Consider the following 144,179-nt stretch of genomic DNA (forward strand, 5'->3'; position numbering starts at 1 on the left):
AACTCCTGACCTGTCACTGGCTCCAAAATGGATGTAAGCCTGTACAGAATACACGCCTGCTGAGTGTGCGTGATCCTTTGAGTCATCCAGTACAGATCCTACACTGAATTTTTGCCCTAAAAGTCATTTTCCATTAGCATTTAAAATAACAGGATCATTACTTTTATCTATTAGAATCTGGAGAGGGGAAAACACATCAGAATATCTGCTCTATAAAGTAACTTGTGATTGTACTGAGTGGTCCAGTTCACTAATTCCACTTCATAAAGTTTAAAAAAACCCCAAAAAACAGTTTAAAAACCACACTAAATCTATGCCTGTCCCTCAAAACAGCTGCTGAGCAGAGAGATATTACCATCTGATAAAAGTAATAAAATTGCCTGAATAGAGCTTGATTCAACCTCAGCTTGAATCAAGAAACAAGGGGTTACAGCACAGAGAAAACAGTCACAAGAGCAGATTCTTCTTCACCCACTTTGAAGAGTGTCTATAATGGATATCATTCAGCCTCTCTGTCCAGGTGGGAAATATAGCAGACTGCCGGCAGAAACACAGGGCCTCTCCTGATTCAATCTTCAGTCCAGAAAATGGGGTTGAAAACATGCTGAAGCAAAGCTACTTTTATTTTTTGTTTCATTTATGCAAAACAAGCAAGTTTGATAAACACACTTCAGAGACCTAGAGTCTATACACAAGCAGTTCATGATGTAAACAGAGCATCTGATGCCTACTCCAGTGAGGATAGCGAATGCCTATAACCACCATCATTTTATGAGTTCAAAAGAGTGAAGATTTCCCCTTTTAGCAGGTGATTGCAGCAAACATTTCAGCTACGGCTGAATGGTATTTTTTGGTTATAAGGACAGGGGCAGATCCTGCTTTAGCACAAAGTACTTTTCACACAACACCCTGAGGTCCAAAAGCAGAAGTTACAAATGCAGTAGCAGCATTTGAAATCTGGCTGGCCAGCACCTTCCTCGGTTTACCAACAGTGATTAGTTTACCTTCTTCACAAAATAAGTCACTTAAACAACTTTTCCACCTTACATTTTCTATTTCTCTAATCCCAAGGGTGTGCTTCCTAATTGCACAAGCATACTCTTTTTAAGACCAGGAAAGAGTTAATTAACTAATAACAGAAAAATTAATAAAACATTTCAAAAGAGACATTATGGCAAAGAGCCATGACAGTACTGAAACCACGGGTGTATCAGACTCCAATCTGTGCAGAGCTATTCTCTGATGTCTCCTCCACTTCCATCCTACCTCTTCCTTCCTGAAAGGCATGGTGGAAAGTCCAAATGGCATTGAAATAAAACCTGGGAGTAAACTGAGGAAGGAAAAGTCTGCAACACTTGGAGCATTTCCTAGTTTTCCACAATACTCCTACCTATGTCTCCTTCAGATGAAGAAACCAGTAGCTTAACCAGGGTAAGTCTGCTTCTTCTGGGACATTTGTGGAGCCTAAGAGATATCAAGAGTAAGAAATAGTGTCTGCTGAATAAAGCAGGGAATAGATTTACTTCCACATACCTGGGCCAAGGCCTGTTTCTCAAATATCAACTGAATTTATCCCAAGCACTGGTATACACAGCTCCAGTTGGATATGCCATTTATCTCTTCCAAGGATGCACCCAGGAAGTGTTTTCAGCCTTTTATAGGTTTATTAAATTCTACTGGATTTAGAACTGAACTTGAAACTTCACTTTCTTTTCAATCTGATCCCCAATACGGGTCACGGACCTGTACACTGTGCTTGTCTGCAGAAACCTGACCTCTGTGCAAAAAAAAAGCACTAAAGCACACATAACAGTCACCCCTAACAGAAGTGCTTGCATTATCAGAGCCACTATTCTTTTAGCAATTCTGTTCCACTTCACCTACAAGACCCCCATTTTGTATCTGGCCAGAGCTCCTTCATACAAAGTGTCTTCTTATTTTCAGTGCTTCATTTAAAACTTGATCTTTTGAGTGCCCAGTACATGTAATTTACATTTTCAATCCATTCCCCATTCCCTCTCACTTGACATTCTGCCCTTCAAAAAGTAGGGTATAACCATCATGCACATCCACTCAACTTCTGCTTACCTGTTACTTGAAATTTGTGAGGTCACAAGTTATGGGTTCCACGTGTTCCTTAATACCTGTATGTTTCTTTCAAACAAACCAGGATGGGGATGTTTTTATAAATTCAGTCAGTCCGCACCTTCCTAAAAATATTTTGCCAGCCTAGCTCAAGTTTTCAGCTCTCCTACAATTCATAAATCATTTCCATGTCAGATCTGTAAATGGATAAGCCTTGGTGTAGGCATCATCTTCCACCTGCAACTCTCCATGTTTCTTTACCAATGAGGAACACATATTTATCTCTTTTAATGAAGGATGGAGACAAACATATTCACAGTCCATAGCAAGCGCAGCAATGACTCCTACAGATGACTGTTGGAACTCTGTCCACTAATTTAGCTAGAGGGAGATCACCCTTTGGTACCTAGGAATTTCCACATGAGGAAAAGTTACACAAATATCTTACCTGGTTCTTCACAAAAACAAACCACTCCAGAAATTTTCACAAACTTAAGAATCACATTTTGCATATAACATTATTGAGTAGCAACTCCATTCTTGTAATAGGTTTCCCGAGCCTCAAAAAATTTGGTCAACAAGACTTTGTTAATTACTATGAAATACATTTCTTTACAGAAAAACAACAAACTGTCTTCCAGAAACACTGAGAAATCAAATAGGACAAGTATGATATTATATAAGCAACTTTTTTATTTCCAACACCATTCACTTTCTTTTTCTGTGGTCTTAGTCAAACCATATGGGACTTGTGTTAAAAAAAGGGTCTCCCTCTCTCTCTAGCAGATATTAGCCTGACAGTTTTTAATGGCTGGTAAGTTAAAATGGCATATTCACATTAGTAAGTCTTTTAAAAAGTACTGAAGATAGCAATTAACTGCTGAAACAACTTTCTAAGCATGGTAATGGCTATCTCCATCACTGGAAACTTTCAGATAAAGCTGCTCCTTACTAAGTAGTAATTACATTAATGGAATTTTTGTGGTTGCCTTTATTAGTAAATTAAAATAGATTATCTGAATTTATTTATCCCCAGGCTGGAATATAAATCTCCAGAGTTTACCACACTCCTTTAAAGGTCAGTAAATCTATAATTATATTAATTTATCCTGTATATTGAAAGCTTTTGCCAAACCAACTTAAAAAAGCACGTCCAGTTTTCATCTTTGTAGAATGAAGTCCCTGGAAGCACGTACAAAACTAGCAATTGGACAGGGGGAGGAAAACAGTTCAGACAAAGCATCCATTCTGAAATGTTTAAAATAATTTTATTAAACAATCGTGTTTTACATGTCATCAGACCTAACCCCTGAAGTGCAAAAATGTTTCTGAGGTATTAAGACTGGAGGAAAACAGGCACAGTATTGGTTGTTAGGGATACCGCCCTACAGCACAGTGGAATTTGCAAACAACAGGCCTTTATACAGCATTTACAGGATCAGAGAAAACTGAGAACAAGATTGTATTTGTCTTTAGCCTTGAGAGCCAAAAAGCCCTGATCACTAGCCAGTTCTGTCACATCAGTGAAGACACAGACACAGTTAACACAGGATGATGATAAATATCAATGAGGTGTTTCTAGGCCAATATATAATACACAGTATTATACAAATACATGTGTATACAAATACACAGTACTTGAAAAATGAAATTTAACTGCTGTATGCGTGACCAAAATCCCAACTGTCTATCCAGTCCAGCTTAATATGTTGTGCTTATGGTGGCCTCTCTAGTACCAGCATTTTTGTCTACTCTACACAGCTAAGCCACTGCCTCGTGCTCCTGTTTGAGGGCACCTGCCACTCACACTCACTTCAGGTAAGTCTGATGTTTATCAGATTAACTACAGTCAACAGTACAGTATGCTTGTAGCCTGGTATCCTTCTAGCTGCCCTCTTCCCCTCATCCATGCAGTGAACAAGTCTAACTCATGCAGAAAATCTGCTAAAGAAACAAGAACTGATTTTGATGACTCTTCATATGGAAATGAAAGCTTTATCACAGAACTGAAAAACTCATGGGGCAAAACTTGCCCTTACCAATTAGTATATTGGTGAGAGTTTTACTCAGTTGAAAAATTGTGCTCCAAAAATAATTTTCTGTGAGGAAAGTTTGGGCAATACTCAATACATGATATCTCCACAAGTCAATGGAAAATAAATTTAAGAAAATGTTTCCAAATTATTAATAAGTAAAAGTCACTTGTTCTAAGTTTCTCTTGGGTTATTTTTAGCCAATACAGCTGAAAACAAATTCCTCCTGAGACACATTTGTTTTCGTGAAAAATGTAATGACAAAAAAGAAGTTATCCTTATCTTACCAGGTGTTTATGAACTTATGAATTTTTCTGAATGTGTCAGGCTTTGTGTAAAAATGGCATGCTTGGAAAGGTTCTCATCTGCAGCATCTTCAGCTTTTAGACCTTACTGAGAAGATGAAGACATGAGCTCTATCGTCAGCACATTCATGGGCAAATGTCATGCAGTCTGATCGCAAACACAATTGAGATTCTCAACATTTTCTAGGCTTATTACCAACATCACTGCTGCTTACCTACACAACAACATCTACCAAATCTACAAATACAGAATAGCTGGAATAGAAGCTGGATACCACTGGAGTGTTGCCTTAATATTACTTTTTAATGGAATCATATTTCACAGACGAGAAAGGCAACCCCAAACAAAAAGTGCAAACATATCACTTTCAGTTGAAAACTGGGTTCCGGATGCCACTCAGGGCTGAACTGTTGGGCCAGTTTCTGTGCAGAAGGGTTAGAGAACATACAAAAAAGAAAATGCTTGAAATTCCTAGGATGACAATGCCTGAAATCAGTGCACGGGTGACTGTGTTCATCTGGAAAGGAGGTCCGTTTGGGTGAGCTGTAAGGAGAAGAAAAATGCTCAGGCAAGATCTGGTTATAATCTCTCAGGAGTGCCAAACACTTCTGCCTACCCCTTCCAACACCCAATACACAGTATAATTGCAGTGAAGGAAATAAAACTGTACCTCAGACTGAGCACCCATCTACTTGGATAAAGCTTATCCAAGTACATTTTGAAAAGTTATTGATTCTTTCAATACCAGTCATGCTGGGGGATAAAGACATATGCCTTCTAAGGCATTATGCCTCATCTGCTAGTGACCAACCTTGACCTGTGCTATTCAAGGCAAGACTATCATTATCCAAGGGCTAACAAGGTAGACATATAAGGATTTGTGGCCTAATCAAGTTAATGAAAGAATTTCTCCCCCAGTATCATTATCTACATCTCAATTCAAAGTTTATATGAATGGACAGACATATCTGGCACCAGATATCAGACATTCTTGAAGCTTGTTGTACACCTTCAGAGAGGGCTTCTTCATATGCTTATCAATTGTCAGATAAAAAGGTGACATATTTAATGCTTATTGCAGTTCAACAAGCTGTTCATGGACCTGTTCTGAGATAATAGGCCACGTACATCCACAGGCAGTACTGTCTTTTCCAGCAGGACCATTTGAGTACCAACAAGCATTTGCCATTACCAGTGGTGGAGAGTGAGGTGAAATGACAGTACAGTCTCTATGTGAGAAACCAGACTTCTCCTCCCAGAATCAGCCACCTGCCCTCAACACCATTAATCCTACCCTCCTCATCCAAGCTGAAAGGAAATCATCACTGTTGATCTGGTTACCCTCCCCTTCTCAACACTGTGCTGCTTTCTGACCACTACAGCAGTAATCTCACCTCACTCTACCTCTGTGCTCTCCACTGGGACAGCAACAGGCAAAGGAAGGGCTGTTGCTCTGGGATGGAGAGACTGCTACTTTTGTTGGATGGGAAGGAAAGGTAGCAGCCATTAACACAGCAAACTGTACACAGCAAATAAAGAATTTGCTTTTTATTATTTTAATTATATCCATGGGTAGTAACACACCAGGGAGCAATTAATTACAGGAAGAACTTTGTTTCCATGACAGGCAAGAACAGTAGCTGCTTTTATATGTTCTAAGTTGAGAAAAGAAAGGAACAAATAGTGTTAGAGTTCAGAGGACAGGATAGATTCCTTGTCCCACTCAGTCCTCTTATGAAGAAATTCAAGGTGGAATGACCCAATGATAACCTTGATCACCCTTTGTGGATACAAAAATGCTGTTAGCAAGGAATTTTCCTGCTGCTTTCTAAGCCCATGGGATACTTTTCTCTCACAAAGAAATTAGAAAAAGTTCTATAAATTATGAACACCTGCAACCTTGTAGAACTTTGTTTATGGTACAGTAGAAAAATATTTTGACAATGGATGTTTAGGATTTCTAGCCAATCAACTGAGGGGGTGGCTGATCCTTTGTCCGATTAGACTACGAAGAAAAGAATCTATAAAAGAGTTTATAAAATAATTAAATAAATCAATCTTGCTGCACAATTCCTGCCTGCTGGATCTTCTCTCCTCTCCTCCCTATGGCTGCAGGATAATGTAATATTTACTGAGCTAATAATCCTTTCTTATCCATCAGCCACTCCTTGTTACCAGGAGAGAACAGTAAGAGATAGGCTGAAACAAGTGTTCCAAGTGCCCAAAGGAGAAGCATCCTAAAACTTAAGGAGCTGATCTCCACCACAGCCTATTTCCTTCACTGCCCTAGCAGGGCACAAGTTCTATCCAAGTTTCTCCACAGCCTCTTTGTGTGGTTAAATGCCAGGAGAACAAGAGCTGAAGCTCTGACCCTCTGGCTTTGAAATGTGAACTGAGCTGGACTGCTCCATAATAACCATTTTCCTGTGCTGCTCCTGTGTGGCATGAGCAAATTTTACTGCTTAAGTCTGGTTTTGTATCTGGTGGCTGTAATGTACCCTTCACCCTCGTATGCTGTAGCATCAGATCTTCATTTCTATTTCATCATAGGAATTAAAAGATGCAATGTAGATGGTGCTGGGTGCACAAATTAAAGTGAGAATTCCAATTGCTCACCAATTGCTTTTTTTTCAGCATGTTGGTATCGACTCATTTAAGCAAAAAAAAAAGAAGGCAAAAAAATAAAAAAAAACCCAGTGCATAGATATTAATCAAAATGGTTCATCTCCTCGGTTCTGCTTCCCTCATAAACCCTCTTTTATGTTTCTTGGAATTCTGATTAACTTACCAAGCTGTGAATTGTTGGTTGGCGTCTCATCTATATAAAAAAAAAATGGCATGTGTCATATTTTTAAAATACCTCTGCCTACCTCCTCCCGTCTTGCAACACAAAAGCCAATAGTCATAGTTTTATTTTAAAAATACATCAACTCTACTTGCCACATTAACTAGCAGCTTTTAGCATCTCTGTTAGAATATGGACAATAACATTAATTGCATGTTATTGCTTCATTTTTAATATTAAATGGATATTAAAATATTAACTAATATTTTTAATGTCTAGTGGAAAAACAAACCAACACCATTATTAAATCAAGAACCAGTTCTGTTGTCTCTCTCAGTAAAAATACAACAATAAGCACCATGTTATATGCAAGTCCCTTCACTGTTAATCATATTATAAAACAGCTCTATAGGAAAAAACTTGAGTTTTACAAGAAAAAACATGTCAGCGACTATAAATTATTACCAAAAAGCTCTTTTCGCCATGCTCATTTTCCTCTTGGCAGTTCCATAGTGGCTTTATATTCAGGGTAACACTTGTATTTTGTCTTCAGTTTTTGCTTACTTACCAGTGTCCATTTCAGAATTACATTTCTTGTCACTATTTTGGAGTTTTTTGTGCAATTTGTAAGCACAGCTCACATATACATTTGTTTTAAGCCGCTGTCTCCTAAGCTTAAGTGAGACATCCATCAAAAGCTACATAACTTCAACTTCCCAAGTAGGTAGCTGCTTTGTTTCCATACAGAGACTAAAACATTTTCTTCTGTGTACGGCTCCCGTAATGACTCATTTTAGATTAACAAAAAACGTATAACATTTCTCTGGAAAGAGCCAAACGTTGGAAATATGAGTCCAGAACTACACAGGAGAAGGACCATCACTCTTTTGCAGCAGCACTATTCAGTTCCTACCAAGACAGCTGCATCAGCAGCTCCATTGTCAGGACAGCTGGTGACAGGATTTGTGGGGAGGCCTGGCTACCTTGAGGAGCCTCTGCAGGCACTGATGTGCACAGACCAGCCCCAGGACAGCTGCAGCTCCACCCTAAATGAGGGAAGTGAGGGGCTGCACATCTGTGCATCTGCAGTCCTACTACTGGCATATGGACTGTAGCGAGCCAGGTGCAACAGGTTTGATGGGCTCAGGACAAATGTATGTCTGCTAAAGCAAGACCTGAGCTGGCTTTGAAAATAGTGTAAGCACTTCCATGCATCACCACTACAAACCAGGGCTACACCCTGGCATTCCTCATTGAAAATTTAACTAAATTTAAAAAAAAATTATCCAAAATTATCCAAATTTATCCTAATTTATTCATCATCTAGATAGTTTTAGTCAAGTTCTCTCACGATCTTCCCCCTTTTATTTTGTTAATTATAGTATTCATAAGCCTCCTGGGTTTTATGAGCTTATTTTCACAATGGGAAGTGACAGCAGGACTAATTCCCTCTTTCTGCTCCCGAAGAAAAAGAGAAATGCAAATCATATTGCGGGACTTGCCCAATGTCACTCATGAAATTCGTGGCAGAGTTTAGAATTGAATTCCATTTTTGTTCAAGTACTTCTCATTAAACCATCCTTCTGTCATCATGAGTGGAATGCTCCAAAAGCATACTATGAAGATAGAGAAATCAAAAAACCTTTACCCACCCACTTTTAGAATACACCTAAAAAAATAGTTTCCTTTTTCAGTCTTATTCATGATTTCATTTAAACAACCTCAACTGTTGCCACGAAATTACAAAATTGTTTATCCTTTCTTTGGGACCATTAAACATCCATGGGCAGATTTCTTTGCTTGAAGCTATGCAGTATTTAAAGGTAATTGATAAGTATCCTTTTTGTTTTGAATTGTAAAAATAGCATTCACAGCATTTGAATCATGAGCTATATTACCTACCAGGGGTTGCTCATATAACAAGCTGTATCTAGTTTCCATTCCTTGCCTAAGGCAGCACTACTGCAGCATGTGTGTTTGGCTGAGCCAATCCGTCACTCATTTCCCATATGTACTCATGTGTGCAACTTTGAAGTTAGTTCTACTTTTTCTTGACTAATCTGATAGCAGCAGCTCAAATGGACCATGTATAATGCAAAAAAATTACGCATTTTCATTGCAGAAATGCTGCTCTTAATGGAACCTATTTGTTCTAAAAGGTGGTTCCCCATTCTGGAGGGTCAGTTGCTCTCTTTGTGGATGGAGACAACTACTTGTCATTTAAAGAAGAATTTTATTCTCAAGTGTTTAAATTCGTTTTCCTAGACCAGCTTCAGTCCTACTCTCAGTATCCTAAATCTAAGAGGGCTGAAATCAGTTGCTTAACTGCAACTACTTATAAATACCTGCAATTTCTAAAATTTAAACTGCAGTCACATAAATTATTTTCAGAGACTGCAGGTTGCATTTAGAGCTGCCTCTTTCTTTTTCCTAAAAGCTTCAGCAATAAAAATGAAAATCATAGAATTTTACCCTCAATTTAAAGCAGTGGATTTTAGCCCACTGTTTAAAATTTACAATGGTTTTGTCCCATTCCTTTCTTATAGCTGAAGGCTAAGAATAGTGTGCATTAATTTTAGACCACATGTAGATAAAAACCCAGAGGGAAGCTGGAAGAAATGGTGAATAGAAAGTGACAGTGAATATTCATTATCCATCCAAATTAAATTGCAACACTGAACACAGTACCTTAAATTCTATTATCTTCAGTGAAATCTGACAAAAAAAGAAGTCAATCCATTGAATTTAGGCTTTTATAATGGCCTTATATGTATAACAGTATCCCACCATGATTTTAGTGGAGGAGGAAGCATGAGAGAGCCAAGCATAAATACTAGCTCAAAATTCCTACCAAAGAAAGTAGTAAAAAATATAGTAAAAAAATACTCAACACTTGTAAAAAAATACACAGCAAACTAACAGAGAATTCACCCTTTAAGTCACTGCAAATTTACATTAAACTACAAAACATTTCCCCAGGTTTCTGAAATTCCTGCATTCCATAGAGAAAGATTGTTTATTCCTACCACTCCTTGTAATGATGGGGCCAGCAGAGATTACAGCATTGCCAGATGTGCTCTGAGGGCTCCAAGTTGTCCTTCCACCAGTGTCTCTTCTTTCTCTGTTACTGCAGATCTGAGTGGTCAATCAAAACAACCACAGATTCAGAATGGAACATAATTGTGGCCTTTTGTGCTTCCTTCTTTAATATAAACTCTTTGATAAGTAATACTACGACTTTGATTTTATTTCTTAGTATGCATTAAATTACCTTGCAATAAAAACATCTACAATATTGCCTAGAAGTGTATTTTATAAATGCCTGGCTTCCCATTGTATTTTGCCTCACTTTGTTTACCAAACTACATTGCTCTTGCATACAAGATCCATCTTATAGTATATTAAATTTTCAGTAGTTAATTTCCCAAAGTTATGTTTACAGACAGTTTTCCCCAACAAATCTGTTTTGCTTGACAATCCCTATTCTAGCAAGCTTCTCGAGCGAGGGTTTGCACATCTTCCATGGAGTTCTAAATAGCAATGACTCACACTAAATCCCCAGCACTCTCATCTGGAATCCGCCTTTGACATCTGTAACCTATCATCTACCTTAATCTAGGGTACTCAAGCACGCTTCAAATAAGAGCATTTATTTAGTTTCAGCTTCTTGTGAAAGAACTTCAAAAACCTCAGAACACAAATTGAATACAAAACGAAATGTGTTACGTAAATGGGTAACATCATATGAAATAATGTACAAAATTTCAGAAGTATACTGGACTGACAGCACTTTAAAATTCTAAATGGGGAGTCATTCGATAGGAAACAATGCTGTGTTCTGAAGACATCACAGAAGTTTGTGTTTACATGTTTATTTAAATGTTTCAATTTTCAAAATATATTTGTTGTCCCTGATACTCCTAAAACTAGTTCATTTTGGAGACATAACCTCATGAACTTCAACAAAAGAATAGTTTCCAAATGGTAAGGCAGATGATAATAAACTATAAGGGGCATAGTATCTTTTTCATTATGAGAAACTTTCACAGATTTTTCTTGTCAGTATAACAGCATTTCCTATAGCTTTAAGTTTTCCATAAATTCTATTTTAAGATATTTGTCCTCATCCACTGTGATGCTGGATACCTTACTACTAAGAATATCAACCTGAAAGCCATCTCAGAATTCTTACTTTTAAAAACTAAAGACCACAAAGGCAAAGCAGTCATTTCTCATATATTCAGTAACCTGTGTTTTGCAGGTCTAGTATTATTTTATCTCCAGATAAATGTTCACTCCAGACAGTGTTCATTTCCATATTCTTCATTAGTTGTTCCACATTACTTCAGACACAAAAAACATTCTTACTTCAGTCCCTACCAGTCGCTTTCATTCTGTGCCATCCAAACTTCCATAAAACTTGTACGCAGAACCCCAGTGTGCCTATTTTATATCCAGATAACTAAGAACTTACTGGCACAAGAAAGGGACAGTCATCTGCTCTGCACAGCTTTGTCACACAGTGAAGGAAGACTGTCGACATCTTCTGGTTCTTGTGCTTCACAAAGCGAAACACCTCAAAGGAAAACCGGCCCATTTGACTCTTGCCGTTTTCAATTATGGTTGTCTGCGGATCCTTGTCACAGCTAGTTTTTGCAGAGAAGAGTAAAACTGGGATGAGCAGCTCTGTTAGTATTTTGAAGCTGTTAGCTGAGAATAAGATGACTTAAGCAGCAAGTTCAATGCTTTAGTTCCTTGGAAAAGAACACAGTGCAAATATCTGCAGACACAATCTGCCTGTTAGGCTGCAGCTCCCCGTGCTGAAGCACATTCCTAAGAAAACACTATGCTTTGTTTTGCAGCACTGCAGCTGTAACCAAGGTACCATTTAATTCCAGTGCCCAAAGAAACTTGAGACCTGAAGCAAAAAGCAATCAGGTATGCTAACCAGTATAGACAGGTAACTCCAAATGAAGACAGTATTGCTCCAGTAGGTGTCACAGATAAAATTTAATCTGAGATACTGCCAAGATGTTTTTCAATGCTCCAATTCAAATAAATGTTATAACAGGAAGTAGAAGCAGGAGCATCTATTTATATTTAATCATTTGCTTAACTACTTTCCTGGATTGGAATCTCTGATGTTTTATATCACTGTCATTCACCATATTTACCTTTGGTAAAATAAAGGCCAGTTTAGCCATTCACTTTGAGAGTTTATTTTATCTCTATCAGAACTATTTTGGTCATATACTTTTCTACCTTCATAATTCTTATGACTTTGCACTTGCTTCTATGTTTACGTTCACACACAAATAAGTTCTGACATGTTAGCTATAAACCTAGCCCTTGGCCTGCCTGCTAATAATGCTTAAACTTTCCAGGCAGCTTAAGACACTACTATTGAAGAGATTTATAATTATTCTTTTTAAAGAAGGACCAACAAAATACTGGATTTGCACAGGGCCTACCTGAAGAAAAGATCATATCGAAGATCATCACTAGGATTGCCAGACGGTGTGGTGTAACAGTAGTCCATCAAAACATTCCACCTGCACAGGGAGTAAAGTGATAGATCAGGGAAGCGGCAATGCAAGACTGGGGGTGTGAGTGAAGTGAGATGAAAGGACAGTACAGGAAAGCATACAAACAGTAATGCAGGCTTGTATAGAGAAACTGTATTAAACACATCACATACAAGTCATCCTGTTTCTCCGATTACTTAGAAAATTAAAGAGCACAACACAGCAGCAGAATTGTATAAACCAAATAATTTGGTTTCATGCAAGTCAACCACCATACCAACACACACTGTACACCTCCTCTCAGAAATCATGGCCACATAGGACTAGAAATCAAAACCAACCCACTAAATTAAAAGCCCTGGATTTTCTCATACAGAGGCCTTTTCTAAAATAAAAAAACAATATAGGATTTAAAGTATCATTCAGGAAAACTTTCATATGAGAACTGAAGCAAAATATGCATTCACTGTCAAGGACCTGACACCCTCCATCTGAGAGCAGTGGTTATTGAACACCCACCATTACTTTGAAACACAAAAGCTATGAGGAAAGACAGATGCTTCTAAATCAGATAAGTAACAAGAGCTGAAAAGCTGACAAGACAAGAAATAACACCCTTTATGGTACCTGCCATCAAGGTTGGTTGCTCTTACAGCTGCATATATTTTGGTTTTCAAAGGCAAGCCTGTACTTGGAATAATGAGTTGCTGGCTGTAGGTTGAATCCTGTAAAACAAACATTGCCTCAATTGTAACAGAATTTCCACTGTAATAACCCATCTGCATCCACAGACTGAGCTCTCATCAATTTTTCTGACCCTTCTGTGTAGAAAGATCATTTACTATGTCCTCTGTAAGGGAACAAGCAAAAAAGCAGTGCTGGAGCACTTGCCTACAAGTTTGTCTGTAAAGACTGGCTTTGCCCCATGCAATAATTTGGGAGAGTCTATGATTTAACAAGGTAGTTGGATCAGTGAGTAAAGAAAATGTATCATTCATTGACGCTGACAATGACATTCATAGACACAAGTCTAGCAGAACTTACAGGCAAAAATAGGAGCTACTCTGGTTTTCTAAAGAAGGAGCTTTACTGGGTTGTCACACTGTACTCTTTCCCAGGAATGTTTGCTAAGTTTATTTGAATTAGGGGAGACAGCAATGCCATGAGGTGTTATATATTTTAAGATATAGTATGGGAGAACAGAGACATTCTGTTATGCAAAAATGTAGTTTCTATGGAAGCTGGCTTCTTGACAACTATCACTAACAAACATTTCCATTTAAATTCTAGTATTTCAAAAGAGCTATTTCAAGAAAGTTGTATTCAATGTAAAATTTGGGAATTCCACATATACTACTATTTCAATATAGCTGTTTTACTGGGTGTTTTTTGTTCGAAGTCTGAGCCATTAATATCACTTTAGCAACAAAGACATGAAACAGATCTGTGCGAGAGATATTAATTCAGAATATCAAAATGCACTATCTGGCAAAATCACTTATGTCAAACACGTTGCTAATGCAGATAGCACAGCAACTCTGTTGAGACCTCTTGTGAAAGGTCAAAACACTTAATACATATGAAAAAAATCTGGTAAATAGGATTTCGACCGGGTTCATTGTGGCAATCGAGACCATGGCAAGCAGCAGCTGACAGCAACAAGAAGTTTTACACCAGAGATCAAGTGATTTTTTTAAATTAACAGCATGCCCAATATCCAATCGGTGCAGTATCAGAGGCCTTCCGGTAGGTTTGCCTTCTTTCAAATTAGTTATACATTTCTATAACACACAGCTCTGCCACATTTTGTAAATGATCAAGAAGTGCAAAATCTTCACTATTACATTCCATAGTTGCTCTTTTATTCTTTAATAGTAGTTTTTATTCATTTAGACAGACGTTTGCAAAAAGGCATGAAAGCACAGGGACACTTAGGCTTTGTGAAAGCCTATTAAAGCCCATTTTGCTACTAAACTCTCAGTCTACCAGAACAGCTCTTCTTATCTTTCCAAACAATGACATGTACCAGCATCACAAAGTAAATGTAAACACTTTGTGAGGGAGCACAGAGGTGAGCTGAGAAGATGACGAGTCAATGTTAAGAAATAACACTACAGCTAAATTTGGAAAAGACAGCTGCTTGCAGTCAAGAGACACATCTGTACACAACCCCTCACCACTAGGAAGGCTGGACATGAGCCTTGAGGCCTCTCCCAAAACCAGGACGGCTAACAGGGATGAAGGGAGCCCACAAGACAGCAGGTACCCGAAGAAGCACTCCCCACAGGAAACAATGCAGGAAATGCACAATCCCCCCACGCATTTATCCAGCCCTAGGAAGTGAAGCAGGAGGGCATATCCACCACTGCAATCTGCCAGCCTTGGCAGTATTATTCATGACAGTGCTACTCACTAGGGCGAGTAATATGACTGCTATCAGAACAAAAACCAGCACTGTTCATGGTCAGTTTGCAACCTTACAGGAGCAGGGAGGATGACAGCACATTTTGGCATGGGATACTTAAGGAAAAGAGGTGTTCACTATGAGCATCAACAGCGTTTATTCCTGACTCTTTTGCTGAATTGGGCCCTGAAGGGCAGTCAACATTTGGCAGTCAATGCTTGGCTTGACTGAGAAATTTGCCCACCCTCATTCTACCCCATCTTTTTGATCCAGGTTTATTTAAAAATGAGAGAACTATAATCATCATTTTAACAGATTATAGGTTGTTATTTGGAGCTGTGCTCTTTCAAACAAACATGATTTTTTAGAGCATGCCATTGAAAAATGCCCTGTTGCAATATTTATAGCTCATTATGTTCAAAGCATAAAGCATTGACTTTTAAATCAGTTGCATGAATTATAACTCAGCAGCATGATGGCATGAATAATAATGCAAAAAAAATCGGATTCATAATTTACAAAAATGATGCTTGATAGATTGAAAAATTGATATTTAAATCAGGTATTTAAAATGTATGAGTAAAAATTTTAATCAACACAAAAATACAATTTTAGGGATTAATGTTAAGTAGAGGTCCTTGCATTTTTCATGTTTTAGTGTCACCAACCCATTTTACATGGTAAAAGCTTTTACAATAACGCATATTCAAGTTAAATTATCTAAAACATAAGGAAGAAGCATTGGATGAAAACTGTAATAATTATTAACCCTTAAAATCTTTAAAGTCCACACTGTAAGGCAACATATGCATCAGGCTATAGATTTGAAACAGATACATCCTTCACTACAATCACGGATGATTGAAACACTCTGATGAGGCTTGAACATAAAAATACCCCAGCCAAAGGGCTACAGTTTATTGCTAAGGGAATAGGCCTGGAATAATTTTACAGAATACTACAGAGTACTCTCTGTTTAGGCACAAAGCACCTATACACACTCAGAAACACAATAAATGCAAACAAAAGTATGCACTCTGGAGTATGATTGCTATTGTTACAATTGATTAGTCACATGGCACTACAAACTGAAAGCCAGAGCAGTAAATTGAGGAACTGTATAAATACGGGCCAAAAAGAATGTATCTGTCCTCAAAGACCAGCCATATAAATACAAGACAGCAGGTACATGCAAATAGAAAGGGAAAAGGGATTCAGAGATGAAAGACGCCTCGAAGAAGGGCTTGGTTCATGGGAGGAGCAGGAAGGAAATAGCAAATTATGCAGAGGAATCTATACTTTGGTCTGCTAAACCAGTTTGTACCCACATAGTGCAGAGATTAATTTAGTCCAGGTCATACTGTGTTTTATACTCACATTGTAAAGCAACAAATTCAAAGTGCTAATAAATGTACCATTGTTCTCTCTTACAGAAATAGCAGCTGATGACCTACAACAAAACCAGAAACCAAAAACCATCATGAAGAAAGATACCTTATTTTTGGTTTTGCATACTGCGCTGGGTTTCATTATTAAAAAACTCAATGAGTCATATCGCAAGGAGTTAATTTATGCATTTGGGTTATAAACTTCAGAAACAGGAATTTATAGTGGAAATACTGACAGTCTTAACTATGCAGAAAATAATGGAAACACGAATCAGAAAAATAATTAGCAGAGAGGCAAAGTGACAAAAAGGAACCCACCTTACATGATGTACAAGGTTTACTCACAGAAATATTTTCTCTTGCATTCTATATTTACAAGCTTATGAACTATTTCTTGAAGAATTATCTCCTTTTTTTGCTGCTATAATTTTTCAGAAGAACATCTGAATTTTAAAGGAAGTTTTACATTATCTAAGGGTCTCTTCATAATAGCAGCTCTTCATAAACTATGTTATCTCATATAATGATGCTACAGAATTTTCTTTTTCATTGCAACCCCTCTTCTTTTGGTGTTTTTTTCCTTTCCCCTTACTCTTACACAGCTAAAAATTGCTACATGGTCAATGCTGTTATGGTATGCACATATACATGCTTACACAAACATGGGGAGGAAACACACAGAAGTGAAAAATCACACTTACGAAGCGAGCTGGGTATTGTTAACCAAGTACTCCAGTGGGTAGCTACAGCTAAATTTGTACAGAAGCCCAGGCAAATAGCTGATAATCGTTGGTGGGTCTGGTGTGTCAATGTAGCCTGAAACATTACCTATCTGTACCACTGAGGTATTTCCATAAGCATTGATACCTCGAGCTGAGGATACCTATTGAGGAAGACAGAAAATTAATATTAGCTGGAAGTTAACTGTGGAACAAAAGATCTTAAGGACACTGATGGTTTAGCCCATAATTTATCCTGAAATATCGTCACTAAAACCTTCAAAAATTAATTTCGTTTAATAACAGCTTCCCTGTGTTCTATTTGCACCTCCCTGGAATCATGCATATACAATTCACAAGCTGTATCCCTGTTCTTAGAACAGACTTGAGCAACATTTGAAAAAAATTATGGATCTTGGAAGCATATCTTTTGGTAGATAATTTTTTTTTTCTACATTCCCAATGAATTCATGTGACTTATTGGGAAAAACTAAAGGAACTTTTCTATTACAGTTAAAAAGTATTATCTTACAATGAGCTTCCATATGCAAGAAAAAGGTAAATACACAATCAATTTCATTCACAGAAGCAATATTCTCTCACTGTTGAGCTTTGGTTTGGACCCATCAAAAACAAGGTACTTTATAAGCAGACACAAGCCGAATAGCTGAACTTTGAGTCTGTGTTTTGTTTATATTATTCATTTCTAAATCTTAATTTTAAACTATAAACTGCCAGAAATTACAGAGCTGAAAAGTAATACAAGCTTAACCACAATGCAACCTAAATTCCATCCATGGGCATGTGCTATTCTGTATTGCTCAGCTCACAGAGTGTGCAGAGCCTGCAAGAACACGCAGCTCTCAAGAAAACTGAGGGACACTTTCCTCCTGGTAGCAGCCCAGCTCCACTCCATCTGTAGCTACTCATCTGGGTAAGGGGGTGGTCTGAAAGTAGCTGAGAAGCATCACAAATTCCTTTGTCAGTAGGCATATACACAATGAGGTAAATTAACATGGCACTAGACTTCTACAGTAGCATTTCTGCTGTATAACTGTATTAGCAAAACAGATGTTCTCAGTAGCATTAGAACCCACGGTTTCTTAAAAAAAAATTTCATTATTGAAGAATCATCCTGAGGTGCACATGAGTTGCAACATTTTGCAGTAAGTAGCACAGGACACACAGCAGGAACTTGTCCACAGAAAACACACCTAAAAGACAGAAACAGGCGAGCATTTTGCCAATAGCATACTTCGTAATTTGCTGAATGGCGCAAAAATGTTGAAAATAGAATTTTCCAGGATCTGAGTTTTGCCTAAGTGCTATAGGCTAAGGTAGTACAGTCAACTACAACTCTTAACTTCCTCGCCACCCTACTCCCATAAAGTAAAAAGTTGAGTCTGTTGTATTACAGAAAGATCTGGGTTTTACACAAGTTCTGCCTGAACTGTTGTCTTCCCTTTACTTTCGTTGAAAATTAGCTTGAAGGTCTTCGCTGTGAAACACTGCCAAGAAATGCAGGGGAACATACTACTCCACTGTGGGAGCAGTGCTCCCTGCTCCTGTTTTGTCTTCATTTTGGGGTACAGCATGAATAAACAGAAAGAATGGGGGGAATATTTTTGGTTGTATTTTTCGCAGCTACTACTTTGTCTGTATTCAGTGCAGCCTGTTGGGGGACTTCATGAGGAGCTACAATTATTTGGACTTGTCAGACTGGGGGCTCTTGTTTTGTTTTTTAGACATCAAGCTCTTATGATCATAACCAAGAGCAAGTCCAGGGAGTTTACAAGGTGACCAGCTACACAAGAACAGGAAGAAGTGGCTTCCTGGAATGGTCTTCTACTGCAAGTCATGGAGGTGCCACAGTTGGAAAAGAGAGCCTTGAATTGGCTGAACTGGTTTTTTGTTGAAATTTTAAAAGAAAACTCAGTCTAAGGCAAAGAGGTCACAGAGCATATCAAACATTTCAGCCCAGTTTCAGCAAAATTATTAACAACAAAACAGGGGGCTTGTTATAAAAACTGACAGGGATCAAGTACAAGAATTCCAGAGAGAATAAAAGCCTTAAAAATAATACATTTTTCCACTTGTTTTCTTAAGTTATTCATAGGTACTTTGATACAAGTCATCACTGCTTACTCAATGTGATACACACAAACTGTGAAAATCTCCACTTCTGCAAGATCCAAGGCATGGTCAGCAAGAGTTTTAGAAATGCCTTGAGAAAAAAATTAAAATTATACTTTCTAATCAGAGGACAAATGTGTGTCCCACCATATTTTCTCAGGAGTAATCAAGATTATAAGTTACCAACTTTCTCTGGTTTTCTTTGATATATGCAATATGTTTCTAGCTGGGTAAGACAAAGTAAATATTATCTATAAAAGATACAATGCTGTGAAGAACATTCACTTGATCCTAAATAGCTATGCTACTTTGATTTGGTCTTACCACTAAGGTGTTTCCACAAGATTCCAAAGTACTTAGATTGATGATGAAAATGACCACTGCTGGAAAGGTGTTGTTATTGATGAAGCCCCTGCAGTGGGCATCCCCATGTTTCCCATTCAGTGCCAGATCTGTCTCAGAATAACCAGAGAAAAGAACGGTGCAAAAATTTATCTTCATAGTAATTGTCTGTACTCCACAGAAAACATTGATGTCTCGCTCAGCTGCAAGAAGAATACAAGGGAAGACACTGTAAAAAGATTTGAAGCAATCATCATATAACCATTGTAGCAGTTAGTCTAGCATTGTGACTTCCAATCAAATAAATTTTTACACTTCAGTCGCAGCAAAATATTAGAATATAAGGGTAGGAATTGCAAATCTGAAGAACAGATTTGACTCTACCACCTCACTAAAGAAAAAACCAAGAATTAATATAGTAACATAGTGTAACCAAGCAAGAAACACATTAATCTAAAATCCCCCAGCAAACCTTTTAGTGGCACATTCATAAAATGAAACACTGCAACAGAGTAGAAAACAGCAACTGGTTAAATACTTGGAGTCTGATTAAGCAGCCTCCTCTGGAACAGAAATTTCTGGCAATTTTGAGGAATTGAGGAGGCCAAGATCTGCCTCCCAGCCCACTCTGGCATGGAAACTGGCATGAAAATATTTTTCTGATTTATCTGGCGTTCACTTTGTATGAGATCACAATCTCAGGCTGTGCAGACTTTGAAGTACAATCAACAGCATATCAGAGCAATTTATTATGATGTCTCTAAAGCTGGTTTTTCCTGGGCTTTGAGGGTTTTTGTTAAGAACCATCAGCTTGAGCTTTAATTAAAAAATCAGTTGGCTCTTGAAAGACAATGATCAATACTACAAAGCATCTTGCAATCTTTCATTCTGTGTGTTATGACAACACAAAAGACCTAGAAAGCAGCAGCTGTTAAAACTGATCAATTTTTGAACAGCAAAAGCCATCTTTGGACAATTTGACCTTCTATTCAAAAGTTCTGAAGATTTTTATGTACTGAATGGAAAGCATCAGGTTCAGATACAGGCACAAGCAACAGACTGTTTTGCTTTACAGCTCTGATATTGCTCTTCTTCAAGGTCTTCTTTGCCTGTAGATGACTGGGGGTCAACTGGTCAACAACTGGGGTGTTGTTCTGGTGTTTCCCCCTAGTGCTTTCCAAAAATACATACTGCATTGTGTTAGACATTACTCCTTTACATAACAACTAATTTATTACATCTGCTTAAAGATTAAGTGCTATTTAAAATTGTAGAACTTCAGTCAATACTATACCATTAAGCCTGCTGAAATGAATTGTTTCACTGCGTTGTCACAGCAGAGAGGAAATGAAATCTCCATTCTAATGAACTAGTTCTTCCCCCATGGTACAGGAGCACAAGCAGTTTAATTTAGACAGCTTTAATGGTGGCTTTCAAGCCAAAACAATCAAGTGCAGGAAATAACAGGCCAAACTCAGTCCTGCACTAATGCCGTGATAAATGTTACTCACTGGGTGTAAATTTGGGCAGAAAGGTACTAGAGGAAAGACAGGAGTTGAAGTGATTTGGCATGAAATTCTCCTGGTTTGTACACAATCATAATCCCACTAATGTAATGCACAAAGATGAGGAAGCAGCATGCCTTGGTTTTCACTACAGGAGGACTATTATGATCCATTTAACGAGTGTACTAAGGTAGAGGGACCAGTACAGAAAGGCAAATGGTAAAGTGAATTCACGCTTCCTTGGACTGATGCACAAAACAAATTGTAACAAATTGCAGGATGTAACACAAAGCAGTTCAGTTAATTTTATAACTCACTTCAAGCCTTTTCAACAAGCAGGATATTAACTTCACCAATTAAGTTACCATTACTGCTTGCAAAATTATCATTTGACACTATGGGAAATGAGACCATACCATACAAAGGCAACTTTTGTGTGATACAGGAGGATAAACAATCTTTCCAAACTGAACCTTTTCTGCCCACTACTTCATGAGGAAGTATTGCTGCCAAATTAATCCATTCTGGAAATAAAACATTTTTTGTTCAGAGATTAATCTTAAGCCAGTCCCAAACAGATCTAATGCCCCCTTAGATGTTAAATATCTAGCTCATTTCTTGACAAATCAAGAAGTTAAATATTATTCCTATATAAGTTAAAGGAAACAAATTAACAAAAAAAGTATTTGCATTCCTGCATTAAAAGCTTCTGGTTTTCTCAGTAAGAGGAGCGATGATTTGGAAGTTACTGTACCCAACTGATGAAGCCTTAAATGTAATGACCTCTCTGTCACAGAGTTTCCATACAGGCAAACCACTTGGTTTCTTTCTGACTCAAATCACACAAGCTATCTCTGCAGCCAGCAGTGCTCATTAATGTGTCTCAAGCAAGAGAGTAAAGCTCAAGGGGTACACAGATCCTACAGTAACAGAGACCATCTTGAACTATGGGCAGACTCATGGTGACAAATGCTGGGAGCTCCACTGACCACTTCTAGGCTGCACACATTGCCAACTCACCCCAGGACGGGCAGCAAAAAACCTTCAGATAACAAGAGTTTTCCACAGAACACCATTGATAAAAGTCATTCCACCAGAACAGGAGTGAAAAGATCTGTATTGATCAAAACCATTTTCTCTGCATGAATCTCCTCTTTGATCAAATCACTCCCTTGATATTGAATTAAAATGCATAGTGTAAGTGAAAAAGATGCCACATTTCCTCAGTCCCTACTAAGTTCTCAACACGTACTTAAAACAAGAACCCCCTGAATCAGAACTGCACTTCCCAACTGGAGACAGACTGCTATGGCTCTATGCCCCAAAAGCCTTCTAAAAGCTATGCTTTACTGCAATGCAGAACTAAAGTTCTTTCCCTAGGTAAGCTCTCTGAAGGACAGCAAGATCTAACTTAATTATATATTCTCTAGAACACATCTAGCTTTTAGTATAAAAAAATCACTGCATTTTCAGTCTACCAAAAACTGGGCTATTTTTCCTTCCTTCCTGATGACTGCTGCATATCTGCACTCTAAAATAAACCTGCAAACTGCAGAAACAAAAGTTCTGTCTGATTGTCATCCTATTTATGCAGAACCATTCCTATTCAAGAAGTCACCTAAGCAATGAATGATAAAAGCACAAACAAATGAAAAATGGATGAGCTCCATGGTTCCTCTAGGAAGGCTTCATTTCTCCTCTTTGTTGAAGACAACTTCTGTTTCTTAATAACATTTAAAGAAAAAGAGGAGACAACTTCAAGACCCAATGGCTTCTTCAGTATCTGCACACCCTGCCTGGAACTCCAGCTAACAGCAAGAAAGACTCCTTGTGTGGAACAAATGAGGAACAGGAAGAAATCCATAACCAAGACTGCGAGTAGTATCTCAGTCTGGGAGATACAGGTTTTAAAATGTTCTCCTTTTTGACGTCTCTCTCACCTCTCCCCTCACAGTTGAACCCCAAGGGCCCTGATGCAGCACCCCCAAAACCACAGCCTCAGCCAAGTGCTGGGGAAGCCAGCACATGAAGAGTGAGCCCCTTCTCCCTGCAGAGGCTCTCTCACCCATCCTCAACAGCCTCTCAGCTGCACGAGCCCCAAACCCTTAGCAGACCCTTCTGCATACTGAAAATAGCACCTGTCAAATTTGGGGACAAAAGGGGTTTCTGGCTTTTACCTCCATTTCAGATGCACAACTAACAAACAATTGTTTTTCTTTCCTAGGTCTCAAAACCAACAGTAAGACTGTTGATTAAATTCCAGCCTTTGAATTTTTGCTGTCTTAGACGTAAAACAAGAAAAAGCAGGACTCTGCTCTCAGCTCCTATGGCCAGTGAGGGGTGATTAGAATTTACTTCAAAAAAGTCTGTTTACTTGTAACCTAAACAGATTTTCTCCCAAGTAATGAGATTTGGCAGACATGGAATCTGATATGACTCATTTTTATGAGGCAGAACTGCAAGAGGCCCCTAAATACCCACAAAAAGAGATGAATTGAATTCACAGGTATCACATTGCAAATAAACATTGGCACAGAGCAGGTGCAAAAAATGACCGCAGAATAATTTTAAAACACAGAAAGAGGAATATAAACTTCCTTCTATCTATTGCAAATCTCTCAAGAGGGCTGACAGGGGCCAAAAAAGCCACAATTACATAAAAACTCGAAAGGTAGATCTGAAGCAGGTGGGCAAAATTCATTCACACTTCGGAGGCAAGCCTGTAAAATTTGGTGCTAAGAAGAGGAATATATAAGTAGTTTGTGAAATACTCAGCTAAACTGTGATTTTTCTCAGGAATGGAGACAAAATATTTGATCATCTTTGCTTGTCTTATTTCTCTGTTCTTCACGTTCATATTGATTAAGTAAAAAAGAGTCAAACCCACTGTTGGTCTTTATGTCAACAAAGCACCTAGCAGTGTGACAGTAACACAAGAATCAATAAACAGACTTTCTGACGACTTAAATTCAATAAAAGAACTGATCCTTCCTGGAAAAAAAAAAAAATCAAAACTTTTATCATTCAGAAAGCAACAACAGGAAAGGTATTACAGTGTAATTCTACACTGAGTGTTCACCACTAAACTATTCAATTCAATTGCTGTCTCAGAAAAACAAGATATGAGAGAGACAGTATTCACAGCCTTCTTTTTATTATTATTATTCTGCCCAAGATACAGCTGAAGCAGGAAGGATAAGCAATGTAATAGAAACTAAAAGGATCCTTTGCCTGAGTAAACCCTGATACCTGCCACTAAGACTGACATTTCATTTCTATTTGTCATTGCATTAACAGTTCTGAACATCCAATGTCCCCAAAATTATTTCATTCCCATTTTCTTATAGGAGGGACAATACATCATAAACAGACACATCCTATTGCTTCACCTGTCCCTAACCAAGGACTTAATGTGAAGTGAGGCACTAAATTTTTCCATCAAGTCAATTTTGCTTAAAATAGACACACATTTCTTTATTTTAGTAAAAGGATATAATTATATTCTCTTACCCAGAGAAAGAAAATTATAAAACCCAAACATGAAAGAAAACCCAGTTAGAAGTGTGAGGGTGTTAAATCCAGAGGGAACATTTACCACAATATGAGCTCTGGTGAATGTCTTGGACAGTTTAGAGCTCTGGCAAAAGCAGGTCAAGCCCCACTGATGTGAGGGGGATTGTGTGCATTGCTACCAGGCTGAATTTGACTCATTGTGCAATTAAGAAGAAAGTAAGGTGCAACATTAGACAAGTTCATTGTCACAAAGATAGTTAACACTCACTTAATGTGGACTCCTACCCCCAGGCTTTAGACAGATTTAAAGCTCTGTATTTAAAAATAAGCACGGCCTTGCACCAAGACAATAAAGAAGCCATTAGAAAAAAAAGTCTATTAAATACTTACCAGGAAACCTGCTATGGAGGTTAGCATCACAGTTGTATCCATTGAACTGAGCAGTCACTGGAAGCACTTTAATCGTCAGCAGGAGCAGCAACCATACCTGTTCCATTGCAAAGCCTAGCAAAACATTAAGTGGTTATTACACACATCTGTTCAGTGCACTAAAGATGCTTACTGCAATCATTCTATCACTCGGGAGGAGATGGTCTCCAGCAAAGGAACTGGGGATAAAGCTCACAAGCTTGTGGGAAACAGGTCACAGACAGCAGGGCCCATTTCTCTGTTCCTGAATAATGTGTAATTTCTCTTAACTTCTACAACTTTTAATCATAAATTTTATTTCAAAATAAAAGTTACTCAAGGAAATAGAAAATGTAAAAAAAAAAAAAAAAAATCAAAACTAAAATATATTAATAGATTAGAATTGCTTGAATATTTAAATTCCAACAGTTTTTTGACATTCCAGTGTAAAAATTCCTTGAGAAAGACATCTTGGCTAAAATAAAGCTATTGTTCCAAGTTGTGGAAAACCACAGAGATAAATGGCTAGCTCAGCAATTCTCAGGGTCAAGATCCCAGAATAAAAGTCAGTTCATATCTATTTGCCAAACATTTTTTCTTTGCAGCACACATGCAATTCAATTGTGCTTACACAAAGAGCTGGTACAGACACTTGCATGTGTTTGAATTGTATCTGACAACTAGAACACGTGAATTTCTAGTGTTCCCAGTAATTATTCCTTTTGCTAGGAAAGCTGCAAGGTGTAATACTTGTGGTATTTATTACAACCAAAAAAAAAAAAAAACTTCTTATACATGTCTGTCAAAAGCATCCCAAAAAATTGAGATTTTTGTCCGTGAATCCAAGTGCACTGATTTAATATATATATATAAATAAGATTTTGTCATTCTAGAGAACATAGCTGCTGATGTAGACCCCAAATGTGGCAATGCTCTCCATTTACCTAGACAGGAACTCAGCAATTCTAAGATTTAGGAAATTGCTTTCTCTAAGACTACAGATCACCTTTCTCCAAGTGGATAAGGAAACTTCAGTGCAAACTTCAGTGATGTAGCACACCTAAAAGCAGCCGTACCTGGCATGGCAAGGGGCTGTCATGCATTGGTGAGAAGAGATGGCCACAGCACATGGAGAGAACATTTGAGACAAATCCTCACTCTTAACTGTATCTTTCATGGCTACCCAGCAGTCTGAGCTACTTCTCCTCAATAATGCAAAGACTTCCACTAATTTTCAAACCATGCTCATCTAATGCTCTGCACTGAAAGAAAGACCCTTAGAGGACACTCCCAAGTGCTTTGTCAATAAACAGATCAACTCCAACACAACACGGACCCAAATTCTTCTAAAAAGTCAAATGCATGTCCAAGTGTACATGGAATAAAATGCAGAATTGGAAACACCAGCTTCCAGCTAAGCATGAATGTTTGGGAAGTCAGATATCACTTTTGCTGTTACCACATCCAAAAGCAGCTCTGCCACCTAGTTCACAACTTCCTGAACATGTGAGTTACAGCAAAAATGCAACCTTCTTTTTGTTTCAGGTGGATACTAAATTCTAAACAAAAGCACTCTTTGTCCCTTTACTCTTTTTCCATTAGGTTCCTTGGGAGGTTGACAGCACTTGCAGCTAATGTTGATGAAGAATTGTGAAAACAAAAGAAAGAAAATAAAATTTCCAACTGGGTTGCTATGAAACCTCTGTATTCTCATGATCTCTTCACCCTGTCCATTACTCTCAGATGGAGAAGTAAGGCAGTGTTTTGTTTGTTTGTTTACTACGAAAATTCACACTTTATTTTGAAATAAACACTTTTACCTTCAGAAAATTGACATTTCGCCAGTGTCCTGGAGCCTTAACTCTGCTTGTGCAGCAGTTACATCAATAAAGTGGCTCCTACTGTTCTCTTGTATATGGGCAGGTTTCTGATGTCCATTACAATGGGATATATCAAGGGCAATTTACCAAGATCTAAACCCAAGTTTTATTTTCTAACATCTGCAGTGGTTTTTTGCTACCAAAAAAAAAACTGTTTGAAAAGAATTTAATGAAAGATGCCACTGACAAAGCTGTAACTATTATTTTAGATGAAAAGCAGAACTTCACAAATTCTAAAATTTTAATTATTAAACATAATTTATACTGCTGCATTTTGGAGGAAGGATAGATGATTGCTAAGGAACAAATGTGAATTAAGACATTAAGTATTTATAGCTTTATTTCTCTAGCTGTATTCAGAACAATTCAGATTTTAACATAACCAATAACATCCTACTTGGTTTTTGGCTATTAAATTATCTGCATATGGATCAACATGCAGATCCACATCACCAGTTGAGCTGACTCCTGCTGCTTTTGGTTAAATAAGTTAGGAACATGCATTATTTTTCATTTCTCAAGAGAACTGCAGGGCTAGAAAGCACCCTGAAAGGCCAGCATCGCTGATCTGCCCACCCCAGACACAATTAAGGCAGCCATTCCTACTTTTCCAGCCTGGCCTAAAAGGCCCCTGGCAAGTTATTTCTCAACAGAAATTTCTAAACATCGGTCCCCCAAGTGCATAAGGCATCCTAACTAAAAGGTTTGTACCATACTGATATGGCTGATCATTTAATGCAATTATAGAAGCATAAAATTCTTCCCAAAATAGTAACAGGAATATAATATTATTGCTGGCATATGAATATGAAATTAAAAATCCATGTACAAAAATGTAAAATAGAATGCAAGTGTCAGGAATGGGATGATTTATAATCCAGGCGTGAAAATCATGAGGAAGATATTTGCCTTTTTTTCTTTATTTAGTAAGCAATTCCAGTATGCCTTTTTTGAGGAATGTAACCCTTGCTGGTTTCAAAAAAAAAGTGATTCTTTGATCTAGCAGCAAATATATTTGGTTCTTAGGAAGACTTCCAGGATTAAAAATATGCCAACACATACTGCAAGGGAAATCTGACCCTTTCTATTCATTAAACTCTTAAACGACAAACCCATATCATGTTTCACTGATGAACCGAGACTCAGGTCCTTCTGTTCTGTGCTGCATATCACCGAAGAGCAGAGAGGTCAGAATTGCAACATGCAGTCCTCACTTTAATTGTTATCACTTTACAAAGCCCTCATCCCTGCTTTGATAAACTTCACCATGTCAGAAAACCTGCAGAGAATTCCCAAGTAAAGATGTTTGTGATTTAAACAAGACAAGCTTTTGCAGTCAATTTAGGAATTTAATTCCACTGAGAAGCTGTAGTTTGATTTAAATTCCCTCTTCTTTCCTCTGTCATACCTGGTATCCATTTCTCTTCTTTCTCATCCTCTCTAAAAAGATCTTCAAAAATTTTCCATTGTCAACAGCATTCACTGATTCAGCCCTACATTTTTATTGAAATGCATTTGAGAGCCAGTTGTGACTTCTGAGCACATTATTATTTCAAATATTCTTCCTGTATTTTACAAGAACTTCCTATAATCCACTCCTTATTCTCTATTTTTAATTCATAGGGTGTGGCAGTTCAGCAGAATAATATGGTGATCTTTATGCCTTCTGACTGGATGAGTCTTTCAAAAAGAACAGTTAATAGCAATAATGAAACCTTCTGAAACAAAATTATAGATGTGATGAGCACATAATAAGCTGGTGGCACATTTATAAGTGTTTTCATATGTATCTAGTAACTGCCTAAAGGTTGTCTAGCAGTGTACATCAGGTGTCTACAAGTAATGGAATAGGAACACTACTTCTGCTCATTAAAATACTTTCAAATTATCATTACATAGTTCAACAAGTCCATCTCAGTCATCTCATGACAAAATAGTTCCTCGTCCTTCTGGCTTGCATTCATCTTGCTGCCACACTTTCTTCTGCATGTGCACCCAAGCTGTGAATAGTTGTGAAGTGCATTAACTGTGCCACGGTCAGGTCCTCCAGAACCACTTTTCTTCTAAACACACACGGGATCATTTGCAGTCACTTAAAAGCAACCCGGTGAACAAAAACAGAAGAATGCCTCTCTACGTCAATGTCTCTCTTCAGTGGAACTTTCTCTTTTAACTTGTACATCCTATTGAAATTAATTATCCTGATCGTTTTCACTGTCACCTTCCACCTTATATGCTTGGGTCTTATGATGAAGATAAAACAGGACTTGGATCTCTACAACAACTGTTTTAAAGATAAGCCTATCAAAAGGTGATAATTGCCTTTTTTCAAACGGTTTGTTACAGAAACAGGGCACCTGAAATGCAAAGAACTTTAAGACACATTTCTGCTATAAAATTTCTCTATATTTGTGGATAATCTTTGGTTCTGAGACTTTGAAACAGGCATATCTTTTTTTAGAGCATTCTGTGATTTTATATTCCATAGTAGCATCACATTTCTGACATCTAGCAAAACCTGCAAAGCAGAAAAAATAAATATATGCAGGCACGCACCTATATGATAAATGCATACACACAGAGGCACACACATGGACCTTGAATTTCAACAGTTTTCTAGACAGAGGACTAAAGCTGATGATGGAGCTAAATCTGTGAACAGCCTGCATGTTCCCAAAATCACAGTATTTGAGGGCTCACAGCAAATGCAATAATTTGTCGTATATGAGGAAATAACAAAACCGAGATCAGAAATCAGTGCACCTTGGAATGTACAAAACCAGATGGTTTTTCCCACACAGACAAAATGTGAAAATATTTTTGTTTTAAATAAGTAAACTAATCTCTCTTGGAGCTATTCAAAACACAGCAGTTGTGGACTGAATGAGAAAGACCACGCTTTAAAAACACACATTAGTCAGGCAGCAACTTGCCTTCAGCATCAATTATTTGGCCCCAGAATCACCTGTACTTATTTTCTAGTCCTATTTTTTCCCTCAATTCTTGAGATTTATAAACCAGAATCCTGGATTAGCTCCATAACATATCAGATTTGTAATTAAATAATGGGTCTAAGGTTGGAGCACCTCCTTAATCAAAATCCTGCCAGAACCAAACAGGAGCTTTCTCATACCAAGTCTAAATCATAGCTAAAGGCTCAAATGCCAAGTTGCTTTGTGAATCAAGCAAATGCCCATACTGTCCAAGGAAAATGAGACTGAGGAAGAAATTTTTGCAGTTTTTGCAAAACAAAGCTTTTGCTTTGGTTCAAATTTTAAAAAATTCTAGAGTAAGTTAAAAGAATTTTGCATTATTTTCAAGTCTTTTTACAATAATCTCTTTCACAGAATATAAAAGCAAAACAGTCTGAGAAAGACAAGTTAAGTTTCCACAAAAGGAAGCCACATCAAAATCATTAGACTTTAATCTGAAAGACTTCAAATTTTGACCAGCACACTAAAATGGGCAGCTGATGTTCAAGATCATAAAATACTTATATGGAAGCAATCTATAACGTGCTTATGAATTGAGATTAAATAATAGTTCTAAACCCTGCTGAACTCCAAAAGGCTGAAAACCTACATCTGCTTCCAAAATTCACAGCTCAGTATTTTTTGCAAACCTTATTACTGTAGTGAGAAATAAATGTATATGTTGGGTAAATAATAGAAGCCTTATAGCCATGCAGAGCTCTTGAATCAATAAAACCAGGTGTGTTTAGAGAGAGAGGCACTAGCACAGGTCCATCTGGAGCTTCATCTCAGAGCCTCAGATAGGCAAAACTCCAGCTGAGATGGTTTTTCCCCCTGCCTAATGACTAGGGAAATTTAATTGGTGTACCATACTGCCAGTAAGCTGTTAAAAAAAAAAAAAAAAAAAAAATCTACATTTTAACACTTCAAAACATTCCTAATAAACTTTTAAACTTTGTACCTTAGTATACATATATGCCTTCATTTTTACAACCAATCCTTGGATGCACTGAGGTATTTTTTAATCTAGTCTGAAATGAAACTAAGTTAACTGCATATTTTCAGTGTAAGAAGAGAACGAGTGATCAAGTGAAGACTACACCTTTATGAAATATTTCCAAGAGATTTATACAAGGATGCACAATATCTTCTTCCAAGGAGACAGACTATTGGAAAAATACAATTATTAAAGTATAAATAAATCTAAACAACTATCTGTTGAACAAGCCAGAGATCTTGACTTACTAGGTCTATTTAAATTTATTCACTTGCGAGTGTTGAGGTCATGGAGTGGATTGTTTAGCTGCTATTCTGTGCTAAATAACAGATTTATTCTAGTGTTTCCTAGCTCCACTAGGGAAATAATATTCTTCAAACGTGGTATCTTCCCCCTACACTGTTCCATATTATTTTCATTATAGCTCTGCTTAGTGATGGAAAAGTTGAATTTTAGTCTAAGTATTGCCAGAACACTTGCTTTGCAGTCCCACAAAAGCAGCTTCAACACTATATTTATATCTCTCTTCCAGACATTTATTTTAACAACCTAAGAAAATGCTAGCATTTTTCAAATCATGCTAATCATATCATACAATAAAACTACATAACTATGTATCTGAGAGATAAGCTAAAAAATTTAAGTCTCTGTTTGAAATTATGTTTCCAAATGCGTGGTTCACAGATACCTCAATAAAGTGTGAAACCACAAATCAGCTTTAAGTTCCACATATAGAAATGCACAAAATGACATCTCCTGAGCCTCACAGAAAAGACTCATTTCTATTCTATTCTTCCAACCTGCATGAACTAACCAGTGTTTCCCACAGGACAGTCGTGCAGCTACAAAGCACAGAGTTCTGCCAGTGAAAGCAGATTTGCCAGAAAAACGGGTCTTAAGGAAGTGATTTATGGTCAAGGCCTTGGACCTGAATTAAACAATTTTGAACACATTATCCTCTCACTTTCACACTCTTCATATTGTCTACTGCATCAGAAAAACTTTGACATCAGCAAGATACCTGAGAAAAAAAGAAAAGAAATTCAGTATAAAATTTGGAGACTATTGCAGTGAGTGGCCTGAAAAGATCCTTTTAGCTCAAATGTGGATGTTCTTGACAAATCAAGATCTCCTTTTAAACACTAAAATTTACATCATTTGACTTGTTGCACTCTGCTTTTCTTTAATCTTGTGGTTTAGAGTTAAATTCTTTAGTGCAATTTCAGTGGATTCAACTGAAATGCCAAGAATATAAACTAGCTGAAAACATTGATAAATTCTCTATTGAGGTCCCTGCATTTCTGACTCACATCATAAAACTAAAAAAAAAGTCACGTTGGCTTTTCTACTTCTTACTTCAGCTACAAAATGTTATAAACAAACTGATTAGAAAGCAAGAGCCGTCAGATAACCACCAGCTGTGCTACATTCACTTACAGACTGGCAAGTACATCTAGAAGTATCTGTAATGAACACAACTACAGTGTTTAAGATACTGTCTAATTAATCCAACAGTGAGGAAAAAATGGCACGATTTAGCTCTATTGCAGCTGGTTTGCATCGTGTTTCTCTTTCGCTTTTAGTGGAGACATTGCAATTTGACAATCACTGAGAGTAAAGCAAGTCCGGGATCATCTTGGACTGAAACACAAAAGTAACAGCTGTGCCATGTCCCCTGCACAGGGAGTGTACAAAGACTGTCCCTAAAACCTGGAACTAAGGGACCGTTCCCAAGCTTAAATACATGCTCCACACATGCACATTCACTCTACAGATTTCCTTCTCAGACCACTGATCATTATGGGGGTTCCATCAGCTTGCAAATTTACAGAAACTATCAAATCATCTGCTATAGGCCCCGGAAGTGTTATCATATTCTACTGGCCTTCAGTCGCCTCTAACCATGGTCTGGATTCAAACACGCTGATCTAGTGATGAGGTGCTCTTAATCCTATTGCCTGACCCCAGAGCCCTGCAATCACATGGGCAGATAAAGATCTAAATGAGTATCATTCTACTTAATTACTCTTTTTATGCTTTTGAAGAGAGCAATATAAATATAAATCTTCAGTAAAATAATGCTTGATGTCACTAACAAGTAGATTATACAGCAGCCATCTGTTTGCAGCTTGAAAAGGTACCAGTAAAATACGACTTCCCTGACAAAAAGCAGCAAGAGTTTATGCCATCGTGATTGTTTCAATTTCCTCACTTTCAGAAACAACAATTAAGCAGTAAGGTTGTAGAATAATGCTGCAGTGGAGTACAACCTTATCCAACCCTTGAAAGTTAAACAAATTTGCAGTAAATTATGCTGCTAATATCTTGGTCAAATAAAGTGTGCAATACCAGAGATTTCATAAACTGTGAAATCAAAGAGATTCTGTTCTCAGACCTATATTTAAAAAGAAAAACTAATTCTATTGTGAAATAGAAGAGACTCACTTATGGCTATTTCTTTCATCATATTTCAAGTCTGTGTTGTAGACATTTGGGAGTTGAAAAAAGGTTTGAAGTAATATTTGAGCCAACCTGTAAAACAAGCCTGATGGGTACTGCTTAAGATCTAGGTGAAAGAAAACAAAGCATCGTGCACTGGTAAAACCATTCTTTGATCGAGAATATGCAAGCAGGGCCAGCATTCCTATCTTCTGCATCTCTTAAGGTTTTCCCCCACAGTCCACAAGGCAATTACAGTAACTATGTCAATTTGGACAGTATCAGTTCATCGGCTTAACCAGAAACTCGATTTCAAATCCCCACGATCTTCATTGAAGAATATATTGCCGTTATTATTACTTTAAAAATCAACAAAGGTGGTGCAATTTCCATGTCCAGTCAGCTTTGTGACTGGAAACAATGTAATTTCCAATCAACAAACTCCTGTCATTCAGTGGCAGTGGAGCCAGATAAGAAGTCCTGCTTATCAAAATTTTCCTCCATCAATGCAACGATTGTGGGAACAGGCTGACTGACACCACAAGTTGGATAACATTGTCTCCTTCAAGCAATTGATTGTTTCCCTCCTTAAAGCAACATGAGTGGGTTTGACATGCATTGATAGCCTCCACATTGCACAGGGTTTATAACCTTCCTCCCCTAGCATTAATAGTGCAAGTCTGGCCTTTAGGTAAAGGCTAAGTTGCAAAAGTCAATCACAGCTGGATGCTAACACCTTCATGTTTTCATCAGCCATTCCCTGCATACTCCTTCCCCAACAAACTACCATTGAGATTTCCTCGTGAGGTTACATTTGTCTGACAGGTGATAAAGTAAGAATTTTCTTTTAAAAGTAATGAATACTGTGATATTAACCAATATTTTAGTAAGTTCTAGTTGGCTGACATGGTGGGCACTTACCCAAATCCCCTGTAGCTGTTGAGTCAGCTGTACTCCATCTATCCCGTGCTCCTGCATGTGATCAACTGTTCAACTCCTCTGCCCTGCAGAACTTTTTCACAAAATACTCTGAGCCTGTGGATGGAGGAAAAGAGATACTCATTACGAAAATTCTTTTTAAAATAGGCCTGGATTTCAGATGGGAAAATTTGACAGGTCTCAGAATACTTTACAAGCCTGTTCATCATCAGAATGAAACCTGAGTAGGCTCTTTATGGTTCTTTCAATCCTCTGCCTGTTTTTTTCTTGCAGGCTTTTGATCTGCTTCTCTTCACTTGTATGAAGATCTCCAGAGGACCATGTGGGGCAAACAATCAACCTGGAGAAATTATTCTGTCATCAGCTTGTTGAGGGAAAACCTTGTCTGCTTAAAAAGAGGGGTGGGAGGAAGGAGAGAGATGGAAGCATTGAGATAGGATCAGTAACTAAACTGCAAGGTTATCAATGTACCGTTGTGTGTTGTAAGAAGTGTCTTTTTTTTTTTTTTTTTTCAACTCTGGGCTAAACTCATAGTACTAAACAAAACAAAAGCAAAAAGAGTGACATCTCACACTGTGATGAAAATGTGATATAGGGGTGTCATCATGAATACAGGTGTCAACAGAATGATAATTACCAAGAGGACATGAATGCACACAAAGCCAAGTGCACACAAAAGCAAAGATCAAACTGCTAGAAACTAAGCCTGCTTCATAATATCTACTCCTCTATTTCTGGGATTTGGAAGGGGGTGTTTAACTCCTGTTTCTGGCATTAGACTTTTTTCCGCCTTCTGCCCCCTCCCTTCAGTTTATATTGTAGCCATCTATGGCTGGAAGCTTTTGTTACACCATTGGCAGGGAAAACAGTAGTTTGTAGGCTTTTGCATCATAGAGATAGCTTTGAGGTGCCTGGATTTGTTGGAATGTAGGACAGTTTTTAGAAGAGAAGAGCCCTGCCTCTGCTGTGCCTTCACTTTGGGCAGCTCCTCCTAAACATCAAACTGCTGCAGAGCACACTATTGTACATTGATGGCAACCCAGGCAGGCCCCACAGAGCAGACATGGCAGAACCAGCACTGACATGATGCACTGACTCTCCCCATCCTCCTGTGTCAGGGCAATGTCTGAGGAAAGCAGATTTTCCTTTTAACACTGAAGCCTCTCACAAGTCCAAACTGAAATTTCTCAATGTAATATCAGTTTCACAGACAAGTGCATTTAAAGAACAGTCTAACCTTGAGTAGGTTTCCAAAATTAGAATCTCTGTTTATGTTGGTTTATTATTTAAGACATGTCTAATACCAAAAGTCATCCCTTGCTGTTTGGTCTTCAGATGAGATTACTGAAAACATCAAATCATCATAAGTCACGGTGCAATTTCTGTTTCCACTGACAGCAACCACAGCTTCTGCAACATCTGGGTTTCCTCCCTCTGCAGGAGTATGTACACAATGAAATCCTGACAGCTGTCATCCCACCTTTCCATTTTTGCAGACTGTTTTTCAACAAATAAAGGAGACAAAGCACAATACTGTAGGACAGGTCCTTATAATGTGAGACTTACTCAAGAAGCTGGTCACCAGAAGCTGTGCATGAAGGAGTGGTGGCGGTGCACTTCTGGGACACACAGCTCTCCCCAAAAGCTGCAGGAGCAGCTTGGCTGAGAAGAGCACACTTCTACCTGCCCACAAGTGTGAGCAGAAGTGAGTTAAAAGCTGGCGGGGCAGCACAGCCCCCAGCAACTGCATTATCTTCATCCCGGGAGGTCACAACACGCACCCCCATGAAAATCATTGCGGACAAGCACCTCTCGCCTTATCCTTCTCAGGGAAACAGTGATTACTCTACATGTTCCCAACCCCAAGCAACTTTCACCGTCTGGAAGGGCAGCAGTTTTCCCCTCAATCTATTAAAACCCCATAGACAAGGTGAAAAACAGTCCAACATGTTCCATCAGTAATTAACTGCTCTTATTTATAGGAAGCAATCAATCGACATATCTCTGTTCTTAGTAAAAGCAGGCCCTTCACTGCTATAACACTGTACCTATAAGTGACCTGAAGGATATAGCACAGGCCCTCAAAAATCCAAGTTTTTTTTTCAAGTCCTTTGTCGAGAATTCAGTAATTCCACTGTTATATAATGAGCTATCTCTCTATTCTTTGCATTTAAAATAAAAAGAAATTCCTGAATTCTTTGACAGGAAAAAAAAAAAAAACCAAACCTGACTATTTCACCAGTAACCCTTGAGAGAATGTGCCACCAAATATTTGATTCTCTAATCTAAGAGTATATTCATCAGGAAAACTATTTTCACCCTGTATAACATTCAATAGTTTTGTAAGTTTTTGGTATGATTTCAAACAGCTATTCTGGCCAGAACAAATGTAAGACCACAGTTCTGTGAATAGATCACAATAAGCTTTCTAAATGTACCCATTATGAGTAAGAGACATCTTGCACATTTCTGAATTAAAAATCTGTCTCCATCCCACAAATCCCTCTGCCCATCTCAATCATAATTTATGTATAATTTGAAATCAGACAAGCTGATTCTTCTAAACCATAATTTTAGAGGAGAATTTGATGCAGTTTGATTACTAATTTTATCAATTAACTTCTAAGGAAATTTCTCTTTTCATATAAAAAGATAAAACACATAAGCAAAAACATTTGGTTTTTCCCTCTTCTCCAGGACTGAGAAAGCCCCCACACCTTGCTACCCATATCTAAATACCTGTGAGGAAACAGAGAAACTGCAAGAGAATAGAAAAACTCAATAGAAGAGAACAAATTTCAAATAAAAGGTCATGTCCAAAGATTATTAACCAGTCCACATGCAAGCCAAATTCTACTGCCGATTGGCCCACAATATAACTACATATTTTGCCAGATTTGCATTTCTCTTCATAAAAATAAGATAGATAATATAATCCTTTATTATTAAACAGAAAAAAAAAAAATCCTGGGTTTTATCACAAGTATCTTCTTACAGAGAGCTCTGGAATGATCTTAAACTTATTTCTACCAGAGACCACATCAGAACTTCACTGTTAATGTGAAATTCTACAAACCTCAGCTAGATTGCCAGCTTTAAGCACAGAGGCTATTTCAAAACAAAATATTCATCAATTTCTTAAGTCATATGAAATTCTCATGCTCATTTTAAAAGTGAAATGCTTTACTCTATGAAGAAGGATTTGGGTTTTTTAGAAATAAACTCTGAAGGTACACAGTGATTGCCAGAGTGTTCGTGAAATGAGTTCTGAAGCCTAAATGACTTCTAATGGAACAATTCAGCCAAAGCACATCTCCATTGTTTAGGAACAATGGAGGAAGTTTTTCACACAATTAGATAAGTAATTTTTCAAGTCATATGCTTTTTGTAGAATATCAAATGTTTAAAATATGTCATTAAAAAAAAAAAAAGGATAGTTAAAAGAACAAACTCAGCTGTCAAAACACAAACAAGCAAATCTTTCTGACAAAAAAACCTGTCAAAATTTGGCATATTTTTGGGACATATATCAGTCTATATAGGCTTATATTTGAGAGTATTCTCATAGATTTCTTCCCTAGACATCATCATCATCCACGTACAGCTATTATGTCCCCTGTTACATACCTCTTTTGCAGTCAGGCCTACATTAGTACATTCAGTTCTTCTGACAATTAAATTTTGGAAGCCTCCAAACAGCCCCCCACTCGTTCTCCAGTTGCTTTGTGTTTCTCATAGCTATATTCATGTACATTTAAACCCCACAGACCCTTGCTTTTCTAGGCATATCTCAGTATTAAGTCCACATTAAGCCCCTTGATATAAGCAATTCACATTACTACCCAGGTTTCTTTTCTAAAAGATCAGATTTAATTCAGAACCCAGCTAAACTAGATTAACAACTTGTTTAATTCTTACTATACCTAATCAATGTGTGCTGTAGCCACAAGGAAAAAAAAATTTAAATCAATACTGCATAAGAGATTCCTCCCTTGCTGTAATCAAATATACTCACACAAACACATGGCTTAAACATTGTCATGGCTGTTTACATTATCGGCATCTAGAGAAAGTGCACACCAGTTTTAACTGAACAGTATTCAACCTCAAAATCATCTAGTTCACTATCTTGCCAAAGCAATTGTAATTTAAATCTCTCTAATGCAAACTATTAGCAGAACAGGGAGTACAAGTGAGAAAAATGATCATGAAATTATACTTGCACTGAAACATCACAGAACCCAAATCCAGTTTAGGCAAAGTTTTACCAATGGCAAAAACGTGGCCTTAACAGATTGTAAATAACCCTGGCACCAGTTTCATTTGGGTAGAGACTACAGAACTGGGATAGACAAATCCCTGTTAGTTTTACTAGCACACAACAACATACATCAAAAGACCAACATGTTTCAGTATTAGCAGAGGTAAATGTGAATTAGAAATGGCTGTGGTTACAAATTGGGGATTGGAATAAAAAAATACACGCTTCTCTGGATTTATGAAAACCTGCCTGCTCGGTGGTAACAAATACATATTCCCTATGCTCTAGAACAGCATTAAAACCAGCTCATTTCTTTATTGAGAATTCCTCTTTATTTCACAACTCTGCTTTTTAATTTTAGATTTTTAAGCCCCTACTGGCAGAATCTACATCTGATGTACATCAACACCACAGATAACCTCAGTTCACCTGTGGGTGTTTTGAAAATGAGTTTTCATGTTGACAATTACAGACTTGACAGCCCGGTGTGAAAATAAATCTGGAATTCAACTTCCTCTTGGATTATACAGAAAATGTTTATTTTGTCCCAAATCTAAAAACCAAACAAAAAAATCACCATGTTACCATTTGCTCTCTTATCTCCAGTCATAGAGAGTTACACCTTTCACGCACAAGATGCAAGTTTGTTTTTAAGGCTACAATTTCCAAATATGCACACTCCTTGGTAGCATTAGATGAATCCTACACACTGCACAATTGTATGTAATAATTGCACCCTCCTTTATGAACACATTTCCACCTCCCAGCCAAACCCACAGTCTCTATTCCTGTCCTAGATTATACTTAATTTCTCAGTAGTTAAAGCATTTTTCTCTTCTGCAGAGGCCCTCTCATCCCTCAGATGAGAAAGAGAGGGTGTTTTTGACCTGAAAGGAACATTCACCTTGTTCTCTTGCTTTACAGCATAGCCTTTTTCCTTGTCTCACTCTGCCATTAGCTTCTTCAACTAAATGCAGATGTCACCAGCCTTTCTTTAGCAACGGGAAATAAGTGTCCCATTAAGTACTTAGAGGAGTGGACAGATTCTCCCATTCAGCTGGTTCCCTACACACTTGCTGGTGCTGAACAGCAAATCTTCTATTTCTGAGAAAGGGCTATCACAGAGAGGTCATTTTCCTCTAAGTGGTTTCCTTATTTCATCTGTTCTCAAGTTTAGTGTTAAGTTGCTGAAAGATCGCCTCATTCATATGATTGGGAGCCTGTTTGCCTCCAGAGTGTAGGGTGAATGAGGCAATAATTATTTGTCAGAAAAATACAGGTAGTTTAGAGCTTGCATTGCAAAGAAATATGCCTGAATTTGTCATTATTCCAGGGACGAATCCTGAGACCTTTATTTCCTTTTCAGAGAGTCAGGCTCTGCTCACAATGGTGAAAAATTACATGAGGATAGTCCTAGCTGCTGCTCCTGCTCAGGGAGAGCCCAAAGTGAGCTGGGGCAAAGGGGCTGCCTGACTAAGCACTGCTGCAGACCATGTGTGCACCCACAGCCCGGGGCTTCTCCAAGCAGGAAAGCAATCACCAAGTAAGGTAGGATGAGAGTTTAATGTACTTTATTACACCAGTGAAGTTCCCCAAGCCAAATGGTTTCCCCCACCTCCTTTGGTGTAAGTGGGGCTTTCAGCTTTAGAGCCTGGTTTACATTACACAAGAAGCTTCTTTGGGGAGTCTCGTACTTTTGGGGGCAGGGGGGGTTAGGCTACTTTTTTTTCAAGAAAAAAAAAGCAAGTGCAGCATTAGTGGAATAATTGCAGTTTCCCATGTTTAGTCAATTCATGGACAGATTTCTAAGACCACTTTCCATGAGATTTTTCCCAGTCAAATACAATCACTGTTACAGTTGTTAGGACAATTTTCTATAATTTAATGCAAGATTAAAACTTCAAAACAATAAGACCATTAAATGTCAGGAAATGCTAATAAAGAACTGAAAAGAGTGACAGAGATCAGAAAGACTTTTTCCACAGAGGAGTCTTGACCCATTCCTCCTCGGCTGCACCTGCTCTCAGAATACAAAAGCAGTAAACTGCCCCTAGGAAGAAAAAAAGCTTACTACACAGCCCCTACGAACTGCATTTAAGGTGCATGTTCATTATTTTGCAGAAGGAATGTTGAGCAGGATCAATATGCCATCAAGATAAAAGAAGAGCATAAATTGTCCTGAGAGCTGGTCAGAATTTTCTTTACTGTCAGACAGGGAATTAAAAACAGGGCAGGAGGCACATTAAAACTGTGCTTTTATAAGCTTAATCAGTAGGCTGGAAAATTAGTTTCACAAAGAGATAATGAGCTCCCAAATCATAAATTTGCCAAGGGTGCATCGATTTTCACTCATCTTCAGATCATTTACGAGCACCCAGCACAAGAACACCTTTCTGCCCCAGGCTCCCACCAAGCAGAGGCATGTGCAAGAACAGCTATCCCAGTGCAAGGAGGAGTTACCAGTTTAGTGGTCCTAAAAAGGACAGGAATTTGGATCGACTCAAGACGCATATTTCACGGTCATTATCAAAGCTGAGAATGAAAGCATTGCTGTGCCCTGTTGAATACATATTTACTTCCCCTCTTGGGCATCCTCACAGATATAGCAAAGAGCTAATCCTAACAAGTTGATGACAAAATCAGTTGTGCTGTCATCACTGTGCCTTTACCAACCCCACAATCTGTGTTCTCATCCCACTCCATCCCCAGAACTATTAGGGCATTTACCCAGTACACAGGAGAATAGACTGAATGTCCCTCCTCAGCTCCACCTTGGGGAACACTCCATTAGGTCAAAGGATAAATTTACACCTGGGTTAGTGGCAACAGGTTTTGTCCCCACTAAGTCATACTGAACTGCTTATTTGAAGACTCTAATGTCAATTACAGCAAATGAGAGAATAATCCACTTTAGCATATGCTCTAGATCAGTGCCTAAAGCACTGTCCTGAGAAACAAAGTTGAAATAAAGCACTCAGACTAGAGAGACATTAAACCTAGGTCTTGTACATCTTAGTCAAGCAGCCAGAAGAATTGATTAACTGAGAGAACTTACTGCAGAGGCAGCTTTCTACCATGGCAACCAAAATTTTTTACAAATAACATCACAAGAGTGATAACATGGTGTTTTCATTCAAGTTGACATTTAATTTCTTCTTTTAAGGCAACACACAAGAGCCATATACATATCTACATTCTTGCTACCATGAGTCAGGCTTGTTTTCCTCTCCCACCCACCCACATCCTCTCCACCAAACCACAATTATCCTATGCTAAAAGAGCTCACTGGATTTTTTCAGGAGAAAGGTTGGAATCTGAGGGAAAAGTCTTGTCATCTGACTCCTCAATGCATTATGTTCTTTTAATTCCTCTATAATTTGTATTTAGAGTTAACACTTATCTGTACAAAATTCAATGTTAACTCCTCACTTTTTTCACCCTCTAGTGCTTCCATTTTATTTGGTTGCACCCTGCTCTTGTCAGGGATTTAGACTGACTGGGTATTAACTGTCTGTTACATCACTTCTTTGCTGTGTAGCAGGCAAAATTTTCTCTTGTAAAGAGTTATCTTCATCCCTTGGTTGGATTCCAAGGGAGCTATTTGTTTGTCAGGGGAAAGATCAATAAAAAAATGTTTATCTTCAGGAGCTATTTATCTTCTGCTAGAGAGTAGAGTAATTAAAAAATGGTATAGTTTGGGGGAAGCGAATAGGTTGCTGAGTTGTTTTTTTCTGTTTAAATCTGGTGTTGCACTCCAAAGTTCACTAGCACTTCAAAATCCATTTTGCTCTAGCAAAAGGCACAGAACTACAAGGGGGAGGAGCACTCCAATCTTCTGACATATCCTTTCTCTTTTCCATTCTGTCACATCTCTGAACAAGTTAGACGTTCCCTAAGTTGTCATTTCAGTGGATAATGAGGATTAAGGTCCCTTACCTTAGCAGTCAGGCAAATTAGATCGGGGGGGGGGGTGCAGGGAAGGAACCTCTTACTCTCTCTCTTTGATTGTCGGAACACACGTCTTTAATAGCAGAGTTTAATCTCACACTGCAGAAACAACCTACCCCACATTCTTCATTGAGAGAACACAAAGCTGATGCTTCCTTCCCTTGTTCATTAGCTGAACATGCCCCATCACCAGACCTTAGCAGATGTGTCTGAACTGGTAAAACTAATCCCCACTTTGAACTGCCCTTCTCTGCAATACTCTGAACTTCTTTACTGTGCGGTGGCCGAGCACTGAGCAGGTTACCCAGTGAGGCTGTGGAGTCTCCCTCACTGGAGATATTCCAGACCTCTCTGGATACAATCCTGTGCCCTGTGCTCTGGGATGACCCTGCCTGAGCAGGGAGGTTGGACCAGGTAACCCATTGCAGTCCCTTCCAACCTTGCCCAGTCTGTGATTTTTTCCCATCTTTGCTGTTACATTACAAGGCTCTGCAAGGCAACATCTCAGAACTGAAAATGAAAACATACTGGTAGTTCAGCATTACACACCTTAATTTTTTTCTTCCTCCATGCAACACCCGTGCAAAAAGCTACAAAGTTTAAGCTCTAAACTTCATACTCATTTTCTAGGGAAAACATAGAAGAAATGAATGCTTGCAGATCTTCATTAGTTTGTACACTATGGAAAGATACTGTAGGCTAAATATCAGAATTGCCTATTAAGTTCCATAGCAACAGATCAAAGTATATGTTAGCACACTAAATGAAAACACTACAAAAAAATCCAAAAAACATCGTGATTAAATATATGTTAAAATAATCCATAAAATCAAAAAGTGAGGAAAATATATCCTCAAGAATTACAGCTCCACTTGATCTATTTCTTTCCTTACTATTAAGTCCACTGCATTATTTATTCATTCAAGTGCTTTAATCAAGATAACCACTCACAAGTCATTTGATTTAAAAGTACTGTTACTGCTAAACACAGCAGTTACAGATCACAGCAATTTGCAGCCCACGGTTATGTGTGGCAGCACAAAAAGCTTGCTCTACTGAGGGCACACTGCATGGCTACAGCCAAGAAAGACATTCTGGAGTGTAAAAGGAGATTTTTATTTTTCTTTGATAGAGAAATACTGTTGTGAGAGACAGCCCTTCCCCATTTGCTCAGCCCACAGACCCACACTTACCACACCAAGCATGATTTGAAGGTTTTTCCCACAAGATGAGAGAGTGTCTAACTTCAGCACTTTTCAAGCATAGAGCTCTACCCATGGGAGGCAGGCTACAGCAGCAGGGGACCTCAAGCATTTTTAAAAATCTATCCAAGAATCAGGTAAGTACCCAGCACATTTACATGGACAAAACACACTCTGTTGTGCCTACACAACTTGCACAAGTGCTGTCAGGCTTTTGAGTGCAGAGCAGTAGTGGCTGAAACAATGCAGGGATAGCCACAGACTCTCATATTTGTTACCAGCTACACAAGGACAATAATTCTTCCCAAAACATGGTCTTTTAGATAAAGCCATGTTCAACAGGTGTTTTATTTCTTTTTCTATGTATTCTCACACTGTGGCTGGAGAGTCTCCTGTACTTTATTGTGTATAAAGCCACTTACTCTTTTCTCTACACTTTTTTGAGCAGTGAAAAAAAAATCGGATTAAAAGGACCAAAACATTAGCATGTTGGTCGTTGAAAACATCTCAAGTAAAATGTTAAATAAATCATTAAAAGAGCATCAGAGTTTGGGGTTTTTTTAGCTTGATACATCTAAAGATTTTTTTCAGAAGCTGAATTTCATAGAACATTTGGAACTGCATTTCCATTTCAAATTGGGGTGCTGGAGAAATAAAGAGATCGTTTTCCTAAAATAAGTGTTGGGAAGTTCTCCTGTGAAATGGAGAAATCCATTTCTCAGCCAGCTGGCTCCATCAGATCTCCTTCTGAAATCAAACCACTAGGAGATACAAAAACTTTTAAGTAACATAAAAAGGAATACATTGAACTCTCCAGCTAAATTGGAACGCAGACTGTTTTAAAATTAGAACAGAGAAAAGAACACATGAATAACAATGGGTCACAAAACAGAGAAGAAACAAGAACTTTAGCAAAACTATTCCTGAATAAAATACAAATCACAGCTTCAAGAGCATCCTTGGAGCAATGGAGAGTTGCAGATCTACAATTAACTTAAAAGAAATACTGGAGAAAACTAGCAAGCTCATATCAGGTTGCAGACCTGCAGAAAATGAAGATCACGTTTTAAAAGTCTGCATAACACACACACCCTATGTATGTAATAAATCTTTTTACACAAAAAAAAATTATTCTTCCCTCAACAGGACCCATGTACAACCTCAGAGACAATCACATCTGAGGGAGAGAATCAATTTTTTGATGTCAAAGTAGATGTAAGATTGTGGCAACAGTACCAATAGTAAAAAAATGGAACCCGAGTAAAGTAGATGAAAACTCTTACAAAAATAATCTACAACTGTAACCACTAACAATTATAATAATCTTTAAAAAGATGCATCAGGATGTTATCTTGTATCTGTTTTAAAGCAGTATATCCACAGACCACAACTGTACTTGTAGCTTATAGCTTAAGCTAGCACATAGGAAGGGAGATCATAAACAAAGCCTACTGTTTTCACACTTTTTCTACAGAGCCCACATCGTTTTCAGCTTTACTTCCAAACAAAAGTAACTACTATTGCTTTTTGTAACTACTATTGCTTTTTATTATTCTGTGCAAGAAGCTGCTCTCTTAAGATGAAGCATGCTACTTGCAAGACAAATACATTTGGGAAAACAATTGTGCTTTGGAGAGTTTACTGTCTAGTTTAATGCCAAACACTATAAGTGGGAATAAAAATAATATATGGAAAGAATATACAACATAATGCACAAGTTAAAAAAAGCCCACACTTAAATTCATTTTTCTTAAATAAATAACATTTTCAATTCTCTTTCAGCTTTGTATTTCTATTTTCTTTCAGCTAAAGCGCTGCTTAAACAACTTTAACTAGATAAAGCACTCTCTATAAAATCCATTGATTATTATATATTGTTTCTATTGTAATAATCCTACATTTGTGCCAGAGACTGCATAAACACCAAGATGATAGCATCTGTCCCAAAAGCTTAGTAATTATATTTGCAGTAGACAAGAACACATGGATACAGACAGGACAGCCAGTAAAGCAATGAGAGCCCACCCAGCAGCATGAGGAGTTGAGGGCCTTGGGCCCTTCTCTTGGAGCAGCAGGGGAAATAAACCAGATAAATTCCTTCCCAGCCATAACCCCAGCCCCTCCCTCCCAGCCTTTCCATGCTCTTTCCTGTCACGTTGAAGCATCTCTTCTGGGAATGGAAGAGAAATTACTTAGACCATGAGGATTCCAGCCAAGATGTGTTCAGGCCTTAACAGGGAGTGGAACAGGTAGATTTAGAGAAATCTGCTAGGATTTCTTACCTGGCAGGAGAGGAAGCAAAATGATGAAGATACTCTTTTAAGTTTTAAGCAGGACATATCACTGATTACAGGGAGAAGGGAACATTACCAGTACTGGATGAGGAAGGAGCTGTAACATCTGAGGCCACTAAGCACCTTACAGAGAGCACAGACAGAGGTCAGTGCAGAAGAAGGCAGCACCAAGTCAACAAAGAAACAGGCAACACTGACACAGCCAGCTCAAACCATACTTTCACATCCTCGAGGAGTACAAGCAGAGCATGGATACACCCAGCAAGCCAACAGACAATGATGCAGAGCCCCCATCTCTGGAACAAGACACAGATTGTAATGACAAGAGCAGTCTCATCTGCTTGCACAACACAGAAAAGAGCAGCAGTACTTAGGCACTGCCTAGAGATAATCACATTAACACAGATCAATACACTGGGTATGCATACCAATGTTGGAAAGTAATTACTTCCAGAATTCACTTACTTCTACTTATACCCACATTGTTTCTATGCACACAGTAAACTGTAGCATTTCACTAATTTATTTCAAAAATCTACATTAACATTACCAGACAAGGATCTCAGCTTGTAAATAACTCAAATGCTCATATTGGCCTAAAATAAGGTTCCATAATGCCATTATTTAAAAAATACTATGAACTGTGAGCAAGAGAAGAACAAAACTGACTGAGCAAAAATACCTGGGCCAGATTTATAATCCATACTTTTGCAAGGACAGACGACCTTGAGGGCAGGTTCTTTTACAGTAGAGATGCTTGTTCTAGGGATATAAAACATCATTCAATTAATGATGTGGACAGACTTAGCTTTTAATAAGTTTCATCTGAGTTCATTTATTGCCTTAAGTTAGCATGGTAAATTTATGAAGAAGTATGGGACCTATAGGAGTAACAATTAGGTCACACAATTTTCCCATGCCCTAAAGAAAAAGGTTATCAACCAACATAATTCAGGTCACTTAAGTTTTCTATCAAAATATTTATATTAGGAAAAATTTAGGCAGAGACCTAGTTGAGACTTCAGCCTATTTTTATGCATGTGTGTTCTTAATATCCTAGTAAATAGTTGATGAAGAAGATTTAGTGGCTCTACTAAATTATGGTGTCTTATATTTACATGATTATTTTATCACCTGTACCTTTAAGTTATTTATCTGGGAGAAAAATTACCTCAGCTTAGATCCAGACTAGGGCCTCTTTAAGTAGGAATACAGTAGGTTGGAAGTGCCTATAAGTCTTGTGTACATCAGGACAGAAGGATAAGCATTTGGCAGCAAGCATAGAGGAGGGCAAAAAAATGTATATAATCTACAAGCAGCACTGGTACAGAGAAGCTAGCAACATAACCAAGTACTTTGAAAAGAAGGAAGGAGGGAGGTAATGAGGTATAGGCTGTTAAACCAGATTGTAACTACTTTCCTCAAAATTCACATTTCCCAACACTTTCCATATTTAGCACCTTAGCTTTGGTCACTGCCACAAGCATCTCCCTTCTTCCACAAGAGAACACAAAACAAAGGATCCAGATAGGAATCAAGCTGAGTTGTTTGCAGAACTCACGTGGTTTGTATGCTTCCCTGATACACAAAAGCTTGTTGTACCACTGACTTCCATCAATTTAGTTTCCCATTTTACTGCAATACATTATGTAGCTATTCTTCTCTTCTCCATTCAGGAGATGCATACAGGAGACTTCACTGAAGGGTGAGATGTTGCCTTAATGTGGGTAACATGAACAAAATTTGCACAATTCCTCCCTAATTTTAAAGTTGTCACAGAAAAAAAAAAGGTTCCTCTGATGCCTTAAGTTTTAACTTTCATATTTTTCAAATCCTGTACTGCCTAGTGTGTATCTCTGAAGTTCCCTGTAGCCTGTTAACTTCTGCTCTCTAATGCTAGGTAGACAAGCTTCTGTAGGCCTGCTCTCCAAGGACACCCAGACCATCCTAGGCCCAAAATGTGTAAACCAAAGCCTCTAAAGGGGGCTGAGCTTGGGGAAACCACATCATTAACTGAAGCTTTAATTGGAGAATTAACCCTGATATGCAAATGAACCAAACCTATAAAAGCATGAAGAACCCATGACCTGTTTTCCACCTTGGGGGTCTGTCTTGAGAGTAGCCTCTGGCTCCCCAGGGTGTACCTTTGAAGGCCCTTCAAATAAATACCTACCTTTATTCCCTTATTCTTATCTAGTCTCTGTTTTTAGGTGGCCTCTCGAGGCATCACCACCAGCCGAAACATTTTGCAAGATCATAGCTTCTCTACACTTTCAAATGGCTGAACTCCAAACCATTCCCAGCCTTATTCCAGCACCTCTGAAACAGTCCTGCAGCGTGATGACCCCAAACCAAACCACTGGTTCCACTGTCTCTACAGCCAAGCTTTCACACAGCCACCTTCTTTCCTCCTGTCACAAAGGAAAACATTGCATATGCTTCATGGTTTTTACACGTAGAACTGTTGCAAATACCTTTCTGGATGGCCTGGCTGGTACCCACATTCACTATATTACACTAACATCTCACTATAAATCTTTCATACCAGCAGCATGTTTCAGGTTTGTAAAGTAGCATTCCGTAGTTGAAATCCCAGATTTTTCAAGTGCTGCATGTCTGTCAAAAGAAATGGCACATGTACCACGTTCCAGACCCTGCTGTGCAGAAAACCACAGTTATTATACTACTAAAGGTCTTGGGCCATCATGGCATTGTTTCATTATGCTCTGCAAGCAAGACGTCAAAGAGATATTTTCTGTCACAAGCTACCAGAAATACCAACATTAATTCCCCCATCGAGCTAACACCTTAGATAAGCAACCAGACAAATCAAACCCTGGGGTTTCCAGGACCTGACTCTTCAAGAAAGCACTGACAAAGACACACAGTGTCTTCAGGAACCTGAGTGTGGGGCAGCAGCAAAGAGCCAGCTGCTCACCAGGGCAAGGCAAGCCAGTAGCCCTGGTGGCCCTCAGCACCAGGTCCCAGGGTCTGGGGACAAGAGGCAGACCTTGGTCATGGGGTTCATCAATGCCCCCTGACAAGACAAAAAGGAACTAGATCCAAGGTCCCTCTGGGAGCCACAGGCAGGACCACACATAGCTCTCTCCCAGACTCTGCTGTGAGCCAGGCAGCAATGCCACCCTGCTCACCCAGCCAAGCAGAGGTGGGGCAGGGTGATTTTCCTCCCATCAACCACAGATCTGGACCTTCCTTTTCAGCAACATCCAAGGAAATGAGATTGGCTTCCCACTGCCTTTCACTGCAGCTGCTACCCATGCCTCCCTGAAAGGCAGCAGGCCTCACATGCCCTTGATGCATGGCTGGCTGCTCATGCATGGGAGACACAGGAGCCCACCATCCCATGGACTGAGCACAGCACAGCAGCTGGTCTGCTCCCAAATTTAAGATGCTTATTTCTCTCATCAAGAAAATACATAAAGATGTACCTCTGAGACAGTGACTAATGTTTGGTTTTATCAATCATCCAAAAGTCCATCTTAAGAATTAGCTACTCTTAATTTATTTTGATTTCTTAAGCCAGATTACTGAATAATCAGAAATATTCTTACTTGTCATGTATACACCAGAAGGATATAAACATATCAATGTCATGGACTCCTTGTTATGCTGACCAATTATCCTAGTTACCAGCCTCCAGATGAATATTCTACTCCATCATCCATTCATTTTCAGCTGCAAAATACCTGTGCCAAGGCCCTGGAAATGTACTCACAGGAACCAGTTAAACAGGGACATTGTACCATGTCTGTGTGAAGTGTTCTTGCTGAGGCATCTCCTTGCTGGAGTTGTCACTAAACACCTCCAGGAAAAACAAATACCAGTGAAGCAAAGGCACAGTAGAGGGAAAACACCACCAGCAAAAATATCTCATATGAAAACTGGTATTGTTCCAAACCCTGCAAAGTACCAAAGTGTAGAACCATCTAGGCAGTGGTACAGAGAAAAAACGACCAGCATCAGATTTTACAAGTGCCAAAAGCAAAGTTCTGAGTTCTCTGTATCATGGTCCATAGCATGAACTCAGTTACTGGTATCTCCACCACAATTTGAAATGTTTGTATGTTCCCTCTCTAGGCTGCAATTCAGTCTCAGAACAGCATAAATCTGACTTCTAACTTCAAATCAGTATGGAAAGCCAGAGGAACCCCTGTAAAGTTCTAGTCTGAGCTTTTGCACAACAGAACAGAAAGCCTCCTCTGCTCTTTCTATTTCAGGTTCTAACTCCTGCTTGAACAACTGTTGGGTTTCTTTTATTTTGTAATCTTAGTGCTGGCAGAGAAAAATTAAACAGTAATCAGAGCTTTGGATCAAAGGCCAAGAGTGGGTTTGATCTCTACATTCCCTATAGCATTCAGGAATTTATTCACCTTATATAAATGGCACAAGTACAGAAACAAATGCCCTTACTTTCATACAATCTTTCACAATCAGCTTTGAGAACTAGAGTCCCCTTAAATTGCTATCCCAAACAGTACAATATTCAAACAAAATCTCCAGTGATCAAAATCAAATTTGTAATTAGATGAACACTAACGAACACACAATGCTTAGTCGTACATTATTAGTGGGGCAAGGCACACAACACTTAGTCATACCTCATTAGTGCTTAATTATTTCTCTGGTTTAAGTTCCAAACCAGCAGAGAAGCTGAGTGTGGCCAAAGATAGAAATGGTAGAACACAGCACATTTGACCAGAAAAAATAACTCTGTTTTGAAGGGACTGAACATGACACTGGCCCCCAGAAAAAAAACAAAATAAATAAAATCAGTTGGCATCAATTAAGATGGAGACAGGAGCATACTATGTAAAGCAGTGGGAGAAAATTTTTTATTTCAAGGCAAAAGTTAGTCTAACAAAGCTCAGACTCTAGCAATAAGTACGAATTCTGTTTGGAACAGCTTTCCTTTGTGAAAGGGAGAGGCTTAAGCAGGAATGTCTCCCTACAGTTTTTGCTTCTGCCCCTAGAATCTGACACTAATTCAGAAGCATTATAGGAGAATTTAATGCATAGCCTTATTTAAATTTACTCTGTAAACCACAGAATTACATTTTCAACAGCTGAGAATCTGATTATAAAATTGATTGGTCTTTACTGCAAGAGAACATTGTCTGCTGGATCTAGCAGCACTCACTTATTCAAAATCTTTTTCAGGCACCAGCTCTATAGAAGAGATAAGTGTTCAGACACACACAAAAAAAGGAAATAATTACAAAAAGAAAGCAAAATTCATGTTCTTAGAGATCAAAAAGACAAGATGAAAAAAACTGATTAAAAAAAATTGTAGCCCATTATAAAATACCAAGACATTTGAGGCTCAGATAACCTAAATATATTATGAACAAATACCCTGAATTTTGATACACTTTATCTAGAAATAGAATTGGGAAAATTAACAAGAAAAATCTTACTGCATTTGTTCTTGTTTAAATTCCATTAACTTCTAGGAACAACTGTGCTTGCAAGCAGGCAGAATACATGAAAAAGATAAGCTTACAAAATACAAAGAAAAGCCCTGCCAAGCCCCAAAATTAATTCTGTAAGCCCAAAAGCAGTTGTCAAAACATGCCTAATTTACAATGCTATACTATTTTTTCATTTGTAAAATTGTACTTAAAAGACTTCCATATGATAGAAATACTGCAATTTGCACTAGTAGCCTCACAAGAGAGGGCAGATATTTAATTCAATTTTCCTAAAACAGGATCTTCCAAACACCATTAGAGTCGTACACAAAATACCACATGTGCAATGAACAGCAGCAACTCCAGACACAATTCTGACAGCTGCATTAGCTAGAAGGATACTATTATCTTCAATTTAAATTTCTTGGATAAGAATCACCACATTTTCAAGCAGCTATTTTGAAGGCCAAGTTCTTCATACTCAGGTTCCTTTTACAATACCATCTATTGGAAAAAACCTAAACTGTGCTTGGTAAAGAGCATGTATTTCTTTACATACAAATATATGGTTGAAAATAGCCAATTACATAAATGGATTAGCTATAAAATGTAAATACATATCAAGTACAAGCTTATACAAATAAATTTACACATGTTCCTTATGCATGGCAGCCACTGCTCACACACCCTTGCCATTTCGTAAGGGTATTTGCTTTTTCTTCTTTCAAAGAATAAGAAAGCACAGAATATCCAGAGAAGCACCAGCCCACCCATAGCAGCTGACATAGGACTCTAAATACCAGAGGAAATCCATTCAAGTAGTGAAATAAGCACAGAAACATACCCCCAAATGTTAAACTTCTGCTGAGTAGCAGATGAGTGTGGTTCAGTAGCCTGATATTCCTTTAAACCCCACATCACTGGGTTGGAGATTCACTCCTCATCTCTTCCTCTCCACTCTTATTTCACAGCCTTAACACCCTTTTAATGTAGTTGTTTGTTGGTGCTGTGAAAAAAAACCATGTGTGCATTCAGCTGCACTGAGCAGAAGATTCATACCCCAGGTGAGAGACAACTTGAAATTCCATTCCCACTTCATAATTACAGCACACATAAATGGAACAAAACATGAAGCAACTGCCCACCCCACACAAGGCATGGTAATCCTATAACATCAAAATGTATTCAGGGAAACAGAGCACTAAATGGGCTGAAGTACATTTCCATTTGTCAATATGTTTACAATGCATTCTCAACAGGAGGGCCCATCGTGCTCTTCTAGCAGCTCTTTTATTTTGATTGCTACTATTATTGTCATTATTACAATATGTGTTTCCCAGCCTGGACAAGCAGCACAAGCACTGATTGATGAGACAGCCCTATCCAAGCAGAGAAATGATAGCTGTGCCACATGCTAGCAAGAAATGACACAGACTATATGTCTATAGTCATAACTACTTGCTGCTGTGAAGGCTGTATTACAGTATTTGCACCTTTACAGGTCTTTTACCCCCTTTTTCCTTAGGAGTAAAACAAAAAATCCACAATGCTGTTTGCCTGCAAGATAGGCAGATAAGGGTGTTTATGTCACACCTCACCGAAGTGCTCAGTGTTTCATTATTCATAAGCTGCATTCCCCCTCCAAAAGTCAAAGGACAGCTTCCTTCCCCTCCTGTTTCCTACTCCTAAACACAGGGGACAACGCCCAACATTTCCAAGGTCTTTCTCAAGGCTTTTCAAGATGCTTGCAAAGAGAGGACAATATTTCCTTCCCAAAGCTTCTCTCTAAGTAGGTTTTCACAGCTCTCCCACTCTCCCTGCTGGTCTCCTGCAATTCAGTGCAAGTTGAGTGCAAGCCAAAGCAGATGCAGACAGTGCATTGCTTCCATGGGGAGATCCTAGTCCCAGAGACTCAGAACTGGGAGGGTAACTACTGGGTTCAGGCAGGAACTCAGAACCTGAATCAACCTGAGATCCACAGACTGCAGTGTCTTCTTTCCCATTAGCTAATGGGAACTGGGCCACTTGCATATCTTCAATCCACAGAGGCACCAGGCAAAAGCCCTGTCAAGAAATTGGCAAGATGGGCCCCTCTGCAAGCTCTCACATGGAAAAAAAAAAGCAAATAAATGAGAAACACTATCTCTAATGCAGCAGGGACCCTGCAAGGCAAACCCCCAACTATGTTTTCTCTCCACTGCTGATTTTCAAGCCATACTCATGCTTCACACTTGGCTTGGATGTGATGGTCAAGTTTTGCCCTGAAGCACAATCCTCACGTCCATTGATTTCATCAAACATTTGGAAAATAAATATATGCTTTCATGTCTATCAACAGGGGCTTATACAAGCAACATTTCAAATCAAATCTGAACAAATTCAAGTTACAGAATGTCTGCTATATACTCATTCTGTATTAAAAGTATTGTTCCATAAAACCTAGCAGCAAGGTGAAACAAGAATGCCATTAAATGTAACAATCAACTGCAGAAATTCATGCCTTCTGATCAATGAATCAATATGATTATGCAGAAGCGTCTTATTGTTTAAAATACACTCCACTCACACATCTCACAACTTTGACATAATACCTTACTTATACACTTTGCTTACTTATACATTTCACTTGCTTATCTTATACTACTTATACATGTACGTATCACTCTACTTACACATTTTCTTACTTACACTTTTTACAACTTCTACATAACACAGTACTTATGCATTTTACTTACTTACACATCTTACAATCTTTACATAATACACTACTTACACATTTTACAACTTATCCATAATACAATACACGTACATTTTGCAACTGCTGTGCATGAGATCACACATTGCTTGATTGGTTTCTCTATTTTGTCCCTGAGCTCCGCACGCACTTTTCTGATAATATGATTGGTTTTAATCCAGTGGAGCACAGTCCTTTTTAGCTATTCCTTGCTGTCTTGGTATTTAGTTTTTCAGCTTTTTCTTTCCCAATTCAGCACAGTTTACCTTTCAGTCCTTGATGAATTCCTGAGGGCTCTAACAGGTGGGGCTCCTGAGCCAGGCAAGCAGCGTCAAGATGATGACAGCAACAAAACCCATCCAGTGATCAGCAATCAAGTTAGTCCAGAAAAATCCAAACAAGACAGCAAAGAACAGAGAGCAGACATATATACCTATCCCACCTCCCTCCCAAACCTTCAGACTGGAGCTTAAAAACCCTTTTGGTGCTGATGTGCTGCAGCTGAAGATGGAAAGGCCAGGTGAAGCCAGTGAGGGTAATTCCAGCCTGGTCCCACTCTGAGGGCTCTGGTAAAAATAACTAAAAATGGTTTGTCTGGGGCACACTATCAAGGTTCAAATACTTTACAACAGTCAGCCACTTTGAATTTGAAAGAATACAGCACATAATTTGTCCCATTTGTTCCCTGAACCAGTGGTGATGATTGTAGGCTATTTTTTGTTTATTTATTTCAACATCTCTCATGATTAACCTCCATATGTTCAGGAAGTTCCAATCTCTGCACACAAAAAAAAAATACATTAATCACTAATTAGATTCTGCCTACAGACAACATCATCTCCCCTAGCAAGCTAAACATTGACACCCATCATTTGGCTACTTTTGGCTACTGAGAGCAGTGCTTTAGAATTTCAAGATGCTTCAATTGCTCTGAATATTTTTTTTTTTTTTTTTGCTGGGTGAAGAGTTGAAAATCTTCAAGATTCAACTTTCAAAATCTGGGTGTTAATCAGATGCATGGAAGGTGTTATGTTGCACACTATGAAGATGGAAGAACATGAGAGAGAAATGAATGCTGGCCATGGGGCCTTCATTTCTTTCTTTGTGTTAGGATCTAGGCTTCACATGTTATGCATGGCTCTAATTCCTGTGAAAGCAAATAAAACGTGAAGAGGAGGAGAATTCCCTTCATGAATGAATGCTACTCAAGCCAACATATGATGCTAAAGGAGTGTGGCAAGTTTTCACTGACTTCCTTTAAGTGGTTCCTAATTAATTGCTTAGAGAGCCCCAGATAAGAGCCAAGATATGAAATAGGTGACAGTATCTTAGGACATAAGTGGTCTACTGGGAATCAGAATGAACCCCAGATATTTCCATTTTAGCCAAGTCATTGTATAGCAAGAAAGTTAAAACTAGGAGCTTGCAAATGGCTGGTATTCAACTTAAATATCACTAAAACTCCAGTTTTAGTAACTCCAGTAAAGTATAAAGTAGTTTAGAAACAGCATCATCTTAATTTTGAAGTAATCCAAGAAAAGACAGAACTAACTGAGCAGGAAGACATTGAGTTACTTCAATAATCCTAATCTTTTTTACTTCTTTTTTTAAATACAACAGAGGACACCAAGACTTCCTTAGTTAGAAACATCAATCTATTTGGAAAGCAAAAAGAAGAATAAGACTAGTTTTAAAGATAAATCTGACTTGAATTATCACACAGAACGACTCTTATGGTGGTCTTGGATTAATACAGTGAAATATTTGGACAGCATTCTATCATTTTCCTGTGACCAGTGAGGGGAACTGCTGTTGTGTCAAACTGCTGTCATGTAACCTACGCAACCACAAAGAGTGCTCATGGCACAGTGCTGCAGTCCAACTTCTTCCACAGCTGCAAGGGCACTTAAAGACAACAGGATTTCAGTACCAAGGAATTGGGAAGACAGGTAAACACAGGGCTTTTCTCCTCAGTTCCCCCCCCTCCTATGACCTTCAGTCACCACTACCCACATGCATGACACACACCCACACTCCAACCCTTTACATTGCCCATACTCATTTAGGCACATCTGCATCAGCTGGAACCCTGGAACGGCAGCACTGCTGAAGTATCCATCTTTGTCAGTGTCATGACAAAAATAACACTGGACAACGTAACACAACTGCACCCTGCTGCTAGACTGACAATTGACATTGCAAGTATTCTTGTTCCTGTGCTTGTGCTCCCCTGGTAGCATTTATGGGACTGACAGCAGTGCTGAAGAAAAAACTATGAAGGTTCAGAGGTTCAGAGCAGCACATTCACTGGAGGAACTGGATAAGATCAATAAAATTTGTATGTTCTTTGCAGTACATGAGCTGGTTTTGCTGCTACCTATGGCAGTCCATCCACTTGGCACAAAAAAAGGTAACGAAAATAAATAAGTATTCCTAGAAACCCTGCATTATTGATTAGGAGCATTCGTTTAACAACTGTTTCTTTGGGATTGTCAAAACTGATGACCTAAAGTGCTCACTTCCAAGGCACTATTGATAAAAGCATAAACCAATAATGCTATTTATATTTCTATTTTCTCTACAGTGCTATTTAATGACCCATGGTAATCCTTAAAAAGGTTATTCTAATTATTCAGATCTTATTCCTTTAAGAAGAAATGTCCCTTGTTGGCAGCTCTTCTAGGTTGGAAAGGTGGAGAAGGAAGATAAGAAGGAAAAAAAGACAGAAATACACCCAGTCCATTTGTGGAACTCCATGGGAAAAACCTGTCAGTACAGTATATGATTAAGTATGCCATTACATTGCCTATATGGAAAGTAATTTTGCATACAGAACATTCCAAGGAGTCAGGACTGTTCTTAAACAACTTTAAGCAAACAATGATCAGAAGTAGAAAAGACCCTCTAAATCCTGTACCTGTGTGGTACACAGAAAAGCTCCTTGGGCAGCTTGTGCCAGTGCTTCATGACCATCTGATTAAAGAACTTCTTCCTAAATTTCTCCTCTTTTGGTTTCAAATTATTTCCCCTTGACCTATCACTATCTGCACATGTAAAAAGTTGTTCTCCCTATTTTTTATAATGCACTCTCTAGGTACTGGAAGGTCACAATGATAGCTTCTTGAAGCCACCTCTTCTCCAGACTGAGCAATCCCAACTCTGTCTCACTTCATAGGAGAGGTGCTCCACCCCTCTAATCATCCAACCCTCCTTTGGACTCACTCCAACAGGTACACATCTTTCTTGTGCTGAGGACCCCAGAGCTGGGTACAGTTCTCCAGGTGAGGTCTCACAATGACAGAGTAGAGGGGGAGCGTCACCTTCCTACATCTGCTGGCCACACTGCTTTTGATGCTGCCCAGGATGTGGTTCACTTTCTAGGCTGTGAGCACAGTGTTGGCTCATGTCCCGCATTTTGTCCATGAAAACACCCTAGTCCTTCTCCACAGGGCTTCTCTCAATTCTTTTCCCGGTCTGTGTTCATGTCAGACATTGCCCCAATCCAGATGCAGCACCTAGCACTTGGTCTTGATGAACCTCATGAGGCTCTTGTGGGCCCACTTCTCAGGTTTGCCCAGGTCTGTCTGGAAGGCACCCCTACCACCCAGAAGCAACAAGAGGCAATAAGGGGCATAGAAAATAAAACTGAATGTGTATTCTGTTGGGGTTTTAGTTTAGTCTTAGGTTTTCCTGTTAAAGGAATTTTCTCCCATATGCATGTTGCTAGGGGACAAATAGCTGTACTTAAGAAAGACAAAAAGAGGAGTGGGGCGGGCCTGGCTACTCTTTTGTCTACACCTGGGTGTGGGGACAGTTCGCTCTGAGTGTCCGGAGAGAGAAGCTGCAGAGAAAGGAGCTGCTGCTGCTTTCTTTTTGGCCGTTCTTTCTTCCTGCTGGAAGCAACGCCGGGACCCCAAAAGCCGCTTTCCCTGCCCTGCTGGAGACCGAGCTGTGGCTGCCCTGCCCCGCTGCTGCTTCGAGTTTTCGCTACGCTGTAGCCCTGCTCGCCCTGCCTGCCTGGGCCTCCGTGGTTTTTCCCATCTGGATACATCTCGTCTGCCACCCGGGATTTGCGTTCGTCCCTGCCATTCCAGCCTGCTGTTCCTGAGAGTCCGGGATCGGCTGCCCAGCGGTTTGTGAAGCCTTTGTTCCATCCTTCCCGGGATCCCAGGGCACCGGTGCCGCGGGTTTCCCGAGCTCGCTCCGGAGCGCCCCCTGCAGCCGCGGGGGAACCATCGCACCTGCCCTGCTCACCGGGAGCCGCCAGCGCCCCTGCCGGCTGCGAGCGGAACTGCACCCGAGGGGAAAGGGCCTGACAGCCGAGAAGGCTGGCACTGGGTTTGTGATTGCTGTTACTGCCAGAGTTGTTGTTGTTTTGTTTGACTGGTTATATACATATATATATAGAGTAAAGAACTGTTATTCTTATTTCCCACATCTTTGCCTAAAGGCCCTTGATTTCAAAATATAATAACTTGGAGGGAAAAGGGGTTATATCTGCCACTTCAAGGGGGGCCTCTGCCTTCCTTAGCAGACACCTGTCTTTCAAAACCGAGACAGTATTCTAAGTATAGTAAGGAGTCTGTTTAACTTATTTGGTTAAAAACCCCACATACCTGGTATTTTTGATCTCAAAAGAAACCAAACAGCAAGACATATCCTGATCACCACATTTATCCCAAACAAATACGCTTTGTTGCCTCAGCCAGTGGCTAATTGCCAATTTGTTTCATGAACAAAACCTGACATAGAAAACAGAACCCAGCTACTAAATATAGAGGGCTGCAAAAGAATGCAGGTAGCTTTAAGCTTAAGGCAGAACTGCTCTGCCAGCCAGCATCAATGTGCAAAGCACAATCCCACCTTCTCTATCTCCCTGTCTGACTCTAACTTTTTTGCAGTAGGTTATCTCCCTCAAGGGCAAATGTATTCCAAACATTTAAGGGCTCTTACAAAAGGCCAGCACTGATCTCTGTGCTTGAATAATATCCCAAATGGACCCTCATTGGTAACATGATAACAAAATCAGTGTTTCAGTCAAAAGAGAAGAGTCTTTCTGCTCCTCTGTTCTTCTCTTTTTGTGCATTGATATAAAGATCAGAGTCATCAGCATGAATAAGATTTAGAATTCTGATGAAAACTATAAGAGATACTAAACACTTTCTGGCCCTCCCAAATTTGTATTCAACCTCTCCCTTTGTTAAAGCTGTAATCACACTCCCATCGGTATTCAAGGGATTTATGCAAACAAGGTCTCTTCTGTCAAAAATCACAGCAATTTGATGCAGTCACAGCCTGTTGAGTTGTGTAGATTACTGGCACCAAAGACACAACTTAGTATTCTGCTGTGTGTCAGCTCTCTATAATACAGATCAGATGGTCATAGCAGACTCCTCTCAGCCATTCTAGCATAAGACACTGTATCTATATGCAACAGAACCAAGGGAAAGTAACAGAAGGTGACTTGAAGCCGCATAGGAAATAAGGAAATTTAACAATTAAGCTAAAATTCAGCCTGTTGCTTAATTGCAAAGACAGTATTTGTTGAATATCTTCATTTTGCTCTCCATGCTTATGGATGCTTTCACCCATTGCTTAAGGATGGACTTAAATAAATAAAAGCCTGCTGTCTTTACCTCTGTGTGAGTGCTGTTTGTACCTATTACACATCTACTTTATACACCCAACACCCAAAGGAGGAAAAGGAGTCCATTATACAGGTCCTAGACACAGGACATAACTCATTAAATCCAGCTGAAAAAAAACCAATACTTAAAGCTCCAGTGGCTTTCTGCCTGACAGTCTTATATGCAATACCAGCTCCTCCATCACTCAGGGCCATATCCTGCCTCCTCTGGGCAAGCCGTGCACTTTGTTTCCGTGGGCACAGTTTAATTCCTTGAAGTGAAATGGACACAATTTAGCCATGACCTATCCCCATCATATGAGCTATAGACAAATCTGGCCGTGTTAGAGAAATTCTACCTGCACTTACACAGGGGATTGTGTCTGTGCTCACTGTCACCCTTTCAAGAACAAAGAATGGATTTCTCTTCCTGGCTTAACACTTTTTTTCCAAAATCAGTTTGATGGTCTGAGAGAAAAAGAGGGGAGCGAGAGTTGATTAAAAGCCATGATGAAATGCAGGCAACAGAGTGGAGTACCTGCAGTTCTCTGTCACCTCCACCCACTTTCTCCCCAGGCAACCAATGGTCATTACATCATCACAGCAATCTCTAATTGGCTGCATTCTGGATACACTTTCTGACCCAAAATATACAGGTTAGATAAAAATATGCCATTCCCAAACAATTTTTTGAGGAGGCATATTACTAAACACCTCGCAGACATGCAATAACTTCAGCAACTCCCCTGAGTAAAAGAACAATGAGTAAAGGTCTGAGTGAATACTACATACAAAATTTTAACACATATATATATATTTAAGTCTCAAAATATGCAGAAGACATCCTTTGACCACATGGACCTCTTTTGCATTCACTTTCCAATATGTTTATGCCACTGAGTCACACTAGAAGATATGGTTGAAAAAAAGAATTTAAGGTGCTTATTTGCAAAAAGCAAGTGTTACACTTAAACAGTTTTTGGTGCCAAGATGACTGCACTGCTCACAGATTTTCCAAAGCAGAAAAACAAGATTCTATTTGCAGGATAAATCACGGATTCTGTGTTATTTACTCAACTGTAATACATTAACAGCTAGTTGCAAATAAGGACATTGAGGTATATATAGCACTTAGTATATAGGGCTCATTCTGCCAAGTGAATTGGGGCCAAATACTTGACTTAATAAGTATCATTCAAATCTAATGGGACCACAAGTAAATCAGGTTTTATTCCTTACTTCATTCCAGTCCTTATCTCCTCTCCCCAAACATGACATGCATAATCCAAACACAGCATTCTGCAAAAATGAGCCTCGTTATGTATAAAAAGAGCCACATTAGAGAAATCCACAGAAGTGGATAAAAAAAGGTGATGCTCATCCTTTTTTCAGGTTGACTTACAGCTCCTTAGAGCAAAATTCTCATCTGAGTTCAGTATCCACAGGCTGCATATTAGTGGCCCTCTCACTGTCAGCTCAATGCACCAATGTAATCTAAATAAACCAACTAGTAAAACACAAAATATAACAGCTGGTCTCTGTCAAGAGATGCTATTTGGCCTAACAATATAGAAACACCTTCTTTAAGGAGAAATAAAAAGTTTAGCTGATTTTTCCCTATTTAAGTGCCTTGTCTAGAATTATAAAACATGAGTCAAATCCTGCAAACTTGCATTCTCTTCGCGAGTGTAGAGAGAAGGCAGGAGCTCTGCCTTACAAGTGCCCTCATCACACTATATTTATACTGCCTTCAGAGGACCCTGACACCTCAATATTCATCTGCTTGGCCTCAGTTTAGCTGCAGCGTTCCAGCTGCTTTTTAACATTCTGTCTAATTAGGAAGACAAAAGAAGTTTCCTTAGATGTGTAAGTTAGCTTTAGTGGTGAATAAGATGTTAGAGTAGGTGATGGACTCTTTAAACAGCTTCTCTGATCTCCCTCACTCTACCAGTACTCCTTTCAAGATCTTAGCTGGTCTGCCCCACTATTAACCTCCCTTCACACTGAGAATTAGCTATTTATTCTCAGCCTTTGTTCCTTCTCTCAAAGGGCCCCCTCCTCTCACACTTCACCCAAGAATTCTCAGCCATCTTCTATGAATCTGTATAACAAAAGCCTTTTGAAAGTGAAAATAAATTATATCCACTGGTTGGGATACAGAGAAGTCCCTATTTTGAGCATTTACAGCTCACTTTGAAAGACTTGATGCTGATGCAATGCTGTTTTTACTGCAGTCTTATGACTTAACAGTGGTGTTAGGAGCATATCCAAATGACCTCTCCAATCTCAAATCTCTCTCTCTAGCAAAGAGCAAGGTCTGTGTCCTTGTGGTGTCCCAGCAAAGCAGTATTGTATAGCTTCGACCTTTAGCACAGAGCATTCCAGTAATTCATCTTTTAATTGAGAAATAGTTCCTCCTGTCCCAGGATCTCTGTCAAGGAGGTACGAAAAGGAAAACAAAATCAAAAAACATAATTTGAAACCATTTAACTCTATACCTCCTTAAAATATGTGTAAATGTAGGAATCAAAAAAAAAAAAAAAAACCAACCTTACCAAAACATCCAAAAATTGAATCCAGCAAATTGCGAACAAACCCAACAAAGTAACCACATGCAACACAATCTTTGTTAAAATTGGCAATCTCCAAGAAAACAGCAAACTGCCTGAAGCGCAGACCCTTCCACACCCGCAGGGTGTGCCTGTGAGGAATTAAACAAACTGGACACATAGGTCTTGGGTGTTCAGTAAACCAGGACTGAACTTTATTGAGTGCAAAACAAATGTACCAGTTAACTAATTCAGTGCCTAAGGACAAAATCTCATCCCCAGCTCCTGCACATCACAAAATGTCACAACATTTGGCTGCCTCCTATAAAGAAAAAGCAAAATACCATGACTTCTCTCAGGGCAGGATTAAAGTACAGTGTCAGTGCTTTGTTAGAAAGTTGGCAAATGTCTTCTTGTCTTGCTCAAAGTCATCCTGCCAAAGTAGCACAGTGGTAAGAGGTTGAATGGAAAAAATGGGCACAAGAGAAGGAAGAAACATATTTCATCTGCCTATCAGTGTCTGAGAAATAATTATTTCATAATTGTGACTTTCTAACAGAAAGATATATTGTGTTTAATACAGCAAAGCACTTTGCCATCTTTCTACTCCACTAGAAAATATTTCACTGATCATTAAAATGAAGCCAAGGGACAATGTGAGAATACCTGATAAAAACCTTCATTTAATTAAAAAAATTTTAAGAAAAGAAAGAAAAGAAAGAAGTGAAACCACACAAGCTATTTTAATGGCTCAATATTTGGCGTGAGTCTGAGCAGTACATCACACCTGAAAATGGAAACTGCATCAAACCTTAACATCCTTAGCCCTATCTCAGAGACTTTGGTCCAGTTTAGACTAAGCAGGGATGATGGGTTTGGGTCACCAGGACTTCTCCCTATCACACAGAAATCTTCTCCAGAGGTTCCACCCAAGCACTGCTGCAGCATAGTCTGCCAGCTTTGATGAGACAGGAGGCCACAGAATTAGAACTTATCAGTGGGATCTGAGGGCAATCAGACTTCCTACAGCATGACACAGCATTACAGTAAAGCAGTGCCGTGGAACATTGCACTCAGGCTTGGTAATCAAGACTTACTATACTCCTGTGCATAGTTATCCATTATCTGTAACAAAACCTGAACTTATTAAATTACTTCATATTTTCAGTATTATGCTGTTGTTTATTACAGAGCAATATGAAGGAATGCAGAAAGAGTCATTTTCTACTAATACTGAACAAGGAACATTATTAGATTAAGGACAGAACATTACCCTTGAAGCTTTTCTCTCAGCTTTGTGCCATTGCAGAACATGCAGTTATATACTTCTCCCTGATGCCTCCTGCCACAGATTTAAGAACCAAGGCAAATCACTCCCATCACTCTTCTAATGCTGAGGAAGAGGCAGAGAAGGAAATATGTTAATTTTGGTAACATATCAGAAAAGTACATTGGTGTCATATTCCTTCCATCTGCAGAAAACAAAAGGCTGGTTGGTTCCCACCACACACCTATAAGGTGAGACAGGCAGAAATGCCCAATGATAAAAGGGGGTTTACAGAAAGAGAAAGAAAGATGAAAATTGATACACATATAATAGCAGTACCTGGGGAACGGACAGGAGGGAAATCATGTTTCACACAAGGCCCCAGAAATCCCTTTTCAGTGTTTCAGAGACAATGCGTAAGTTGGGGGTGGGGGATGCACAAGAGCCCAGAGTCTCTGCTATTATTTCTCCAGTTCCAATCTTGTATGAGCAGAAGCCCCAGGGTAGGAGTTTAGTTACCAGCCTTTGCCCACTTCTGGTTGTTCATCAGTCTGTCACAACTAGTTAGTGCTTGCAAGGGCCAGGTTCAGAGGCACACAGAGAATGGACAGCAGTGCCCAGGCATTGCAGAAGGAGCTTTGCAGGGGATCTTATCTCTGCTACCTCCTACAGTCACACCGAGAAAGCAACAAGTTGTGATACACCGATTCTCTGGTCCTCTCAGCTTAACCCTCTGAGGCAAATGGGAACACAGTAGAAGGGCAGAGAAGCCCAGCCACATCCACCCTCCCAACTGGAAACCAGCAAGGTCATCTCAAACCCTGACAAACTCTATTCTACTCTCCTCTGGGAACTCTGTCCATATGTTTATTATGAGGAAACAGCTCTGCATGCAGCTGCCAGTTATTTTCATTTAACCCCATCATTTGGCAATGCCCACACGTGAGACTGTGCAAATAATCTTTTTACTCAGTGTTTCCATGTGTTTAGAGGGTCATTATTCAGAAGCTTTCTGATCAGACAGCATTGGAAGTTACATCATTTGCCAACAGTATTTGGAGTGCTCAGTATCTGTGAAGAACAGATACGAGGTATAATCAAAACTCCACAGAAACAAGGATTACTTTTCAACTTTAAATAAGCTTTTTTTGACTTCTGGCCACTTTGATTGAACAATGAGAGAGTTCTGCAGTGAAAACCTCCTCCAACTTCCAAGTCCTAATGAGGACTTGTCTTATTCCAAGATCTTGGATCAGGAGAAGAGAGGCATACCCAGGTGAATGTTGCCTTCAGATGAACACAAATTTACACTGCTTTTCTCAATGTGAAGGGCACAGGAGGAAGCCACAAAGACAGGCTAGCAAGGGCAAAAGTCTGATCAGCCTCTGATGTGGATAACCTAAAAAAAATAAAGACTTGGATAACATTTTAGCCTGCAGGCAGAACAGGAGGTTTATACGGCTAAAGGATCCAGAATTAGATTTAACACACTATAAACACAGCCTGCAATGTGGGCAATACATCTTACCCTTTTTGGTACTGACTGCTGCCACCAAAGTACAACAAAGCTGAATTCAGACAACAGGGCTCTTACAAGACTTACAATACCCTCAGCCTGCCCTCAGTCCCTTAAGCAAACTCAGAAGTGAGGAAAGTCCATCCTTCCAAGAGACCTTAACAGAAAAAAACCATTTCTGGCTTTCATGCAGGGGAAAAAAAAAAAAGATCTTACATTGTTTCAAAAGCTAAAACAAGGGACTGGAGACAGGCAGGGAGATACCTACAGCTGCTGAATTAGTATCACAAAGAACACAAGAAGGTAAAAACTGAAAAGAACAGTGTTTCTGGCAAATGGAAGTAAGGTGAAACTGTTACCAACTTCTAACCGTAATTGGCAAGAAAAGAGATGGGGCATTCCAAAGCAGCAGACAGAAAAGTTGAGAGAGTTGCTCTATGTGCTATCAGTGTGCTGCAAACCCTAATAAAATATGGGCAATGTGTACTCTACTGTCTTCTGGACTTTTCTGATTGCACCATATGTTGGAAGTGCACATCTGCTCTTTACATAAAATGGATAGTACGTACTTTAAAAACAAATGTGAGAATCCACAGGGTAGAAGCTGATTAACATTGAGCTGGGCACATGAATTTTTTAGTCCAGTGTCACGTGCCTGACTCACAGAGTCATGCTGGTGCAACATTCTTTAACTCCGTTGCTGTGAGCCTGGAAATGGAACATCCATTTAGTGCTAACAGCAACAACATCTCCAGCAAGTAGTTCCTGGGATGAATGAACACTTTGCACTGAAATATTGGGCTCTTAGAAAAAGCATTTCTTCCCTTTTACCAGGTTATACATATCTCAGTCTCATTTGTATTTAATAAAAAAAGAAATTTGGATTGTGCAAGACTCTTTCAAACAAAACTGTGTTACCATTCCACAGTGAAAAGCAGATGCATGAATCTGTGATGGGCTGATGATCAATTTTTGACAAATTGATATTCTCATGACAGATTAAGAGGGCATACATTTCACAATTTATAGCACTCACAGTATGCACACATAACAATAAGCACTTGGGGCACAGTTTCCTGCCTAGGAAGTTTTTTACATAAGGCTTTTTAAATATTTTCTATCAAATTCTTTTAAATATTTTCTAGTTAAGTATTTTCTTGTCAGTAATATATCTACCTCCTTAATGCTGAAATTCTCTAAAAGTGGGTGTTTCAGCAGATCACCATTATGCTCAAGTTTTCCTTGCCTCAAATACAATTAATTCTACCTCAGGGAAGAGGAACTGCCCCATTTCTGGAGAAATTGTAACAGAGGTTATCATTATTACTATTAAATAGAGATGTCAGACAATAGAAATCCGAACATGATAGCAGACACAATGTGTCAGGGCTTTGGGGTTTTTTTCTTCATTCTGGGATATAATCCCATGACTACAGTGTGTCAGGAAACTACTTCAAAGAGCTACATGAAAAAAAGTAATCCCCTCTCTTTAAAAAAACCCAAAAACAACAACAAAAACCTCAATATTTTGCAGAAGTATCATTCCTTCCCTTCCTCTTTTCAACAAAACTGTTTGGAACCCAAGGTTAAATAAAGTTAGTCACAATTATGCAGCTCCTGTTTTTCAGCTCTATTAATTCTGTACAGAAAATGTTCCATTGTTTCATGTTTTCTATCTATCTACGGTTGTTTCTAACACACACCTAGATTAATAGCAGCGCCCTCTTTCTTTGCACTTCTCAATATTGGATGCAACATTTCATTTTAGGAAAAGCTCTGGGTCGGGACAGCACTGAAGAGACAAAACAGTCTGGCTTTCTGAGCTCTAACTAACTTCTGAGAAGAAGGCTGGGTTGAATATAATCTCCCATGCAGGAAAACTACCTTGAAGTCTGGAGCTGAACATTCAGAGAAGGAAATTAATTTGTAGACAATAAAGGAAAACTACCTCTCAGTAGTCTGACTCACATTTTGTGGAATATAACACAGAGGATTTGCAAGGTATTGCACAAAAATATTGCTTTAACATTTAAAGAGCCAACAAAACAAGATTTTCTAGATAGAAGTTCTCTCTTGAAGAGAAACAGGTAGCTAGAGACATGATGGGGTGGGATAAAAAGGACAGCAGGAGCTGCCAAAGATTAAAATGGGTAGAACCACAGCACCACCATATTAAGCTAGTTTTATTGATCTAATTCCATCCTGTACCATGACGAATGTGAAATAATACCAAATAAGATCCAAACTTAAAGCTAATTTGACTTTTCAAAACATTCTTTCCGGAATGTTATACCTACAGAAAGTCTAGTAGAAGATGAACTGCCAGGATGATTAACAGTGGAAAAGATAGCATTTCCTTTCTTATTATTGACATTTTTAAAATGCATCTTATAGAATTACCTCAATATTATTTGTTGTATATGTATATATATCTGAATACAGCACATGTAAAGCATTTATATCTACATCATTTAAGTTATATTCCTATTTAAGTGTTATTTCCTATTTGAGAGTTCAATTAAATTTTTTTATGCAAAACACAATCACAGAGCCTGTGTTTGTAGGCTGATGGGTAGATAAGTAGATGCTACCAACTGCAAAAAGAGGAGTTTTATGCATTTCTAAAAACGTGAATTTTGAAAGTTACAGGCTATCCTAAGAGAGAAAAGAGTCAGTCCAGTTACTTTTTGTGAGTAAATGATCCAGTGTTTCCAAATATATTTTTACTTTGTTGAGTCATTCATGAACCAAATCCATTCTCTACAAACATCCTTGCTGTTTGCAAATTACTCACTGAATAATTTATATGAAGGAAATTCACCTTAAGGGTTTGCCTGCAAGCTTGTTTGCTTTTACTGTTCCTTGCCTATTATCCAATGTGTTTGAGCAGGTTCCCAAGCCACACAACTTTATTTCTACTCCATGAGTGAATGAGTGAAACTTCAAGCTGCTATATCCATACAGGAGGAATAACAAATCATGAATCAGGAACAGCCAATTTTGTTTTCTAGTGAAAAGCCATCTTTACCTAGCTGTTTAGGAGCTGACAATATTCCCTCAGAAAGCACATCAAGAAGTGTGACTCATGAACCACAGCAGCAGGGCTGGCAGGGTGCTTCATCAGAAGGCAAATCCCATTTCAGACACATACAGCAGGGAAAATGCTACAGGAGGCTCTCAGAATGGCTTTGCTTTTGTTTCTGAAACCCAGAAGGACCCTTCAGACCACTGACCTCCCTAAGACAATGGCAAGACCACATGTTTTGCAGACGTTCCTAAAGCAGTTATTTGGCATCGCTGTGACTCCGTGGTTCTTTTGTGCCATGTTACTGCTGTACTGTACAAACCATGACTTGCAAGAGCCCATCCAAAATAAGTTGTCTTGGGGTAACTTTACGATGCTGTATCCCCTATCGCCGCTCTATGCCCAGACATGAGTCCTGTGCCTTTCTGTGTCTTTAAACCTGGGTGTGAGACAACGAAAAAAGCCAGATGAACTTTTCAAAGCAGTTTGTGCTCCAAGGACACAGAGACAGCTGCTGCTGCTGCAGAGCAGAGGCAAGCACCTTCTGGTTTTTCCAAGCTCTTGGCTCCTTGTCTCAGAAGAGAGAAATTGAGAGTTAAACTCCTTTGTTTTCCTGGGACTTCGGTTTCTTCTTCTCTTCTGGAACTGTTCAACAATACCAGAACACACCAGGAGACCTTACACCTTGGCCCGGAGGGGCCCAAGTTGTCTCTGCTCCGAAGAGGAGAAAGCCACACCCACAAAGGACTCCAGAAATTTACCAGGTTCTCTCCACAGTGAGAGGTTTTATTAGTTAGCATTATTCTTTTCCCATTGTGCATTGTGTCTGTCAAATAAATAGGGGCTTTTGTCCTTCACTTTCTTCCAAGGAATTTTTTCCCGAACCTGGTGGGGAGGGACGGCTGAAACCTGCCTTCTATCAGAGGATGTTCATTTTGGATGTTCCTCCAAATTTGTCTCAAACGGGGACATAAGTTCTCCAAAAGCTCACCACTGTTTTCAAATGGCATGGCATTCAAAACTATGGAATATTCATCAAGTTAGCTAGTTTCTAAGATTTTTACCCAAGCTGAGATAGAGATGGATCAGAGAAGAAGAACTGAATAGAGACCATGGGAGGGACAAGCAGGGATCAAGATGACACAAAAAAACATGCATTGTTCAAAACCATGGTTCAGTTAAAATTCAGGTAATTTTTTAGGAAGACTGACCAGAAGACCTGGTCTGCACAGACCAGTTTACCAGCCAGCTTTAAGATAGATCCTGCCTTGCTGTAAGAACTGTGGCTCTTGAGAAGCAGCATCACTTAGTTATTCTGATGTGAGCAATGGCAGAAATTCCAACAGTCTGCTGCATTAAGAGGGCAATATTTAGCACTTGTCAGGGTTATGGTCACCAGGTAGAAAAAACACTTGGGCAGTGTCATCTCCTTCTCACCCTATCTCACAGCTTTCCTTTGCTTTTGATCCAAATTCAGACTGCATCACAAGAAAAAATTACATGTAGAATATTATTATTAAAATAATCAACTTTTATGACCTGAGTGCTACACACAGGGTCCATTGAAATAGCTACATTACATTTTTGGATTATCCTTCCTCTTTTCCTTTGTGTATGCATATAAAAGAAATTTTTACACTGGAATCAGGTAATACCACCAATACCGACTTCCTTTTCAGTCTACAGAGATTAACAGTCCCTTGAGGATTGTATTGACCCTAGCTTTGCTCTCACCACTATTTACCTCTCAGGTCAATGAATCTTGATGATGATTACAACAAAGTCAATACCTGCTTATTACAGTTAGAATAAGAATCACTGAGAAGGCTTATGAACACTAGTTTGGTGTCTGCCAAAACTACCCTAGTTAAGGAGTCTGTCAAGGTTTCATTGTGTCTGTCTTTTTTCTAGTGCAACTTGTCTTGAGTAACAATGAAAAAATGCCACTTGAAGACTCAATAATCCAGTCTGTTCTTATAAAAGGAGCCCTGATGAGCATATTTTAATATTTAAGACATATGCATGTATTCATTAGTATACAAATTCAAACACATAAGCCCAGACTTTCTACCAGATAATTATTATTTGAAGGTTGTGTGTAGCTGTTGTGGGTTTTTCAATAGTTACTGCAACTTTTAGGATTTAATTCAAGTCTTCTTTGTATTTAATGTCAAGAGCTGGTCCCCAGGGTAGGTAGTACATTTAGTTCTCTGTTACTCTTTAATTTTATTTTTATGATAGATTTAAAATGAACTCCAGAGCTCAGTTGTTGGTCACAACTTTCCAAAGAGAGAGTTCAGTAACATCTTTACAATCCTAACACCAGAATCCACAAAATCCACACATACATCCAAATCCTGAGGCAGGAGGAAGCAGAATGATAGGAGTTTATTTTGGAGGGAAAACATCGGGGAAGAAGTATAGCTCCGTAAACCTTGAGAAGAAAGGTGTGATGACCATGCAGCTTTGACCAAATTTGTGGCAAACATGCAGACATCCTCAGTTATGCAAACCTGGGATGTCCACCCTTCCTGCTCCTGCTAGCAAGATCTGTCCTTATTGTGCAGTTAAATTTACTGACAAATTTATACTTGCTCATGTTTTATTCCATTAAGGTATCATAAGTGTCTCAGAGCCATAGACAACAGCTAAACCTGCATTAGACACACTACTTCTATGCATTCACTGAATGCAAATTCAGACAAGCACTATCAAAATTCTGAAGACCTTCCCCTTTTACTCATCCCACAGGCATGTTCCCCTCCATTGCATTCAGCAACTCATCCCTGCCCACTCAGCCAAGTGACTGAGAAATCCTCTGCTTCACAGCTGAGCTTTAGTGAGCAGTAAGATGTATAAGACATTGAAGCTTCAAGCAAAGGTCACCAGCCCACCTTTAAGAGAAACATTTCAAATATTTTCTGATTTCCCACTTCCTAACTGCCTTAAAAATTTGAGAATCCAAAGGGAAAGTGAGGTTTACGCTTAGTCTTAAGGTCCTTGGATAGGCAAGGACACTGAGTGTGGTTGGACTGCATTTTTCACGAGGTCCAACACCTTTCCAGAGGTCGCAATGTTTCTGCAAGGACTGGTGTTTGTCTTTTGCTTAATCATCTGCCCAGTCTTCAGTTTTTCCTAGAGGAAGAAAAGGGTGTTCCTAACCTGTTTGTTATGGTTAAACATAAAAATTCAGAATAGATTTTTCTAGTCAGTTAACCATATTCTTGAGGGAAAACATAAGGTAGTATAATTATTAAAGAGCACTCTCAGTAATAGCCACATCTTTATTGTGTCAACCCTTTGCCAAAAAAAAAAATAAGATTTATAGTAAAAGCCACTTACATTTCTTCTTTGCAGAACCAAGCCATCTGCCTCCAATATACCATCAGCCCCTGCTAGATGAATTCACACATATTTTAAAGCCCCTGAGTAACCATTAGAATGGAAATTGGACACTACTTGTCATTTGCAAAGCTTTCTTAACTGGAGAGGTTTCCCATTTGTTCAATTAAACATTTGCATGTGCAATACACTTTATGAAATTTATCCCAAAACCGTGAGGACTGAAATAATATTGGAGGCAGATGGCACAGCTGTTCCATTTAGAGCTATCCTCAGCAATATATGAAGTGATGGACAGGACGGGGAAGTGGGAGTGAAAACTTGGGATGATGAAGACTATTTTCCATGGATATCAGCAATAAACAAACCATTCCAGTGCCAATCTTCCCTCCCCTATCGTATGTAGCTGCGTGACTCACTTGAATTTATCCAATTAGAAAATACTCATTTAATTCAAGAAGTCAACCACTGAAGCCATGTAAGGGTTTCCCCTAAGAGAATCCATCCCTCTGCCTTGAAAGCTAAGGGAGTCTGAAAATGTGTCCTTCACACTGACACAAGGAGGCAGATATTTGTATGGGCTGATGAGGCAGCGTGCATGCAGAAGAGACGTAGATACCAGTAAGAATAGGGAGCAAGTTTAAGCTCCTACTTATTTGCATGCCTCTCACAGAGCAAAAATCATTCCATCATGCTCCAGATGCTGCAAATCTCAAGATGCACATCCAGGGCTCATAATTAAAACTGGCAAACATTTTCACTGAGGAGAGGGAGGAAAAAACCCAGAGCTATCCCAGCTACTCTACATCTATTTAGAGATTTCTGGGGTGCTGATCTGTTCTACCACCTCAATATTAGGAAGTTTCAAAGGAAAGGGCATGCAAAAACACTCCCTCACAGATAGAAGACTTGAAAGAACCTGATGAGAGCGCACCTCTTTCTGTACAGCACCTAGACTGGGGCCAGAGGTTCAGTAAACTAAATGAGCAAAGTAATCAAAAATTTCTTCAAAAAGATTTTTTAACCCTCATGAAAGAAACCTGGATAATATGTAGAAATAGTATTAAACCAAAATAGGTTGGCAGGAAAGGTTTTTATCTCAGAATGCACTGCTTTACTAGAAAACAAGGAATGAGGATCACATTGTCCATTGCAAGCCAGCACATACTCCACAGAAGATTTTCCTTAGATGCAGAACAAAAACCACTTGGGACAAGAAGACAGATCCCAATCCTTATATCCACAAGCAGGAAATGACACTAGCTCTGTGGGACCCCAGTCCCCTTTTCTGTAGATTTATTATAACACCAACAGTCAAAAGAAGTTACAAGACCAAACTCAGTTAAGAAAGAATCCTAGAAACCAAAGGACAGGTCTCACCACCTCCTTTCCTCCCCACAGCCTACTCTTTCCCTGCTTTCCTCTTCAATCCTACAGCCTATTAGAGACTTTCACAGCTGGAGTGCTGCTGAAAACAGATAAAATCTGTTTTGTATGGACTGTCAGAGAGATGAAGAAAATTCTCCATGGGTGCCATGTGACAATAAATGGCCAGGGGAGAGAATGCTGAAAAGCCAAAAAGTACATCCCAGTGCACCAGAACACCCATGTTTGAATAGGTTCAGCTGGAGACTCTTATGCCTAATGCCTTAAGAATAATTGGAGGGAAGAAAACACTGCCAGTGCACAAGTAAGAGAGGTGAGAGGGCACTTAGGAAATGAATGGCACTCTGCCTAGCAAAGGATTTCTTTGTGACAGTGAAGGGACACTGGATTGTACATTCAGTAGCGTATTACTTCACAAAATATTTCCTGACCTTGCTGTTTCAGCTTCCCTCCCAACCACCTCTTTCCCAGTGCTAATACTATAAAAGGATGTGCCCCAAGGGACAAGTTTCTAATAATGTTCTAATCTTGCTTTCCAAGCACTTACAACAACTGCAGGAGCAATTTTAAAATAAAAGTAGTAAATTCATAAGACTCAACCTCTTCTTTATTTGCAGGAAACTTTGGCTGTGCTGAAATTATTGCAAACGGTACCATCACAGAGAAATAGATTTAGTTTCTAATTCTCACACTGCTGTAAACAGCACAATACATGGAAACAACTGATGAAAAGTAAGTGTCCTGATTTACTGGGTTTGTACCGTTTCAGCTACATCTTAAAAGGCCAATATCCACATATGATTCTAACAACTCTAGTGACATAAAACAGCTATTCATAATTAGCTATTTTCCACCAAAGTTGTAAATATGGAAGTCACCACAAGGGCTTGAAGGCACAGCTAATCCAGAAGTAATCCAGTCTCTGCAGAATACCTCTACAAAGCATCAGTGAGAAGCACAGGGGATTGGTGTGCATTCTAAAAAGCCTGCTCTCTTCGAATCACCATTTCCATACGAGCAGTTGTTCCACTCTTTCCTGCCACGCCTGCAGCCTTCTCATCCTCAGAGGGGCAACCATGGAACAAGTTACCCTCAAACAAAGCACTATGATAATGGCAACTGCCCACTTTCAACTGTTTGTCTTGCTCTACCTTGACCAGGTGCCCCTCTCAAAGGGCTTCTGACAAGCTCCAGGTCCCTCAGTATATGCTAACTACTACTCACCAGCTTCTGCTCCTGGTTTTTGGAGAAGGAGTGGAATTCAGCCCACATCCACACAACTGCCACCCAGTAACACTCCACAGTTCCCTTCTTTAGAACAGCCAAGTAACGATGAGGGGCAGAAACTTGGCAGCTACAGTAGACATTACACTGATGGCCTGGGAACTGAAGGACAGTAGGAGAAGGTTCTCAGCTAAAATCTTGAATTATTGCAAGAGGTAGGAACCAGGCCACTGATACATCCAGGAGACATGCAGTGGAGCATTGACTTTTGCTTACTGCCCCTATATCACGTGGGGGAAACTTTTCACTTTCTCCTACTAGAAAATGAATGAATTGCAAGTAGCTAGAAGCTCTGCAGGTGATGGGGTTTTTTTTCCCCTCTGCACTCCAATGATCTTCAACCTGCGAGTTACCACAGTGGCAAAATGCATTTCCCTTTTTAGGGTTTTGGTTGTTGGGGAGGCTGCGGGGGGACAATAGGGAGATGCAACAGCTTGGTTGGGGTTTTTTCATTGGTTCATTGATTGGGTTTTTTTAAGTGACAACTAAGACAAAGGTTTGGCTCTTCAAACAGAACAGAAATGAGCTTTTTACCAGAAAAATTGTAGATATCAGAAACAAAGAAAGATAGCGGTTACATTTTTTAACTCCCCTAGGGGTTCATGAGCCCTCTGTTGGAACCCCCTACTCTCTTCAGGATGAAGCCTCAGTACCTCAGGAGATGGATGTCCTATTTCTAAAAATAACCAAAGAAACCTCAGCAAACAGCCAAATTCCAGCTGTACTCCTGAGGTCTTCAGAGGAACAAGGCCATGCTTTTACAACAAACCCCTTTCTGCACTTCTGGGATACCTAACACAAAGGGAAACAGTAAAAAGAAAAACTGAAGATGGCTCTTCAATTTACTGATCTCCTTCTACCAGAGAAGTCACTGGTGGCATGTGGATGCTGTAATTATACAGAATTCAAAGAATATCAATTTGGTCAAGGTCCCAAAGCCATGTACCTAAGCCAGCCGTAAAGGCTGAAGCCTGTGTCAGTAGGACTCCTCTCCATTTTACCTTCTGGGAAATTTTGCAGCCTGGCTTTACTTTTGTGATTACTGCCTCTGTTAAAAGGCTACTTCCAGGTTATGTTATTGTTGTTCCAGCAGCTGAGAGTGATACATTAGGTTCAGTTTCAGCAGCGCTAAGAAGCTGTGTCACCCAAAGCACAAGGTAGAATTTCTTCTAGGCTCTGATGACTAATCCAAACCCCCTAGATTAAACTACAGGAGAGTCTCCCACACCAGACTTCACTTCTGCATGATACTAAATAATTCCCATTGAAATACTTACAAGTTGCATAGTTTCTGACTTAACAAAAAAATATCCATAAGAAGGATCAGGTCTATTAAAAATTTTACAACCTTTAGGCTGGCAGTAGCATTATAATGGTGCATTAAAAAGGGATAGACTTGCATGAAGGGTGCTCCACCAGCAGTGAGAAATAAAGTTCTTTATTGCTCAAATCAGAAGTGTGCAAACTTACATTTTCCAGCATTTACTCTTAACTATATCATAGAAAGGTCTCAAGCTGGGGACCACTGAAATCAGACAGAGGTCGAAACAACTTCTATATCCTGCACTTCTCATAAATGATTATCTCATTCCTTGAACAACGAAGCCGCATGAATTTTGCATGTTACCTCGAGCACTTTACTTTATTCCAAGAATAACAGCTCCACTTCAAAGCACGTTAAGCTGAATCCCCATTTTATCACCCATACAAAATGGCTGCCAAAAGACAAGATAGGCAGTGAACAAAAGAAACAGACATTAATACTTAAAGCAGTGTCCATAGGAAATCCCAAATTAATTTCAAAGAATATATCCCCCACTAAAAAAAAAAAAAAAATTAAAAAATTCTAACCTAAAATGAACTTCTTGCACCTATTTTAGGTGTCGGTGGAGCATTTCCATAAAGTTAGGAGGACACTCAGTATATATTTGAACCTTTTAGTCTGCAACTTTTAGTTAAGTGAGAGAATTTACCACGGTTGCTGAGATAAGGCCATGCTTAGAAATGAGTAGCTCAGTGCACCAAACTGTTAGAAACTTGTCTAACCGGCAGAATCAAAAACTTTTTTTTGAACAGCACAAAAATGCAAGAACAAAACTGACGGTGCCTGACCCATGATGGTGTGCATCTGACCCCCATTTTCCACCTCTTCTCTCACTAGTCCTGATTTTAATTACCTACAAAGTTGTACTTACTCAATGCTAGCACCTAATTTATCTATGGAAATTCAAATCATCCCATGTTAAAATAAAGTTTCTAAAATAGATGGGTTTGTCAGTCCTTAATGAGATCGTTATTATTCATATTAAGTATAGTTGAAAGTGAATTAATAGCAAAATGCTTCCTTTCATTCACAGAGAACAAGAGGGAAGACACCATTTGCAGATAGCTTTGCAGTGTGGGACCAGTTTGCAGTCAAACCAAAAGGTCTTTCAGCCACGCAGAATCCTGCTCTTAGAAACATGGAGTACATCCCAAATGTTCTTCCTAAGATAAAACCACTTAACAAAGCAAAACGACATAAATCTTGAGGATTTGCTCTCAGCCCCTGAGAAGGTGATAGGACTTGAAAGGAGTCACACAAAATTACATCTTCTCATAATACTGAGCAGTAAGAGTTAACCGTGTCACATTGCATTTGAGGTTGTCACATGCTACTCAAGTGCTCAGCATTAAGAATTCAGAGCCGAGGTGGCCAGTAAATAGGGCAGGTTTACTCTGTCAATGAGTAAGTTCTCAAATTCACCTAAGGGATGCTTCAAATTTCGCTCCAAAGAGGACAGAAAAACTCTGCAACAAAGGTGTGAAAAGGTGCTCAAGTGCCTAGAGTGACAGCTATGTAATACTCAGAGGCCCGGACAGCTAATTGGAAAAATGGGACTAGCATTCATAATGAACTTTGAATCTTCAAGAAAAAGAAAAAAAAAAATAAAAATAGTAGGGCTGGGAAGGACCACCAGGAGATCATGCTCCTGCTTTCCAAGGCTTGGAAAGTGAACAATAACTGCACACATGCTGACAGAAATCAGCAAACCTTCTCTTACTGATTGAATACGCCTGTCAACACAGAGCGCACCACATCCCTGCCTCGGGAAACTTCTTCCAGCGGTTCCCTGTCGGGCACCAGCACGGGTTTCCCACCCGTGACCTTCACACCAGCCCCCGCTGCGACTCAAGCCCCGGAGGCCGCTTCTGTCCTCCCCCGGCACCGCCCGGCACCGCCCCCGGGGGCTCCGGCGGCACCGCCGCTCCCGCCCCGCTCCCGCTCCCGCTCCGCGTTCCTGGTCCGGCAGCGGCCCCTGGCGCCCGCCCCGACTCGGGAGGCTCAGGAGGGCGGGCAGCGGGGCCGGAAGCGCAGCCAAGCCCCCCAGGGACCGACAGCAAGCAAGGAGCCCCCCGACAGCGGCACTCGCAAGCTCGGCGGCTGAGGAAGGTCAGCGAGCAGCAGAAGGCAACTGTGCGGGAAAGGGATGGATTGCACAGTGTGAAAGTGTATTTCCAAATGGAGAGAGGGAAAAAATATCCAACAAGTTTTAAAAAATGATGAAAGATGAAGACAGCACTCAAATAAAAAATTATACAGGCAGCCTAAATAACAGGGGGATCGTGGGTTTCTGGTGTCACTCTTGACAGGGGCTTACTCTGTTCTTGAAGGCCTCGAGTTGCTGAGTGTGCTCTCTGAGCAATAACACTGGTCCCTCTTCCCATCCTTTCCATCTTAACCACTGCAGATTTCCCCTAACACTTAACCACTGCTGCAGCAATTCAGGTCCATCAGGTCTTATCGTACTCACCACAGAGACAGGGAACAGATCACTGCCCTCCTCTACAACACTCTTGGCAGGTCTAAAAACATGACTCTACTCTACAGAGTTTTCTGAGCCAAACACCATCAGTTTGCTCCAAGCTGTCACAGGTTGTGTTTGCCAGATGGCTGAGCTCTCTGATGATGCTCTCTGCTGGGGTCTCCCCAGGAGATAACATCTTTCCTGAACACTCCATACAGAACAGCTCACAGAACTCCAGCAGTGCCAGGGTAGCAATGGGAAGCAGTATGTCTGCTCAGCACATCTGACTGACTGTAATCCTGTCTACGATGTCTACGATACACTTTAGTAACATATTTGCCTGTTTTCTTAATGTCATAGCACTACTGATGCATATGCTACTTGTGATAAATTACCATTCCCTACCTCTCCTTTTGTAGGAGAGACTAGATTTACTCCCCTCCCTGAGTTATACCCACTGAGTTACTCCCCCATCCTGCTTCTGTGCAATTCATTGTTCCTGCTTAAGTGGAGTATCTCATACTTGTTTTGCTGAGTTATATTTTTCTTCTTTCCTGCTATTCTATGGTATTTCTCTCTACTGCACGTGATTTTCCTGGTTTCTCAAGCTATTTGTCATTTCCAAGCTACCTGCAGATCTTTCGAGCCCAGGAAATTTAACATCCAGCATCAGTACACTCAATGACCATCTTCTGTAATTTCTCAGCAGTATAGGCTCCAGAACACACTTTCCAGGTTTACTTAGTTCTCCCATCTTGGTGGCAAACCACTGAAAATAGCATGAATTCCATTTCCATTCATCTCTGCACCCGTTGTATTACTCTCTTCATCTAAAACACACTTTTCTGGCTCAGAGAGCTCATTCTCTCTTCACCCAGATGGCCCACATGATCTCAAGGTCCTTCTCCACCCTTTGTAACCTCCACTCCTACAGTGGTCCTGCACAAAAATGCTGTGCAGGGAGAGGTAGAAGAAAGGAGGTTCAAGAGGAGACCCTGAGGTCTTCTGGAAGCAGTGAATACTCAGGGAAGTCCCATTGTCTGAAAAACTTTATTGACAGTAACTCCAATGCTCCTTGCCTCAGTGCCAACCTCTCCTAGCAGTCTGTGCTTTGCTAGAAATTGTCAGTATTGTTTTTTTCCAGTCAACAGTGCCTGAATTGACAGACACACATCACAAACAAAATCCCACCTAAGACAGAGTTCTTGCATTGTATGCCAGGCTACAGGGACAGATACCATCGTTGTTATGCACTATGGCACATCCACATCTCTGCAAGGTGCCATATCAGCTTGTTGTCTCAAGCCAAGCTAACACGGAAAATGGATTTTGGATGAGAAACAGCTCAAGTCAAGCTGCTGCAGCATGTGAGCAACACACAAACACAGCTGACCACATGGGCAGAGCCCAGTTTCCATGAGCTTCAACATGAAAACTAGCTAAGCATCTGAGAGCATTCAAGGAACGTATTTCAAGACCAGGGTCTAAAATGAGGGGAAGGAAGATGGGAATATTATTTCAGAAATATTTCCAAAAACAATCTTGCAAAGGTCACTCACTTAACACTCCATGCAATCCATGGCAAGTCAACCACTCCCCCCTCCTCCCCAGCTGATGGTCACTTTTAACAGAGGCAAAATGCTGAGCTTAAAAAATTAAAATATTAAGATTTTTTGTGACAAAGCAATGGTTCAGTGTGATTTCACTTGCGTAGCCTAGGGTGGTCCAGTGCTTGGAACAGTTACTGAATGCAAAACAGCCAAGCATCTCTGGGTGTATGGATCGTCGTGACTAGATCAACTTCCAAGAGAAGTGCCTGACTTCCAGCTAATGTACAGTGGGACCTGCCTTCTGTCCTTTCTGCTGATCTTCTACCTTAAGCACAGAATTTTCGAATCCTTTATCAGAACTAAAATACAAATCCAAATATTTCTCATGCCAAGAAGTGCTGTCACCACTGCAGATGTCATTCGCTCAAAATCATAAATATTTTAAGCAAAACAGATCAAGATCAACCATAAAAGACTGCAGGTGACATCTGGTGACATCCTTTAAGCAACAGGTATTGTTCTGAGATGGTTCTTTTTTCCAGGCTCTACCCAAGTCAAACCTACATGTTTAAACTCTACGTCTCATATCACAGCTGAATTTTTATATTGGGATCCACTCTGTTTGCCCCTACACACTGGTACTGTGACAGCCTTAAGTATCACACCAACTTGGATCAGGAAACCAATAACTCGATGGCACTGAGACTCACCATCCTTCATTTGGCTAAAAGTACTTGACTATTTTGACTTGACAGTGCTGCAGAATATCGGGAGCCAGATGAAGCTTTTTGTTATTTAAAACAAATATATGGGGGGAAATATATCCTCCTAGCTGCCTGTCTAGTGCTCTAGAGGTCAACAGGGCAGGTGGTAAACACAAAGCAAAGCACCCATCCTGCTGACCCTTACGCTAAAAGCAAACTCCCTTTTTGAGCTCATTTTCAAGCCAGCAAGTACTACATCCATAACTTATTTGGCTACACGCAAGTTCACTGAGCTGTGTATTACTGCTCAACATGCCTAATAAACCCCATTATATAGAACACTGCCCTTTTTTTCAATTATTATGGAGATTGTGAGAAACCACTACCAGAAACATGACTGCAGACAAAAATGGTATATTGGCATGATTTCTGAAAAGAGTGCAAGTACACTGTTTAATTGCACGTATTCCAGAGGTTATGTACTACCACCTGCATGTGTATAAAAATACATAATAAAAATGCTGCTGAAGAAGAGCTGTGTTGCATGGGCAATAGCCTTTTCTCATAGCAGTCTTATTTTGATTGATATCAGAACACTAGATCCATTGCTGGGAGGGCTTTTAATAACAGTAAAACATACCAACAAATAAAATCAGCCATTATTATACACAGTAAATGGCCTCTTCAGCCTGCTACAATGATTACATTCACCCACAATAATAAATAATCATAACAGACACCCAGAGCTAGATCCTGGCACATAAGCTAACCATGCAAAACAGGCTCATGACTAGCTTCAGCAACTGGCTGAAGATTTTCCCAGAATAAACTTCACCCTGGGAGTGATGGAAATTCAGAGCTGAAGCCTGCCTCCCACCTTGTAACATGTGTGGGAGAACAGCTATGAGGACAAGGTATATTGAGAGTCCTACAGCTTTTGCAATTCACCCTTTAGCCCCAGCAGCAACAGCCCCTGCTACTCAACAGTCAAAGAACCAATCATGATATTACTTCACCTCTTTTTCTGTCTGAGGGCTTCTGATCTCATGTATCAAGGGAGAAATTGTTAAATGTGAAGTTAGAGCTACTCTGGAAGTAGGTTTCTCCCAGTCTATATTGGTACCCTGTTTCCCTTTGCCAAAAGCATCCCTGAGAGCTCAGCCTGGGAACAAAAGCATTCATCAAAACCACAGTTAAGAACCCCATCATGGGAAACAGCACCTTTGAGTTCCTTTGTCAGTATTTACTCAGGACAATAACAGAACACACTGACAAGATATCACCTTATAATACATTATTAGTATGTACTTTGTGTTTAAGGATTTCTGTCTCTTTACAGTGCACTTTCTTCCAAAGTGTTATTTTTTGTCAGCAAAGCATTGAACTCCAACACCTTTGCACACGGTTTGAATATCTGAATTCACCGCCCTCACTCTTCAGCCTCGCAGTGAGGGATTCAGTGGAGAATGTCTGAGGTTTTCCATCCGAGGCAGAGACGGGGATGCTGCTGCACCGGGCGGACAGGGCTCAGCCTTCGGTGCTCTTCTGCTGCCATCTGCAGGGCCTGGCTGTGCTGCAGCTCTGATTTCACTCGTTTCCCCTGGCACTCAGCAAGAGCCATCCCAGGGTACAGACCAACCTGGACTTGAAGCATCTGCCAAAACACGCTGACAGTCACACCATGTGTTCCTGATCTACCACGGTAGTAGGGATGCTTCGGACCAGGCACGCAAGGGATTTTGTTTTTAAAGAGACCAGCACACAACAAAAAAACTGTATTTGAAAGCATTCAGTTCTACATTGCGCTGGATCAGAACACAAAGACCTTCTGTGGGTCCCTTATCCCACAGCTACTGTGAAAGCAAGTTGTGGGGTAAAAACAATTGCCAGCTTGGATGCACAGAACCAGATGCACAGAATCTGCAGGACTCTCTGCCTCTGGAAATTAAAGAGTACTATGTTACCTAGGAAAGGCTGAATCATTTTATTTACATTAATAATGCTTTCAGCTCCACAAGCTACAATAAAGGTTGGAATAAGATGATAACCAAATTTCGTGCTTCACTGCACAGGCAGATCACCCTTGCAGACAAGGAAGCATTTCTCACACATAGCTCTCCACACTTTATACACTTGTGTTACATTTTAAGATGTTCATTTTATTTCTTTGCTTTTCCCTGAAGCATCGACTCATATAGAGATTAGAATACCAGATGAGAAAAAACAAGATCTGAGCTAGCAGAGAAAAGGCAAATGTAACAAAACTTTCTTCAGTTAAAGGACTTCAAAGGTACTACAGCTTCTTGCTATAAAATAAGTTGTTTATCAAGTTTAGGCCTGTGAGGAAAAGATATGCTAGAAAACACTGCTCAAAGGTCAACTTTCCTGTCCTGTATCCTATTTCCCTATCCTTTCCCTTGCAGAGATCCTTTTCCTAGCCCCAGACTGATGGTGTTATCCTGCACATGCACCCATAAAGGTGACTCGATCCTGCCTCTCCTGAGCATGCATTTGCACACAGAAGGTGGTGAGAGCACAGTCTATTCACCAAGAAAAGCAGCTCCATCAGGAAGGCTAGACAGAGGGACAGTTTTTCCAGTTTGCCAGTTACTGACACTTTTTAGTCAGCCATTTAAATACTTTTTTTTATTCCAAGTGTTGTTGCTTTTTCCACATATGAAGAAAACATGATTCTTTACAGTCAACCTCCTAAGCTCTGTAGGAATCAGGTGGAGAAGACTTTTGTGGCTAAAATACAGTTTACCAGTTTTACCCAAGGCAGATTTTGCCAGCCATATCTTTTCAGGGTTATCTGAGACATCATCATTTCCCAGTCTCATTACAAAGAAAAATAACACTCTGCAGATGTTAACACTAAGATGGTTTCTACTGTATTTTTCATGCAAACCCTAGAAATTTCTTATTTTTTTGGCACAGCTTTAAAAAGCAGAGATGAGGGAGATTCTGTCTAAGGAGAAAGCAGCTATTGAAGCCTTTGCTCTGCCTCAAACAGGAAGGAAAAAAAAAAAAGTCCAAGGGTGACTAACCTCACCAGTGAGAGCATCCATGTCCCTATTAGACAAGTACAAAAAATTGATTTTCAAATAAATCAAACACTTTTTATATTAAGAAAAAAAGTCAACCGACCTGGTAGAAAGCCTTGGTAGACAGATACTCAAGAGCCAATTTTTAGAAACACTGTTATGGGTTCTGTGTTACACACTTCTGAAAACTCAAAAGTACCCTAATGATGCTTGCAATGCTCTAGCAGGCATGTGTTGTTCAGCACAAATCACACAGCAGAGACCACTGCAAGCAGGTTAAGTTGCAGCAGACAGAAGGGGAGTTAAGCTCTCTTTTATTTCCCAGGTTTCTCTCTCTTGCAGGGTAAAAGAGGGCTCTCCCCAGCTGCTGAAGTACTGAGATGACACAGGGCTCTGGATGGAGAAAGGAGGAGCATGAGTTGCAGTATGCCTGATTCCCAATTACCTCAGACTTTTCTGGCCAGCTGCAGGCATGACTCAGCTTCTGACAAAGTAGCTGCCTAGCTGCAGCATATTAATATATAATCAGTGCCAGTTTCAGCTTTCCTCAGTATGCCAGGCTGTTATTTGTGCCGTACAGTGCCACAAACAGTTGAGTCACTGCTGAAGCAGGGCCAGGTACCTCAGAGGGAAATAACATCTGAGTCAGGGGCATGATGGATGTCCAGGGAAGGCTCACTTCTCACAAGCACAATTTTACAGTTTACTCATGTTTGTGAGTCAGCACCACAGATCAGAAGTACAGAATTGTGAAAGTTTCTTACTGCAAGGAATGTTTTGTACTTAACAAGTGCTAGTAAAAACTTTCTTCAATGTCAAGACATCTAAGCACCTCAAAGGGCAAGCACAGATGTGAACACATATGTGGCAGAATGCTATGAAGGATGGGAAGAATATTCCGCAAGCACAAAGCCCCCAGAAACTAAAAGCAAAACAGAAATGCCACTTGATTTACCTTATCTGCTAGATGCTTATACTCCTTGGGATTAAAATGAAAGATAGCAGATAAACAAATAAGCTGTTTGGTAGCATAGTTATTGCTTATCATTTAAATCTGTCCTTTAGGGAATGGATCTTGTTGAGCTAGAGCTTGCTTCCATTTCTAATACACTCAGAGTGAGCAGTTTTGCTTCTGCAGTTCTCTTGTGGAGGACAGTAGAACCTGCTATACACCAAGTGAGATGGGCTGGAGATGTTGAAACTACATCCTCTGACACTTAATCCAGATGTCTGCTGCTAAGACACTACTGCACAGCTTACAGGAAAACATATCTGATATACAGTGGGCCAAAGATCCTACAACAGAGCTTTGCAAATTAGAGAAGTAAACATTAATAAATTACAAATACTGGGACCTAATATTTACTTTGTCCTTGTCTAAACATTCTCATCCATTACAGTGACCTACAGCTTTTAGGTTACTGAAAGCTTCTCCTGTGTATTTAACAGAAGTACCGATGCTTTGGCAGTGAGATCCGGTTGCGGTGCCAGTTAAAGTTTGCACATGGATTATAGTGGCAGCTCTTTTAGTGCAGTACTGATGCCCACAGTGCTGTTTCAGCTCACCTGAACAGGTGCTTGATAGCAAGCAGTCTCCTTATCCCAGCTCTCTGGTGGTCGTTTTTTTTTGTCTTTCACAGATTTGCAGATCTTAATTAACACGAAGCACCAATGGCCCAGTACATGAGCAGCCCAGAATGCCCTGACGCTCAGTATCTGATATTAACAGACCACTAGAGGCCACACTCAGCTCGCCTGGTACCTTTGCACCAACAGAGACAAGACCTTTCCCATTAAAAGCAGGGCTTAATAACTTGTAGAAGATACAAAGCAGAGGCAGTTCTGGATATTGCAAGATAACATTGATATGCACCTGGGTCAGGTGGCTGAGATCTGAGCAAGAGGAAAACCTTTGCTTGCCCTCCCTGTTATCATCCCACTCCACGTCGTAGCCTACCCTAGATCCTGAGGGCACTTCACTTCCCCTAGCCCAGCAAACCCCACAGGTATCCTGTCATCCCCCACGGCAGCCCACTGCCTGTAGCAGGGATTCTGGGACAGCCCTGACCTGAGTCCCGTAGGTGAGTCCTGTAGGACACTCCTTTTAGAGAGGAGGGCTGCTAGGATGAAGCAGCAGGGAAGTGGTCCTCAACATCTCCTTCAGATACCAAATGGTACTTGAACAGGAGCAAGATTATTGCTCACCATCTTCCCTTGCTTTTTGGGGGGTATCATAGAATAGTTTGAGTTGAAAAGGACCTTTACAGGCTGTCTAATCCAATCCACCTGAAGTAAGCAGGAACTTTTTCAACTAGATCAGGGTGCTCAGAGCCCTGTCCAACCTGACCTTTGATGTTTCCAGGAATGAGGCATCTACCACTTCTCTGAGCAATCTGTTCCAGTGTTTTACAACCCTCACTTTAAAAACTTCTTCCTTACATCTGTTCTAAATCAACCCTCCTTTGTTTAAAACTGTTACCCCTTGTCCTATGCTGAAGCAGCACATGCTCTGAGGTGACCTTACTGTAGCCTTTCAGTACCTGAGGGGACCCACAAGACACCTGGAGAGGGACTTTCTACAAGGGCATGTAGTAATAGGACAATGGCTTTAAACTGAAACACAGTAGATTTAGATTAGATATGAGGAAGAAATTATTTACTGTGAGGGTGGAGAGGCAATGGAACAGGTTACTCAGAGAGGTTGTAGACCGCCCCTGATGCCTTGAGGTGGCCACCTGAGAACAGAGACTAGACAAGAATAAGAGACTAAAAGTAGGTATTTATTTGAAGGGCCTTCAAAGGTACACCCTGGGCAAAAGGCTACGCCCAAGATGGACCCTGGGTCACAGGTTCTTCACACTTTTATAAGTTTGGTTCATTTGTACATCAGGGTTGATTCTCCAATTATACCCTCAGTTCATTATGTAATTACCCCAAGTTTGCCCCCCCCCCCCAAGGCTTTAGTTTACACATTTTGGGGCCTGGTGTTCTTGAAGAGCAAACCTAGAGAGGTTTGTTATATCTAACCAGCATGAGAGAACAGCAGCTAACAGGCCACAAGGAACTTCAGAGTTACACACTAGGCAGTACAGGATTTGAAAAATAGAAAAGTTAAAACCTGAGGCATCACCCCATCCCTGGAAAATTCAATGGCAGGTTGGATGAGGGTTTGAGCAAAAAAGTCTAGTGGAAGGTGTCCCTGCCCATGGCTGGGGGGTTGGAATGAGATGAACTTTCAGGTCCCTTCTAAGCCAGGCCGTGCTCATTCTATATTACCTGGGTAACAAGAGAGGTGTACTACTGTACTACAATCCATTCCACACAACCTGCTGTAAAGTTAAAAAAGAGGGAAGAGTCTTTTGTGAGGTGCAGAGAAATTACTCATAGTTGATTTAGCCTGTGGCCCTACCACACTAGACAGCCAGGAGCTTCACGAGCCGGTGCTAAAGTGGTGAGGACATGACCAAAACAGCAGTGTCAGGGCAGACCTGGGCCTCTGCAGAGTTGGAGCTGCTGTGATGGTAGAATGGAAGAGCACATCTGCTAACCCAAGAGGACAGTGGGCATAGGTGAGAAAGCCCTGAGGGCCCAAGCTCTGACCAGTTATGGAAGAAGCTTTTGGTAGCATGGAGATCCACAGCTAGAACAAAGTCATGGCAATGTGATTCAGACAGAGCATAACCGGAATGCATCATCATAGGTTTTCCTGTCCTTGTATTCCTCCCCAGTCATCCACTATCCATCACTGCTGCAAGTCCACGAGCTGGACCTTTTCATGAACTCCAGATGTCCTCCTTTAGCTTTTTTGAAAAGGACCCAGAGCAAAACCACAAAGTGGACAAGGCCATTCTGGTGCCTACCTCCAGGGAGGTCTTTCTTTAAATCTCCTGCATCCTTTTCGCAGTCACAGAAGGCTAAAACATAGCCTGGATTTAGATAAGAGAATCCAAGAAAAAAATCAGCTACATGACAGGTGCTGAGAGAAAAATCATTGTTAAAACCTGGTTTCTTTGTGTGACAGATAACGCTCGTAAGGACGAGCAAGTGCTGAAGTTAATGGCAGACAATGACTGGAAATGGCACTTAGCATCAGCCATTTCAGCAGGCAACAAGGTAAGACTGTTTAATTAAGAAGGTGCTTATTAATCTAAGTTGAAATTTATTATTGGACAACACATCATGGACTTATGTCGCCAACACCCTTACATCCTATAGTTGCATTTTGATCCATCTAACAAGCTTCTGAACATACATTGTAAAGTTAATTAAACACCAAGTACACAGTTTCTCATTCTGTTATTTTCTGTAGCATTTCAATTAAAGACTGTCTTGGGCATTTTCAAATCACTACGAGAAGAATTCTGTGTTTTGGTTTGATTAATAATACAATTTGTTTTCATGGAGTATCTTCCAGCATTCAACCTTTATGTTCATTTAAAAAAATACCCAAGAGTATTCCACAATACCCAATTAAAATACTGTAGAATGTTTTTATTACCTGGGTAAGATACACTATATTGAAGCTATTGCTATAGATTAGGGGTATTTTTCTCATTAAAAACACTGAAAGGGTTGAGTTGATTATAAATTACAGACAGCTCAAGCATACCAAGGAAAAATGTTAGAGAGGAAAAATACCCAGATTTCTTTCAGGGATGTTAAAAGAGTTCCACGTCTCACATGTTCAATTATCCACTCCACCTCGTAAGTTTAAAAATCCCATGACAGCTTTGATATATCTTATGATATATATTTGGGAAAGGGAATATCATCAGCAAACTCAAATTTAGTTTCACAAACCACACTGCAGCAGAGCAATTGTGTGGAGAACAAGCAACAGTGCCTACAAAACTCACAGTGACTTGCTCAAAAGAGCACATGCCATGGCAAGGACACAAAAGAAATTTTAAATATATTAAATATATTGTAAGGTGGGAATGAGATAGAAACACAGCTAAGGCCGGGAAAAGAAAAGAAAAGAAAAGAAAAGAAAAGAAAAGAAAAGAAAAGAAAAGAAAAGAAAAGAAAAGAAAAGAAAAGAAAAGAAAAGAAAAGAAAAGAAAAGAAAAGAAAAGAAAAGAAAAGAAAAGAAAAGAAAAGAAAAGAAAAGAAAAGAAAAGAAAAGAAAAGAAAAGAAAAGAAAAGAAAAGAAAAGAAAAGAAAAGAAAAGAAAAAAGGAAAAGATGCATTAAGCAGACAAAATCCTGTGTGCCTCTAACAGACAACCAGGGTGGGTTTCTTTTATACTAAACTCTGCTTCCAATTACTTTCCAAGAGCACTGAGTCAGTCCACAGCCAGGATCCATAAGACACCTGCTACCCTTTATGGTATTGCCTGTTTTCGCTTACTCTCAAGCCTTACCACTGAGGCATAGTTCCCACACTCTTTCCCTCAGGTTGGTACATATTTTGCATTTTACAGAGCAGCCCTGCAAGCTTTTCCATCAGCCTCCAGTCCCACAGACCAGATCCACCTGTTGAGGCTGTGCAAGGCCTCACTGGTAGCCAGGTAACCAGCAGGGCTACCAAAAAGTACCTGGCCCAAGCCCTAACACCTGCTTGCTCTTCTGCTCTGGAACAGTGCAACAAATGCACAGGCATCGTGTCCCTGCCAGTCTCTATCTAACACATGAGATCTAAAACCTAGAGCCTCTATAAATGACTGGTTAAGGTCACACAATTCCCTTGATACTCCTTTCCTACCCACATTCCAAAGCTGAGGGAGTATCTCACTATACATTGTCTCCTTCTGAGCAGGCAGCGTTCTGCAGCATAGTGCCAACCTGAGTCAAGTGCAATCCTCCCTCCTGCTGATTCTCACATATATTGAATCAGGGCTGTTATATTCTCCTGACATTTAACTAAGCACTAGCTTCCTCCCTGTCTGTCCTCGAACTGGGTAGCAACTGGTACAACCCAGGAAAGTAGGGGCATTCAGCCTGAATTTAGTAGCCACAAAGTTATCTTTAAAGAAAGCTTTGATCTTGAATTTCTAACACTTTATCCACTCTTCCCCAAAAGGTAAAACCCACAATTCCTGCAGCAATGCAGTCTTACAAATCCTGATTTCTTTGGGTTTAGAGTTTTGTTGTTGTTGTTGTTGTTGTTGGGGGCTTTTTGTTTGGTTTTTGGTTTTTTTTTGCAAGAGCAACTTCACTCTCCTACCATTACCAGGGTGATGACCTCTCTAGAAGTTTAAGGAAAGAGTAGTTTAGTTTGTGGGGCAATCTGACATCATTTCCAGTTCAGTCAAATTTTCCATGGGGCATTTGAGCTGATTGCTCAATCTGTACTCTATTTCTTGTGATGTTTCTCATTCACAAATTAGGGCTGAAACTTCCCTATGTGAGGTCCTGTCACCAAAGATATTTGGAGTCACACCCTCAAAGGCCTTAAAACTTTAACAAAAGAGGTAGGAATCCGTGATCTGAATTAGCTAAGAAGGTCTCCTCCCTCCTCACCCTGAAAAGAAAAAAAAAAAATATTTAGCATGTTTTCTTCTTTCCCTGAAAATAGATTTAGATTTGAAACCAGCTACAACAAACATGTTAATGCTGTTTTTTCTGGCACATCCTTTTATATTGCATGCGATATCCCAGTCCTTCCTGCAAGGCATACTCATAGAAAATATTCTGAAGAACATAAGTATGCCTTGCTAGCAAGTTTAATGGTATCTTTAGCTGTTACTTGCTCTGACTCCACTGAGAAACCAGACTGAAATGGGGAAGTAACAGTTTAGAAAAAACCCTCAACCAGCTCATTATTTTTCTTTCACAACCAAAGTTTCTTTCTGTGGCAAAAAGAGGTGTAAGCCTCTTTGCCTTGTAAAGATGCACTTCACTTCCACATGCCAGTGGTTGTTCTCTATGGCTCTGGTAAAGCTACACAGATGTCAGCAATACAGTGGCCCAAAATTATTAAGGTCATTGTTAATGACACATCCCACCCTTCACCCACAGATCTAGGCAAAAGCCTCTAAAACATTAAGGAATTAATTTCTTATTCTTCAAACCAGGAGAACTGAGAAGGCCGAGCTACAATTAAAGAAAGCATAATCTACCAAAAAGCTCACCTTTTCCCTAGCGCCACATTAAAGCAGAAGAACCTGTTCTATCCTCCCCAGCCACATTTACTTGCTCATTTTCCTTTTTCAGCCATTTATATGCCTTCAAAACACTCAGAAAAATTTATTTAATAGCTTCCAGCAAGTCATACTCCCAACAGTAAAACCTCTACATACTGGTGAGTTCATTGTGCATCCAGCCCAACAACTTTTAACAATGCAGTCTCCTGCTTAAACGGCACTGACAGAGCATATAAAACAGCACACACAGTACCTTAACTGCCTTTTTATCAACACATCTAAGAACAGGAGCTGAAAAAGCAGTCTTTATGAACAAATGGTCAAGCAAGCCTCACATAGAGTAGGTATGTGCATTTGTTACTTTTGTATTTAGCCATGTATAGCCAAAAAAGTAAAAATATCTTCCCTTTTGGATAGAAGCTGCAGAAAAGAATCTACCATAGAAAGGCAAAGAGCCTGCATTCATGGATTTGCAGTACTAAGTTCAATTATTCTGATTCTCCTGGACCTACTCTAGATAGAGAAAACTTTCCCAGGAAACTGCACTTATATTCTAAGTGATAAAGGAGAAGGAATTTAGAGATCTGCTTTGAATTTTCACCTAGATGCAAAAACATTTAACTATCTATTTTACACTATGTAAGGCAGATGCCCAAGTAACTCTATTATCATGGATTATGGAATTTTGTATCCTACTCCCTGCTAGTTTTGACAGAATCCAAGCTAGATATTTTAACAAAGAGCAACCAATCTGAACAGGATTGAACATTAAAACTCAACCAAGTCAGATTAAAGATTTCCTGTCACCTAAACACATAGTAAAAAGTTCATAAAAGCCATAAAGACAGAGCCATAATTATAGTCAATATTTATTTAAACAAATGCCTGCATTTATAGAGCAAGTACTGCATACTTTAGAATGAGGCACGTGTTTCCTAGTAACTGACTTTCCACTTGCTGCTATCAGGCATCCAGACACCTGACACTTATTTGCGACTGAGACTTCTTTGGTTTTATCAGCTTTAACAACTCTATAATTCATTTTACATTTATACTTTCATTTCTTTTTTACCTGTATGAGGTTTTTTAAAAAAAGCTTCACAAAAAGGAATGTGTCTGTGCATATATAGATATACACAAGTGTTTATAAATACAGAAACGTATACAAGCATGCACCACTCCCCTGTACATATTACTTGTGTGCAATTATACGTGTGCTCTGTCTTATAATAAATGCAATATTGCTGCATCATCTCTTATACAATCTGAAACTTGGTTGGGAGAAATACTTTTATGCCTGTTCATGTTTTTTGCCAAGTTGTCCATTTTATCTGGATGTACAGAACTTTCAAAGAGGAAATCCTCCGATCAGATTCTGTTCCTGCCAGGCTGAGATGCATGTTAATCATCTGTAAGTATCATTGATTAAAGCTACTCTACCCAAGCATTATTTACCTGAGCTTCAGGAGCATTTCTGCAAAGTTCTTTGAATCTGGTCTGTGTAAGAGAATTCTACTTCAGGCAGTATTAAATGCTGTCTCTACTCAGATTTCCATTCTTCAAAAATACCAGTAGAATTGCTGTAAAAACACTCCCATATAGCCTGATTTATTAAAGTAATCAGCTCAACTCAGGATTATATGCACAGTTTTCTTCTCCATAGCCCAGCAGTCACAGAAGGCTCCTGTAAGATCTTTAAACAGGATACTGCTCCTTTACAGAGAACACATGAAAAGCATCACTGCAGCTCTCTTTCCTCCTTGTTCTCACTCCTTTTTTCCATGTGTGGGTATGTCCTGGCCCCTGCAACATCTGCCCTCCTCCTGGTCTTTCCAAAATGAGCTTCACCTCTCCTCTTGCACCCCACATTCTTCCTGTTTAGGAAGAATTGCTGCTTCAGTTTCCTTCCCTCCTTGCAAACCTACTGTCCTCTAACACTGCTCCCCCTCCTTACAAACATCCCTGCAGTGGGAAAACACTCCCACCACAGCCTGCCATGCACTTGGCAATTTCTTCTTCTCATTTAGATTCAAAAGCCAAGCACAGCTAAAAATATGTTCTGTGTGTTAGAAGAGGCTGACTGATCACTGTAAAAACTTGATCAATGGTCAGAAAGTAAAAGACCCCAAATGACCAATTTAAGAGTCCTTGTGTCTTCTAGAAAATGGAGAGAGTGTCGCAGGACATCCAGGCAAGGCAAGCAGCTGAGTTTAGTAGTGACAGAGTCACAGGATATTCTGAGTTGGGGGATCATTGAGCCCAACTCTTAGCCCTGCACAGGACATCCCCAAGAGTTACACCATGAGCATTGAATTGAGTGTTCATGAGGTTGTTTGGTTTTTTTTTTTAATTGGAATCCCAATCAGAAAGATACTGACAAAGAGCAAAGATTTTTCAGAAATATTTTAGTACAAGGCAAGCTAAATAAAGTGGCCACATGATGCCAGCATTGTCTGGGAAACAGGAGAAAATTCCATTCCCAAATATATGGATTAGTTTCTTTTTCATTCTAACCACATTTTTTACGTTTTCTTTAGTGTGCACACATCCACCCTTTCATTTCTCATTTTGCTGCAACCTTTTCATCAAGAATTTTCATCAAGACTTTTTACAGCCTGCTTGCATCACCCCATGAAGAGCATGAAGCCCCTCGCTTTATATTCTTCCAGTATTACCGAGTTTCAGCAAATCTATGCTTAGCCATCTCATGATTCTCACCCCCTCCACAGCTTGTTTCTCCTTTCTGCTTTACATACCAAGCATCAGACTTTCTGCTGTTACATACAAGGAAATCCCACGGAATGATGCATTGCCACCTCACTGCTTGGATTTGCTTTTAGCATAAGTCTTAGTGAACATTCAGGTCATTACAAATTTTGATCTGGATTGCAGGAAAGAAGAGAATAAGGATGGTTTTTTTGCTCCAAAACAGAGTTCTCCTGCCCACCACTGTTTCTCAGTTCAAAATTGTCTTGCAAGAACATCCAAGGTATATTCTTGCTCCTTTCCATGAGATCTTGCTTTCAGCTTTGAGATGTACACACACTTCCACAATTTTTCCTTAAATGTTGAAAACATTCAGAAAGAGCATAAAACTAGAATCATAGAATCATTTAGGTTGGAAAAGACTGCTAAACATCATCAAGTCCAGCCATTATCCCAGCAGTGCCAAGTCCACCACTAAACCATACCCCTAAGTGCCACATCTACACATCTTTTAAATACCTCCAGGAATGGTGACTCAACAACTTCCCTGGGAAGCCTGTTCAAGTGGACTACAATCCTCTTCATCATGAAATGTTTCCTAATATCCAATCTAAACATTCCCTGGTGCAAATTTAGGCCATTCTCTTTCATTCTTTCATTTGTTACTTGGTAGAAGAGGCCAACCTCCACCTCACTACAGTCTCAGGTAGTTTTAGAGAGTGGTAAGGTCTCCAGTAGCCCACTGGCTGAGCCACACTCTCTGCTTCTAGCAGAGCTAAATCTTTCAGTAATTAGGTCCCTCTGCTCTGAGACCATAACCTAAAGAATTCTGAAGGCATTGTGACACTGTTAAACAGAGGTCTTTTTCTGTTATTTTTAATAGAAATGAAAGACACTAAGCTCTTCTGGTTTTTACAGTGATATCCAGCAGATACACACTTTTCCCCCAAAGCTTTTTATTTCTCTGTGTACATGTCCACACTTCTATAACAATTTCTAGTTCGAAGACTTCTATCTTACATTTTTTAATGCATTTGAGATGCATTGATTGGCAGGCCAGTTGCACACCTTGACCTACCCAAATAAAGTCACTCTAGGGTCTGAAGCTGTAATTTGAACTCCAGGCAAACCCACACTTGTCTCCCCTCTTTCACCCCTCAATAGGGTCTTGCTTTGCTTGCCTTCACTTCCCACGGTGGTGCACTGAAACAGAGCAGAAGTACACACACACCCACCTACTCTTCTCAGGAAAAAAAACCTAGCAAAGCAGATCAGCAGCATTTCAAATCTCACATGTTTTAAAGGAGAAATACACAACACCCAAGGTCAGACATATCAGGTACAGATATTTTGCACAAGGATAAAAGCTTCCCTTTGAAAATCTTCAGCAGAGATTAACTGGAGCCTTTATTCAGCTCAACCTGCCATACAACTCTGGTATTCATCTCTCCTCATATCAAGTAAAATATTTCCAATGGCTCACAGCCATGCTGATCTCAAGACTCACATCCTGGCACAACAGAAGTTGATCCCTATTACCTCAGACTCAGGGGAATTGTGTCAATGCAGATTTCAAAAGTGCATTCAAATTCCCTTCACAGCAGCAGAAGGATGAGTAAAGATATATTTACCTGGTTTGTTTCCTCATTATGTCCCCCCAGTGCCTTAAAAAAACTGGTTATTTCAAGGAGGAAGGTGCAAAAGAGAGTTGGCCAACAGCAGCCTCCAACACTCCCAGCCTGTTAGCCCACCATGTGAGGGCAAAAGGCATCTGCTTTGGTGGAAAAGCCAGAGCTTTAACCCAGCTGAATCTCATTCAGTGTTACTACCACTTCCAACACTCTTTTTCCTAGTGCCACAATACTTGCCATACCTTTGAAAATGCAACCACCACATTATGTTCTATTCCTTCAATTAAAAACATCTATTCTTTCTACAAAGTGGGATAAACCCATATTAGAAGACGATCAACATGAATTCAGGTAGAGCTCTTTGTGCAGAGTCTACTCCACAAGCTGAGCATTTGATGAGGTGGAAGAGCTGGATTAAGCGACATGAGGCAGGAGATGGCCAAGCCTGGGTACTGCTCATTATCAGGACCTTTCCCTACATATCCCGCCAGGAGGAGTGAGACATAACAGCACAGCTGCTCCTGCTCTTTCAGGCAGACTAATGAGAACAAGAGAGATGCCCATGTCCTGCCCACCACCTCACAGGTGACAGCTTGCATCTGGGACTGAACCACAATCCTTGGAGGTTCTGGGTGCCGCAGTGTCAGACTACCCATTGATCTCAACTTTACACAGGGTTTTGGAAAGCTGCATCCTTTCCCTGCAGCCCCACCATTTCTCAAAAAAACAAGCTAGCATGCCTAATTTCTGCAGTTCTGCAACAACAGGCAGGTGTACTTTCCAATAGATGAATGGCATCTGCCCTGAAGGCAGATCCCACATCTCCTGGAGAGCTCCAGTATACAATTATGCCCTAGACAGGCAATAAAGCCAAAGGACCTTCATGTTTCTTGGCCACTGCTCATCATTCCTTCGTATCAGAGGACGCCCAACAGCTCTTCCACAAACATTTTTTTAAAAGGTAGAAACACAACTGACATTCAGCTTTCACATGCTGAATTCCTTCTGCCCCAAGAGGTACATGCTGTGAAACCGGGGCACTTCCAGGGTGATGGGAAAATGACCAGTTTGTTCATGATACAAGAATCCATCACAGTTTTATTCACTTCATGATAAATAAGGCATCTCTGCTATTTGATTTACCCAGACATCCTTGGTTCAACATTCGGAGCACTTGAAACAACTTCACCTTTTAAGAAAAATTTTTAAATGTTGTGAAAGGGAGGAGGATGGCTGCTCAAGCAGACTGGATGATCCTGTTCCACATCAGGAATCTGATAAAGTGACATAATTGAAGCGTCTGGAGAGTATTACAATCACTTGAGGTTCATTGTCTAGCACCCAGTACCACATAAAGGAAGCTGCCAGTTAAGTAGGGAAAGAAAATGGGTTTGCATCAAAAGGTGCATCAGTATAAAGATCATAATACACAAGTGTCAGCTTCTGCCTTTTATTCAGACAATGAAGAGAGCAGAGAGCCGATCTTAATGTGAAAAGTTATATGCTTCTGTCAGAAAGACAGCAAATTTGAAAGTCACAAAATAAAAAAATTGTAATACTGACATTCTTTGCATGAACTGAATTCAGTTATACCTTACAAGATGCATATTTGGTTATTCTAAAAATCCCAGAAAAGCATATTAAGTAGTGCGAGAAATTTCAAGTGATTTTTTTGTCCCCACTTACTAATATCAGTTGTTGAAGGAGATATAGCTCTGCACCTCTGTTGTTCTTTTAATTTACCAATCTATTCCTTTAAAAAAAGAGCTAACTGCAGAATTTCCAGTCTTCACTGAATGCTATGTAAACTTGTATAAGCTGACAAAATGCTGATCTTCAGTACAAAGGGGTTCACTCTTACTTCAAGAAGAGACAGGGGAAATAACAAGAATATCATTTTACAACGGAGATCTTTCTCTTATCTGTAAAGCTAAATCATTTAAAATATTCATATCTTGGCTACAATACGTCTCTCAGCAGCACTGAAATGGAGAATACTCAGAATGTAGTTGAAGTGTTTTTCTAACAATTATTCTGGTCCAGATAGCTACATATTGTTATATTCTTAAGGTTATGACAAGTATCTCTCATCCGTTACACACAAGCATTTATTTGATGTGTACCTTTTCATACAGCTCTGTGTCAGCTGGCTATTTGTTCACACTATGTTGACCCTGAAAGGGAGTTGAGTGTCCTTTGCCATATCATGCTATTGCTTCAGTTTCCTGGCAAAGATGCCTACTAAAATATCTGCCAAAGCAGGTTTGCAGAGTCTCTGGAAACTGTTTCACTTCCATAAGTGACTTGGCAAATCTTTGCTAGTAAAGCCAGAGAATGTACAGATGTCTGTTTGGACTCCAGCCTGAGTTCATGGCAGAATTCTTTTAGCTTACAGTGTGCCATGAGCTGGGACATTTGTTTGTGCATCACTTAGCACAGCGAGGTCCCAGATCTATGCTGTGGAGCAGCAGCAACATCTGAGAGCAGAGGTTTTCTCTTTATCTGTCCCAAAGCCCACCTGAAGGCACTGCATCATCTGCAGCAGTGGGCTTGACTGAACCACTTACACAGCCCATGGCCATCCTGCATCAGAGCCAGGAGCTGAGTCTCCTGTCACTGCCAACCTGGCTCTGAGGGCTGGGGACACTAAGTGAGGGAGAAGGGAAGTGCGAAACATTGCACTGTTCATAGAGGTTACCTGCTGCTTTAAACCTTGACTCATGGGGAGTTCCCCATGCAGGCAGAGAAGACTGTAAAACCACATGATCACATAATATTGTAAAAACCCTGAACACGTGCGTGACAGAAATTCTTGGGTGACTTTCAGGAAGTTACTGTGAACACCCCATCACGAGGGGAGCAGTAACATGCACACCTGCCTAGCTCTGCCTTCTGCCCCAGTGCCCGTTTACATGGCCACTCCTGGAGAGAGGATGGGGTCCAAACAAACTAGTGCAGCTGTTCAGGTGTGCTCACCCTGGCACTGCTGGAGATAGTTGCCCAGAAGAGTTTCCAGTCCTGACATTCAAGTGAGCTCCTTATGACCAACTTGCACACAACACATGGATAAGGCAGGTTTAAACAGTACAGTTACATGAGGCTCCATATTTAAAGGGGTTCCATCTCTCCCAGATGTACCCAGGCCACAAGGTAGTGGCACAGTTTCTCCCCCTACCGTGTGCTAGGTAACACAAGCACACACACAGCGCATCTGTTCTGCCCAGAGCTACCTGGACTGACAAGTTCATCTGCCACTGAGAAGGGTGTGTTTTCACTCCAGACCTAAAATCAGATAATATTCTCATCATGGTTGAGCTAGCACACAGATTTGTGTATTTAGGTCCCTCAGTATGCTCACCCAGCACTGAAGCATTTCGACTGTCATGCATTAACACAGGGAATGTGTCTCTTAGACATGAATGTGTTGACACTGTTCAAGAGAATTAAGAGGCAATATTGATTATTCCTGCCAGAATCAATTCTTGTGACTGGCAGTAAATCAAATCAGATTCAAACTGTGACTTGGATACTCTGAAGCATGACCCAGTTATTTCAAGCTCAGATAGAATTTGTTTCTATAATTTATTCCTCCACCATTTTTGTGACTGTGATTACTGGTATGACCACGTAGCCAGAGTTGCTGGCCCAGGAGCCCCCAGAAAGAACAAGATACCCTGGGACCACACTACCGTAGCATCATATAGGCACACCACTTGCTCACACACCCTCCTACCCACCAGCCCAGGTAAACTGGCCAGTCTCAGACTGAGGCAGCCAGAGGGACTTTGCTCATAGCCAGCGGCAGTGGAGCTGTCCAGGTGATGTAACAAGGATGACAATGTAACCATTTTATGTGGGTGCAAAGCTTTTCTTGTTTCTAGACACAGCCCTGTCTCTGCCTGGTTAGGAGCAGCCAAAGGAGACCCCTGAGCCAAGAGAGCCCCAGACATCCACATGGCTCATGCCTGGCTGGGATCTGAAAGCCATCCAGAGTGTAGAACCAGCACCCCAGCAGTGCCTTGCTAAAACAACAGTGCCTCCAGGGCCAGCACCCACTCCTGCAAAGCCAGCCAAGGCATCTCTGCACACACGGCCCCATCATGCCTGTAACTAGGCAGGCTTTGTCCTGCATTAGATGTATGACACAACAATTCATGAACCATAACCTCTTTCTGAAGGTTATGGTCAGAGATAGGCCTACAATATTTAATTTGGATGTCTCCAGACCGTCACTGGTGAGCTTTTCGTTAAGGAGGTAGTTGGTGCCTGTTGGAACAGCAAACCCCCCAGAGCCCCACCAGCACACAGCCAGCAGGCAGCTGCACTGCACTAGGTGGGTGTAAAACCAGGCATGACCTGCCAATGCGGCCTTGCAGCCTAGAAAGTCAATCACATCCTGGGCTTCATCAAAAGTGTGGCCAAGAGGTTGAAGCAGGTGGTTCTGCCCCTCTAATCCACTCTCCTCAGACCCCTCCTGCAGAGCTGCATCCAGCTCTGGGGTCCCCAGCATGAGACAGGTCTGGAGGAGGGTCACAGAGATGATGCAAGGGCTGGAACATCTCCTGTATGAGAGAGTTGGGGTAGTTTCGTTTTTAGGGAAGAGAATGTTCCAGGGAGGCCTTACAGCAACTTTCTGGTACCCAAAGGCGGCCTGGAGAGAAGATGGGAAAGGACTCCTTATCAGGTAGTGTAGTGATAGGAGGGAGAGTAAAAATTTTAAATTGAAAGATGGAGTTTCAGATTAGATGTTAGAAAGAAATTCTTTACTGTGAGGATGCCGAGGCACTGGAACTGGTTGCCCAGAAAATTATGGATGCCCCAACCCTGGAAGCGTTCAGGACCAGGCTGGACAGGGTTTTGAGCAAGCTAGTGCAGTAGAAGGTGTCCCTGCCTATGGCAGAGGGGGTTGGAATGAGATGATCTTTGAGGCTCCTTCCAACCCAAACCATTCTATGATTCTATGACATTTGCTCCTTGTGGAGAGCAAAGGAGGAAGCAGAAGTGCTGACTTGGTCAGGAAAAAAAAACCAACAAAACTGATGTTGGTCACTTCTTGGTCAAAGATAGAATTTTCTTCTATGTCATAGTGAAACCAAAGCGTGCTGTGTGCGTCAGCCATATCAGCCACGTGTGTAGTGAGGCAAACAGCAAATTCTTTCAAAGACCTCCCAGTCTTATTCCCTTCATATCCATAAATACACTTTTTCTAAACCAATACATACACTAGCTTCTATGCATGAGATTAGTAAACCATTAAATATTTTTGATTTTAGTAAGTAATGAAACAAGTCATTCTGCACTGAACACAGAATTTCCCAGTAGGGTAGTGACATTTTCTTCTGGAGTAGTTGCTCCAATTGATATTTTTTTTAGTTCAGGACTGAGTCATCACAAATAACAGCCTAGAAATTTCCTTACCAGTGAGTGGAGCTCCTTCTAAAAACTACATCGAAAGCAAATTTCAGCTGGTGTTTAGAGTACAACTTATTCTTATTGTCACAAGTATTTAGCCCTCACATTATCTATTCTGAGAAATATCAAAATCTTAATTACGGCAGATATTTAAGGGTTTTTTAAATTGATTAAGTGAAAATTCTAAAGAACAACAATTTATTCTCGCTGGTTTTATGGGTATGAGTTGGTTGACATCAGCCTGCAAAAACTAAGATTTGTGATACTCTCTACAAGTGCTGTACAGCAACTGTTTGGTGTCTGTGGAAGGCTGGATTCTGGCAAGCTTGCACACCCTTTCACACCAAGGGGGAATGGACAACATCCCTGCTCATGCAGCCCACAAAGGCAAAACAGATGTTTAAAATCATGGTGTCATCTCAGAGACATTCCCCACAAGGTGAAGTATTGCCTCAAATATGGCAGTTAAGCAATGCAAAGCTCCTTTGTGTCAACACAAAAGGCCCAGATTAACCCTTCTCTTCCCCAGTGACACAGCAGTTCAGGTCTGCCCCAGCAGAGGAAGGAGCTCTGGGTCTCACTGAGCACCTCCACCTCTGTCTCCCAGTTTCTTCCAGCCCCACTTCAGATTCTGTGCAAAGGCCCATGCCCCAGCAAAATTTGAGTCAAGAGCACTTCACAAAGAGTTCACCTGCTCTTCACATCACCCCTATGGAAGTGGCCATATTTAATGGCCAAAATGCTGAAAGCCCAAATTTCCTAAAACCAAGGAATAACACGAAAAATGCACAGACTTGCTCAGTGCTAAAGCCTGTGAAAGAATGCCAGTCAGGGGAATCATTTGCAACTCTATCACAGATACAGACCACTACAAATCACAACAGATATGATAATTCAAAAACAAGTCTATGAACAGACTTAGTTTTGTCCAAAATCTTTCCATGATGATACTTTGGCATTCAGAACCTGATGTCTTTTTTTGGTAGAGGACTTCAAAATATATCTAAACTTCAGTATGTCCATCAAGCTGTTCCTTTGTCACCTTCAGAGCATTAGGCTTTGAGCTGCTTCTCTGACATTGTGACAAGGAGGAGGCATGGATAAGTTCATGAACTCAAGTGGGCAGGAAAAAAAATGCAGAGGTGAGATATCAGGGTTTGCTTTATCAGTCAGTCAAAGAGCTAGACTGCTAAATGAAGCAAATTTAGGATAGCATCCCATTTTAAGCAATTACCAAAAATAAGATAAAGTTTCCAATCCTGTGGACATCATAAAGTGGCATATCCAGCCTGTTCACATGGCTTTAAATCTCCAACCAACACAGAGGATTTTTTTGGGCATTTCAAAATGCCTGTAGCTCCATCTCTGCAGACCATCTCCAAAAGATCTGGAATGAACAAAAGAGGAGGTAGACAAAAAAAGTGAGAGGGAATCATACCCTTTACTGAGCAGATATGAGCTGAGTGAGGCAGCACTTAGCAGGGATCACCAGCATCCTGCCCCTGGGGTCAGGCACTCCTGGGAGCAGCTCCCTTGCATCCCCCCAGAGGTCAGCCTGTGCCCTCCATCCTGCACCCTAATCACACCTCCCTAGCTTCTCACATGTGCTTCATCAGACTCCTGTAGCTCCCAGCCACCTATTACCAAGATAATTAAATATTATTACATTTAATTAATAAGTTCCCTCAGAAAACACACACATATGTGTAGGGTTCCTCCTGCAGCCCTGTATAGGTCAACAGATTACTGGTCTGGACTGATTAGACTTTCAAAACTTGACGCCTGATGGGCTGTTCCTGGCAGGGCAGGAATAGGCAGCAGTTACGGGAATCCATGTCAGCAAAGCCATTACTTAACCTGGCACTGCTCACACCCTTGGCTGGCTGCCTCGGAGGTCCCTCCCTTGCCTGCCCTCCAACAACACCACCAAAAGGAAAAGAAAACAAAGACAAATCCAAGATGCAGCAGGCAAGAAGGCTTTGTGACCCTGAAGGGTCCACTCATTGACCAAGTAAACACACTGGGAAAGCTCTTTAGAGTAACTGACATCTGGGGAAATATGAAGGGTCGGAGCATAAGAGAAAAGCTTGACTTAGAGGCAGTGTTTATCACTAAAGAATGTGAACATGGGGGTTGGTGTCTTTTGCGCTTTTTTGAGCTTTTTCCTCTCTTTCCTTCTGTGCAGGGATGCAGACTTAACCAAGCCAAAGCTGGTACAGAGATGTTAAAGCCATGATTCAGAAATACTGGTTTTGAAGTGCTTGGCTCACACAGAGATTTCCTGCGTGACCTTGGGCAAGTCATTTGTCTGTGCTGCACTTCAGCTTCTAATCCATAAAACAAAGACAATGCCTTACAGGCAAGTTATGAGGTTATTAGTGACTGCAAATAGCCATGATGATGGGAGGCAGAGAAGCAATCAGGCAGATAGGGAGATCCACCCCCTGCAGGATCCTGATCCCTTGAGGATTCTGTCTGAGACCAAACCTCCCACAAGTAAAATGGCCGCTAATTAACACTGATTTCCAGGCATGTTTCAGCCTCTCACACTGAAATTGCATATATTATTGGAATAGGGCTAAATCAAAGTAAGATGGACTGTGGGTTCCTCCATACACAAAAAGTTCTCCAGCTGACAGGGAGGGAAAATATCTCATCCAGGTCTTTGGTCTTCACCTTCCCAACTCCACACTCACTCTTCAGACTTGCCTCTCTCCCTCTCCATTCCCCCTCCTGCTAGAAGGGACACAAACTTTCATGATGTTCTGGTTATAAAGGGCAGTTAAACATCAAAATATACAGGCTAGTGGGGAAGCAGATAATCTCCCAGTCATTTTCACCTTTAATATTCTGTTCAAACTGCACAGCACTGTTTAAATAAAAGCACAGAAAAATGTCTGTCATCACAAGCCTCTTGAGGGTCTCCCATGAGGGCCCCCACCTTGCCCAGCAATTCCTTGGCCCTCCAGGGTGTGTCTTAGTTGGTTCAGCATAGCTATGGCACCACAGCCCTCACCCACACCTGGAGTACAGTCACACTCACCTGGAGGGAGCCACATGGAGCGTCCCTAATAAGGATGCAGCTGATTTCTGGCCTGATTGTGGGGCTGCCCTTCAGCCCCCAGCACTGCAGCCATGCCCTGCTCCAGGCATGGGGAGCACACCCTGGCAGAGCTGACTCCCCTCCACCACTGAGGGGATTCCTCTATTTTATTAAAACAACCAAGAAGTTGTTCTTTCAACAAAGTGTTTTGCTGAGTAAATTCTGACCAGCTCCAGCCAAAAAAAAGGGCTCTACTAATTTGTAGCTGCTCTGTTCCAAACTTTTTTTGTCAGTTCATACTGTACAATTACTCAATGGGCATGTTTATGATGTTTTACCGAAAGAGTTACAATACATGAAGTCATAAATTAGGAAGAATCCAGTAAGTATTTGTTAATTAATAACTTCAATCCATTGCAGGTCTTTGACCTTTTCCCCCTTGAGCTGGAACCCTGAAAATAATCATATTTGCTTTCTCTATTTTTGTTCATTTTAGAAAACATCCCAACCTGTGCTATTTATGTTTAAAAATTAAAAATAAAGTGAGTGAGTGGACTCCAACCCTGCAATCTAAAACATACAATGTTCTGTGCTGACAAAGCATCCCATTTGGGAACAAAACCTGCTGTAAGTTACTGGATCATGACTAATTTAATATAATTACTTCAATGATGGTGTTGACTGAGGCAAGAAAACATTATGCCAGGTTATAGAAGTATGTGAGTTAGATGGGATGGCTGAAAACACTCCCAGGTGCGAAAAGGTCTTTCAGAGTTTGAACTCCCAGCCTTCACTTGACTTTAAATCGCTGTTCAGCCAGTTGTAAGGCAGAAAGAAAACATACAGTAGCAATTCATGTCTCCACTCTGAAAGCTTAGTAGCTAATCAGGCTAACATTGAAATAATTATGGAAGATCTCACCAGAAACATGAGCGCAGCATGTGAATTGTACTTGTTTTTTCAAGAGAGCATCATAACATAAGTTGTTTGCATTTCTGTGCTGCCTAGAAGACTGCGTTAGAAGCCACAATATAGTTGTCTTTCAGACCTTCATATCCTCTTGGACAGCATATTTTAAATTCATAGGCCAAGCTTTTGGGAACAGCTAATGCTTTTGCTGCTCTTCTTAATGTATCTTTGCAGGACACAGGGGAGCTGAGTACCTGCTCTCTGAGAAGGGAGCTCTCTCTAACTGGACTAATAGGAAGACCTAAAATTCCATGGCTAATTTTTGAAGACACACCAGCAGAACAGCACTGTCTTATTTAGGAGCCCAGAAAGTCATGCATCTCTTTAGCTTCTTTTATTCAAGGAGTCAAAAAAAAAAGTGAAAATTCAAACAGAAACCCAACGACTTTGGCTTGGCGCATTCCTGTAGTGTTTGTCAGTGAGGAGGGGAGGAGTGCAAGAACTGGAACCAGCGCAGCACACAGGAGGCGTTGCAACAAGAAGCATTTCAGTGCCCCAGGCTTGCCCTCGCTGCCAAACAGCTCCCATACGCACCACGGTGACTCGAGTATCGGTCAGGGGTGGTGCAACCAGCTCCCAGGCTGGGCTCCATGAAGAGGTAAGGAGGGAGGGAGAATAGGAACAAAAGGGGCTCAGGGGGCTCCCAGACGCCATGCTCATGCTGACAGCACTATCAGGAGCCTGGCACAGGGGGAACAACCTCCCTTCCAGTGCTGGCACAAGGCACCCTGTCCCCACGGCTGGCTAGCAACATCCATGTGGATCCACACTCTTCCAACACAGTGGTGTTATTCGCTGGAATGGTTTTAACAGGAGAACTGTAATTGGTAAACATCCTCTTTCCCTCTTTCACAGCATTATCTCACCCTGTCAGGTCGTGTGGGGGCTCTGCACTGCTACCCGCCATCTCAGGCTAAGAGCGCACAATTCTTCCTCCTGCCCCCATCTCCAGATCACAGACAGATAAAACGAGCCAAGTATGTGTCAGCAATAAATGGAGGTCATTAGGAACAGCATGCCACAAGCAAGTGCAGGGTAACCCTTCAAAGACATGGGAACACCTCAGCAATTTAAACAAGATGCTAAACACGAGGGTGACTTCTCCAGAAACAGACAGCACAGGCTAAGGGAAAGAAAAAACAAAACAACCCCAAACCAACAGTTCTGCCACTTGCTTTTGTGTTTACATCTTGGTTTGGATTTCAGGCTGAGATCATACTCCTAGGATAATGAAAGCCTTAGGCAAGCAAACAGCAGCAGGAGAGATTACACTGGAGAAGGGAGGAAGAGCACTTGGGAAACAGGAAGGAACAGCCACCTTTGTAAGCAGGCACTAAAACAAGTGTTCTCTTAAGCTATGTACAGCAAGTCCCGCATGCCAGGGCTACTACATGCCTTTGATAAGAAACAGAAAGCCAAATTCACTTTTGCTTCAATTCCCTTCTGTTCCCATTTAGAGGGACAGAATTTCCTTGTGACTGCAGCCAAGCAGCACACAAAAAACTTATTTCACACCTGCATTTATGCTATACACACACTGTATTTGGTGTCTAGACCTGAAAGATTTGTTTGCAGATCTGTGGACCTAACAAATCTGTGAAATCAAAGTGGTTTTGAGGGTCAGTCCCATTCATGCTCTTGTCCATAAGTTAACAGGCTGATGAGCTCAGCTCGCTATCCAGAATCACATGCTTTGTCTTCCCTAGGCTCCTACCAAGTGCTAACTAAGGTGTATTAAAAGCACCCCTCTTTTGTAACAAAACCAAAGCCCAGGCTTTAAACACTTATTAAACTGGGCTGTTTTTGTCAGAAGGAAATAAAACCATAATTGCTCAGGGAGGGCCATTATGTCTGTCCATAGCTACTACCAGTTCAATGGGTACAGGCAAACAACAGAGGTAGCTTGAATTAATTAAATATTCCTTTAGAAGCCACACTGGCATAAATTCATTTACCTTGTCATGGATGGATTAGAAAAAAACAAGGGCATTAAAGATGAAGCTGAGTCAAATGATTCACAAAAATCACGGAAAAAATAAATAAAACCTCACTAAAATTTTGCACAGCATCAGCACAAGAAAAGGTACTTGCTTACTGGAGAACACATGCAGAAAGTAGGAATAATCACACCTTTTGGGTTAGGTTTTTGTCACCATGTGCTCTCTTAGCCAATAAGAAAATTAACATACAAGCACTCTCTTAGCCACAGCCATAGAGGGCAGGTCCCATCAAATCTTCCTGTCTCTGTTCCACCCCTCTAGACAGGAAAATAAAAACATGATAGTACATTTCCAGGCCTTTTATAGCCCAGAGGCACCTCTGAGCCCACTTAACTCTACTTCACAGGTGATTCTCCCTTTTACAGCACATTGATGTAACTATCCACAGTCTCTCCCAATTTCCTCAGCCCTACTGCTGCCTCTCCCTCCCAATGAAGCCCAGATGGACCACTTGGCATCATTCACCCTACTTCCTTTAAAGAAGTACCGGTGACTTACCAGCAAAGGGGAATTACACTGGAATAATGGGAAAGAGAGCCTGGAAATACTCAGCCCTGCAGAAAAATCTCATGGCATTAAAGATGGGGCCAATTTTGTCTGAGCTGGAGGTGGGTCAGCCTCCACAAGCTGTATCCTGTGTTGCTGGAGTCAACAAAGCCAAGCCCGTTAACTCCAGCAGGCGCTGAATCCAGCTCCAATGGAGTATGACCAAAAATTAGCCCATTTCTTGACACATGCTATTATAATTCAAACAGCACAAGCTTTCCAGTCCATGATTAAATATCATTTCTGCCTTTCCCCATCTCTCAGACTTTGAACTAATGAATGGAGTAATTAGCGTGGGTTGGGAAGGAGAAATCTGCTAGCAGTGATGCGTACCCACAAACACACGTGCTCACGTGCATTAAATGAACTGGTGGGGCTTAGCACCATGATGATAAATACTGAGGCAGTCAGCTATGACAAAGCAGTTTTTCATGTTATCCTTAAAAAATAAACAGAACTTCCAGGTACCATGTGTCATATCAGATGTAGAAAACAAAGTTACACATTACTAAAGTTCAGGTCCACTAACTGGAAAGCAGTAATAGCCAGCCACACCTGAAAACTGGGCTGGAGAATAACACACATAAAAAATTACCCACAGGTTCTGGTACACCTCTGGCAAATATCAAAGGTCTTATGATTGTTACTGTTATTCTTAGCAGTGCCAAGTATCATGCAATTAAGAGGATCTGGACTCTCATTAAAACAAAATTAAGTTCCCTGAGCGCAGAAGTGCTTCAAAGCAGGTATCTTTTAAGAATCAAAACCAAAGGCAAGTGAAACCTGAGTTTGTAAAAACATGTATGTTCAGATCAGTTTTAGAAGCTCAACTGCTAATTTGTATATATGTGTGTGTGTGTGTGTGTGTGTGTGTGTTGGTGTTAGAAATACTGGGTCATGGTAGCATTGTGGGATTCACACTGCACTGATAAAGCTCAGAGCTAAATATAGACATGAATGAGAAAGTGTTTATACAATCACAGAAGAATTTGGGTTGGAAGACACCTTGTCATCTCATCCAACCCCCCTGCAATAAGCAGGGACACCTTCCACTGGACCAGGCTGTTCAGAGCCCTTGAATGTTTCCAGGGGTGGGGCATCCACCACTTCTCAGGGCAACCTGTTCCAATGTCTCACCACCCTCATTGTAAAAAAAACCCTGCCAAACACTGAGGCCTGAATCATTATAGAATTTGTTTTTCTAGCCCATAAGAACTGGCCAAATGCAAGAAAACTGCTCCAAGAGGCATCATACTGAAAGTCCAGATGTGCTCCCGTACTACTGGTTGGACATCCTAGGCACGGGTAAAGGAACACTGGAAACAATAACAAGCCTACAACATACTGATTGCTTAGGAGCTGTGAGTCAGCCAGCATGAAAATTAGTGTTAAACAGTATATGTGCAGAAGCATAAGCCCTAACACAGGACAGCTAAATCCACTCTAATCCTAGGTTTGGTGCTACAAAGTGCTCATGCTTGCCCGATACTAAAAAGCTCCAATATAAATTGAAGCAAGACATTGTGCGCAAGCGTTTTCCGGTACTCTTTGTCACATACAGACCATTCACTTTTCTAAAACCTCAGCCACGCAGTTTGCAGAAGCAGGACATCTGCCCACACTGTCTCGTTGCTCTCAGCAGTGTGACTCACTGGTGCTGTGGAAGTCAAGGGCTCCCTGGCCACTGCTAGACAGCTGTGTCTTGCCCCATGTGTTGGGTGGGCAGGTCTCTGTCCCCTCATCGGGTCCTCACCACCAGGCTGCTGGCACACCTCCCCTCGCACAGCCTGGCCCTGAAAACCTTAAATTCAGGAAAGTCCTGGGAACAGACAAGCACACAGCCAGAGTGTTGGCTGACAAAAAGCCAAGGACTCTTTAGTTTTGTTTCCAGGATGGATTTCTTCAGTTCAGCTCAAACATTGACACAGCCATTAAAAGCACAGAAATAGAAACTCCCTCTTGGGTCATCCTGTCCACTCTCCTGGAAGCCAGCTCAGAGAAGGACAGCGTGGCCCATCTAACAGCTGTTATATTTATTATTTATTTACATTATTTGTTTGTTTATTTATTTATTTTTAAAAAAGGATTCACAGAGAATCAATCAATCAATATGCAATTGGCACTGTTAATACTTTCTCTAGTCATTTGTCCAGTCATCTGTGAAAATGCAGACAAAACAGACCTCTTCCTCCAGGACTTTGCCCTTCAGGCTGTCTTCATTAAACACCTTCCTAAATTAAAACTTTGTTATTTGGGGTACTGAGGATTACCTGTCTTTGTATGTCATCTTCTAGGCTCCTAAACACCTTTCTTTTTCTTGTCAATGCACAGAGCTGCTGCCATCAGCATTTCATTATCGGGACCTGTGGAAATACAGATAGGTCAGAAAAACAGATGACGAAGCACCTAAACCCATTATGTTTAGAATAGTAACCTACCTTGGGGAAAAAAAAACCAAACAAACAAACACTAAAATATTTGGGAATACAGAACACAAAGAGTCATATTTCTGCCTGGGAGATCTCAGCTGTGAGAAAGCATCAGCAATAGTTCTGGTCAGCCTGGACATCTCAGTCCAAGGGACTGGGCAGGCAGGGTGCATACATCTGGGATTTTGGGACATCCAGAGGCTCTGGCAGAGCAACTGCAGCTCCTGCTCTTTCTGCACAGTCAGAGATCAGGAAACTCAACAGCAGATGCACAAACATACCGCATTTTGGGGAGTCAACAGCAATATGCCTTGCTCTTGCTCCAGAAGACTGCAGATGAGAAGTGTTTTAGGATGGCAGTTTGGATCTGCCAGCCAGCTCACTCAGAGCAAAGACAGATGTCACTCCTTGGGACAACTGCAGCAAAGACACGCCATGAGAATTACACACTTCTACCTGATAAGACTGTTGGGCCATGTTACCACCATCTTATCACAAAACACCTCTATGCTAGTGACACAGGGGAGGGATGAAGGGAGAGATGGGCCATGCAGGAGCCACAGCACCTGCAGGTAGCACAAAATAGAGGGAGAAGAGGACCCTGCACAGCTGTGCCAGGATCAGAGCAGGATTTCATGTGGAGCTTCCCCACTCTTCAGAGACAACACGGAGAGCTCAGCCCCACAGGGTGCAGTCAGCACCAGCAGAACCTCACACAGCGAGGTGGCAGCATGGGAACCCAACCCCAGGGACATCTCCCTTCCTTGTGCCTGTGGCTGGCAGGGACACCAGCAGCAATGCCAGCAGCAACACACCCATCTCCTGCCTGGAAGGGTCAGCAAGGCAGCTTAGCAGGAGTGGGGTTAATTCATCCCTCCCAGCCATGACTGGAGGATTCAGAAAAAAGCCAAGTGGGATCACTATCCCCAGGCCCCGTTTATTTTGGATGGCAGTGGCCAAGGATCAGAGTTTGTGTTGTTTGTGTTCATTTCATTTCACCATAATGCTGAGAAGTCCCAGCATAGGGACAAGTCATGCCAAAATGGGAGGGTGTTTTCCAAGCCTCTAGCCAAGTCTCCTCTGGAATAATGACTTATTTGGTGAGGCAACAGCACTGAGCATTTTCCTTGGCCAGGCACATATGAGAAGTGACATCCAGCACCCACACCTCCTCCTGATGAGCCCAACTACCCCCAGCCCCTGGCCTGACACACAGAAGCAGCTCTTTGTGCAACTGAGGACTGGCAGTTCCTGCAGTCCACAGCCCTGCCCTCAGTGCTGCCAGTGCCTTCTCCATCCACAGGGATGAACAGCTCAGCACTGCCAGTTGGTCTGAGTTGGATTTAGGATGAGACTCCCCAGGAGTGTCCAAGACCATGCTCAGCCAGAGTTTGTCCACTCCATGCCCAGGGAGAGCACCAGCTGTGTTTTATGCAGCACGAGTTGGAAGTGGACTTCAGCAGTGAACAGCAGCCCTAATTACCCAGCCTGGCAAATCCCACACTGGCAAATCCCAGGCCAAGAGAGGTGTGGGGCAATTATTGCCTCCATGGGCCTCAGTAATAAAAGGCACAATGCCCAAAGAGAGGGATTGTGCTAGTAAGATAGGGTTTATGAAAAGTTTTTATCATCTTTCCCTGTGAGAAACTGGGTTCAAAATATTGATGTTTTTCAAGCATCTCCCCAGAATTAAAAGAGACCATGTTAGTTGTCTCATGTGCAGTCACAGGGATGAAAACTGTGCTTCTGAACACACCCAAATTTTGGGAAAGCTTGGGGTTCTATGACTCAGTCACATTTTCCAGCCCTCACCCCCTCACTCCGTAATGAATAAACATCACTTGCAGTTGCTCTGTGGTGTGGTGTTTCCTTTACACATCATGGATTAAAATCCACAGGCTGGGAAATGCACAGTTAACGACATCATTCATCCTTGCTGTACTGGCCATAACTTCACACTGGTTTGGAAAATTTAAAGAAACAATATTTTAAGCCAAATACTGTATAGATTCACAGCAGTTAGTAAATAGTTTCAGACATTTTAATAAGTGCTGAATGAGTGAAAGAAGAGAGTTACAGAGACCAGCACGTCAACAGTTTTTTATAAATATCTCTGTCATGTTACCAAAATGACTTCATTGTGGTCCGGATCACTTTTGTAAAGGAGAAGAAATGGATGGGAATATATTAATTTCCACTGATGGCAACAATAAACAACACTACAAACTCAAATATAAAATGCTATATTGTGATAGAAATGAACAGATGAAGATGAAGATGAAGATGAACAGAAAACAAAGGAAAAAAAAGTCTTCCCCATCTCCTTTATTGTCTGAAGATAGCTACAATAAATAGAGCCTGACTTTTTTTTTTTTTTCTTTGAGATCAACCAGTCATCCAGACAGATCTTGAGCCTCTGTTTATTTCATGGTAGAGACATTTGTACTGTGGTTTTTACTGCGGGTGGAGCAGTATGCTGACAATCTACCACCACCTTCAAAATTAAAGCCTTACCTAGACTTTGTGAAAGCAAAAGTAAAAGTCTGGGTAAATCATCATGCACATGTGATACTAGCACTGTCATCTAAAGCCAAGTGAAATCTGGGTTAAGGTTTAATGGTCTCTATTGCCCTCATTTCCCCCTTTCTGTTTCCTGGTCTCCACCCTCAAATGCAGACAGTGTGGACTATCCTGAGTTTGCCCTGGGTTTGCCAAATTGGATGGTCATGCCACAGACCACCTTCTTATGTTTATTGTATGTGCCAATGCTAAACACTACATGGTAGACTGAGATTTGTTTCTATGATCCATTATGAGAAAATTCTGCACATTCTTCCATTTTCCTTATCTTGATCTTATGATCTAATGATCATAACTTATGAATTACTTATGATCTAATTCTCATCTCGTATAATGATTGACTTATGATCTAATTCTCATCTTATTCTTACTGCATAATGAGCCAGAAACACAAATTAATATTAATCAATGTGAAAAATATTTACAGCCTTTGGGCTGTTTATACATTTTTGTTAATGGCACAGTGACATTTCACATTGTGACCTGATTATCTTAATTGCCCAGTATTACTCCTGTTTCCTGATGGAATGCCACTCACGTGAATGAGAGGCGTTCATAAACATGCTTCAAGGCACCAGCAGGGTACAGGACACACTCACCCATGCACAAACAAGGAGATATCTTTGCAAGAGGGCAAGGCAGATGATCCTGCAGTATATGAGGATCTCAGTGATATTTTCTAGGCCAGTATAACTGTTTGCCTGCAGGCAGCCAGTTTATTTCTTAAAGACTGCAGCTGTGCTGTACTGTACACAATTGCTGCCCATGGAGGTTCTAGTTGAGAGACAAAAAGAGGTATTTTCACACCCACAACCCTTCAAAATTCTTTGCAAAGGGGACAAATTGCACAAAAATCTGAAGTGACCAGGAGAAACAGATGTGCAAGATGTGTATGCACCTACCACAGGACAGATGAGAAGAGTTTAAGGAATAAAGCAACCATTGAGGGGCACTGGGATGAGGACACCACAGTGCTTGCATACCAGGCACCCAAGCAGGTCCAAGGCTGATGGGGTTTGTAAGATTGCAAACAGAGCTGTGCTAGAGAGGTACATTGTCATGCAGCTGTGCTTGAAAGAGGAGGGGCACCTCAGACTCCACCCCACACCCTCCACAAAACCCAGCAGGGAGCCAGCAGAGGGAAAGCAGCAGGTGTTAGCTCCCCTCTTCACCTCCAGCCCCCCAAGAGATGTCCTAACACCAGACATCAGGGCTGTGCAGCTGCCCTTCTTCCTCACCCTGTCCTGCCCCAAATCACCTCCTTGCTCCTGCCACTGTTCCCTGTGGATGGTGAGAGATGGAAGCAGTCATCTTCCTGTGTCTCAGACTGGTTAAAGCTCTATGAAGGAAGGGGGCACAGGACTTCCTTCCTTCCCTCTGGCCCCAGAACTAGGTCATACCACATTGGCAGCTAAAGTAGAAAAGCAAAAAATATGTGGGACCAAAGGCACACTCTGGATCTCAGCAATGTTATCTAGATTCTGGCTGAGACCTTCTGTTTATTTATTTTATCAGATACTTTCGTTGTCTTTGGTTTCCCTTGTTTATCAGTCTAACCTATGTCTATAACACTCTAGCTTGCATTATTCAGAGTCATAGGCCTGAGCATATCCTGGTTAAGCTCTTCATTATTAAACCTGAGTGCAATAACATTTTTTGGTGGTGGTGGAACCCTAAATGCTATCCACTGAACCGTGACAAAGGGGAAACTACAGCTTTGCAAAAGGAAGCATCACCGAAACCAACAAAGCAACCAACAAAAGGAAGTATCACAGAAACCAACAAACCAACCAAAATGATCCTGCCCATTGTAACAGCCCCTCTAACCCCTGAACTGGAGCAGGAGGTCCCATTTAGGAAACCGTAAGGGAACTGTACTCTGTTGCAATCCCCAGCATCTATCCCAAACTGGGAGTCTGTAGGCAGCCTGCCTGTTCTAAGTCCAAACACATGTTGGTTTCCAGAGCTGGAGCTCAGGCACAGACTTGAGAGATGACCCAGTTTTGCAGAGGCACCAAAACCTGTAGGGCAACGACACAGATCTCTGAGGGCACGTGTGAGTACCTGCCCACAGCTCCTACACCCCGTCAGGGTGACAGGCTGAGGAAGAAGAAAGGCGAAGCCATAATCTGGAAAACATGCTCTGCCCCCACTGTGGAAGCCCAAGTTCATGCATTTTAGTCACCACCAGGTGTTGAAGTACACATCTGCTGCTCCGTTAGGAAATGATACCCCTGCAAGCTGGAAGGCTGGGGGGAAGTGCCTGAAGTTATATATGGCTCTTAGGCAACAGGGTTTCCAAGCTGCTTGCCAGCACGTGGGCATTGTTCACCCTCTCACAGGAGCTGGTGGTGATGTTAACCCCAAATGTGACACGTTTGGAGGGCAAGGCTCACTCAAAGTGGCGTGGGACCACCAGCAGAAGTGCCATGCCAGGAGACAGAGCACGCGTGAGTTTGGGAAGGCTGGGTCCAATCCTCCCCAGTGGGAGCATGGTGCTTCGAGGAGCATATGGCACATTGCCAGGTGGGTTTTCCTTAACAAAGCACATTGTCTCATCTCACCACCTTTCACACAGCTGGCAGGTTTACTGCTGAACACGCCTGTCACAAAGCATAGCTCTCCCTTTTCCCTCTGAAACATACCCAAGGAGTGTAAAAGTGACTTGTCAGACAACCAGATACAATCAGAGCCTAGCAGAACATTCAAACACTGCTTTGATCCAAGCTGTTCCTATCTCTTACCTCAGCATATGTCATGCAGGGTGGTTCACTGCAGGCCAGCTGTCAGGGCTGACAGAAAAGCAGGAGACACACTGCTCCAGCTGCAGCTCAGCTGGGAGCAGAACGTGTCTCCTTCACCCTGCCAATACATAAATCCATGGAGCCATCTCCTAACCCCCTGCTACCAATGTGCTCCAGACAAAATTCTGGTAAACTTGGATTTGGGTTTAAAAGCAGATCTTTCTGACTGAACTAGATTGCCATTTACCTGGCATGTAAAGGCAGGGAATTGGGATTGAAAGGCTGAGAGAATTGGGGTAGTTCAGCCTGAAGAAGACTCCAAAGTGACCTTAATGCAGCCTTTCAGTACCTGAGGGGGCCCAGAAGAGAGATGGAGAGGGACTTTTACAGGGGCATATATGGTAGGACAAGGGGGAGTGGCTTCAAACTGAAAGAGGGTAAATTTAAATTGGATATCAGGAAGAAATTCTTTTCTGTATTGGTGGTGAGACATCAGAACTGGTTGCCCAGAGGGGTTGTGGATGCCCATGAGACACCAGAACTGGTTGCCCCAGAGGGGTTATGGATGCCCATTCCTGGAAGTGCTCAAGGCCAGGCTGGATGGGGCTTTGAGCAACCTGGCTAGTGGAAGATATCCCTGTCCATGGCAGGGGGGTTAGAATTAGGTAATCTTTAAGGTCTGTTCCAACCCAAATCATTCTGCCAGATAGCAGAGACAACTGGTACATTGGGCTGAATAATAATACCTCACCCCATGTGTTCTTTAGTCCAAAAGGTGCATTGCACAATGTCTCAGTAGGAAAAAAGGTGAGAAGCCATGGCTAAAGCCACAGCAAAATAAGGGTAACTTTTATACTCACTGTCTGTCTGTGTTTGCCACAAGGGTAGAAAACCCATGGCAAGTCCATGAAAACAGTTATAAATAGAAACTTGCTTCACCTGTTAACAGTGGGAAGCAAAAAAGAAGGCTGAACATTTTACAGGAGTTGGAATTAGCTGAAATCGAGAGCAAGCAGGTCACAACCTGATCAGATCATCCCTGCCAGAACAGTGCTGAGGTCCCCTCTGAGGGCAGCAGAGGATGGTTGCTCTCTCATTTGCCCTTCTCTGGTCACTGGCCCCAAGTCCCTGTGGGCACACAGGCAGGCAGGCTGACTCGGGGTAAATCAGCTCATGGAGGGCTTACAGGGGAGCGCATGATGCAGTCCCATCTCCTGGAGCAGCCCTTGGCCCAGGCCTCAGGAGCAGCCCACACATGGACCAGACCTGCACCTACCCTCACCACACGTGACTGTGACTGGCAGCCACAAAATATCCCAGGTGGGAGCAGACCTTTGGCTTTTATGCCCTCTTGAACCAGTGGGACAGGAGCTAATGGGTCATGAAGTGATGGTGACAATACTTTGCTAAACATTATTTCTTTGAGCTTTCCAGTGCTCACAATGGAGCTCATTGCTCCCTACATGCAGCTCTGCTGGTTAAACCACAGAAGGCTTCACCAAACTAGTTTCTGATGCCTTCTCTTTTTCTGCTCCCTGCTTCGAGTGCTCAAGGAGCGTTAGTTCACACACACCCAGATTGTTACACAATGGCTGTGTTGTTTCAAAAGCAATCAAAACAGTGAAATCCATTTGATGCGATTATACGTGGACATTGGGAAATTAGATGATCTTGTGATGAGCAGCAGAAATAGGTCTGTGCCAAACTGAAATCCCCAGAGTGTTATTATAACCTTCTCTGCAATGTTTGCTTTGTGATTTGACTTCCAGATCGAAGTGTAAAACTCCAGTAAAGGCATAACGCAACTTAAATCTGATAATTGCATTTTATTATCAGAATGACAATGGTGGAGAACAGGCTGCCTTAGCCAAGCCAATTATGAGAAAGACCAGACAGACCAAGATAACAAAAAGAATAATTTCTTAGAAAAGATCTCTCTGGAGGAAAGGGACATGTTTTCTCATCCTGAATCTTAATTCAAGGAAGAGGGAGGGGGTTTTTGAAGGAGAGCTGACATGAGAAGCTCACTCCAAGCAGAAGAACCTCAACATGGGTGTAGAGGGGCACCAGACAGAGTCATGCTTCAGAATAGCAGCAACATCCCACCTCAGCAGGTGTTCAGGATTTGTTTCTTCAAGCTGCATAACTCTCCAGACACTCTGTTTTAAGCTTAGGTTCCCTCCTTTTTGACAAAGAGCTGAACAGGAGCTCAGACCTCCCTCAGTCACATGGATTTTTGTGTGGAAAATACCCTAGGCAGCATGCCTGGGAGAGGGGTGACACTGCCACTGCTGCCCAGGGTGGCTGAAAGTAAAGCTGCTGCAGGAGAGACCACATCTTCCTGACAGGTGAAAAGCCACACAGTTTAAGAATTGCTGATGTGTGCTCCAGGTGAGATGGCTCAGCCATGCTCAACCAAAGGGCTGCTTCTAGGAGATATGTGTGGTTTTCCACCTTACTTCCACACAAAAATCAGGTGAAGAAATAAATCTGCTTCTAATGTCAAATTGTAGGGGCTGAATGTAACTCTTCTGCTAACAACAAGGGTTGTAACCAGTGGTGACTGTGGCTATAAATCAAGGCTGATCTTTTGTTTTAATGTACCAGTTGATCTGGGGCGAAAACTGCTTTTCTCCCCCTCCACCCACCCTTCACCAGGCTGAGCCCCCATGATCCAGTACGGATGCATACAGACACAGTGGATGGAGCTGTCAGCTAGCAAAGTCTAGAGAGTCACTTCTCTGGGGAAATGACTTCCACCTCAACAGCTTCAGGATAGAGTTCATTCACAGATATAGATAGATTATAAAGGCAAGTTATTCCTTCCTACCTCAGCAGGCTGTACTGCACAGAACAGAACATACTAAAATAAGGAAATGCCTTCTGGTAGATGACACATCTACCGCTGGGCAGAAGCACAATCACCCACACTTGACCATATGGGCCCATACAGTGTCACTCAGGAGATTATCCTACATTCACTGCCTTGTCTCCAAACAGAAGTGAGCAAAATGCCAGTCTGTGCCTCTGATTCACAAATTCACATCTAAACTAATGGTTGACTGAGGCCAGTTCCTGCCAGCTTCCTCACAATACAGCTTACTGCTATTCCAGAAGAGAAAGGGGACTAAAACAAAGAGGCAATGAAATACCCCTGGAGGCTTCCAGAATGCTTTAATTCATAATTCTGTCTCAGTACTGTAATTGAGATATAAATAATATCCTTGTTTCCACTTCAGTTACTTTCAACCTCACCAATGTGAGAACAGACTCTTCTATCTCTCAGGTATGTCAGAAAGAAAGTTATTGCACCAGAAAGCAAAGATGATTTTTAAAATAGTTTCCACATCAGTTCAAATGATAATGCAGTCATGCAAGTGTTGTATAACTGGTATTATATTCAGAGTAGTTTACTTCTTGAAAGTGAAATATAAACATTTCAACCATACCTACTTACAAGAAATGTGCTTACAAAGCATGATTATTTCCTATGAGAAAGAAAACCCCCAACACTCTCCTCTTTAAATGGGCAAACAATACATTTCCTCTTCCCATACCACAGTAAAGGCTTACACATGCACATCACGTACACACACATAAACGTTCACATGTGTAAGATCCACCACAATCAAAAAAGGAAAGTGCTATGAAAGGACCCTGTAGTAATTGGGTAGCACATCTTGATGTAAATGAGCATATCTCAGAAAAGCTGCAGGCCTTGTAGTCTTGTTTTGCACTGCTAACCACATGCAGGCACACACACACAACAAACTACTTTCATGTTAGCTCAGTTCTCCTTCCACAAAGCTTGGTGGTAAAGCTCTCCCTGACATCCATCAAAGAGAGGGACTGATGAGGTGAGAGCTGATGAAAGTTTTGAATGGCCAAGGAAACTGATGATTTGAAGAACTTAATTCCTTCCATCTTAAACAAATGCTTGTTTCCCTGGGAACTCATCAGAGCAGCTGTTCTGAGAAAAAACTCCTTTTTTCTCTTTGCCATACCCTGTCCTCAGGACAAAAGGATTCCTCTGACATGTAACTACCCATCTCAATTCCCAGTGTGGGCAACAAGAAGGGATATGCATCTTCGGAGCAGACTTTGTCTCAGCCCAAAGTAAATATGTAATATATTTAGATGAGTTACCCCCCCAAAATGCATGTTTCTCTCTGCTGATGGTAGAAGGAGGCTACCACAGGGAGCTTCCACATTGACCTTAGAACTGGACCATGCCTTCCCCAAAGCTGAGGGCAGGAGGGAAGCACTGCTCACCTGGCTTGTAGGAAAATTCCTGTTCAGCTCTAAATCCAGAGATTAAACCTAAGGACACAAACGGGGTGCACCATCCCTCCACCAGAGCACTGAACAGCTTCTTACTTCACCATACATCCTGCACTATCTATCTGTTGTGGGGAGAAGAAAGGGCTTCCTCTGTGGCTCCTACATCCCTTTTGCACTAGAGCATGGGTCTAATAATAAGGGAAATGTGAATGGTGACATAATCGCCTTTCCAATCCCTTTGGACATGCTAGTTCAGGGTTATCTGAGGGCATGTCTTGTTTATTATTAAGAATTTTCTTCCTCTGCTGCACAATCTTTTCAATAACTTGGTACATTCCATTTTAAAATTGAGAGACTGATCCAGAACTTTCATCTTCGAATGATTTTACTAATTTCAAGCCTGAAGTCCCTTGTGACCAATTTCTAGCCAGTAGGGTTGGAGCCAGTAGTGTCACTTAACTCAAATGCTTCTTCTCCCTCTGTGATTTTTCCCTTTCTCCCTGTTCCCAAAAACATATTTATAAGGAGATACCATTAATGTCACCAGTTTCAGAAGCCAGCTTCTTTTCATGTTTCCTGCAGAGGAAGATATGACATTCTTCTCACTGTAACCATTTAATTAGTTAATCCTGCTGGACCATGGGTAATGAAAGCTATACAAATAATTCACTGAAGAATGCCAAAGTATAAATATACCAATACTTCCCTGTCTCTATTCAGAAAAAAAAACCCTCACCTGGTAATCAAGTTTATCACTGTCACTGAGTTGGAAAAAAAAGACACAGTGGTTGTTAGGGCACCCTCTCACTGATCAACAAACCTAAACCTCTTTCTACAGCTTGTCCCTTCACAATAGCAGCTGTTGTGAGAGGAGAGCAGGACCCAAAGCAGCGTCAATGCTGAGCACTAATTGCAGAGCAGGGACAAAAAACAACTTCAAAGCTGGCACGGTTGGGCACTGGAGGTGATGCCCCAATTAGCTGCTGGGAGTGGTGCCGCGAGCTCCTTGGTTTTGGAGGCACAGCCCCCTCTGCCAGCCCCACGCTCCTTTCACTCCCCTTTTCCCAGCCTGGTTTTCCCCCTCAAAAGAGACGTGGCTGCAGCTGAATCAATCCTCTTCTCTCAGCTCCCCAGGTGGATGCCAAGGAAGTGCAAGGGGCAGCAGCAAGTGCTCCAGCCATGATATCAGGCGGGCAGGACCTCATGCTGATTCTCTCACCCCTTCCCATGTGTTTCCCTAGGACAAAAAAGAAGAAGCTAACACATGTAGGGATAAATTAAATAAACATACATTTATAATAGACCCTCACTTCCCCCTTGTTTCCTTTTTCTTTGCAAGCTAGTGGGATTCAGCCCACAGCACCTTGTTTACTTAACACATTGAGAAGCCTTTCTCTCTGCTGAGATGAACAAGGAAAGTGCAGGGCATGGCTCAACCTTTCCAGCATGCCTGCTCCTCCTGCCATGATGGAGGCACTGCAGAGCCCAGAGCAGCGCATCTCCTGCCCTCAGCCCCATGCAGAAACGCTCCAGGCTACCCAGAAGTAGAGTATGGTTATAAGGTCCAAAAGCAGCTGCCCTCTTGGGTCTTATATTTAGCCTGAGAACAAACAGTACTTTTGGCTTATGGCCTGGATTCTCATCAGAAGAAAGGAAAAAGTTGGTCTGAGAGGCTTTTTCAGCTGCTTTCCCTAAAACCATCTGATTTTATTCCTCCTCATGGAAAACATTTGTGGTTTTACGCTGAGGAGTTTGTTCACCAGTTCTCCACAATACAAAAAACCCAGAGTTTTTTTAAAAGGGGACAGAAGTGTGAACAATGAAAATATTTAATTCCAGCTAAAATTGCTGGAGTTTTGCAATGTCATTCATTTTCTTAAGTAATACCCAAATATTTTTTTTGGTGTGCTCCAGCCAATATCCACTTGAGCTTTCATATGAAGAAAATAAAATAGATGTGAATTATTCAAATCTAGAGAAACCAAATCAACCACTATACAATCTTAATCGTGCATACTGGCAATCTCGTACCAAAGTATCTAACCTATGTCATTATCCTCTGTTAAAAGGTAGTGGGGTGGGGGAAAAGAACCACAATGAGACTATTCATAGAGCTGGGTATCTCACAGGAGGTTAGATGAGCCCACAACCTCGGCATCAGCGGTGTTAATTAATGGGGTTGTTGTTCCACTGGGGAAAGACCCTTTGTCTGATCCTTGGCTAGATTAGTGCTACTCTGTGTACATCAAAGGAATCACGTTCAATAGGCAATGCTAATGATCCCAGCTCCCTCAACCTTTTCTAGTTTATCAGAAAAATAAATGTATTTAGAGAAAGCTACTATCCTTGTTCAGTCCTGTTCTGTTTCACCCCACATCAGTCCTAGTTCCATTAATTAAGACAGGGACTGCTGGACAAGGTGGTCTTTGATATACATCCCAACAACCAGAACAACCACCTTTCAGAGGGAAAAGGCAAGAAAGATTTGCAATCAGATGGTGCTGTGAAATAACTTGCAAGTCTTGATACATAAAATTTACACATTTCATACCCACCACTGGTGGACCACAACTGGTGACAGCACTCTGAGCCCTGGTGATGCTTTGGTAGCTGGAAAATGGTGGTAGGCAGGACTTCCAGTGGCATCCGTATCAGGGAAAAGCCTGTTAACATAACATAGTGTGCAGCCGTGGTCATTCAGCAAAAGCTTTGAATTAAAGCATGTGAGTTGTCTCCCTCAGCAACATACTCAAAAGGATGAATGAACCTGGGGTACAATAAGAGGTATTTTTTTATCAAAAACTTAACATTTCTGTCTCCTAACAAGAGAAATGAGAATAGCCCTGTGGATATTTTCTGGAAACAAGGAAATGAAGAGGCAAAGCTCCATTTCTTTTCTGAAAGCATTTTGCTGAACTATTTCCCTGCATCCAGCAGCAAAATTCATGCGGTGTTGCAGAGCCTGTGGTGTAGGTAACTGCTGGCTGAGTACTGTAGCTTTACTGATATGGTTAAACTACAGCAGGTGTGGTGGTAAGGCCCCATTGCCTGAGCCCTGGAGACCCAAGCTGAGTGACCAAGCCACAAGAAGTAGACATTCTGGTTCTTTTGCTAAATTAACTTGACAGGCTTCCAAACCAATGGCATCCTTAAGAAAATCCTTTGAAAGTTCTAATGGAGTTCAGTTCAGTTTTATAAAGCAATGCACTAGACACTTTTGAAATTAATTATTGGAAAGACTGAAAGGAAGTATTTTGCAAATATTTTGCTGTCTGTAGTTCATTTGTGGGACAGTCCTGATTTCCAAGAATGTGTCAGTCATTCAGTTTTTTCTGCCACAGGAATGTCGAAACAGCTTGGAGCCTTAGAGTTATTTGAAAACACTTTTGTTCAAATGTTTACAAATCATTAAAATTGTTTAGTAATGTCAGCGTTATTTCTGCCTCTCTGACTGAGGCATTCTGAAAGGAAAAGTATGAATAATGATCAATAAATAACAGCACAATGACTATGGAAATAAATGCTTGAAACCACACACAGATTCAGGCATTTGTCTGAATGAAGGACAGATTGTTGAACACACAGGCAAGCAAAACCCAAGCTGTCTGGAGCAACAACCTCTCCCTCTAAGCCTGGCCTCTTCTGCATCCCTGCCTCTTCCCAGCAGCACATAGGGACACAGTGACTGACTCCCTGATGACTTTTCAGTGCCATCTTATCGATCCAACAGCAGGTACTTTGCTATGGAAACACTTTCAGGGCTAAACGCCACCTCATATATATGCAAAGTGACATGGTCAAACAAGCACACCGAGGGCTGGGCAGCAAGGAAAGTTCAAAGGCTTGCCTACCTAACAGCTTCTGGGCACTTTTTGAAGTGGTGGAGCAAGGTTTGGGTTTGCCCAAGGCCAGTATCTGTATCCAGCTGGTCACCAGAAGCTCCATCCCTCTCCATCCACCTGACACACAGGTAGCCATGAAGTAGGATGCTGGCACTTTCTGCAGCACAAAGGGGAGCCAACCCATGAGGTTGCCACATCTCCCCCCTGCCCCTGAAACCCAGGTGGTGGCCACATCCAGGTTTTCTTTAACACCTTCAAGGATGGTAACTCTACCACCTCCCTAGGCAGCACATTCCAATGCTTGACAACCCTTTCCATGAAGAAATTCTTCCTGGTGTCCAAACCAAACCTCTCCTGCTGCAGCTTGAGGCTGTATCCTCTCATCCTGCCACTAGTTGCCCAGAAGAGATTGACCCCCACCTGGCTACAACCTCCTTTCAGGTGATTGTAGAGTCTGATAAGGCCTCCCCCAAGCTTCCTTTTCCCCAGGCTAAACAACCCCAGCTCCCTCAGCCGCTCCTCAGAAGACTTACTCTCTAAACCCTTGACCAGCTTCTCTCTGGCACAGGAGCCACCTTGGCTGGCACCTGCTCTGTCCCAGCCCCAGCACAACAAACCACTAAATACAGAGCTATAGGAAACCGGGTTTCACCCACTCTGGAAATGGATTAGGGAGAAGCACCGCACGACCCAGCTGCAGGCCCATGGTAGGTGTGTGCTTGTGCAGCAGCGTGGGCCAGCAGAAGGAGGAGGCACCACATGGGTTTCCACTGTGACAGAGGCCAGGTCTGCAGGACACTTGAGTTCCCACTGCTGCTGACCAAACACTAGGGTGAGAGGGATGCCAGAAGGCTTTTGAGAACATAATTGCCCAGCTGTATGAACACTGTGCGGTGCCCCATTTGTTTTAGGGAGAAGAAAAGGCGTGGGGATGGGGGTGGACATGTAGTGCTTAATGAGATACAGCACAGCAAAAGCTGACAAGTGCCTAGCACTTACTGAACAGCCACTTCAGTCTGCTGCTCTTCAGGCCCATCAGACACAGAGCGAGACCAGAAAACATGAGGCCAAGGTGAACACTCCTGTCAAGAGACAGCCCTGCACAGAGGAAAATTTGGTAAATGTTTTGGAGGTGGTTCAGTGACTGCCACACACAGTACAACACTGCATTGAGCCGTCTACAAAAAAGCCCTATTTACTGGTTAAGACCTCCTAGGAGATGCTTAGAGTAGCAGAGGGTGCCATTTCCCAGAATTTTTTATAGACTTGAGTGACTTTGGCAGTGGAACACAGATACCATGGACTATGCAATGGATTATAAAGAAGAGCAGGAAAATATTTGTTCTGCAGGAGCTATTTTGGTACTAGGGGTTAAAGGGCTACAGCACAGTGATGACTGAGCTTCTGCCTCCACCTCTGGGAGCAGAGGCATCTAACAGGGAGGGCCAAAATTATAACCAAGGCAGTGGAAGGACCTGAACATGCTCCTGAGCATGTCAAATCTGTGGGCTATCCTCCTACCTTACAGGGAACAAGCAAGTTTTCAGATCACTTTTCTGTGAAGAATACTAATTCTGAACATATCATTGCTACCACCAGGACACTAAGGGGTACCTAAGGGCCATAATCATGGAGTGGATATGGCTGCGTGTCAGAGTGTACCTCAGACTAAAACCATCCCACATCATGCTCAGAAGCTGCAGCACAATGGTCTGTGCAATGCAAAACCCACATGATTCCTCTCCTCCACATCAACTCTCTAGAAAAATAATGGCTGGAAACTTGAGCCAAAGGTGTTTGGACAAATCAGGCAAAAGAAATTGCATCCAGTGTTGAGCTTTAAAAAAAAAAAATCACAGAAGCAAATTTTCCTGATAAATTAATATCTGTGGTAAATCCACATCATTTCACACCTCTGCTAAGATTTGCATTGCAATAAAAGACTGTGTTCCATGTTAGCACAGGACAGCCCTCAGCTTCTTCCATGTAAAGCTAAAGGAGCTCCATTCCATTTCAGTCAGCCAGTTAATTAAAACAGAAGTAATTAGGAGCAGGGGGGAGAAACAAGATCCAGTAGGTGTCTCAAGTAAGCAGTTTTTGTCAACTCAGTGTGAAGCTGAATGATGTCCTCCATTTTGGCTGACAAATGCTTTCCACTCTCAGAAATTTTTCATTTTCCATTTTCAGAGGCTATAGATTTCCATCTCCTACCCTAGCAACTGTTTCGGTGTTTTATGATTTTTCCAGCCCCTTCTGATTTGCTCAGAAAATACAGATAGGCCAGCTATAATAAACTGTCACAGGATGTACAAAATCTTCACAAGAAATATCTAGAAATCTACAGCCTCTTCTTGTACCCACAAATGACAAAAATCACAATGAAACATTAAACAGAAAGCAATCTGCCATGTGTGGGTGAGATCTGATTTCAAATCTAAACACGTCTTAAATTTCTGAGTGTTGTTTAATAGAACATCACTTGGCCTCTTCTAGGGATAAAATGTCACTCAGAGATACAGCATTGTTTTGAGATGACTCAAAACAAAGTTACAATGAACCAAGACAATAAATTGTGTACTCTATTTTTAAAGAAGCGTGCATGGGCTTTGCTTTTCAGCACTTACTCATCATCATTTCTATATCCCTGAAAAGACACACTGGAGCCATACTCATCAGCTCATTACATGTACTCCCTGAAACACCCCTAGGCAGCCATCTCCTCTGGCCACTCTCCTGGGAGTTGCCCACTTCATTTTTTCAGCAGAACCCACCCTGATCTGTCACTCTGATGTCCAGTAGACTCCTCATTATACAAATTATCTGTCATTACCAAGCAGATACAAAGCTCCAGACAAATGTTAATAAAAGGCTACACAAAAAAAGCAAAACACTCCAAATGGACCAACAGTGCACAGCTCTCCACCTTTTTGCAACCATTCATGCCAATGCAAAATGATCAGATGGTATTTTACATGCACAACACTTTAAATTACTTTTTGAGGGTTTTTCTTAAAATCAACAACACAGAAAAGCACCCCTGTGATTTGAATGTAAGGGAAGTCGGGAAACATTACTAGCAGCTTTGATTTAAGAAGTTTTAAACCCATAAGGCTCCACCACCTGAAGGAAAGTGTGAGACTCACCCAAAACTGCCACACACCACGTTTTCCAACAGCACAACCCATAACACATTCAAGCTGAAATGCCTGTAGGAGACTCAGTCAGTTCTGGCTAAAGGAAAAGAAAAAAATCAAATTATCTGTTCTACTGACCTATTGAAACTGAACCAAACAGATGGGCTGATCCTCAACAGACACTCCTCTGCCAGAAGTCACCTCAGCATCTTCCAAGGTGTTGCCAGCCTGGCCATGGCAAAAGCAATCACTATGGCATTACAAATGACAATCAGACATGCCTAAAATCCTTCAAGTTTCTGCTTCTTGCCACGTTTTTGTCATGCTAACCCATTTTAGGATTCAACACTTCACCAAGCTTCCAGGAAGCAATGCAATTTTGGTGAACAGGCTGATATTTATAAAAGGAGGGGCAGTCAAGGTTAATGGCCCTCTTCTATAGAGGAAGCTTTGAACAATAAAAAAAAGCCCATGTACATATAATAAATTCTCCATGTGCTTTCTCACAGACATATAATTCTTGATGCAAAACATTTTCAGGATAGGAGTTGAACATAGAAATAGGCGTGAAAGTCTGGTAAATATTGTTAAGGAAGCTCTCTCTCTCATGTATCTGCCAGAGAGCAAAACAAGTGCAGCCCTTATTTTTCTCTCCATCCATGAGGAGTCTGTAAGCCTCTTAGAAAGAAAGTCAGGCCACAATCATTGCTCAGGTTTGTTCAAAGTAAATCTAAGAAATTACTGGAGAGACACTGGTCAGTAGTTGTGTCCTCACACCATGAAAGATTAAGTGCTCTTTTTAACACAAAAAAAAAAAAGGAGAAAAGGTAAGCCAGTTTGCTAGGGAACTATGTAAACTTTGGTGTTAAATCTCCAAAGAAAGGGGTAGTATATTAACTAACTGCTTGGCCTGGGGAAAACAGTCTCAGGGAATGATGTAGAAAGGCTGAAAGAAAACCCAAAACAAAACACTTCTAAGTAAGTAACTTAACTCAGAATGCCTGGGTTCAATTTCCAGCTCAGTTTCCTCTGTCACCCTGGGAAAGTCACTTATTCCTTGTGTCTATTACCAGCCATAGGAGCTCTGAAGCAGCAAGTCCCAGCAATGCCCTAATGTGGAGAAAGTATGCTTGTGGAAGCCAGGTAAATCTCAGAAACAAAGCCTCTAGTGCAGGAGAAGTTGGTGAGAGAGGATTGAAAGAGAACACAAAAACAAGCTGGTTACCAAGCATTAGCAAGCCCCTAGTAAATTCCTAGAAGAGATAAGGTGACTGTGTTTTTTACCACAAGATAACTAATGAGGACAACTTGCTCCACTCCACCCATGACTAACCTCACCACCTCATTCTCTTCTCAGTACATGCGGTATTTGCAGTGAGTAACCATATATAAACTGCAGATAGCACATCCCTAATAGGCTGCTGTGATCTGCATGCTCTTTAAATCAATTATATTAATCTTTTAATTTACATAAAAAGTCTTAACTGATGGTTTTGAAAGCTTTGTTTCAAGAGGCTTGATTTTCCTAGGCGTGGATTGGCTCACTTCTCCCATAGGCACAGATACACAGAATCAGAGCCAGCCTTGGAAATGGCAGAGCTTCACTCCCACACACATATTTTCCTTAAAAAAGTGAAACCAGGGGCCAAGCACAGTCTCATTCACAGCCCCAGCTCCACAGTGGTTTTTCCATGTTCTTTAGTCAGCAAGGTCTCACTCATAATGTGGTGGCAAAAGGTCATACACCACCTTCTGCCTGTATATGGAAGCAGTACAGGCTGTGGGGTTTCCCTGTCAGAGCTTGAGAATAGCTTTACCAATAAGGGTTGTGGGCTTTTTTTAATTAAAAAAAGAAGAAGAAGAAGAAAAAATAAAAGCCCACTACTACCATTTTTTTCATTTAATGGGGCCTACCACATCATCTTCTTGTGCTTGAAGCCTGAGGGTTCCTGTGCAGAACAGGGTTCCTGTGCAGAACCAAGCCCAGAAGTGAGAACAGCTCCCCAGGCTTGGCTTGCCCTTCCCACAGCTCTGCTTCTGCTCCCACCTGTCCTGCAAGGAGCACTTGTCTTTGTCCTTTCTGGCAGGGAAAGCAGTCTGGGGTACTGAGGCAATGAGAAGGAGAGGTTCATTGCAGTATTATAAATTTTTTCAAGTGCTAAAAATACTTTTAAAAGCCCACTGTGTTTTGGCATGGGTGGGGAAGGAGTGTTGTGCACTGCAGCACCCAGGGCACAATTTCCTGTCCCGTAGAAGGTTTGACAAAAGGACAGAGAACTTCAGGGTGCCAAGAGCTTCCAGCTCCTCTCATCTGTGGGAGCTTTCTTGGAGAGCCAGTCCCCAGACCTTGATGGGTGTACCAGGCTGACAAGCTGAATTAAGAGGGTGGAGAAAAGTTGCTCTGGTTCAGAGCTGCAGAGAAAAACTCAGAGAAGGAATGCCATAACACCATTTGTAATTTCTAAAGTCTTTTGCAATTTTTGGGTCGCAGGACTAGTAACGCAGGACATGTGATTTGGATTGCAGATCCTGATCCTGTTTTGATGTCCAGCAAGACCTTGACACCATAGGTCACCAGAGCCCTGTGCAAGCTCCATTTTCCTCCACGACTTGCATCTCATGCAGCTACCCAGCACCATGCTCAGCCACTCAAGCTGGGAAGCAACATATGGTCTTGTCCTCCCAGAAAGACCTGAACACCTTTGGAAACACTGCATCGGAGAAGGAAGGCACTGGGGGTGATGCTGGAGGTTCTGCTCTTTGTGTAGAGCAGCCAGGTTTGGGCCAGTTCAGGCCAAACTGGCTACTACCATGAGAGCCAGGTCCCCGATTACTTGCTAAAGCTTGACTGGAGCAGACACTGCTCCTTCTCCCATCAGCAGCCCTGCCTTTATCTGAGTACAGGAGTACCTCCTTCTCCTCCTCGTTCCTCTTGTTCCCATGCCCACCCCATGGGGAAATCCCCTCGGGCTTTTGTCCCTTGGGAAGGTGGGCAGCATGAGCAGAGGAGAGGGATGGCACCAATCCATGAGTGCCTTGGTGCATCCGTTTCCTGTCAGCAACATGTGTCCCAGAGCTGGTGTGACCTGCTCACAAGGGGGGTTCAGCAGATGGTCAGTGGGATCTGGCCCTGCCCCCTATGGCTGGTTGGCGCAGCCACCATGTGCTTGGAAAAAAAAAATAGAAGAGGTGCTGGAGGTGCTCAGACAAAGCAGAAGCAGGACTTCCCCACGGTGATCAGAGTTGGGCTGACTGAGGCAGAGGACACGCTGCAATTTTTCTGGAAATGACAGAGTGAGCGGCGCACTGTGATGAGAAATCCTGCATCACTCCTGTGCCAGAACACCCTGGCAGGGGAAAACATTGCTTAGGTCACACTGAGATAGACAAGGTGCCCTGTTTATTGACTGCCAGTTGGAAGAGGACAAACCATCTGTGATTTACCAGGATCCCTATTTAATATACCTAATACACGTAAATTGGAAACTCAGCCTTGCTGCAGCTCCTAGCTGTGGAACAGTAGTTGCCACTTCTGCAATTAAGAGAAAAACAGAGCAGTTTATTAAGCACAGTTGTGGGAACGCAGTTTCAGTTTTCAGTGGGTTCATCTGAATATTTTTTCCATTTTAGTTCATGTAAGTTCACGCCCTTTGGGTTTCACATAAAGCCGTAGGGTCTGAGAAGCTCAAAAAATCTCAAAATCAAAATGTCAAGTTGAAACGAAACCATAAAAGGTATTTGGATTTGCATGAAAACGGGCCCAGATTTGCTTCAGGAGTTCCTGAAGCCTGGTAAAGCTTTTGAAGAGCCTAATCTGAGTTTTGTGGTTTCAGTGCAGACAGAAAGCAGAGCAAGAGAGCAGATGGGCTCCTTTCAGGAAGCCAAGGCAGAGGAGAATGATTAAGAAGCTATGAGAACACAAACCGGGGAGGGGAATAGGGCTGGGGGGGGGGGGGGGGGGGGGGGGGGCGTGGGGGGAGAATCTAAAAAAAAATCTCCAAAACCAGATTTTCAAGTGCCAAATGCTGCATATTAGGAACTAAGAGAACATGGGTCATGTCAAGGCACTACAAGACAGTGGACAGATCCTGTTTCTGAGGATCAGGCTCTGAATGGGAATACAGAGGTTTGGAGATAAGTCTGGCCATAATAGTGCCGTATGCCCTGGTGCCCATACACTGAACATTCCTCTCCCCTTATAAATAATCCTCTTCCCACAGTACTCCAGCCACACATGAGGTAGGGAAACAAAACGAAAAGAATAATCTACCAGGCTTATGCTCTCTGGTTAACACCTATAAGCTTGTCCCAACATCAAATATTTTAAATTCTGGCTTTGATCTATTTTTTAAAAGAGTTATTTCAATATCATATGCTCTAAATTTATTCTTATTGCATTCTTTTACTGACATAGAAATAAACATTTCAGAGTGACAAGTCAATTGAGTTGTTCACCTGAAAAGATGCAGAATAAATTTAATTGAAAAATTAACTTTTCTTTCCACTAGGAGTCTATAGATCTCCTTCAATTACACTCTTTACATTAACATCTTTTACATTGACAGGATGCAGAGGAGGCACTCATTGATTGCCTGAAATTTAGTCTCCTGGCTGAGCAACTGGGTGTCTTAAAAACAGAAGTATCTCATCATGACTGACATAACATGGGTATACATTGTTATGAACAATATAAGCAAAAACTGCGACACTGACACTTACAAGTATCTTCCTTTGAGAGCGTTTTTTCTGTCTAATTGCATAAAAATTGAACATCTAACCTGCAAATTAAACTTTTTGTCCCTTCTTCCTACCTTTTATGGAAAAAAGATCAACAGAAGAAACACAAATTTGGCTGAAACACCGAGTTTTGTTCCCTTCCACCAAAAGGATCTTTACTTTCACATCTGGTCCACAGTTCATCTTGCCAAAGAAAATAAAATGGTTTCACATAGCTTCAGCATTTGCTTGAATTCTCATGAACTTTGAGTGCTACTTGCATTTTATGCTGTCCTCCCAGGAGCATGCACTCCAGAGATATGACACTCCCCACTGACATTGTCATGCAGCACCACAGACCAGCCAGCAGCATTTCCAGCATCTGCACATTTAATAACCATGGTTTGCAGAACAGGATAAATCATTACTTTGGTGTCATCTTGCTTTGGCATTTCACCCTCTCACAGGTTTACTTTTGTGCAGAACACTAAATTTATTTAACCTACTAAGCCATTTACTCTTCTTACCCTTTCAGCACCTTCTTTTGTGATATAAAAGAACTCCCACTGCTTTGACCTGTCCTCATAGCACGGACTCTCCCCAGCCATGTCTTTTGTTTGAGAGTCCATCACAGGTGCTGTCTCATACTGCAGGTGTACCTTGGCTTCAGAGAGGATGTTCTTTGCACTGTTAAGAGCTGTCTACATCCTCTTAGCTGAGACCATACCCTGGCATTCAAAGGATGCTTAGTCAGACAATTCCCATTGAAATCAGTTGGGTTTAAGTGTTTAAGCAGGTTTGCAGGCTGGGCCAAACAGTCTCTGTGCTTCATCTAGTAGATTTGAAGACAACTACATTCCCACACTGCAAAGATAGCTACTAGCTTTGTTTGGAAAATTGTAGTGGTGCTGCTTTGCCATCTGACAGCTCAGCCTCAATTTCAGCAATACCCTGGATGAGGATAAGAATCATCCAAAGGCGAAAGTTTCCATGCCCTAGTTACAGCCAACCAAACTACTGAAGAATATTCTTTCCAAATGATGATGTTTCAATACATTTTCTGTTAATTTCATGTAAACAGACTATAGTAAAATACACAACCTTAAGATGTAAACCAAAACCCAAACCATAACAATTTACTTCAGCTAAACAAAACTAAAGAGTTTAGTTTTCTCTCTTGGCAGGAAAGGTAACAGGGGGTAATCTGAAGTCCTGTTGTTCAAACAGTTCAGACCTTTGTGCAGCAGTTTCAGAAAGACACTCCAAATGATAACAATCCAAATTCTCACAATTTCCACAGGCAGGATTTGAAGTGTCCAGCTTGGCCCTGGGCAGGGACTCCAGAGCGTGCAGGAGGCGGGCCCAGGCAGCTCTCCATCCTTCACGTCTGGCATCCCAAACAGCTCATTGCCCCGTAGGGTTACTGACCCTTTTATGGTCACTCCTCCCCCTCCAAAGAAGGAGGTGATTCAAAGGAACAGCTGCTGTGGCAGCCAGACAAACAGGGTTTATTTAAGGAGCTTTCACGTGGACTTCAGCCTTCTCCTCAGAGAAAAGAAATAACAAGTTGCCCAAAAAGTCAAGCTCATCTCCCTATGTCCATGGGCAGCTCGCAGGGTGGTAGAGAAACCACAGCAGATGTTTCTCTCCCTGAGGATGCGTACAGTCTATGTTAGGGTTACTGCTGCATCGGGGGGGAAAGGGGGGCCATGAAGATGGTCTCAATCATAATTCAATTACAGCTTCAGAAATTGGATGACCATTAAACTTGTACCACAGGGTAGTGAGCAGATGGTTCTGGTGACATTCCTGCTGGTCTCACAGATTTTCTAGGAGCCATCGCCTTAAAAGCCACCATCCAGACCCCAGCTTCACTGTAAATCGTCTTAGCAGCATTAAGTGAAAGAAGAGATGGTGTGAGGAAATGTTTAAATCATATTTTAAAAAGAAAAAAAGAGGAAAAATCAGAGAAGGAGTCCTTGCATTATGCATCCATCAACAATATTTAAAAGTCACAGCAAAAAAATTGAGGAAATGGGAAATAAAAATATGATACACGGTAAGGGAAAACGCAACAGAACAAAGGTGTGACCCAAATGATAGCTGATCCCCACACACAGCTACATGCATGAAGCAGCCTTGCTCACTAGCTGGTTGTGGGCATGGGAAGGCTGCGAGCAGCACACTGGACTTGCAGTACTTGTTCTGAAACTCGCGACTGAACCTTGTCCATGGCCTAAAGCAAAACCAAAAAATAAATAAACAAAAAGTAAACCAGAAAAACAGTGAAAATATTACACCACAACATTATGTAAAAAGAGAAGCAGAGCTGGAATCATTTTGAGAAGATTTTGGGTTTGTCCTGTGACAGCTTCATCTCTGTGGTTTTTCTCAGTACTGATGAAGTGTGAAAAGTGTATAGCTGTACTTCCCTTCTTAAAAATAAACATACCGTCCTAAGCAGAAATCGCTTGGTACACAAGGGAGCCAATTCTGCCTGATGTCACCTAGCTGTACAGGCAGGAACTTCCCCAGACGTGCCACCGCACTGGTCCCTGTGAGACCCACACATCGAAGATGATGTGCTGGGAGTGTGTGATCTCACCCAGAACTGGGCCATCACACCCAGGGACACAGCACAGGGCCAGCCAGGCTCGGCTCAAGCCTGAGCAGAAGGCATGAGCCATGGCATCCAAGGAAATGCAGCTCCTGCAGCAGGGTACCAAAATTTCTCAGGAGCTCAGCAGTCCAGCAGACACCTAAACACAGGGCTCGTTTTTCCCCCAGCTCAGCACCATGCTCTTTGGAAAACCTGACTCACAACGTTACAAGCAACATCAGCAGCTCAAAGCCTGTTATTTATCTGTAGGACAACAATGTCTAGAGGCCCCAGGCATGGCATAGCAGTGCTCCGTCCAGGCACTGCGCAATCCTGCTGGCTGCGAGCAGTAGCTCCAGGAGAGCTGACCTGGCACTGGCACCTCCAGCTTCCCAGGAAACTCCTGACCAGACATGGCTTCCTGCCAGCCATAAGCCATCCCATTTCTCCTTTCTGATCAATCACATCACTGCAGAGAATATTTAGATTTGAAACCACAGTGCCAAGCTCCAGCAGCTCTGTTGCTGTTGGTGAGGCATCCCAAGCACATATCGCTTGGCTTAACTCCAGCCCATGCAGATTTACCCCTGCTAGGTTTGCATCACAGGCAAGACAGACACAGGCAACCATCATCTTTTTCTATGGGTCATGTATGTGCTCCCAGTCCTTCACCAGCCCTTGAAGAAGAAGCTGCCACTCCCTCCCTGAGCTCATGTTTTGCTTCAGTCCATCAGGAGTTTTTCCCCAGCTTGCGCTTAGGGATGTAGCATGGGCTTTCATCCCTCTTGCTCTCCAAGACCTCCTGAAAAGATCTGGCTGTGACTTCTCCTATACACAGACATTTAATGGGGACTTTGTAAAACCAAGCTCATGCCAATGGGGACACAGCCAGAATTCATCTGGCATCAGTTTCACCATGAAAGGAACACAGAGCAAAATAGGGAGGCAGCTCAATCTTTTGGCCAACGCAGGCAGGGGGAGATGACTGGCAGCCTCCCCAAGGAGGAGACAGATGTGGCTTAGTGACCTGCAGAAGTGATCCTGCAGTTCCAGAAGCCCTAACCAGAAGGAAGTGCTCTCTGCAAAGGAAGAAGGGGACTTCCTTGAGCACAGAAGGGAGGGAAAGAAGGTGGGTCTGGACCACTGTAGCATATCAAGACCTAGATTTACTTCTCCTTTTTTTCCCCCGACCTTCCCTCTGACCTTAGACAACCTGCCCCAATCTTTGCAGAAGTTTTGAGTGTTTTCTGCATGCACTGAAAGGACCAGTGCGCGGCACCCTGGCAGACAGGCTGCATGCCCACCTGGTTCCCCCTTGGTCATGCCAGGGACAGCATGGTACCACAAGGACATGGAAAGGAACCCTGACCAGAGCAAAGCCACAGGCAGAGACACCTTTTGTCTGCAATATTTCCAAAACAAAAACAACTCATATTGCCATCAAGAGGGCTGAAGTCAGTTCTGAAAACATATAGGAGCCCTCTTTCAGAAATTTAACAGTCCTTCCCCATTCCCCAAACCTAAATATGCAAGAGAGGAGACTGGTACCAGTGTTATCAGACATTATAAGTCTTTTCAGCCCATCTGGACTAGAGTAAAATAGACCAGAAGAGGAAAATCCCTTGCTGAACCATAACTAAGGGCATAGCAAATCCCTCTGATCCAGACCCAGTCTTGCAGCCCTTTCACCAAAATTATGGGACAGCTACTTACCCTACGTGAGTCAGCAGGAGCACATGGGTTTCTGTGATGAAAAGGAACAGTTCCCAAAGGATAAACATGCCTTCATGCTTTTTGATAGGCATACTCATAGTAACCTGTTAGAAACCTGTGCTGGCTAAGAAGATACCTGAAAATTGGCCTGCAATTTAACTTTTGGCAGAAAATGAGCAATAGGATAGGCCGTTGTTTTAAACCTACACCTCTAAGAAGACAGGTCTTGGACATTTATTACCAAAGTTGAAACTCTTAGTTCAAGCTAAACAATAGAATTAGGGCAGTAATTTGAAGAATTATTTATTGTATAAATACTGAAGTCTCAGAATACACAGTTGAGAACAGACACGTCTCCAAGGGCTACAGCTCATGGGTAGAGATCCCAAATCAATATTAGCTGTGCACTGCCAGCCACCATCAGCTTGCTCACATTTGCCATGTGCCCTTCCCAATCTCATATGAGCAGGACTGTAAGGATTAGACTGAGCTATAAGATGAAGATTTTTGGCTTCTGTGTTTGGGGGCAGTGAGATTGCCCACCCAACTTCATCTCACTGCAGTACATGGACATTTGAATTTTGGTTTTGCCCCACAGACAGCAGCAGTTCTCTTCTGATTCACATGGAAAGCAACAGGGGATTTTCAGAATTATAACAACAGAAGACGTCATCTTCCTCTGCTGGCAAGTGGGATTGAAAATGACTGACCTGATTTCATAAAAATATCAGCATGTGTGTGGTGTGCGGTCTGTTACTCTTCTACACTCTTGTGGTTTCTGGGCACACAGCAGCAGCCGGCCTGCTACAGATTGTAAAGCAAAATACGGGTTGAGAAACTGAAAAAGTGGAAGAGGAACAAAAGAGAAATGCCTGGACAGATCTGTATCCAGTGTAGGTCAGCTAATATTTGAATCAGGACAAAAGTAGCAACTGAATAGGAAAACATTAATTTCCTCTCCTTTAGAAACAGCAGTAGTGTGAGGCACAGGAAGTACACATCCTCTGATGTTTTGATTTTCAAATAAATGTCAGATGAAATGACATCAAGAAGAGATGAAATAAGCCTGGGAAAGTCCTTTGTTTATAATTTTTTGCTTTGCTTTGCTTTGTATAGACAAAATTTTGGCTTATTTCTACATTTGCAGATTCACTGAAATAATGTCAGTGGTACTTGAAATTCAGAATACATCACTACAAACTATTCAGCAACTGGGCTGGAAAATACTTCTATGAGTTAAAGCAGCAGGTTACTTCAAAATTGAAGTCTATTATCTCTTTAGAAACATTTCAACAAGAGGAAAAAAGTGACAGGACCCAGTGCACAGGATTTAACTTCTCCAGTAAAAGCATAAAAATAAACTTTTTAAAAGTTCTTTTTCCTTACATAATCCACACCCTGCCTTCAGATCATTTTCACACTACTGGACCTTGTGCCACCTTTCGAAAGCCCTTCACTGCTTTAAAGTGTGCCGAATTTAACAGGCTTGGTGCAAAGACATCATTTCTACATTGTTCCTTTATTTTTCTTCAGTTTCTGATTCAGTCTTGGGTGGCTTCCATTTCTTTTCACTCCAATTTAATGTATTCCTGAGTATCATTTCAACTCTACACATTCAAAAGCAGCTTGTATGGACCCACTGACCTCTCTCTACTCGACTGATGGGAAGAGGGAAGGAGCAGAGCCCTCTGGCTGGGAAGGAACCAGCCTTGCGGATGGCAGGCAGTGAATCAGAGGTGAACTCATCCCCAGCAGTTCACACTGAGCAGCAGCTGCTGCAAAGTTTCTGTTTCACAGACTTGCTTCTCATGAATGCTCTGATCCCACAGGGTCTTAAGGCTAACACTGACAAATCCCATTTCGGCACCACGAGGCACAATACGTGGATAGCTGAGGTTGTGACATACACCAGAAGCCAAAGATAATCTGATTCACTCCATTCTGCTCAACCTCTCATAGATAGCCAGTGTGCACCAAGCACTCACACCGACAACCATCAGAAAGGATAGGTACAAAAATGCAATGCTGATGATAACGTTCCACAAGTCAGCCTTGCATGTAGAGATCTAGCACTGCTCAGGAGGCACCAGCAGCTTGAAGAAAATACTCAGCAGCATCTTGCTCCCTAGGCGGTCTTCTCCCCAGTGCAGCAGGTTAGGGACTAACCTGTGGAAAAGGACTCATACCCCAAACCAGCTTCTATCCTAAAAACTAAAACCAAACTCTGGCCAGGTTCACGTTTTGAAGATCAGAATAGGAAATGGGACAGAGCCCATGGCCCATGGTCCCACAGACTTATTCCTGGAGAGTTATTCTCTCCTCCAGTCTGTGTTTGCATCTGTACTGACTGCAGCCAGCCCACACACTGATGGATTTTTCTGTCAAAGGATCCCTCTCCAATGTGTTTGTTCCCTAGTCAGCACTTAAGCTCTATCAGCTTCTTTACCTTCATCAGATGGCAGAGGTATTATTGCCTTTAAAACTGTGGCCACAACCTCTCTGCAAGGTTCCAGCCACAGCAGTTCAACCTGGCCCAGCTGGAGCAAGGACTGAGCAAAGCAAAGAGCCTTACAGAAGCAGCCCTGACAATCAGAGTAACTCATCTCTGGGGAAAGCCTGATTCATAAACCAGCTCTTCTTAAATCACAGAGCAGACACCTCTTGCTTTTAGGAAGCAGCTGAAATGTGCATATGTCTCACCTATTTCAAGGGAGCTTTTGCTGAGTAATTCTTTCCCAAATTAGTTTGCAGCAAGATGGCTCACCAGGGCCTCCTATGTCATGTAGTAGCGTGCAGTGATGCCCTTTGTCAAACAGCACTTTCTGTTTTCAGAGAGAGAAAAACCAAGAAGATCACTCTCATTTTTCTAAGATACATTTATTGTAAGTGATTTAAGCAGTGTAGGAAGCTAACTTCAGAAAGGCAAGTTGGGTGATTCAACCAAGACAAGCATCTAGATAGTTACTGATTTCCCCTTTGCTCATGTCACTTCTCCTTTTGGAGGAATTTATTCATTTTTAAAGTGATGGATAATGCCTATTTGAGAAGTTTAAAACCACTCAGATTTGTGGTTTTCTTCCCCTTTCATGCAACTTGAACAGTCTCCATTGGGTACTGGATTTGAAGAAACCAGCTGGAGCTGGGGAAAGAGAAGCATCTTCCAATAACCTGAACATCCCAATATGAGAGGTGGAACCTGCCTGCACACAAAGCATTTCTCCAGCTCACCAGAAACACAAGAGAAAGAGTGAGTTGAAAAGGCAGAGTAAGTGCAATACTGAAAAAATAACCTTGAACCAATCTGCTTCAGGGTTTAATGCCCAGCCTCCACAGCAAGGCAGCTGGTGTGTGGGTAAGAGGCTGCAGGGTCTGAGCTCTGTCCTCATGCCTGAGCTCAACTAAGCCCTTCAATGCAGTGCCTATATTGGCACCTCACACTCAGCCTCATTCTCCTCCTTCTCCCTGCACCTGCTTGTGTGTCATGCCAGCCTCCTGCCCTCAAGCAGAGGCTCACCAGCAGCCAAACACTGCAAGTGGGACTGACACAACAGATCTATGGGAATTGCTCTGCACACCCACAAAGGAGGATGGCAAGGCTCATTCCATAGCCAAATCCTGTCTCTCGCTGTCCTCAGCTCAGTGCCTCACTCCTCTTCGCGGCAGGACCAAGGAAGTGGTTCTTGTGAGTCAGCAGGCATCACCTCCAGCACTGGTACAGCAACAAGACCTGTGAGGGAGGATTTGTCACCTCAAGGGTGGAAGCTCCTGCTTGCTGTCCACAATGCAGCTTGCCAATCCTTTTTCTGAGAAGGGGTTAAAGAAAAACCCTTTCCATGCAAGGAAGGAGGAAGAGAAAGGCCTCAGGGTGAGCTGGTGGCCTGAAGCAGGAGACAAAGTGACCCCCAGTCCACCAGCAGCTCCCATGCCAAAGAGCCAGATGGTGGAGGGGGACAGAACTGCCTCCTCCCACAACATGCAGGTTTCTAGGGCTCCTGGAGCAACTCCAGGCTGTGTGAGGCTCACTTGACTGCTAGTAAAGCAAAGCAGAGAAAAAAAAAATGAATAGGAGCAGCCTGCAATGCAGCTCCTGGAGTTGGGTTGATCTTGCACTTCAAGTTGCAGAGGTCTGGCTCCTCTCCCCTGCACACCTCCCTGGTGCCATCATTCTCACCCCACCAGGAGCTGCTACAGCTGCTGCTCCAAGTTTCTCTTCCCTCTCCAGTTATACAACTGCCAAAGCTCTTGTTAAGAGTGTGAAAGCAGCTGTTGTCTGCCAAACTACTCAGATGTATCAGCTGCAATGATTAAATATTTTGCAAGACCTGATCCCTTTTCTGCGTAAATCTGGTTTAGATGAGAGCATTTTTCACCACCTCTGGGAAGTCACCAGAACATTTATGGAAATAATTCCTCAAGTCAGGGTGAAGTCCTCTGGCCTTACTTTGACCAACAACTCCTGCAAACCACATTATGCATGTCCAGAGGGAGGTGTGGTGTCCTTCAAGAGCCCCACAAACACCATCTCTGTCAGAAACATTGGAGGGATGAGATTTGTATCCCACTGAGCTTTTTCTTCTTCCCATCCTCTGCTCCTGCCAGAACCCACTCCTCCCTCTCTGTCATGCTGCTGGTATTTCAGTACAGCCTCGTCCTTCAGACACATTAGAGGCACTGAAAGAGCTGCCAAGGGGAATCAAGCCCTGAGCTCTGCGTCAAGGCAGATCTGCATCCAGAGCAGCATGCTGAATTTCAGCCTCTCCACCTGCCACATTCACAGGTGTGTTTGCAGATTTGTGTGTTTTAGGAGGAAAGTTCAACCTCAAGTCAGAAATTCATTAGGCCAGTGTTGAGCTAGTTCGGATGATACCAGTTTTCTGTGGCCAGCTAATTTTCTCTTTCAGAAGCAGCCAGGCATGAAAAGTTTTGATTTGAATTCAATTAGCAAGCAATATATTTTCCTGTAGTGATAACTGATGACCTTCCATCAAAATGTGCTTCAAAAGTTTGTATTCCAGCACCTGCTGAAAGGGAAACCCCTTGATGCATGACTTCTGAGTAGAAGACAACAGACTCTAACCATGACATGTTCTGCTAGCTGGAAAGGACTCTGGGAATCTCCCACCTGAAGGTTAGTTTCAGGTGTGCAAGAAGACCACTGGCTCCTGATTAGCTACTTGCAGAGGGAAATTCCAGAGTTCTCCCCTTCTTTCTTCCTGCTAAAATTTAATAGTGAAAGCCTCAGCAAGAACACCAGTTAGGGGAGAAAGTGCTAGCTGCAGCTGTGGTAGCTCCCAAGTACTTTAGGGTCAGAGAGCAATCCCAGAAATTATATATTTGATAATGAGAAAATACAGATTCTCTGCTCTCCAGCAACTGAATTGCTGCTTTCATCACAAACAAGACAAGCAACCCTGAGTTGTGAAATATCTTGTTTGACACTGAAACAAGGATAATATGTAAAGATCACAGGCAAGAATTGAAATGACATTCCCCATGGAATTTTCACACAGCCCATAGGAACCCAAACATAGTCACCAGCATTGCTTCCCATCAGATGCAAAGTCATTCTACAAGTCAAAATATCTGAAAGCTCAGGGTCCACTTAAACTACAATAGGCACTTGAAGATTTCTGCCCTTTTCCTCCTCCACCATTTAGGAATACCATCAGGCACCTTCCCATGGCTATAGATACAAGCAGCCTCTCATGTTTCCAGCCCAAAACTGCTTGGGGTACGTTTCACTGCTACACATCATAGTCCACTCTAGGTCTGGAGTTATGGAAGGACAAGACTTCCACATCTTGCTGTGTCAGCTCAACAGCTTAGCACCATGACATGCCCATAACCTGCTTTCCTCCTTAACATGCTGCAGCCACAGTGGGCTCATTCCAAGAGTTTAAGTAGGTAAACAGGGCTGCTTTCATCTCCAGCAGGTTACAGATAACAAGTGGTTTTGCTGGCAGTTCGAGTCAGGGCTTCACGTTGTCTTCCTGCCCAGTAGCTTGCCCTGCACCTCGTGCTGAGGGCAAACCCTCAAACCACCAGAGCCAGCTGCTTGCTCTAGGCAGGAGGATTGTGCCTGGGAAATGCTCCCAGGGATCCCACCACGACACAGCAGAGAGGCCTGTCACTCTTGCAGCTTCCTCCCTCTGGCACAGAAGCAGTAACCAGTGGGTAGGCAATGGTAATATCTTCCTTCAGCACAGATGGTTCAAAGTGAACTTGCCTTAAATTACAACTGAGCAAGCAATATTTCTTATCAAGATATTTAAAGGAAAACAAGATGCTTTCTCTGAAGAGGCAATCAATCTATAGTCCAGCTGTTTCTTATACAATTACAGCTTAAAGTTGACATTATTAATTTTGAATGTATGGACTCTTTTGTCCAAGATTGAGATCGAAAGGTCACTTTTAACACAATATTAGCATTGAGCTGTGATGTGAATATATTGTCTAAGCTAGATAAGACATTGATAAATATCTAAGAGGACGGGGCTTTTGGCAAGCACAATTTCTCTTTTCCCACTGATGCAACAGAAATTGGTTTTTTAAGTGCTGTCTAATATTGTCCAAACTGAACATGCATCTCAGACCACAGTCCTGAGGCACAGAGAATAGATGATCCCTTGTTCCAGGCTCCACCAGTGATTTGCGGAGCAATGCTCCACATGCTCATGATGCCCACAAGCTGATCAGTGACTGTCACCATCAAGTGTGGCATGCAGTCTCTGCCCTTTGATGAACCATGGGTCAGACACCACCAGACTCTGTCAGAGAGGCCATTTAAGAGATGTCAGTGCAAGTGGTCAACTGGCCACCTCCTGAGCCAGACACAGCACCCAATGTCAGTAACCCAAGAATGGGCCACATCATGATACTCACTGCAGGTAAAAAGGCCTTCATCTGGAAAAACCAGACATCAGCCAAATAGAAAGGTGAGTGCAGTTAAAAAACATATTAAAAAACCCTCTAGAAGAGCATCCAGTTAAATCAAGGCTGCAGGGAACAATAGGAAAATGAAGAGCACCCAGACCCAAAGAAGTTACCATGTAAGTAGACCGGTGATTGCAGAACTAAAAGGCATATTGCTGACAGCACCTTGTAGTGGAGGATCTGAGAGCAGAACCTGCTGAAACCCTGGTCTCTGCTCAGACCCCTCCCTGGCTGTTGCTGGGAGATGTCCTGCTCTGCACCTCCACAACCCTTACTTTGCTGACTGGGGACCTCTCCAGGGATGTGCCAGCAGCCCATATATTCAGGTGATTGTCCGAGTGCTGAGACCCTGCCTTCACAGCAGGAAGCAACTCGAAAGCAGCTCCTGGCTAGTCTTGCCTTCTCTGCCAAAGCACAAGTGCTTCCTGCATGTCAAAATCTGGAACAAAAACTTAAATGTGGGCAGCTTCAGAGGACTACCAGCTACCTGGCTCAACAACTCTTCCAGACACATGAGGTTCTACAGAGAGAATAGTAGCCAAGACAGCATATGCCTCCTCCCAGCTTTGCAGGACCCAGTTTTTAGGAGGTGAGACTGAGATATTCCTTCATCTAACCACCAGTCACAGTTCCCCTCCAGGATTCACACATACATATACCAGTTTAAGAAACAGATATCAGATGTTGGACTGCAGCCAGAAAATCATTCTGAAGAGCCTTCTTTTCAGGAATAAACATTATTCTCTCTAGGCTGGATTTAAGCCACTCAGTTACAAGGGAGAGATTCATTATCAATGCCCAAAGTACCTACTAGCATGTGCAAGTTTCTTTTTCATCTCTGGTGTGTACACAGGCACATGATCACAGTTCCTTTCTGCCACTACCAGCAGCACCTGCAAGCACAGTTCACAGGCAGCAGTCATATATTGATCAGTGACTGTCACCTTGAAGTGTGGAACACAAAAGTACCACCCCACAGTCTCTGCCCTTCCGTGACCCATGAACCAGATGCTGCCAGACTGTGGCAGGGAGACCATTTTAGAGATGTCAGTGGAAGTGATCAACTGGCCACCTCCTGAGGCAGACACAGCACCCAATGCCAATCACCTTCCCATGAGAGACTCTGCATGGATCCGCAGTGTGAAAGAGAGGAAAAGCAGAAGGATGGTTGAACTGCCTATCTGACTCAGAGACTTAACACTGTAAGGCAAGAAAGGCTGTTCTGCCATAGGAGAGCTGGTCAATCCATGGAAATCCATCCTACCACAGGCAAAACCTCAGCAGAGGCGCAATGCAGGGCTTGGCATTTGGTATGACTATGGCTAGCCCCAGAGTCTTATCCTGACTGTCCTGGACCATCTAAACACTAGGTAAATGTGAAGAGTACAGAAATGTCACAGACCTGCCAGCCCCCTCCCGCAGTGACAGAAGGAAAATTGTGGAGGAACAGTGCACTGATTTGCAACAAGTCACCTTAATTACCCAACAAGCTGCTTAAATAGTGAGAGATTCCCTGGAGCACATGCTGGGCCTCCGAGTGCTTATGAAACAAAAGCCATTGGTGTTTCCTATGTCTTTTGGAGCTATGTTCCTGCTGCTATTGTAAAACAACAAGGGCCAGCAGGAGTCAATGGAGACCTGCCATTTCACATCAGCTGGAAGAGAGCACCTGAGCTACTACAGCACTGTTTTTCTCACATGACTACTCTATATGATAAAACTTCTAATTAACTGTATAGTAAATGCGATGGGAAGACTCTTTTGCTAATTATTTCTCTACCTTCAGGCAACAGAACAAAATCAATATGTAGCAAGAAATGATAGTTAAATAACCTTGGCAACTTGTACTGCAGGTAAATGAACAGTGTGGCAGCGGATGGGAATGCCTTCACAAATCAGGGGGCTGGTTGAAACCAGGCTTCAGATGTGTGTCACCCACCAAAGCTGTCTCTGCCTCCTTCAGTACTGCCTCACAACTCCCTGCAACAGGGTCCTACAGCCCCCTCCTTCACAGCTGCTCCGAGGAACCCACTCAAAGCAGAGTAGTCTTCCTACACTTTCTTGTATTGAAAAGTCTATACTACATTTACTTCCTTTAATGCTACTGGAACGGCCAAAAGGAGGGGAAATGACCTTAGCAGCCATGCAACTGGCATAACACTTCTTGTTATTCCTCACAAGCAAAAAAGTTTTTGGATTCAGTAATGCTTGTGTAAAACCAAGGTTCAACCTAGTGTAATTCTATGACACCTCACTAAGTTAGTTCTCCCACGTGCAAGGAAAGACGAGATTTTAAGATTTAAACTCAAGGGATTTGTCACTTTGGACCCTCTGTTTTACTGCACCCACTTTCATCATCCTTGAGGGGATCGGTGTTTCCAAGAGCCACTGAAAGTTTTCTTAGAGCTGGGCACCCAACCTAAGATCTGCGCACATCTGAAAGCCGTAGTACGTTAACTTTGTTTGTCGGCCACAGAGTAGTTTCATTGATCTGA

General features: G+C 41.4%; 1 protein-coding gene and 1 long non-coding RNA gene across 3 annotated transcripts; both read right to left on the reverse strand.

Annotated features, from left to right (window-relative positions):
• Positions 1-3,915: 3,915 nt before the first annotated feature.
• Positions 3,916-109,061, reverse strand: ZPLD1 (zona pellucida like domain containing 1). Of its 2 annotated transcripts, none has more exons than XM_048295800.1 (12): positions 108,984-109,061; positions 34,356-34,469; positions 25,129-25,242; positions 19,703-19,923; positions 17,228-17,409; positions 16,516-16,588; positions 13,362-13,459; positions 12,681-12,761; positions 11,684-11,855; positions 10,236-10,344; positions 7,213-7,242; positions 3,916-4,967 (listed from the first exon to the last, which is right to left on the reverse strand). In XM_048295800.1, exons 3-12 carry the CDS (start codon positions 25,232-25,234, stop codon positions 4,792-4,794), a joined length of 1,248 nt encoding a protein of 415 aa, XP_048151757.1. In that variant the 5' UTR covers positions 25,235-25,242; positions 34,356-34,469; positions 108,984-109,061; the 3' UTR covers positions 3,916-4,791. The 2 variants fall into 2 exon arrangements, with proteins under 2 accessions (XP_048151757.1, XP_048151758.1); XM_048295801.1 differs by lacking the exon at positions 108,984-109,061 and adding an exon at positions 91,862-92,294.
• Positions 109,062-117,681: 8,620 nt separating this feature from the next.
• Positions 117,682-125,804, reverse strand: LOC125321634. The gene is made up of 3 exons (XR_007201613.1): positions 125,733-125,804; positions 121,303-121,410; positions 117,682-119,984 (listed from the first exon to the last, which is right to left on the reverse strand). It is a non-coding gene; the product is annotated as an uncharacterized LOC125321634 (long non-coding RNA).
• Positions 125,805-144,179: the final 18,375 nt, after the last annotated feature.

The sequence above is a fragment of the Corvus hawaiiensis genome, chromosome 2, assembly GCF_020740725.1.
Source record: "Corvus hawaiiensis isolate bCorHaw1 chromosome 2, bCorHaw1.pri.cur, whole genome shotgun sequence".
Classification (NCBI taxonomy): domain Eukaryota; kingdom Metazoa; phylum Chordata; class Aves; order Passeriformes; family Corvidae; genus Corvus; species Corvus hawaiiensis.

Excerpts from the sequence above, each read along its gene's own strand:
- ZPLD1 (XM_048295800.1), bottom strand. The coding sequence starts at position 25,234 with ATGGAACAGGTATGGTTGCTGCTCCTGCTGACGATTAAAGTGCTTCCA. Across the intron at positions 19,924-25,128 it reads CCTCCATAGCAGGTTTCCTG|CTGAGCGAGACATCAATGTT; the intron begins GTAAGTATTTAA and ends TTCTTCTTGCAG. Across the intron at positions 17,410-19,702 it reads CTTGTGGAAACACCTTAGTG|GTATCCTCAGCTCGAGGTAT; the intron begins GTAAGACCAAAT and ends CTTCCTCAATAG.